Raw genomic sequence first — 144,179 nt, 5'->3', positions numbered from 1 at the left:
ATTTTTCTATATGACACATTCAAAATCTAAACAAGAACCACTCCTTGCTTTCTAGGATTTTACAAGCTATGATAGTCTAGTCTGACATAAAGCATAGATTCTTTTATGTAATTTTCTATGTAAACGTAAGGCAATAATAGTATCGATCACAATTTTATAATTAGAGTCATTAATATTCCTAAGTACTCCCTTGCCATCAATTTATCCAATCCATTCAACAATTCTAGGAGACATACTAAGATCATTAACCTCATTAAAGACGAGGAAACTGTATGGCTCAGAGATGCGGTTGACTTGCATGAAGTCTCAGAGCATAGTAATTATTTAAACCCAAGTCTTCCGTTTCAAAGTCTAGGACTCTTCCTACTATATCCATTTATGGTAAAATTTTACAAACTGGGGTTGCTTAAGAAATTAGCACATTTTGTCTGTATTGATACTTCTCTATTTAAAAAGTGTTTGCTTATCAGTAACATTTCTCAGAGACTTTGGCATTTCGAATGGATGGAAAAATATATACATATATATATATGTATATATATATACATATATATACACACACATATATAAGTGTATATATATTATGTGGTATATATTGATAGATATATAGATATATAGATATAGATATAGACATGTAGATATAGATATAGATATAGATGTATAGATATATGAGTTAATTGTTAGGAACCTAACAAAAAATTCTCTCAAACATGATACTTTTCTTGCTAGTTCAACGAATATGGTTTAAATGTGCTTAGAGTCTCTAATAAAATTTTAATTAACTACAAACTGAATTTAATACATAATGACAAAACATTGTTTATATTTCTCGTGGACAAGTTTCGATAGATAGATAGATAGATAGATAGATAGATAGATAGATAGATAGATATCCAGCAACGGGTAACAAGTTTACTAAAAAAGAAAAGTTTATTATGGGAACCTCATAGGGAGAAGACGAGCCAGGGAGCCACAGAACTTGACAAAGACTGAGGTCTAGAGGCTTCATTTGTTGAATTTCGATTTTAGCCTGAAGGTACAGAGAAGCCACTGAAGGAAATGATCTGAGTATTGATTCCCAAAGACCATTCCAGTATCCATTCAGGACCTGGGTTTCAAGACCTCCCTTGAAGTAGCAAAGATAGGTTGGACAGAGCAGGGCAAAGAGGCAGAGTATGACATTCTTTAGGAGTCTGAACAGAGTTGTGGGTGGCAGCAGAGAGAGGTGACAAGGCTCACCAGTTCTTGGCTTGGGGTCTGGGTGGATAGAGGGGCCATCCACTTAATTACAAAGATGGAGATGTACCAGGGTTGAGTCTGGGAATAGGCTGAGTGCCGACACCCTCCCCCCAACCTGCAGAGGATCTGAAGCTCACATTCAGACAGAGGTCAGCAGGTGGCTGAAGAAGCCAGGGGAGGCATGAACTTATCTGGAAAGGCACACAAAGTAGAGAGGACCAGAAATTGGTTCTCTAGGGTTGGGAACAGGGACAGATGGAGGGGCAGGTCAAGCTGTGGCAACATCCTGGCCTGGGGCTCCCTGGATTCGAGCCTCCACACACAGCATCAGGTAGTCCCTGAGGAAAAGGAGTAGTGGGAGCGTGACAATGGCCTATAGGTAGCAGCTGCCTTGCTGGGCATGCACAGCCAGTAGGACAAGGAGCTGCAGCCACCTTGCTAGTTCACCATGCCCAGGGCACAGCCAAGAAGTCTTCATGCTTCAGTGACAGCTCAGGGCGCACTGCCTGTGTGCAGATATCACAGGATGGGACACAAGGGTCAGCATTAAGCAGGACTTTCAAGGCCCAAGAGAATTGGCACAGTGTTTCACCACCTCAGGACACATAGGCAAGGCCTAGAAATCCATAAGAGACATGAAAAGGACCTCAGGCTTCTAGTTAGGGCATCCTGGACAGCGTGCAAAGTGCAGTCCATGGGCGTGTGGCCTGTCCCATTGGGTTCCCCTGCACAGGCCAAGGGGCACAACAGCAATTCATCCAGGCTCCTACAGGCACTGGCACAGACATTGTGCTGTGACTGTTGTAGTGGCCCCCCTCCACCAAAGAGTCATGATTAAGTTTCTCCAAAGACCCTCACCATAATTGTTCTTATCAAGAGAATATCAGCAAAAATTCTGCAGAGGGCTGGTGTTATAGCTCAATGGTAAAGCACTTTCCTAGCACATATGAGGCACTGGATTCAATTCTCAGCACCACATAAAAATAAATAAATAAAATAAGGGTATTGTGTCCGTCTACAACTAAAAAAAAAAAAAAAAATTAAATTTCTGCAGAGAGCTCAATGTGATTTTAAACTTCCTCTTTCTTGTAAATGCCAGGTTTGCAGACAAAACATGTAAAACCACTGTCTAGCCTAAGAATATGGGAAAAGAATAACTGTTATATTCCTGCCCACTCCCACAGTCATGTAACCACCCCACTGAGTATAAATCTAAAAGAATTTCCAGACTCAGGGTCCAGAGATATTTAGGCTTTGGCCCCTCTGGACCACTGGAACTAAAATAAACCTGCTTTCTAAAAATTCCTAGGGTGTCCAGCCTCATCTGTCCTACATCACTGTGGCACCCAACTCAGGTGCATCAGTTTGGGCCATAGGATCCTGGCTCTGCAAACTTGTGCTGCCCCATAGTTTCCTGAGCTCTCAGCTTTCAATTTTTAATTATAGTAGGAAATTAAAACATAACAGAAAAAATTACTATCTTAACCATTGTTCAGTGTACAATTTGGTGTTAAGTATATTCACATTGACATAAAACAAGTTCAACAGATCTCCAGAACCTGCCCATCAAGCTGAACCAAAAAGCTCCATCCTTTAAATATCTACCCTTTCCCCTTCCCCTAACCCTGGCAGCCATTGCCCCTTACGTGTTCTGCACAAAACTCAGAACATGGTAGAAACTTGCCAGTTGTTACTTATTTAATAAGACATTATTCAAAAAAAGCAGAACCAAGAAAATAAAATGTTTGAAATAATAACAACTTTCTTTTTCTCTGAATTTGACTATTCCAGTACCTCATCAAAGTGGAATCATACAATAGTTGCATGATAAGGAAATATGATTTTTGAAATCATAGGAAATGTTGCTTTTTAGGAACTCATACACTTAGCATTCTGAAGGATAAAACAAAAAAAAAATCAGGAACTAAAAAGTAAATTATATAAAAACCAAGATTATTGTATACTGAAATTTTTTTTAACTTTTAATTATTGTAGTTTTATTTTTTAGAAGTTTCTGGATTATTTCTTACAAGTTCATTCTTTTATATAAACTAAGAATCTTGTCTCCAGTTACTCCTACCATAGAAATCTATTGGTCATTTCTTCCTTCCTTCCATCCATCCATCTCTTTTTTTTTTTTTTTTTTTTTACAGTGCAAGGGTTGTTTTTTATTGGTTGTTCACAACATTACAAAGCTCTTGACATATCATATTTCATACATTAGATTGAAGTGGGTTATGAACTCCCAATTTTACCCCAAATGCAGATTGCAGAATCACGTCAGTTACACATCCACATGTATACTGAAAATTTTTAAAAAGTAACTTCATCTCTCCATGCCTCAGTTTCCTCATCTGTAAAATGGAGATAGCAATGGTACATTCCTCAGAACATCATGATGAGAATTAAATGTGTATAATACATATAAAGTATTTGGAACAATGGCTGGCACATAGTAAACATTCAATGTCATTATTTACATATTTTCTATCAGTATTGGGACCCTTAGTAAGACACAACGGCTTACCCTCAGAGAACTTGTAGTCTAAAAACTTACGTGTTCTGCACAAAACTCAGAACATGGTAGAGGCTTGCCAATTATTAGTTTTTTTTAAATAAGACAATATTCCAAAAAAAAAAAAAAAAAGCACAACCAGGAAAATAAAATATATGAAATAATAATTTATCCAGCTGAAAAATATAGTGTAGAATATTTCCAGAATGTAATCTCCCAAAGATTTGCCACTAGACTTCTTTTGTAAAATTATAATTAAAACTAGTAGATTCATTTTCACCAAAGGCAAGAATTTAACAAATTCCTACTTCTGTGTTTCAAATAGCCACCCAGGCACTTTTAACACTTGCTACGGTATCTGCCTTCTTTTCGGACATATTGAAAATGTAAAATGATTGTAATAGCCGTAAGAGTGGCCTTTCTCTTCCTAATGAAATTCTAAAAAGCTACAGTCTCCTGTAATGCAAACAAGCATTCCTGCCTAAGTGCATTTATCATGCAAACTCAGCCGACCATGGCTGAGCAGGGATTGTGGCCAGCAATGCTGCCACCTGCAGTGTGAAAGTGAAATTGCTTTCCAAAGAATCAATCCCTTGACAAATCAGAGCTGCCTGGTTTAGGTAAATAGATAATTATCCTAGCAGCTCAGTAGTTGTTGAAGCAGATTACCTTTCTATCTAGCCAAACTCACTTGGTTGTTTTGCTAAACTTACCTCTTTACTTACATTATTTCACTAACTTGCCACATTGTGCAGGAACTTGGCTTTCTGTTTTCGTTCACTTCATTTACTCAAGATGAATTACTTGATGTTGAAACATGTTTGCAGTGACAGGTTTCATAATGCAGTGACAGGTGTCTCAGGACAGCACATGTATAAGTTCAAAAGATAACAAATGCATGGCAAATACCTTTTTCCTCCGGGAACATAAGTGTGCATGTCACATATCTTCTCTCAGTTTCATATATTCCCACAAACCCGAGCACACTACAAGACTATTTACCCTCAGGAAACTCATAGTCTAAAAGCTTACGTGTTCTGTACAAAACTCAGAACATGGTAGAAACTTGCCAGTTGTTAGTTATTTAATAAGACATTATTCAAAAAAAGCACAACCAGTAAAATAAAATATATGAAATAATAATTTATCCAGCTAAAAAGAGTATAGAATATTTCCAGAATGTAATCTGCCAAAGAGATTATACACTCAGCTAAAAATACTCAGCTAAATACATGTATGTTCAGATCCTCTTGAACAAAATGCACACAAACTGACTTAAGCACAATTAAATGAAAGAGGTGAAACCAAATTTCAGAAAATTCATGACATAAGCAAAGCTGATCTTCAGAATTCTGTCCATCTTTTGCAGATATATTTTTCCCTGTTCTCCTACTTTTTATGCCCAAAGTTTTTCATGAGCCATGAATACCTAGATTACCCTTTTGAAGTATTCAGTGAAGCATATTGCAAAACCTGGAACCTCCTAGATTTGGGACCTTTCATGATTGACCACCACCTACCACCTCCCCAACAAAATTTGCTATAGTTTCTCCTATCTTGAATGATTGGTTAATTGATTCTGGCAAATCATATGAACTGAGAGCCTAGTTACATGGCTAATTATTTAATATATTAACTACCCTCAAATATTTGCATGTTGACAGAGACCTCTGTGAGTCCTTAACTTAATTAAAATCATAGATAACTGGCAGACTTGTAGGCACTCTGCATATAGATGGGAGTCAGTAAGGGAAATCATTAAATGGTCAGATAAGGGAAAACCTTCAGGGACAGCCTACATTTTACGTAGGTAGCAGCCAGCTGTCTCACCAATGTCTTGGACTTCCTTACACACATATCCACATCTCTGTATATATACCCACACACGTGCACACACACCTCTACACATGCAAATCCTCCCTTGAGGACAGAAAATGTCCCCCTGTAAACACATCCTATGGGTCTCTAGACACATCCACACGAAGAGAGGGTAAGCAGTTCCAGACCCAGAGTTTACATATACTTTCCATAACTCCATAGCCACCTTGAGCCCACAGAGTGGCTCAGGTGGTCAAGCAGACAGACTTTAGGGGCATCGTGAGCCATTTGTCACATAAAACATCATGTTAGTGGCTTCATCCTTTTGGATTAATGATCCATAACTCTTTGTCAAAATTTCCATGCTGAAAGCAAGAAAGTGTCTGTTTTAGTCAGTTTTTTTTTTCGCTACTGTGACTAAAAGATTCAACCAGAACAATTTTAGACGAGGGAAAAATTGGTTTGAGAGTTCATGGTTTCAGAGATTTTAGTCCATAGAAGGCTGGATCCATTCCTGGAGGATCCATTCCTTTCTGACTGAAAGAGGGTGACAGAGGGAAGCAACTCAGGAAGAAGAGGGAAACAGCTCTCCAGGTACAAAATACACATAACAGAGCCACGCCCCCCACTAACCACTTCCTCCAGCCACCGATCAGTTAATCCCACCAGGGATCGGTGGTGGGTGGGGCTATGGTCCAATCATTTCTTCTCCAGACTTTCTTGCATCATCTCACACGCGAGGTTTCAGGGAACACCACATCTAAACCAGAACGTGTGTAAGCAGGACCCCATTTAAAAGACTTACCCATTCGGTTGAAGCAATCCATAAAAGAAAACAAGTCCAAACTTTCATAGGAAAACTATGTAAAAGGACCATTTAGCAGATGATGTCCTTGCAGCCAACAGAGGTCCATAAAATGGTATCTCTTATCAAAATCATACGGTGGTTGGTAATTTCAGAATTTGCTCTCCTAATCTCAGAGTTGGATTTAACTAGCATATTAGCACCTAATATTTTCCCCTGGTGAATACTTATTTGCACAGCAACTAACTCTAGATAAGGATAGGATTCGTAAATGTTTGGTTATGTGGTTAAAATGCAATTGTGAGCTCTAAGCTTCAATCATGACTCCAGAGGAAAGCATCGCTCTGAGTATGGAAATACTACAAATAACAGCAGGATAAGCAAGAAAATGTAAAATCCCAAGATGGGATCTGGCCAATAACCTGTAACATTATTTACTTAGAGTTGCATTCTCTTTGATATTACTACTGGGTTCAGTGACAATAGAAGGATCAGTATCGATATGTAGATGACATTTATTACTCATCTGCATTTCACATGGGGAACAAAAAAAAGGAAGGGAATCCTTGACCTCAGAGTACTTAGGTGTGATGTAGTAACACACTATACCGGTACCATTGAGCTGAGATGTAAAACTCCAATCATCTATGAAAAAATGCTCACCATCTCTAGCAGTCAGAGAAATGCAAATCAAAACCACCCTAAGATACCATCTCACTCCAGTAAGATTGGCAGCCATTATGAAGTCAAACAACAACAAGTGCTGGCGAGGATGTGGAGAAAAGGATACTCTTGTACACTGCTGGTGGGACTGCAAATTGGTGCGGACAATTTGGAAAGCAGTATGGGGATTCCTGGGAAAGCTGGGAATGGAACCACCATTTGACCCAGCTATTGCCCTTCTCGGAATATTCCCTGAAGACCTTAAAAGAGCGCACTACAGGGATACTGCCACATCGATGTTCAGAGCAGCACAATTCACAATAGCTAGACTGTGGAACCAACCCACATGCCCTTCAATACATGAATGGATAAAAAAAAATGTGGCATTTATACACAATGGAGTACTACGCAGCACTAAAAAATGACAAAATCATGGAATTTGCAAGGAAATGGATGGCACTAGAGCAGATTATGCTAAGTGAAGCTAGCCAATCCTTAAAAAACAAATGCCAAATGTCTTCTTTGATATAATGAGAGCAACTAAGAACAGAACAGGGAGGAAGAGCTGGAGGAAAAGATTAACATTAAACAGAGACATGAGGTGGGAGGGAAAGGGAGACAAAAGGGAAATTGCATGGAAATGGAAGGAGACCCTCATTGTTATACAAAATTACATATAAGAGATTGTGAGGGGAAAGGGAAAAAAAACAAGGAGAGAAATGAATTACAGTAGATGGGGTAGAGAGAGAAGATGGGAGGGGAGGGGAGGGGGGATAGTAGAGGATAGGAAAGGCAGCAGAATACAACAGTCACTAATATGGCAGTATGTAAAAATGTGATGTGTAACCGATGTGATTCTTCAATCTGTATTTGGGGTAAAAATGGGAGTTCATAACCCACTTGAATCTAATGTATGAAATATGATATGTCAAGAGCTTTGTAATGTTTTGAACAACCAATAAAAAAATAGGATTTAATAATAAAGTATTTTAATTAAAAAAAAAAAACTCCAATCATCTGCCTAGCTTGGTGGTGCATGCCTATAATCCCAGTGGCTTGGGAGGCTGAGGCAGGAGGATCATGAGTTCAAAGCCAGCTTCAGCTACTTAGTGAGGCCCTAAGCAACTCGGTGAGACCCTGACTCTTAATAAAATTTATATTAACATATATGTGTGTGTGTGTGTGTGTATATATATATTTTTTTTAAGTTGGGCTGGGGATGTGGCTCAGTGGTTTAGCCCCACTGAGCTCAATCCCTGATACCAAAAAAAAAAAAAAAAAAAAAAAAAACCGAACCTCCCAAATGCTGGTCAGAGTACGATTAAAGAAGTCACAGCTCAATGGTAACACTTCTTCAGGAAGACTCAATATTTTAAAATTCAGCCTTAACTAGAAAATGTAACTGAAACCAAAGACTGTGAAAGCTAATCAGCAGTTGAATGAGGACCCCTGAAAACCACTGGAAGATTGTCAGATGCAAGTTTTAAGACGATTTTAAAATTCAGCCTTAACTAGAAAATGTAACTGAAACCAAAGACTGTGAAAGCTAATCAGCAGTTGAATGAGGACCCCTGAAAACCACTGGAAGATTGTCAGATGCAAGTTTTAAGACAAAGTGCTCACCTAGACATTCCATGTTGTTAGAGTTAGAGGGAAAGCTTCCTGGTCATTTACACATGATTCACCATAAAACTCAAGTTAAATGTAGACTCATTCTGCACCTTGTCAGCTCCAAGTTGAGCTTCTAAGAATGCTTACTGAGAATGGCAAAGAGCTTTCCTGAAACATTGAAAGGTTTGTTTTAATAGTTCCAAGGATTATTTGACTTAAAATCTGGTATTCTAAATGTTTGTTATAGGAAACCACATTGTTTGCTATAGTAAATTGTTAATTCACTAAGTTTGTAAATTATTTTTGCTGAAGGCATATTTTAACCAGCTATCTGTGACAAGTAACCCAATTTATGGTCTTACTGACTTTGTTACTTCATTCCTAAGAGAAATCACCTTACCTTTAACTCAGAAATTGTAAAGTCCCTCTTAGGTTTTATTCCCTTACAGTCTTTTTTAGCATTCATCTTGCATTCTAAGTTTTGTTTCTAAAACATAATTTAAATTGTTTCTATTTTTCATTTCTATTTTTATTATTTTTATCATGATCTATAGTTCTATTTTGCTAATTATTTCTCTGATTCTCAAACTATGAAAAAAAAATGTCACTCATCCCAAGTAAGTAAATTTAGAAGTACTTGTTGAGTGCTAAGAATATAGTCTGTTTGAACATTTATAGTAATAATATATATTTTTATTTTAGACTACACAATAAGAGTTAATCATACTCTTCATTTTATGATGCACAATCATAATTGTCTATAAAAGTCTCCTCCTTTTTTTTAATATTCACTTTTATTTCTTTTTTTTTATTGGTTGTTCAAAACATTACATAGTTCTTGATATATCATATTTCACACTTTGATTCAAGTAGGTTATGAACTCCCATTTTTACCCCATATACAGACTGCAGAATCACATCAGTTACACTTCCACTGATTTACATATTGACATACTCATGTCTGTTGTATTCTGCTGCCTTTCCTATCCTCTACTATCCCCCCTCCCCTCCCCTCCCCTCCCCTCTTCTATCTCTACCCCCTCTACTGTAATTCATTTCTCCCCCTTGTATTATTTTTCCCTTTCCCCTCACTTCCTCTTGTATGTAATTTTGTATAACCCTAAGGGTCTCCTTCCGTTTCCAAGCAATTTCCCTTCTCTCTCCCTGTCCCTCCCACCTCTCATCCCTGTTTAATGTTAGTCATCTTCTCATGCTCTTCTTCCCTACTCTGTTCTTAGTTGCTCTCCTTATATCAAAGAAGACATTTGGCATTTGTTTTTTAGGGATTGGCTAGCTTCACTTAGCATAATCTGCTCTAATGCCATCCATTTCCCTCCAAATTCTATAATTTTGACATTTTTTAATGCAGAGTAATACTCCATTGTGTATAAATGCCACATTTTTTTATCCATTCATCTATTGAAGGGCATCTAGGTTGCTTCCACAGTCTTGTTATTCTGAATTGTACTGCTATGAACATCGATGTAGCAGTGTCCCTGTAGCATGCTGTTTTTAGGTCTTTAGGGAATAGACCCAGAAGGGGAATAGCTGGATCAAATGGTGGTTCCATTCCCAGCTTTCCAAGAAATCTCCATACTGCTTTCCAAATTGGTTGCACCAATTTGCAGTCCCACCAACAATGTACAAGTGTACCCTTTTCCCCACATCCTCGCCAGCACTTGTTGTTGTTTGACTTCCTAATGGCTGCCAATCATACTGGAGTGAGATGATATCTTAGGGTGGTTTTGATTTGCATTTCTCTGACTGCTAGCGATGGTGAGCATTTTTTCATGTACTTGTTGATTGATTGTATGTCCTCCTCTGAGAAGTGTCTGTTTAGGTCCTTGGCCCATTTGTTGATTGGGTTATTTGTTATCTTATTGTCTAATTATTTGAGTTCTTTATATACTCTGGATATTAGGGCTCTATCTGAAGTGTGAGGAGTAAAGATTTGTTCCCATGATGTAGGCTCCCTATTTACCTCTCTTATTGTTTCTTTTGCTGAGAAAAAACTTTTTAGTTTCAGCAAGTCCCATTTGTTGATTCTAGATATTAATTCTTGTGCTATGGGTATCCTATTGAGGAATTTGGAGCCCGACCCCACAGTATGTAGGTCGTAGCCAACTTTTTCTTCTATCAGATGCCTTGTCTCTGGTTTGATATCAAGCTCCTTGATCCATTTTGAATTAACTTTTGTGCATGGCGAGAGAAAGGGATTCAGTTTCATTTTGTTGCATATGGATTTCCAGTTTTCCCAACACCATTTGTTGAAGATGCTATCCTTCCTCCATTGCATGCTTTTAGCCCCTTTATCAAATATAAGAAAGTTGTAGTTTTGTGGGTTGGTTTCTGTGTCCTCTATTCTGTACCATTGGTCCACCCGCCTGTTTTGGTACCAATACCATGCTGTGTTTGTTACTATTGCTCTGTAGTATAGTTTGAAGTCTGGTATCGCTATACCACCTGATTCACACTTCCTGCTTAGCATTGGTTTTGCTATTCTGGGTCTTTTATTTTTCCATATGAATTTCATGATTGCTTTCTCTATTTCTACAAGAAATGCCATTGCGATTTTGATTGGCATTGCATTAAACCTATAGAGAACTTTTGGTAATATTGCCATTTTGATGATGTTAGTTCTGCCTATCCATGAACAGGGTATATTTTTCCATCTTCTAAGATCTTCTTCAATTTCTCTCTTTAGGGTTCTGTAGTTTTCATTGTATAAGTCTTTTACCTCTTTTGTTAGGTTGATTCCCAAGTATTCTATTATTTTTGAGGATATTGTGAATGGAGTGGTTGTCCTCATTTCCATTTCAGAGGGTTTGTCGCTGATATACAGGAATGCCTTTGATTTATGCGTGTTGATTTTATATCCTGCCACTTTGCTGAATTCATTTATTAGCTCTAATAGTTTCTTTGTAGACCCTTTTGGGTCTGCTAGGTATAGAATCATGTCATCTGCAAATAGTGATAATTTAAGTTCTTCTTTTCCTATTTTTATTGCCTATAATTTCTTTCGTCTGTCTAATTGCTCTGGCCAGTGTTTCGAGAACTATGTTGAACAGAAGTGGTGAGAGAGGGCATCCCTGTCTTATTCCAGATTTTAGAGGGAATGCCTTCAATTTTTTTCCATTCAGAATGATGCTAGCCTGGGGCTTAGCGTAGATTGCTTTTACAATGTTGAGGTATGTTCCTGTTATCCCTATTTTTTCGAGAGTTTTGAACAAAAAGGGATGCTGTACTTTGTCGAATGTTTTTTCTGCATCTATCGAGATGATCATATGGTTCTTATTTTTAAGTCTATTGATGTGGTGAATAACATTTATTGATTTCTGTATATTGAACCAGCCTTGCATCCCAGAGATGAATCCTACTTGATCATGGTGTACAATATTTTTGATATGATTTTGTATCCGATTCGCCAGAATTTTATTGAGGATTTTTGCGTCTAGGTTCATTAGAGATATAGGTCTGTAGTTTTCTTTCTTTGAAGTGTCTTTGTCTGGTTTAGGAATCAGGGTGATGTTGGCCTCGTAGAATGAATTTGGAAGTTCTCCCTCTTTTTCTATTTCCTGAAATAGCTTGAAAAGTATTGGTATTAGTTCCTCTTTAAAGGTTTTGTAAAACTCTGCTGTATACCCATCCGGTCCTGGGCTTTTCTTAGTTGGTAATCTTTTGATGGTTAATTCTATTTCCTCAATTGATATTGGTCTGTTTAGGTTGTCTATATCCTCCTGTCTCAATCTGGGCAGATCATATGACTTAAGAAATTTATCGATGTCTTCACTATCTTCTATTTTATTGGAGTATAAGGATTCAAAATAATTTCTGATTATCTTCTGTATTTCTGAAGTGTCTGTTGTGATATTGCCTTTTTCATCTTGTATGCTAGTAATTTGAGTTCTCTCTCTTCTTCTCTTCGTTAGCATGGCTAAGGGTCTGTCGATCTTATTTATTTTTTCAAAGAACCAACTTTTAGTTTTATCAATTTTTTCAATTGTTTCTTTTGTTTCGATTTCATTAATTTCAGCTCTGATTTTAATTATTTCTTGCCTTCTACTTCTTTTGCTGTTATTTTGCTCTTCTTCTTCTAGGATTTTGAGATGAAGTATGAGATCATTTATTTGTTGTTTTTTTTTTTCTTTTTTTAAGGAATGAACTCCATGCAATGAATTTTCCTCTTAGAACTGCTTTCAATGTGTCCCATAGATTCCGATATGTTGTGTCTGTGTTTTCATTTATCTCTAAGAATTTTTTAATTTCCTCCTTAATGTCTTCTATAACCCATTGATCATTCAGTAACCTATTGTTCATTCTTCAAGTGATGCATGATTTTTCCTTCCTTCTTTTATCGCTGATTTTCAGTTTCATTCCATTATGATCAGATAGGATGCATGGTATTATCTCTACTCCTTTATATTGTCTAAGAGTTGCCCTGTGACATAATATATGATCTATTTTTGAGAAGGATCCATGTGCTGCTGAGAAAAAAGTGTAACTGCTTGATGTTGGGTGGTATATTCTATATATGTCAATTAAGTCTAGGTTGTTAATTGTGTTATTGAGTTCTATAGTTTCCTTATTCAACTTTTGTTTGGAAGATCTGGCCAGTGGTGAGAGAGGTGTGTTGAAGTCTCCCATGATTATTGTATGGTGGTCTATTAGACTCTTGAACTTGAGAAGAGTTTGTTTGATGAACATAGCTGCACCATTGTTTGGGGCATATATATTTATGATTGTTATGTCTTGTTGGTGTATGGTTCCCTTGAGCAGTATGTAGTGTCCCTCTTTATCCCTTTTGATTAACTTTGGCTTGAAATCTATTTTATTTGATATGAGTATGGACACTCCTGCTTGTTTCCAAAGTCCATATGAGTGATATGATTTTTCCCAACCTTTCACCTTCAGTCTATGTATGTCTTTTCCTATCAAATGCGTCTCCTGTAGGCAGCATATTGTTGGGTCATGTTTTGTGATCCATTCTACTAGCCTGTGTCTCTTAATTGGTGAGTTTAAGCCATTAACATTTAGGGTTATTATTGAGATATGGGTTATCTTTCCAGCCATATTTGTTTATTTATGTTACTGAATATGGTTTGTTTTCCTCTTTGATTATTTTCCCCTCTTTACTGTCCTACCTCCCACTGTTGGTTTTCATTGTTATTTTCCATTTCCTCTTCCTGTAATGTTTTGCTGAGGATTTTTTGGAGAGATGGTTTTCTAGCTGCAAATTCTTTTAACTTTTGTTTATCATGGAAGGTTTTAATTTCATCTTCCATCTTGAAGCTTAATTTTGCTGGATACACAATTCTTGGTTAGAACCCATTTTCTTTCAGTGTTTGAAATATGTTATTCCAGGATCTTCTAGCTTTCAAAGTCTGTGTTGAGAGATCAGCTGTTATCCTGATTGGTTTACCCCTAAATGTAATCTGCTTCCTTTCTCTTGTAGCTTTTAAAATTCTCTCCTTATTCTGTATGTTGGGCATCTTCATTATAATGTGTCTAGGTGTGGATCTCTTATGATTATGCACATTCGGCGTCCTGTAGGCTTCTAGGATTTGGGATTCTGTCTCGTTCTTTAAGTCTGGGAAGTTTTCTCGAATTATTTCATTGAATAGATTGCTCATTCCTTTGGTTTGGAGCTCTGTGCCTTCCTATATCCCAATGACTATTAAGTTTGGTCTTTTAATGTTATCCCATATTTCTTGGATGTTCTGCTCATGGTTTCTTAACAGTCTTGCTGAGCTGTCTATGTTCTTTTCAAGTTGAAATACTTTGTCTTCATTGTCTGATGTTCTATCTTCTAAGTGTTCTACTCTGCTGGTAGTATTCTCAATTGAGTTTTTAAGTTGGTTTATTGCTTCCTGCCTTTCTAGGATTTCTGTTTGTTTGTTTTTTATAACCTCTATCTCCCTGTATAGTTGATCTTTTGCTTCCTGGATTTGTTTATGTATTTCATTGTTGAAGAGATCTTTCATTGTCTGATTTTGCTGTCTAATGTCTTCCTTGAGACTCCAGATCATCTGAAGCATGTATCTCCTGAATTCTTTATCTGACATTCCATCTGCTGCAGATATTACCTCTTCTAACGTTGAGTTGACCTGCATTGCTTGTGGTCCTTTCTTTCCTTGTCTCTTCATACTGTTCGCGTTTCTTTCTGCTTACTGAGACTGTTGTGTTATTGAATTTTCCCCCTATATATTTGTATTACTCTTGTATAGTTGCAAAGTCTCCCACGCAGGCGCGAACAGGGGCTCTGCTCCTCCTCCAATTGGGGCACTGTGCCTACCACATCGGCAGGCCGCTGGGCCTGTTCTGCTGGTTGGTAGCAGGTGCGCCTACCTTGCAGGCGCGTGGGGAGGCTCTGCCACTCCCAGGTTGCTGGGCCTGACCTGCTGGTGGGTTGCAGGTCCGGCTACCTTGCAGGCGCGGGGGGAGGGCGCACACCTATTTGTATTTAGACAGTTACACGAAATGGAGGACGTAATGCTTGGGATGAAAGTTGGGGGGAAGGGGAAGGTAGGTGCTCTTGAAAAGAAAGAAGGAGAGGGAGATAGATAGCATAGAGGAGAATGGAAAGAGCAGTAAAACTTGGAAGGGGAGAGAGAGAGGGAAAAGGGAGAGAAAAAATTAAAATGGAATAGGAAATAAAATTAGGTCTTAGATATCCATTTTCTTCTCTTCCCGTAGACAAAGCTGTGCCCTCCAGGCTGAGTTTTGCCCTCAATGTGTCAACAGCAATCCCTGTAAGGCGGTTCCTGGGAGTCTCTCAATCCTGTTGGTCCAGAGCCGTTTCACTTCTACGGCCCCTCCTTCCCTTCCTCCTGCCAGCCAGCCAGGTCCTGCTCACCGGAGGCAGTTCCTCAAGGATTTGGTTATACTTTCAGCCCCACCGAGTGCTCTATTTCCCTAACTACTGAGCACTCTCGCTGTCATTCATCTAAGCCCCAGTGCTGTGGAGCTGTGGTCTGGGAGTCAATTGTTTAATTTTTCCGGACCCCTTTGGTGGGCACACCTTCGGAATCTGGCAGCTAAGACCATTGGTGTCGCTGCTGGTGGTAATAGGAGTTGGGGGTCGAGGATCCTCTCTACTTCCCTCAGCCCCTACAGTCACAACCACACTGCTGGCGGTAGGAGGAGTTGGGGGTCTGGAGTGTCCTCTGTTTCCCTCCGCCCCTACCGTCACACCCTCTCAGTTTGCGGTTGGGGGATTCTGGGGTGGGGAGTCTTCTCTGCTTCCCTCTGCCCCTACAGTCACGCCCACGTCACTGGCAGTAGGGGAAGTTGGGGGTCGAGAGTCCTTTGGCCCTTACGGTCACGCCCACGGAGAGATTTTGAAGTTTCCCGGTTGTTTGTATCTGGTGTGGGTGGGAGTCACACTCCTGCTAAAGTAGATTCCGCTGGGAAGGAATCTCTTTGGCCGAACTTTGGTGACTTCCCCTCTCTGCTATGGCGGGCCCCTGGCTCCTTGCCGGAGTGTCCGAAGGGAGGGGTGGAACTGGCTTGTCTCTGGTCTGACACAATCTCTGGTTTTAGTTCCCAGTTCGCTATTTCATAAAGGGTTGGTTAGATTCCCTTCACGCTGTCTGGTGGCGGGGGGAGCCGTTCGCCAGGTGGGCGGGGCTGTTAGTAGAGCCGGGATGGCACAGGCTGTCTGCTGGGCCAGGCGGGGACACTTCTCGCTGCGACGGGCCGCCCGGGGCTGCCTGTAGAGCCGGGCAGCTGTGGCTGTGTGGCTAAGATCCGGGCAGGCGGGGTGGCCGTTCGCTGAGCGAGAGCGGGGCCTCCCGAGATGGCTGGATGGCGGCTGCCATCTGCGGGTTCAGGCGGGCCGCGCCGCTCGGGGCCGCCGGCCGCTTTCTGAAGCGGCTGGTGGCCGCGGGATTGTACCTCTGCACCCGCCGGGGGGCCGCCTGTAGAGCCGGGCAGCTGCGGCCGCGTGGCTACGAGCCTGGCAGGCGTGGTGGCCATTCGCAGAGCGAGAGCAGGGCCTCCCCGGGATGGCGGGATGGCGGGTGCCGTCTGTGGGTTTGGGCGGGCCGCCGGCCGCTTGCAGAAGCGGCTGGTGGCTGCGGGACTGGACCTCCGCGCCCGCGTGGCTGGCCAAGATCCACTTGTCTGGGACAAACTGACACTTCTAATAAACCTACCAATTCCCAGCAGGTCCCCTCTTAACGGAATTTTGCTAGAAGTTCCTCAGTAGGTAGACTGCCGCTGTTCCAATGGGTCTTTCTGATCCCGTTAATGTGGAGACATTGGAATTGCTGCTTCCTCGCTGGCGGCCATGTTGGATCCCCTCACTTTTATTTCTATTTCCTACTACTATTCACTTCCCCATCCCAAATATATCCTTCTCTTTGAACATACTCAAATTAAAAACATGTGTGCATGTGTGTTTATAAGATATTACATATTCTAATTCTCAGTGCACTTCTTTCTTCACTCAACACAGGGTTTCAAATTTCCATCCATATTGATATATATATATATATATATATATATATATATATATATAAAATATTTCAATACAGACAGATAGATATTTCTCCAGGATTTTGCTTCTTAACACTATGTAATACTTGTACATCCTCAATTATTTACCAGCCCATTCCACTGTAACAGATACTTATATTACCCTACCTCTGCTCATTATCAGTTTATTACTTCTCAGCTCCCAATTTGCCCTATATTACCTGCTCTGCAAAAATGAATCCAGGCTTTTTTAATATTTTTTTTCCTCTTGCTAGCCAGCACAATGTTAAGCTCTGTCAGTAGAATAAGATAAGGGAACATTCCAGTAAGAAGACATTTTCTTTCCTTCAGACCGCTCCTCCAGTGTCTGACTCCTACAGTGCATGGCAGCCAGCGGCACCCAGAGGTGAGAAGGAACCTCTGCTCCAATCAGCAGGTTTTGCAACATGGGCTCTCACACTCCTGCAGGGCTCACAGCTTCTCCAATGCCTGGCTTTGTCTATACACAGCAGCCAGTACCACATAGCAGCATTCTGAAGTACCCTTTCTTCCTGTAAAGATTTTGTAGTAGAGTGTTTGCAGTGAGATGCCTCCCCATGAGCAGCTTTTCCCAGCACCCTAGAGGGGTGAATTTTCTGGCAAGCTTTAGAAGACAGATTTCCAGCAAGTTATACTGGCATGACACCACAATGACTTCTCTGCCACAGCTGTGCCCTCTCCAACAAGGATTTTAGTCCTGGGAAGGGAAGGACTCATTGTTGGATATTCAGTACCTGGGTATGAGTATTTCTTTTATCTCCCATTCCCATATTCTTTAGAAGTCTTTACTTCTCACTATTAGCACATTATTCTAATACCCTAATATCATTGATAATCCTTTGTTACTAATTTCCTTGCTCAAATTTGTATATGTTTCTCTGATCTGATTGGACCTTGATTAATGTATCACTTCCCCCAACAATAATGAAAAAAAAAATCCTCACACATATCCTTTTATGGATTTGAAATTTTCTTTGGGTCATATTTCCCCCCCAAACAGGTTTGTTAGATCATGGGGGAAATATTTAATTTAATCAAATATTTCCTGACTGCATTACTAGCTACTTGTGCTGGTATTTGACTCCTACTTGACTATCAACACTTGACCTTCCACCTTTCAAGTTTTTTCTCCTTTAATGGTGAGGATATGATGTTACTTTTTATAGCTGCAGGTCTTTGATTAATAATGTCTCCTACTCTACCTTTGAAAGTTGGCCTTTGAAAGTTTCCTTTCCTATATGCTGTCTTTTCATATCTTTTGCCCATTTATTTTTTTCCTGCATTTCTGATGTCTTCTTGTGAATTATAGGAGTTCATTGTATACTCTAGAAAATATTCCATTCAGTTTTAGACTTTGCAAATATCTTCTCCCAATCTTTCCTCTGTCTGCAAACTTTGCATATAATGTGCTTTATTGAAAATAAATTCTGTTTGTTTAAATGTCCTTTTCGCTCACTCCAAGAACCCAAAATATCCTGCCACATATCTTCTACTGCTATGCATCAATACTTTCATTGCTAGGTCTTTACTCAAAATGCACTTTTTATTATGGTGTTAGAACCAATCCAGGTTTTTCTCTTCCAATTAGTGATCCAAAAATAAATATTTTAAGAAAAGAATATGATTATGTCAGCTTTTGTGAGAGATCAAAAAGTAATGTGTGACATTATAGTTTGAAGTAAAAATGAATTGTCAAAACTAATATACATCCCAACACACTGAATAAATTAGAAGAAGAGAATAAATTCCTAGACACATACAGTCTTCCAAGAATGAATCATGAACAAATAGAAAATTCAAACAACCCTATAACTAGTATGGAAATTAAAATCAGTAATCAAAAACCGATCAACAAAGAAAAGCCCAAAACACATGACTTTGCTGGTGAATTCTACCATACATTTGGGGAATTAATGCCAGTCTTTCTCAACCTCTAAAAAATTGACTGGGGAGGAAAAGTTTTTTTTTATTAGAGTATCATAATTTTACATAGTTATTGGGTTCATTTTGATAAAATTATACATGCGTGGAATTTGATTTTAAGACCCACCCCACCTTTAAGGAAAAGATTTTTAACCTCATTTTATGAGGTCAGCATTATCCTGATACTAAAGCCAGACAAAGACACTACAAGAAAATAAAACTATATCCAATATCCCCTACAAAGATAGATGTAAATATCATCAAATTGAATACAATAGTACATTAAATGTATCATTTATACCATGATCAAGTGGGATTTATCCTTGGGATTCAAGGATGGTTGTTTCAACACAGGAAAATCAATTAATGTGATATGCCACATAAACAGGAAAAGAATAAAAATTACATGATCATCTCAATAGATGCATAAGACACTTTATTTTTCTTTAGTTTTGCTTTGTTTTGTTGTTGTTGTTGTTGCTGTTGTTGCTGTTGCAGTAGTGGGGATCAAACCCAGGACCTTGCACGTGCCAGACAAATGCTCCGTGACTAAGTTATAATCTCAGCCCCCCCCAAAAAAAAGTATTTCACCATATTCAACACCTTTTCATGATAAAAATAAAACTCTCAACAAATGAGTAATAAAAGAAAAATAAAAAAACTTCCTCAACCTAATAAAGGCTATATCTGAAAAGCTCATAGCTAACATCATACAATCAGTGAGAAACTGAAAATTTTTTCTCTCAGATTTGGAATACAACAAGGATGCTCACTCTCACCACTTTTATTCAACATAATATTAGAGGTCCTAGCCAGAGAAATTAAAAGGGCTGCAGGTATAGCTAATTGGAAGAGCCCTTGCCTTGCATGAGTGAGGCACTGGGTTTTATCCCCTGTGCAGAAAAAAAGAAACAGAAATCACAGCAACTTTCTCTTACAGAAATAGATAAAACAATTATAAAATGAATATGGAGCCATAAATGACCATTAGTAACCAAATTAATCATTTTACCCTTATTTTTATTGGTGCATTATAGTTATAGTAGAATTTACTGTTATATATTCATACATGCACACAATATAACAATATCATTTGGCCATTATCACTCCCTAATACCTTCCATTTCCCTCCCTTTGTCTCTCCTCTTTGTCCATTTTCTCTACTCCATTTATCTCCCTTTGATTTTCATGAGACACCCACCACCACCTTTCTTTTCCCTTTCCTTTCTAGCTCTCAAATATGAGAAAAAAATATACAAACCTTGACATTCTGAGCCTGGTTTATTTTGCTTAACATGATGGTCTCAAGTTCCATCCATTTTCCTGCAAATGACATAATTTCATTCTTCCTTATGGCTGAATAAAACTCCATTGTGTATATACACCACATTCTCTTCATCCATTCATCCATTGATGGGCACCTACACTAGTTCTATAGTCTGTCTATTGTGAATTGTGCTGCAGTAAACATGATTATGCATGTATCATTATAATATGATGACTTTTTGTTTAAGGTAAATACTGAGGAGTAGTATATCTGGATCACATGGTGGTTCCATTCCTAGTCTTTTGAAGAATTTTCATACTGATTTCCATATTAGTTGTACTAATTTAAAATCCACCAACATTGTAAAAGTGTTCCTTTTCCACATTCTCTCCAGCATTCATTATTGTTTGTTTTCTTTTCTTTTTTTTTTTTTTTTTTTGAGAGAGAGAGGAGAGAGAGAGAGAATTTTTTTTAATATTTATTTTTCAGTTCTCGGCGGACACAACATCCTTGTTGGTATGTGGTGCTGAGGATCGAACCCGTGCCGCACGCATGCCAGGCGAGCGCGCTACCGCTTGAGCCACATCCCCAGCCCCTATTGTTTGTTTTCTTGATGGCTGCCATTCCATCTGAAGTAAGATGAAATCTCAGTGTAGTTTTAATTTGCATTCCGTAATTGCTAATGATGTTGAACATTTTTTTATATATTTGTTGGCCATTTGTATTTCTTTTTTTAAGAAGTGTTTAGTTTATTTGCCCATGTATTAATTGTTTGTGTGTGTGTGTGCATGTGTGTGTGCATGTGTGTGTTTTGAGTTCTTTATATATTCTGGATATTAATCCTCTGTCAGAAGAGTAGTTAGCAAAGATTTCCTCCCATTCTGTAGATTCTGTCTTCACATTCTTAATTGTTTCCCTTGCTATGCGGAAGCTTCTTAATTTGATGTCTTCCCTTTTGTTAACTCTTCACATTATTTCATGAGTTTTAGAGATCTTGTTGAGAAAGTTGTTGTCTATGCTTACATGCTGGAGTGTTAACCCTACATTTTCTTCTATGAGTTGCATAGATTTTGGTCTAATTTCTAGGTCTTTGACCCATTTCAAGTTGACTTTTGTGTAGGGTGAGAGATAAAGATCTAGTCTCATTCTTCTACATATGGATAGCTAGTTTTCCCAGCACCATGTGTTAAAAAGTCTGTCTTCTCTGCAATGTCTATTTTAGCCAAATTAATATTGCCAAAGAAGAAAGCTGAAAACATCACATTTCCTGATTCCAAATGATATTACAAAACTACAATGATTAAAACTGTATGGTACTGGCATAAAGACAGACCTAGATCAATTAAACAGAATAGAAAACCTAGAAACAAATATGTGCATATATGGTCAAATGATATTCAATGAGGATGTCAAGAATATACATTGAGGTCAGATAGTCTGCTAAATAGGGCTGGGAAAACTGGATATTCACATACAAAAAAATCAAACTCAAAATAGATTGAAAGAGGGCAGGGATTGTGGCTCAGCAATAGAGCACTCGCCTAGCACAAGGCCCCAGGTTTGATCCTCAGCACCACATAAAAATAAATTTAAAATAAATAAATAAATAAGATATTGTGTCCAACTGCAACTACAAAATAAATTTTTTAAAACCAAAATAAATTAAAAGAATTATATGTGAAAATGTTTCATATCTTCAGCTACTAGGGAAATGCAAATCAAAATTACATTGAGATGTCAGGATGGCAATCATCAAGAAGTACAAATAACAATAAATGCTGTCAAGGATGCAGGAAGATGGAACACTGTTGTTAGAAATGTAAATCACTAGAGCCTCTCTGTATAGAGGCTCTAGTCAGTAATGGAGGCTACTCAAAAAAAACAAAAATTGAACTATTATATGATCTAGCTATATCACTCCCCGGTATTTATTCAAAAGAATTAAAGTTGGCATACTTTAGAAATATATGCAAATCCATGTTTATCACAGCAGAATTCACAACTGCCAAGTTCTAGAATCAGCTCAGATGTATTTCAACAGATAAATGGATAAAGAAAATGTGGTATGTATGCACAATAGATTTTTATTCATCCATAAAAAAAATTACACAAAATTACGTCGCTTGCAGGAAAATGGATAGATCTGGGAACAAAATAAGCCATACTCAGAAAGATAAGTGTGATGTGTTCTTTCTAATGTATGGAAAGTAAAAGGAAAATAAAATTTTAAAAAAGAAAGGAATGTCATGAAAACAGAAGGGAGACCACTGGGATAGAGGGAGAGAATAAGAAAGAGGAAAGAAGGGAGACTAAGAAGAGAAATGGGGAGTGACATGATCCACTAATGTTACACGCATGCACAAGTATGCCACAATGAAACTCACTGAATAATTAATAATTAATGTGCACCAATAAAAAAAGACCTAAGACTGTAAAAGTCTCAGAAGAAAATATCCAGGGAAACTTCATCATGATTGTCTTAGCAATGATTTCATAGATATGACACCAAAGGCACAGGCAGCAAAAGCAAAAAGAAATGAGCAGGACTACATCAAACTGAAAAGCTTCTGCATAGGAAAGGAAACAGTGAGTAGGCAACCTATGGAATGGGAGAAAATATTAGCAAATCATTTATCTGATAAGGAATTCATTTCCAAAATATTTAAGGAAGTTTTCTATTCAAGAAATATGTAAGGAACTTACAGAAAAAAAAAAACTGACCCAATTTAAAAATGAGCCAAACACTTGAAAAAAAATGTGTGTATGCATGTGTATATATGTATATGTACATGTATTATATATGTATATTATATAATATATATTATATATTTTTTTTCAATATAAATCATGAGGGCACAAGAATGGAGTTTGCCAATTGGTCAGAACTGTGTTGTATGTTCACAATAATCAATCAGTGGAACAGGGAATGTTAGGGCCATGACTGGTTCAGAAAGCTCACATTGGTGCAACCATGGGTTTTCACAGGATTTATATAGGATCTATAGGAAAAAGATATTCTTTTTATTTTTTCTGTTGAACTTAGATTTAGGAAGTTATTATCCTACAGTACTTGGAGACCTGCACATGAAATCTGAGGATGAAGCTTACTACAAAACTGAGAAGTGGAAAGATAGTGGTTTCTATTGACAGTACCTAAAACCAGTTTTACCCAGGGACTTCTCTGTTAAATGTGCTACTAAAGTCTCCGCTTAACTCAGTTAAAAATGGGTCTTGTGTGATCTACAATGTAATTTACCATTTAGAAGTAAGTTGAAGGGGCTAGGTGTGTGGCTTAATGATAGAGCACTTACTTAGCATACATAAGAATCTGGGATCCAGTACTATTAAAAAAAATAAAAGTTGAGTTACAGGCATAACTTACCAATCTTTCTAAATGAGATATTTCACACTGAATAGTGGTTCAGCAGGTGGGAGTAATCAGCTCTCCCCTGATGTGACTTCCTACCTGTACCATAACTGTACCCCACCTGCACCTCACCACTCATCGAACTATAGCAGAGTTTTCCCAGACTGGGATTTGGAAGGACACAAATACATCACTCTGGAGAAAAGCTAACCACTTATTTTAAAGTTTTTCTTGATTTTTAAACTACCCTTCCTCTTTTCTCTCTCTTCCCTTGTTTGAAAATAAAAAGTAAAAGAGCCACTGCCAAGAGGGACACTAAATAAAAGGAAACAGAAAAAGACAAAGAGAGGAAAATCAAAGGGAGAAATTTAGTACAACCAGCAAAGGCTTCATTAGACTCACAACAAAGACAAGCTCAATTTCTTTCTTATTGACATTAACGAGTTTGATGTGAGTCCAACATAAAAGCCAGGCAAATCTGCTTCTCTGACTGGGGTCTCAGGATCTCTGCAGCTGCCTGCAAATTGCTTCATTCCACTAAAGGTCATCTTTCATGATTGGTTTTCATTCCTTTCTATGTCCAACCAATCAAGTGCTGGCCTAGCAGATGGCTGGAAGCTGGTCCTGACGGTCCAGGTCAGCAGCTGCAGCCTCACTCCGGAACTCAGAACTCATGGGTCCTTCCATCATGGAAGTCCTTCCTGCAGAGGTTTCTTTATCCGAAACCAGAGGGGCCCAACATATTTCCTGAACAAATAAATTCTGTGCCTCGCATTATGTTAGGGGATGGGGGTTAAAAAATGTCAATCAAGGAATAAAATTAAAATAGCTTATACAATTTTTAAAAATATAATTAGTAGCAGGACTGAGCTTCAAACTCCCATCTTTGTATCCACAGTTCTTCATTTCATTAACATAGTATCTGTCTAGCATAGAAAAAGGAAGGATCAAGCAGAGAAAGAGAAGGTGGGGAGAAGAAATTAAGCACTGTATTATTTGCTGGTTTTCTTCCATGTGTCAAGCATGAAATCTGACTTCGTGCTCTATTTTATTTTACTTTTACTTTCAACAGTTCTAAAGGTAGGCCATTTCTTTTTCCATTCAAGAAAACTATGTGTGTATTTGTTTTAAGATAAAGACCCGACAGAGTGCTCATTTTCCACATTTCTTAAAATTTTAGAAATGTGGATATAAATATCATTTTGTCATAGTGCAAGAGGTATTTATTTTAAATCAACTTTACTCTGGATATGCATCCATTAATTTAACAAGTATTTACTAAGAGTCAAGCACCCTGCTAGGTTTTAGATGTGCAAAGACAATAAAGACATGGTCCATTCCCTTAAGGAGCATAAGACTACTGAGGGAAACAGAGAATTGCAGAGCAGTGTGCTTACTGCCATTTAGTTTAAAAGCCTACACAGGTTGCCAAGGGAGCTCAGAGGGAGGGAAATTCACCTAAACTGAGTAAAGAAGTCAGGAAGTATTTCTTGGAAGAGGTGAAGTATGAATTGAGTCCAGATGAAGTGGGTGGGGGAACAGAGAGAGTGTTCCAGGCAGAGGGAATAGTGGGCGCTGAAACCTAGAGAGAGTATATTGCATGCCAAGAAATTGAACACTGCAATGTAGTTTAGGCATATTTTGTTTATAGGAAGCTATCAAGGGCTGAAGGGCTGGGATTATGTAACAGCTAAAAGGCTAGAATTTATTTCAAAAGCTATAGAAACCCACTGAAGGTGTTAATCAGAGGAAAAGCAGGATTCGATTTGTTTCAGTAAAACCACTCAGTGATCACTCACTATTGAGATGACCTCACTGTTGAGGAGCCACACCTTTAAGTGAATGTGGCTTAGCAATTTGATTCTGTCATAATCCCAATCCTCTGGTGGGATTTCTAAAGGAGGGAGCTCTGAGGTTGCAACTGCAGAGTAGAAAGACTTAGGAGTAGCTGAAGCTACGCCACTTGCTGATCAGGGCACTTTAAACAACTTTCTCAATCGGCTAAGGCACAGTTTTATAATCTGACGTATGAATATAAGAACAGTGCCCATCAACTAGTGTCATAATGAGGATAAAATGAGAAAATACATATGAAGTTCTCTGCATAGCCAATATATGGTAAGAACCCAATAAATATTGTTATAAGTATCATTATCCTATGATCACAGTTTAACAACGAGGAAAACCTGAATGGAAGTAGAGGAAAAGAGAACAAAGAAAGATGATTGCAAAAGAATTGATGATGGAGTCGAGGTGAAGAATAAGAACATGAAGCTGAAGATGACTTCAGGTTTCTGATTTGGGTAACTGTCAGGTAAGAGGTGCAGTGGATGCAGAAGTTGCTAATGGCTGCACCTTATACATTCCCCGCTTCTTACCTGGAAGCAGAACATCAACTTTATCCAAGATGGAAATCTTCCACACGACAGCAGGACCTCTGTCAGCTCTCTTAGGTCATAAAGTCACCCTGAGGACATACACCATGTTCTACAGTGTTGAAGCACAATCACACAAGTCACCTGGATGCTTGATAACTAAGCAGCCACCAGACCAGGTTTGATTTGTCTAGTTCCAAATTTCGTTTATGTGAGAACCCAGCATCTATTTTTACCCACTATTATTTGAGGTTTTCTGAGTGGGTGATGTTCCCATTCACAGAAACTATAAGAAAAAAGAATTTTGTCTGGTAAAGATAAGGGAAAGAATGACTTCAACCAGGTCTAGTAGTTCATGCCTGTAATCCCAGCTACTCAGGAGGCTGAGGCAGGAAGATCACTTAACCTAGCAATTCAAGGCCAACCTGAGAAACACAATGAGACCTCCCTGCCCCCCCCCCTTCACTTTTAGACAAGGTCTCCTTCTCAGACCACTTAAAAAGCCTATTTAGCATAAGGATTATTTTGAGTTGAAGGCAATTGAGAATCAACAAATTCAAGAAGAGTTTTTTTTCTCTGCCTTTTATAAGCCTAAAATCAGGACATAAACTTCCTTAGTGAAGGTGCTTCCTCATCCCTTGGAGGTTTGAAAGAGCCATGAGAAGAAAAAGAGATTTATTGAGAACATGTGGAAGGATTCCCTGAGGTAAAATCACATCCAACTCCCACAAGATCACATTCTAGTCCTGGATGCAAAGATGAAATCAAATGTCAAGGATTGTGACAAATAATACATATATAGATAGATCTATATACACACATATACAATAGATATATATATATATATTTTAACTATACTTTATACACATTATATATAGTAGGTATTATGTGTATTTATATGTATTTTGTGTATTTATAGTTTTTATATACATATATAGTAACATAATCAATTCCAGTGTGGAAATTCTTCAGCATAGAACAACAGAAGTGACTATTGACAGGAGGCATTCTGGCAGGGGGTAAAAAAAAAAAAACAATAATTTTAGAGTCAACATAATCGGGATTCATTTCCAAGTTCTGCCACTACTGGCCAAGGGACTTTCAAAATTTACTTAATCTCTCTGAGTCTGTTTCCTCAACATGGGGTAGAAATATCCAGGAGATGTGGAGTATCCCTCCCATATTAAATATACATGAATATTCTTAGCACAGAATTCAACACATTAATATAAGCAATATAGTTTAGTAATAAATGAAACTTCCATCACTTGTTCCTCACCCATGTTACTTTGCTCAGTTCTGCTGGGCTAAACTGGGGTCCACATGCCTTCTCATTTCAAGACCCAAGTCAATGGAGGCTTTCTGATTTGAAACATGCCAGGTGCTTATGGCAAACAGCAGAGTGAAAGAAGGTGATCACATTTTAAAAATGTAATTTGGAACTTTAGTTTGGTAGTGTGAGTGTGTATTAGTCAGTATTTCATTGCTGTGACTGTACCTGACAAAAACAACTTAGAGGAGGAAAAGTTTGTTTGGGGCTCACATTTTCAGAGGTTTAGTCCATGATTGGCCAACTACATTGTCATGAGCCCAAGATGAGACAGAACATCATGGCAGAGGAGCGCTGCTCCACTCATGGATATGGTGGATATGGAGCAGAGAGGGAGAGAGGGACAAGTTACAATCCCCAACAGTACACCTCCAAAGGCCTGTGTCTTCTAGCCATACCCTACCTGCCCAGTTAACACCCAGTTAGTCCATTCAAATTTGGATGAACTGGTTAGGTTATGGGGCTCTCCTCTTCTAATCATCTCAACTCCTGCATTAACACAGGAGCTTTGGGGGGGAACTCCTCATATCCAAACCATAACTAGGTGTTATATCTATCCATGATCCACCAGCCAACTCAATCCATAGGGCCAAATCCAAAGTTAGTAAAGTGGGAGAAGAACAAATAATATGAAAAAAAAATAATTTTTTCTATTTGTATTGTAATGACTCTGAGTCATTTCAAATGCTATGTTCTGGCTGCTCAGAATAAATAAATTAGAAACAAAATTCAAGAAATAATACTCTGAAGGCAACAGGGTCATGATCCAGATGGTAAAGGTTTCTTTGGGTTCTGGAAATGTAACCACCTTTGCAATGTCCACTTGTTTGTTCTACTTTCTTTTTTATAAAAGTCAGTGTGTTCATTTGCTGGTACTACCATAATAAAATACCACAAACTGGGTGGCTTCAATAACAGAACTGCATTATCTAAAAGTCCCGGATCAAGGTGTCACCAGGGTTGGTTCCTTCTGTGTTCCTGAGGGACTTCTTGGCTTGTGGCTGCTTCTCTCCATGTTCACACGGCATTCCCCTTATGTACATATCTGTGTCTACATTTACCTTTATACAAGAGCACCAATCAAATTGTATTAGGGGCCCATCCTACTCAGTATAACTTCATCTTAACTAATTACATCTGCAAAAATTCTATTTCCAAATAAGGTACATTCTGAGATAGGGATAGAGGCAGGACTTCAGCATACATAGTAGAGGAAAGAGAGAGCGTGTAGTCAGCCTTCTGACACTATAACAAATACCTGAGATAATCAACCTATAAAGAGAAAAGGTTTCTTTGGACTCCCAGTTCTGGACTTTAGTTTACAACCAATTGGCTGTGTCTGTGACTTTCAAGCCTGCAGTGAGACAGCATACTATTGTAGGAAGCATGTGGCTCGAACATGAAAACAGAAGAGGAAGAGGAAGGGGCATATCCTTCAAGAGTATGCTTCCAATGATCTTTGTCCGTTTCTTTAGACACCACCTCTCACTAGCACCATGGACTATGGATCAAGCTTTTAACACATGGGTCTTTGGGAACATTTAACATGTAAAGTACAGCAGGGAGACATAAATTAATTCACATGAGTCAACATTAAAATCCTTAAAAGAGTAGGCTTGATTTCAGGAAAAATCAAGGAATTGTAGAGTTGGGGAGACTGTCTCCCACTCTACAGCATTTCTTTCTGAGGAAGGAATTTTAGCAGCTACTAGGTAGACTGAGTCCTCCTAGCCCATTACACTGGGAACTGACATTGTGCCCACTAATGAGACCAAGACACAGAGTACTCTTCAAATAAACAACTTCTGTAGAGACACGAACATCTATGTGGATTCTTGGTCATGTTGGATTCATCGTCTAAGCCCCTTCACACAGAAACCTAATGAATTTAGTGCTGCATATGCTTCAGCATGTGAGAAATGTGGCTGGTTACCCATCATGAAGAGGCAGCTCAGACTTTCCAGCAGTCAGTAGGGAAGGCTTCTGCTTCAGAGACCTGTGAGTGATTCCACTAGAACTCTCCTGCTTTCAACAGAGAGTTTTCCCTTCGACCTTTCTTATTTTAATAAAAGCCACACTCTATCTGGCACTGCAAAGAACAATGCCTGTCCTCTTCTTCTCTGTGTGAATCCCTTGCTCCCTAGAAAGGTTACTCCTTTCATAGTCAGACAATGTTAGATTATCAGCGGACGCCTGCTGCCCTTTCCTAAAGTAAATTATCATTGTTCACTTAAATATGATTTACCTTTGCTGCAGCTCCCTCTCTGTCTCCCATCCTTTTGATTCTTTTCACTCATTTTAAACTCCTGCCCTTCTCCCATCTTAACACACACACACACACACACACATACACACACTTCTTACCTACAAAGCCTCAACTTGGCAGCTCAGAAAAGGCGGGGTGGGGGGGAGGCTATGCAGTTTTTATGTTCCCAGTTAAAAGTGATAAACTTTGTAATAGACATGATTGTAACACTTCAAACCCTGCCTCAAAGCAAAGGTCAAATACAGATACCTTCTCCCATCAAACCTTTTCTCAGTAACACGAGGTACCACCACCCTGCCATGGCCATGGTTACAGCCACAGGCAGAATCTCAGGAAAGGTCTGCCTAGAGAGGTCACCTATGGAATAAGCATTGGTCAAGATCCTTGTAGCAGTGCTAAGCTCCTGGCCCTGTGTCACAAGTATTCCATGAGCTGGCACAATACCAAGAAAGCATCCTGAACATGAACTCAATCAGACTATCATGGGTCATAGACAGCAAAGCCTGGAGAGGACCTTCTGCAACCAGAGAGGGGTGGCTGGCCTGCAGTCTATGTTAAATATCACACTTAGTGGAAGGTGATATCATACAGCTAGCACACACATCAGGGGAGAGGTGGGACTGGAAAAGGCCCATTTGGACCCCTAGAGTGCAGGGCCCTTGTCTGAGCCCACTTGCAGATAAAACCTGAGTCAAGCCATGGAGGGTGCCTTCCAAAGACTATCCCTGACTTCTAGAAGGTGAAAATTTTTGTCTTTGATACATGTTCTTTGCTCAAAATTATTATAGGGGCCCAGACAATACTTCAAAGCCCCAGGCAGACATAATCAACTACAAACTGAACCTGTCCATTTCAGCATGCTTCAGAATCAAAGCACCAGCTGTCCAAACTTGCACCAATCCCCACCCTGGACACAGTCACACCATTTTCCACTCACCCATTGTTATGGTTTATACAAGAGGCATCCCCCCAAAGCTCATGTGTGATAGCAAAGAAAACAATCAAGAACATGAAAAGAGAGCCTACAGAACAGGAGGAAAAAATTTTGCCACCTGTACTTCAGACAGAGCATTAATCTCCAGGATATACAAAGAACTCAAAAAACTTAACACCAAAATAATAATAATGATAATAACAACAACAACAACCCAGGCAATAAATGGGCAAATGAACTGAACAGGCACTTCATAGAAGAAGAAACATAATCAACAAATACTTGAAAAAATATTCAGCATCTCTAGCAATTAGAGAAATGTAAATTAAAACTACACTGAGATTCCATCTCACTCCAGTCAGAATAGCAATTATCAAGAATGCAAGCAACAATAAATGTTGGCAAGGATGTGGGCAAAAAGGTTCACTCATACTTTGCTGTGGGACTGCAAATTGGTGCAACTACTCTGGAAAGCAGTGTGGAGATTCCTCAGAAAACTTATAATGAAACCCCTATTTGACCCAGCTATCCTACTTCTCAGTATATATACAAAGGACTCAAAATCAGCATTCTATAGTGATGCAGCCACATCAATGCTTATAGCAGCTCGATTCACAATAGCTAAGCTATGGAACCAGTCTAGGTGCCCTTCAACAGATGAATGACTAAAGAAAATGTGGTACATATACACATATAATGAAATTATGGCATTTGATGGCAAATGGACAGAACTGGAGACTGTCACGTTAAAGTGACATAAGCCAATCCCAAAAAACCAAAGGCCGAATGTTCTCTCTGATATGTGGATGCTAACACACAATAAGGGGAATGGGGAAAAGAACAGAAGTTATACAAAGGGGAATAAAGGGAAGGGAGGGGAGATGGGAATAGAAAAGACAGTAGAATGAATCCTACATAACTTTCCTACATTCATATATGAATACATGACCAGTGAAACTCCACATCATATACAACCACAAGAATGGGATCCTAATTAGAATAAGTCATACTCCACATAGGAATAATATGTCAAAATATACTCTACAGTCATGTATGTCTAAAAATAACAAATTAAAAAATTTATGTGTGAGACAATGCAAGAATGGTCAGATATGAATATATTATGAAAGCTATAAACTAATCCATGGATTAATATGGGCTAACTTCATGGCAACTAAAGGGTAAGGTAGGGTATGGCTGGAGGAAGTAGGTCACCAGGGGCATGATTTAGAGGATTATATTTTGTCCCTGGTGAGCAGAGCTCTCTGATTCCTGGCTGTCATGTCCTGAACTGCATTCCTCGGTCAAGCCTTTCTGCCATTATATTCTATCTCACCCCAAGCCCAGAGTTACGGAGTCAGCTGACCAGGGACCAAACATCTGAAACCTTGAGGCAAACTAAAGTTTTCCTCCTCTAAGTTGTTCTTGTCAGGTCTTTTGGTCACCGCAATAAAAATAAATAAATAAATAAATAAAGCTGACTAAAACACCAGTGTGCAAGTTCCTCCTCCCTCACACCTCACACCCAATAGATTCCCTCCTGAATATTTTCTGCAGGGTCCTTTCTCCAGCCCACCTCCTGTAGGCCTTCCATGTTGCAATAATAAGCCACTAAAATAGGATCCGAGGCAATGGGGCAGGTATTTGAACTAAGAAACACGAATCTGTATCCTTCTACTAATTTGCAAAGTGGTTTTGAACATGGCAAGAAGCATGTCAGCCTGAGTTTGCTCACATCAATAATACTGCCTTTAAAGACATGGGCAGGTTTAATGACATAATCTACATGAAGAGTTGTTTACTAATCTTGACTTCTGAATTCAGTTCCAATGCCCTTCACAATATATTCAATGACACTCCCCACCTCCACCTCTCACTATGAGTACAGTGTCCTGTCCCTTAAATACTAATGACCCTGTCTGTTAAATACTCATATGGACTCTCAAGGCTAGTAGTGTAGCTCAGTGATAGAGTTTTGGCCTGGCATGCACAATGCCTTGGGTTCAGTTCCCAGCACTGTAGGGGTGGGGTGGGGGGAAGGAAAAGAAAGAAAAAAGAGGCTCTCATAAGCATTCTTGAGATTTATTTTAAATTATTTCACCATTTTACTTAACCTGGGATAACTAAGTGATTTTATGTAGAGAGGATATTATTTCAGATCTGTAGATCTTAAAAGATCAGATTATAAAGTTTAATATAATCTTAACAATATATATTCATTTATTCAACAAATATGGATTGCAGCCATAAAATGTGGCAGGCACAGTTCTAATTCATGAAGAAACATCATAATTTATTCTCATTTAATAGTGATTTGGTGTTTAATGGATCTTAAATTACTTATATAGAGAAAATATTTTTGTTGACAAAAATCAATTCCAAACTAGCATCATACTGCCTATGGTTTGAAGACTGTATTTATATCAAAACATGTACTCAAGTCATCCTTATATTAAGCCATCAAATCTAGGCATCAAATCTGCCTTTACTGCCTAAACTCTGGAATACGTGCATTTTGTATTAAAATATAAAGTCATTTCTTAAATATTTGTATGTTTTATTTGTAATTGACCAGAGGAGAGATTTCTAGCTGCTATTTGCAAGTACTTCTCTGTAAATAACACATTTGGGGTATGAATAGAATTTAATGTCATTTAAAGAAGAGGGAACTAGGGTGTAACCACCCCTATATATTTTTTTTCTTCTTAACCTACATTTGGGTACCAGAGACATTATTGAATGTCTCTCAAGAATTTAATTAGCACTAACTTACACCAGGGATAAAGATCCACTTGAAGGGAATTTGCAGAAATATTCTCAACTTTTATTCCTAACTGGTTATGATTTAACATCTGTGTTCCTTACACTTCCTTTCTCCAACTAGTGTCACATTATAGGAATATGTTAAACTATCATTGAGACTAAAAATCAAAAGTTTATAAAGATCACCATGGTAGCTAATGGTGTTCAGCTGCGGGGTAATTCCACCACCAGGGGATTATAAAGCACTCATTTAAAACACACTTGGAAGATCTCATGTTGTTCCCTTTCAAAAGGGTAAAAAAAGTATTCAAATACTATTATAGGTGTTTTTCAATAGCAATTGAAATATGCTAGTACTGTTTCTAATGATGTGGTACTTTAAAACACCTTTGTAAACAAAGCTCTGAGGAACAGTCGACTTGCTGCAGATCTCATTGCTTCCTTCCAGCCTCTCAAAAACCGTTTTGAGCACATCCTAATGATCATCCTAAGAGATCATCCCATTCCACCCACTCTAAAATCTAAATATGATACTACTGCTCCCACTTCAAATTTTGCCTTTTCTCCCCCAGAGATTTGGGGATGCAATCCAAATCCCTTTCTAGGGAATACAGACCACCACACACAACCTCATGCAGCCATCCATGGTTTTTGTAAACATCCTCTTTTATACTTTTCTGCCTTGGTTGGGACATTCTTTCTACCGGAATGTTTCCCCCACTTTTCCACTTAGCCAACACCTTCATAACTTTCTAATAATTCAAAGTTCACCCACGCCAAGAACCCCCTTGACCAAAATGGCTGTCTCCTTCCTCCAGTGCATCCCTTAGCCCTGTTTGTTCTATTTCCTAAAATTTCACTCACAACACCTCTGTATTTCTTGCCTTAACACTTAAGATAACCCAGGTGTGATGGGGCTAGCTCCTTCTCTCCCTTCCTGCACCCCCACTTGATTATAGAGCGAGGTTGGGAGCCAAGAGTCCCAGTATCTCAAAGGCTGAGACCCACAGCAATTGCTCTCGCTACAGGTCTGTGGAGAGTGTCATGGTCTGCTCCTTGCCTTTTGGGTTCTAGATTGAAAGAACAGCTCCCATCTGTGACTTGCTGACCCTTTGGCAGAGGAAACATCCTGATGGGACCTGGAGCTTCTGATGGGACCCAGCACACTGCCCTTTCCAATTCCTTTGTCAATCCCCATCTTGCAGGCACACCAGGTAACAGTGGGGAGGTATGGAAGCACACTCCTCCCCAGGCAGGCACTGTAGATCTCATGATGGAAGGCAAAAATGGATGCTCCTTTTACCAGGAGGGACAGAGGAAATAATAGGGAACAATAATGCCCACGTTAGAGGCCAATAGCTTTTCTCTTCCATCTTCACAACAGAAAGTGAATCTACAAAGGGGTTGTGCCATGAAGATGAGGCAGATCCTTTCTGTACCCATCTCGGTGAGTAAGTAACTACAGGTTTTCTGTTTTTCTGGGTTGAGTCCCAGAGAATTATCTCATCTTTTTCAATCCTCGTTCAAAACTGAGCTCAGTTTTACCTCACAAAATTTGATTCCTTGTTTCTCCCAAGACTTACTATGTTAATCATAATAATAATAATAATACTCTTATCTAGTTCCTTCTACGCAGATTCCACCACAACAAACATGCAAGATCTTCTATTCTTGCTAAGCATGAAAGTAAACAAACAGAGCAGTAAGAAAAATGATCATCATGGGAAATGCTATAAGGTTCAGTGAGCCACCTGAAGGCCCCAAGTCAGAATGCTATGAACTGGATGTTGGTGTACCCTGAGAATTCGTATACTGAATCCCTGACCCCCAGGGTGATGGTTCTAGAAGGCAGTTCCTTTGTAAAATATTTAGGTTTAGATGAAGTCATGAGGGTTGGATCCCTGTGATGGGATTCGTGACCTTATAAGAAGAGGAAGAGACTATGTGAAGTTACAGCAAGAGGGTGGCCATCTGAATATCAGGAAGAGAGCCTTTCCCAGACACCAATCTGTCGGCACCTTGATCTTAGATTCTCAGCCTCTAGAAATGCTAAAAATAAACTGCTGTCATTTGTAGGCCATTCAGCCTGTGGTACTGTTACAGGGTCTCAAGCTGACTAAGACAGATAACCTGACTTCCTTTCTTAGCAGATCTGGAAGCTCCAAAATACCTTTTGGAAGATGGACTATCCTACCTTTTTCGCTTCTCTCCACCTGTCTTCAGGTCTACCTGTGGCCCAAGACATAAAATAGAGTTGGAATTAGTGAGAAGTTAATAAAGCTTAATCATCGGGGTTGCATTATTTTTCTGTACTGGTACAGATCACCACAACTTGATGGCTTGAAACACAAATGTATTTCCTCACAGTTCTAGAGACCCAAAGTCTGAAATTAGCATAGGAGTGCCAAAATCAAGGTTTCAGCAGAGCCATTCCCTGCAGAGGCTCTGAGGGACAATTCCATTCTCCCCTCGCATTCTATGACTTACGGCCACATCACTCTAATCTCTGCCTCCATGATCTTATTATCTCGTTGTTTCTGTCTGTGCCAAATCTCCCTCTTATGTCTCCCTCTTATGAGGGTACATGTGATTGCATTTAGGGCTACCTGGGTGATCCAGGATCATCTTCCCATTTCAAGATTCTTAAACATAAGTAAAAAGACCCTTTTCCATATAAAGCCATAAAACTTCCAAGGACAAGGATGTCAGTATCTTTGGCGAACCATTTGCTGCCAACTAAAAGGTATTCTGTATGTACAGGAGCCTCTCCATAACCAGGAAAGAGGGTTACAAGGGGCTTCCCCTGCAAGCAGTGCCTGCTGGCCAAAAACTCTACAGGAATCAAGAAGGGGCATGCCAAGGACAGCTCATGACTCCTAATGGAACTTTTCCAATCAATCAACCAGAGAACTCACTGGGATCAACTGTGCTAGAAGAAACAGTGAATACATTTTCTATTCCTTCTATAGAAAATATGACATCACTCTTGCCACAGAAAGAGATGATTCACCTATTGAGAACCAAATTAATGAAGACATTTTCAATCTGTCATTTAGTTAAATTCAAAACACATTGTTGACATTCTGTAGTTGGGAACTGACTCAATCAGAGCCTTGTGATGGTCTCAGCACTGTGATTTCTTTTCTCAGAACAGTCTGGGGCATACCTTCTCTCAGTTATCCAGTAAAACCCTAGTTAAGGTGCAGCTGTGAAAGGGTTCAAAAAGTTCCAAAGTACCTGAGTTAATCAAGAGGGATTAAGTGAGCCTGGCAGCGTAACTCAGGGCTTAGTGGTGAAGCTCTTGGCTAGCATGCACGAGACCCTGGGTTCAGCCCCAAGAACAACAACAAAAAGGAATGAGGTGTTGATTGGACATGACTTTCTAGTCGAAAGTTGTCCATGGATATTTCCATAAGGTCCAAAGCCTGCAGTCAGAGAGGAAGAAAGATCCTGGAAATGACTTCTTAAACCTCCATTCTCAGCTCAACTCAAGCAGCCTTTATCTGGAAAATGAAAAGAAGCAGAAACTGCCCCCCCACCCAGGGCTGGGAGCTGACTGAGCTAACACTGGTTGAGCTTGACCAGAAGATGAAGGAAGTACAGAGAGAATTTTACAAGGGAGAGAAGCAAGGGGAATTACTCTGGCCCACCTTCAGAATTCATCATCAGAAACCCTGCTACATCTTCCAGTTGTTTCATAAGCAGAAAATCTTAGTGGAGAACTGTGTGGATGCTGCCTGAAAGGAGGCTATGCAGATGCAGGCCTCATTACCAAGTAGAATAGAGAGGGTTATGAGAACTTGGGTTGCCAGCAGTGTGTCCAGACTCAGGACATCTCCTGCCAGGATCTAGCTTGACATGACTACAGCCATCTTAGTCATAATGGGGTTTTTGCCCACCAGGTGGTCTTGGCAAGCATCCCAAACCCTATAAGGCACACAAAGTCATTAAGATAGTCAGCTGAGCATCTTGCACTGACCACTGATAACAGATTGTTTCTTCACTGGTGTTGGCAATATTAATTTGTTTGGGGATTTGTTTGTTTGTTTTTGTTTTGTTTTCTTTTGTTTTGTTTATTGAGATAGGTCAAGTACATTCCTATTGACTGAGGGTCACCTTTGTCTAGCTTAGCATATAAACCCTCTCTTCTTGCCTTAGAATGCAGGGATACACCTGTCTTGCTGCCACCCAAGACAGGCTTCCATTCCTATGTCCCCAGTAAATTGCACTTCGTGCAATCCTCCATCCATCTACCTCTTTCTTCAGTTTCACAGCACCTTTGGTCTTCAGTGGCCAACTCTCATAGAGTAGGACCAGGATTTTCCAAAATGCCAGCTTCAGAACCAATTGCATATCTAAGGTTCCCCAAAGCCAGCAAGCAGCTGCCAATATAATCCAGTTTGTGTCCAATGGCAGGAGAGATTTTTCCAGTGGGCACTGCTGGGGCCCAGACTCCCACTCCACCTTGAATTTTGAGATTCTGAAGAGTGGGTCCTGCAAAGGTTCTGTGTCTCCCCAAAGTGATCTACATCAGGGATATTCAGACCTAGCAAAAGTTCCCCAAATAGTCCCTGAACCCCTCCCACAACTTGCCCTAGCCTCCCCAGCAGCAGAACTGAGCCTTTGCCACCTCTGAGCCAGGCTCTAGAACTTCTAGTCAGCCAGAACTTTGATCTCAATTGCAATTGAAAGACAAGGGAATACCACAGTTCCATTTATGCATGATGCCTTCCCTTCCCCAAACCCAATATCATAAACATAAAATTGGAAATTGGAAGAAAAAAAAGATAGGTAAATAAACAGCTGTTGACTTCTGCCACTTTAAGGCCCTTCACAGGCAGGAAGACAGCACTCAAGGGACTTTGAGTTTCAGCCAAGCCATAAATGCAGCCTCATGCTTGAAGATTCTTTCCACTAGGTGGCGTGTGCTGAGCCTTTGAATACAAATCAGATTTCCCTTCAGTGACTGGTATTTCCTTCCAAATACAAATAGGAACTTTGCTTTCTAGGAATGTGAGGCTAAGCCCAGGAAAAGGAAACTTGAATTCAGACCCAAAATTATGTGAAAGTTTGTTTTTTGGGGTTTGGGGTTGTTGTTTTGTGTTTTTTCCCCCCTTTGTCTTCTTTTGTCTCTGGAACTATCAAAGCTAAAGGAGAAGTAGAGATTAGTCCTGACTCTTCCAAGCAATAAATGGTTATTAAGCTTTTCAGGAATGTCACCTGTTTTCTTCATGCACTTAACTGAATGGGTGTGGAGGAAGCTATTGTCTACTTTTAACAGGTAAAAGTTTTTTTTTCATAAGCCCAAAATAATATTCATACTCGAAACAAAAAGGCTTTCCCCAAACCAAGACTTATACCTTATCAAAAAGAGAAGCACTAAGACTACCTTATATTATAAGGTGTCTAACAATTGACAAAAAAAATAGAAGGGAAAGTTCTAGTTTTCTGTTCTGACTTCAACTCTTAAAATTTTTGTCATATCATAATGTGTGTAAGAGTCTTAGTTTCAACATTCCCAAAATGGTGATTTTAATAGTTACTTGTAAGTAAGGAATTGTCTGTAAAATCTCAAGACCTAAGGTGCTCAATACTACTAGTCATTAAGGAAATAAAAATCTAAACCACAATGAATGTGCAGGTGCCACGTGGCATTATAAATCCCATTATTATGTATAATTGTAATGCACTAATAAAAAACAAAAGAAACCATAATGAGATACCACTACATACTACTCACATGGGCATTGTCAAAATATTTTTTTTAAAATAGAAAAATCACAAATGTCTGAAAAAAATTAAAAAATGTGGGCAAAGTCGTGGAGAAATTAGAACCCTTGTACATTGCTGGTAGAAATTTAAAATGATATAGCTACTGTGGAAAACAGTTTGGTAGTTCCTCAAAAAGCTAAACTTGGAAATACCATATGACCTAGCAATTCTACTTTTAGGTATGTAGACAAAGATACTGAGAGCAGGGACAGATGTTTGTACAGTGAGGTTCATAGCAGTGCCATTCACAACAACCAAAAGGTAGAAACAGCCCAAGTATTCATCAACAGATGAGTGAATGCACATACAGCCAATATGATTCATCCATAAAAGGAATGAGATTCCAATACATGTACAACATGGATGAATCTTGAAAACCTTATGCTAACCAGTCACAGTGGTGCACAGCTGGAATCCCAGCTACCTGGGAGGCTGGGGCAGGAGGATCATAAGTTCAAGGCCAGCTTGGACAACTTAATAGGAGACTATCTCAAAATAAAAAAACAAAAAGCAGTGGGGGATGTAGCTTAGCTTCTTTCCCTTTATTCAGTATGACTAACTATATTTTATTCAGTATAAATAGAAAGAAAACATACTGAATAAAAGAAGCCCAACACAAAAGGGCAAACATTTGACCCGGAGGCTGTAGTCAGTGTAGCCATGGGTTCAATCCTCAACGTTGGGGGAAAAAAATCAAACATCTATCTAGAATAGACAATTTCATAGAGGCAGAAAGAATTGGGGGAGGAGGAAAAGGAAACTATAACTTAATAGCTATAGAGATCCTGTTTGGGAAAAACCAAAAAAAAAAAAAAATGGGAAAGAGATAGTGGTGTGTGGCTATATTCACCCAACAAGGTGAATGTAATTAGTGCCACTGAACTATACACTTAATAAAAATGGAGACTTGATCCCTAGCACTGAAAAAAAAAAGATTAAAATAGTAAGTTTTATGTTATGTATGTTTTACCACAATTAAAAATACCACAAATATATAATATATAATAAATGCATGGATTTAGGTAAGCTTATCCTTCACCATGAAGCACAGATTTTGAAATAGCATTTTTAAGTTAATATCTTTCTGATTAAATTCTCCAAAGGGAGAAGAAAACATCCCAAGGTCTGGCACATAACTCATGCAGATCACATTTGTATTCAACCCACAGGTGTCTTGTTGCCTCTGGTCCATGTGATCCTCCTAGCAGTCTTTTAAGGAACCAAGAACCAATGATGAAATCCTGTTGTTCCTGCCTATTATTCTTCCAAAGTCCTTTTTGGATAAAGACTGTTGCTTAGTCTTATTGCAGGAAGAACAGGATCAGAAAGAAGACAGGGAAAGGAAAGAAATTAGAAGAGAACATCCAATAAGTGCCTTGTATGCAGTTGAGAAAAGGGAGAACTTCTTTGGCCAATAGTTGTTACTCCCCCACCACCCCCTGCCCACACCTCTTTCAACTCTACCTGTCCTGGGGTCTTGATGTCACATAAAAGGCCTGACAGCTTTGCCAGAAATCTACCCTTTGTGCTATTAGAGAAAAACAGTCAATTCCATGATCTGGTTGAGCTGGCCACCTAATTACTCTGTGCCTAGGGCTCTTCAGGGTCACTGGAGTACCCAGGAAAGCCACAGTGACATTTCAGTTACATTTCCAGATTAGGATATTTTCATAAGGACCAGAAGAATTTTCCGGCTTTAAGAGTTGTTAGTGGTACCTCCCAGAAAGCAGCCGTGCTTCAACCTCAGGAGCCCCAAGCAATCTTGGGTTTGCTCATTGTGCTAGTTTCGAATACTGTGTAACAGACTACTCCAAAATTAAAAGTTCAAAACAAACTTTTATCATCTCACTGTTTCTGTGGGTCAGGAATTCAAAAGTAGCTTGGCCGGATGGTTTGAGATCATCCAGCTGAGGTTGTGTCTACGCATTTTGACTCACTCGCCAGGCTATAAACCATGGGGACAAAAGCAAACTTGGATCCAAAGGTCATTACTCAAAAATACGGAAGACATACTTAGGGTAATGCAAAATAGAGAAATGAGGAGGTGGGCTGGAGTGTACCTAGCTCAGTGGTAGAGAGCATGCTCAGCATGCCTGGGGCCCTGGGATACTATCTCCATCTGAAAGAAAAACAAAATGAGGGGGATTCACCCCATGGGTGACAATGATGATAGAGGAAAAGGATGGTTTGGAAGATTCCAAGACAGATATTAAAAAGATGGGGCAAGGAGGAAACCAGAACAGCTGGGTTTAAGTTTCAAGATTAAGCAATTGGGAGGAAGGAAGCTCCATTCCTAATGAGATAGAAAACAGAGCAGGAGGAGTAGGAAGCAGAAAAAGAAATCAGTGTGCTTAAGAATATATTGAACTCTAGTGCTTATAGGATAAATGCTAATACAAAAGCTCCTCATTAGTTTGGGCTCACTGGGCAGACACTAATTTGAGTTAATAGAAAACTAAATTATAGACTTTATGTGAAAAATTTATAAGATTGTGTTACTTTTGTCTTTTGTTGGTTTACTTATATTTTTATTATTTTATATTTTTATTGTCTTTGTTTTTATTGTCTCCTATTTGACCTGCGTTATTGAATCTTCTTTTGTATATATATATAAGAATTTTAAAATTGCTTGGGTTTAAATGATTATTTCCAAAGTGCTTAAGGGTACTAGAAAACAAGTTCTTTTCCTGACATTTATTTATTTTTTTTTTAATATTTATTTATTTTTCCTTAGTTCTCGGGGGGGGGGGGGGGGGACACAACATCTTTTGTTGGTATGTGGTGCTGAGGCTCGAACCCAGGCCGCACGCACGCCAGGCGAGCGCGCTACCGCTTGAGCCACATCCCCAGCCCACATTTATTTATTTATTTATATTATTTTTCTTTATACCAGGGATGGAAGCCAGGAGTGCTCTAATACTAAGCTACAACCCCAGGCCCTTTTATTTTGTTATTTTGAGACGGAGTCTCCCTAAATTTCAGAAGCTGAACCTCAAACTTGTGATCCTCCTACCTCAGCCTCCCAAGTGGCTAGGATTATATGGGTGCATCACCACACTGGGAGTCCCTGTAATTTTTTTTTAAATGAGTAGTGATACATTCACAAAATAATACACAATCATATAAAAGGATTTTTATTGTAAAATATTTAACAAATTGGAGAAATAATCATGAAATATTCCTAAGTGGAAAAAAACCAGGTTACAAAATAGTATGGACAATGTGATTCTAAATTTTATAAAAATATGTGTATCTGTGCACATGGAAAAAAAAGGAAGGCAAAATACCATTATTCTATCTCTAAGTGTTAAGACATGGGAATGATTCTTTTGTATTTTCTTATTGTGTTTTTTTACACATTTGCTAAACTTGTAACAATAAATATTTAATATACTAGAGTTTAAAAATTAATGCTGTTTCCAAATGTTTTGTGTTCTAAATTTATTCTACACCTCCAGTGTCAAATTGTAAAACTGAAAATAAATTCACCAAATCAGCAAAAGTTATCTTTGCATTGTGGGAATAAGAGTAATGTTTTCTTTAGTCTTTCACATTTTCCTTATAATAGAATGTTTATAATTAGGAACAGGTTTTTAGAAGGAAACCGATTCTCTTCCTTACTCTGTCCCATCAGGAAAGGGCCTGACGTCAGTCATTTGCACCTCAGTGTGACTTGACACCTCTTCCCCAGAGGCGCTTACCAGCTATTGCCCTTCTCGGACTATTCCCTGAAGACCTTAAAAGAGCGCACTACAGGGATACTGCCACATCGATGTTCAGAGCAGCACAATTCACAATAGCTAGACTGTGGAATCAACCCAGATGCCCTTCAATAGATGAATGGATAAAAAAAAAATGTGGCATTTATACACCATGGAGTATTATGCAGCACTAAAAAATGACAAAATCATGGAATTTGCAGGGAAATGGATGGCACTAGAGCAGATTATGCTTAGTGAAGCTAGCCAATCCCTAAAAAACAAATACCAAATGTCTTCTTTGATATAATGAGAGCAACTAAGAACAGAGCAGGGAGGAAGAGCAGGAAGAAAAGATTAACATTAAACAGAGACATGAGGTGGGAGGGAAAGGGAGAAAAAAGGGAAATTGCATGGAAATGGAGGGAGACCCTCATTGCTATACAAAATTACATATAAGAGCTTGTGAGGGGAACGGGATAATAAACATGGAGGGAAATGAATTACAGTAGATGGGGTAGAGAGAGAAGATGGGAGGGGAGGGGAGGGGGGATAGTAGGGGATAGGAAAGGTAGCAGAATACAACAGTCACTAATATGGCAGTATGTAAAAATGTGATGTGTAACCGATGTGATTCTGCAATCTGTATTTGGGGTAAAAATGGGAGTTCATAACCCACTTGATTCTAATGTATGAAATATGATATGTCAAGAGCTTTGTAATGTTTTGAACAACCAATAAAAAAAAAATATGCTTTCTAATTAGAAGAAAATCTGAGTTCTAAAAAGTTCAGATGGCCTGTGGCTGAGCCCACCTACTGTCCCACGGGACTTTCATAAATAGTAGTTTTATCCTCAGAAGAGATTCCCTTTTTCGTGATTCGCCCCTCTCCTGCCGGGATGAATAACGCTGTCTGTGCACTTTCCTCTTTGGATGCCCAGTCTCCCTTGTGCTGTGGTTCTTCAGTGTGGAGAGTGAGATTCCTTGACTAATAAAGCAGATTGGCTGCACAGAGCCACTTATAAGAAAAACCAGAGCAGCCTCCAGTGGCTGGAGAAGTGAATTCCTCCTAGGTCTCTCTTTCTTTTCCCAACCCTAGACCCTTCTTTTTTTTTTTTTTTTTTTTTTTTTGCTTTTTTTCTCCCTATTCAGGTACTTCTGCAAAGAGGGTCATATTTTTAGAGGCAACTTAGTTTCAAGTATCCTGTCCTATTAACCCCTTCTGTACACTTTTTCTTTTCTCAGGCCATGTATTCTGATTTTTTTATTTAGAAAATGTAGTCACCACAGATGATCTCCTCAAATTATCTCTAATAATTTTTCTGGGTTCTTTGGTGCAAAGTTAAATGAGAGAAGACTCAAAACATTATCTACAGGGCTGGGGTGTAGCTTAGTGGTAGAGTATATGCTGAGCATGCATGAGGACCTGGGTTCCATCCCAAAGCACCTAAAATAAATAAATAAATAAATAAATAAATAAATAAATAAATAAATAAATAAGACATTATATTGTACCTCAGGCATGCACACAGATTCACACATAAAAAAATTTAAAAATGAAGGAAGGAATGAAGATTTCATGAGCAAGGGGTCAGTATATGCAGTAATAATAATAGCCATTTGCTGAGTGCTTCCTATGAACAAGGAGCTGTGGGATTTACATATATTTTCTCATTTATTCATCACAAGAAATTAAATAACTGTATAAATGAGCAAATTAAGATTTAGAAATACTTAAGCAAAGAAACAGGATACACACCCAGGTATCTGTCTGCAAAGCCCAAGCTCTTAGTAAGCACGTCTGTTGCCTTTGAGGAATGATTTTGGAGGAGTCTGAGAAAGACTTCCTGAGCCCCACCACTCAGTGCCAAAATACCCTTTCAGTTTGCACGGCACTTTGTGTGAGTGTGTGTGAGTGTGAGTGTGTGTGTGTGTGTGTGTGTGTGTGTGTGTGAGAGGGAGAGAGAGAGAGAGAGAGAGAGAGAGAGAGAGAGAGAGAGAGACCTGTGAGTCTTGCAACATCCCTGTGAGGCCAACAGAGCCTGGTAAAATATGAATTCCATTTTACAGGGGAGAAGCTATGTAAGGCTTAATGGGACTACGTTAGTCATAGGCAGTGAACCTAGGGTCAATCATCGATCACCATTTCTTCATTTAATCTTCCTTTTACTGAAGTGTTTAGGATTATTTCTATGTTTTTGTTTGTTTGTTTGGTACTGAGGATTGAACTCGGGGGCACTTAACCAGCCCTTTTTATCTTTTTTGAGACAGGGCCTTGATAAGTTGCTGAGGCTGGTCTTGAACTTGTATTCCTCCTGCCTCAGTCTCCTGAATTGCTGAGTAACAGGCATTTGTACCACCATGCCCTGCTTTTCTCTACATTCCTTATTGTTGTTGTTTTAGACTTTTTCCCTTTTCCTGAACCTTCCCTTGCTATTAAGTTGCTAAATATCACCTTTGCAGATTTTTTTATTTGCTTCCTTTAATTTTCTTCCTCTATAGATTTAGAAGAATAGAACAATCGTGTTGAAATTGTATCCCCCAAAAAAGTGAATATGCTCTGATAAAGGCATATAAGTACATTATATTAATAATAAATACACATGTGGTACCCAGATAAACATATACTCATTGTATCTATTTCATTCATTTTAGTCACCAGATCCTTTAATTTTTTTAACTATTTAGGTTTAAATTATTTCAAGCTAATAGAAAAGTTTCAAGAATGTTTCAAGGAGTAGCCATACGCCTTTCAACAACTTTTCACCAACTCTAGCTAGAAGTATCCCAGTGAGCTCCTGGGATAAGCTTTCTCAGTATCACAAGCAAAAAAAAAAAAATATATATATATATATATATATATACACACACACACACACACACACACACACACACACACACACATTTGAAGGATCTTTTGGTTCATCATATGGTTAGTCACTGCCATTGTTTGGACCTAAATGTCCCCCCAAAGGCCCATATGTTAAATCTTGGTCCCCAGAGTGGCACTATTGGGAGGGGGTGAAACATTTAAAAGACAGGGCAGAGTGAGAAGTCTTTGGGTCACTGCGGGTGTGCCCAAAGGGGACTGCAGGACCTGGATCCCTTCTTCTTTCTCCCTTGCCTCTTGGTAAAGAGCTGAGTGGTTTTTACTCCTCTGTGTTTTCCCATCATGATGTACTTCCTTGCTCCCAGCCCAAAGAAATAAGGCCACCAGATCATGAACTGAAAATTCCAAACCTGTGAGTCAAAATACACCTTTTCTCTTTATAAAATGATTATCTCAAGTATCTATTATAGTGACACAAAACTGTCTAATACATCCCATGACCCAATGGACTAATATCCACTGCTCAGAAATTTTAATAGCATCAGGAAGAATATTTATTGTGGCACTAATTGTAATGGTAAAAAACTAAACACAAACCACAAGTCCATCAATGACATATTAGTTGAATATACTATAATATCACTATACATAATATCACTATAGAATGAAGAATATTTCTTATACTTCAAATGTGTGATATCCAGAATATATTACAAAATTTATGAGGAAAAATAATTTTAAAAAATAAGAAAAATTAAGTAAACTACCATTTATCAAAAAAAAAACATAATTGAGACCATATTTTTTCTTATATTAAACAACAGAAAGGGTTTTCAGGAGCATTGTTCTTTTCCTTTTCTTTTCTTTAATTTTCTTACAGTGTTGGAGATTGACCCCAGGGCCTCACACATAGTAGGCAAATGGTCTATCACTGAGCTACACCTGCAGCCCCCAAACTATAATTTTTAAAAATCATTACACTTAGTGGGAAGAAGATACTTTGGGTTATTTCCTAACCCAAAGAGAGGGTTAGGAAATATGAAGACAGAAGCTAGACTTCCTATAATGTGGTGTATTTGAAAATAGGTCCACAAATTCTTTCACATTCCTCCCTTAATGAGGTAAATCTTAATATATCAAAATTTTAGTATAGAATGGACTTAGTGACTAGTTTCTAAATAAATAGAAAATAACAGAAGTGATGGAATGTCTCTTCTGATATTGGGTTATAAAAAGACTGTGGCTTTCTTATGGGGCTTTCCCCTACCTTCTCCATTTGCTCTAAGGGAAGCAGTTTTGTGGACACTTGCACAGGCCTGTATCAGATCACACACAAATATCTTTAAAGTATTCTAAAACTACAGAACATCATATTTTCACAAAGCTGTGTCACTGAAAACCTAAACCATCTACTCCTATGCAGCTTACTGTCTACATTGTATGACTTTAATTTTTATTGTCTTCATTAGCATTACTGTACTATTCCAGGAGACTCTTGACCAAGAAGGTTAAAGTTGTAAATAATGTCATCATTCATCATAGGAAGTCATCAAAAGAACACCTTTTTTAGGAATATACATTTTTTAAAGTTTCAAAAGTTCTTTGTTAGGTAAAATAAAAGCATGGCTATGGGTGGAAAGTAAATATCTTAAGTTAAAGTCCACAAAGCTGGTTTACTTATGTCTCATATTTGTATTTGTATATATACCATGTTACAGCACAAAAACATCTCCCAAGCTGCCAGACAAATTAGAAGATAAATTCACACTGAGTGGGATCATCTCTGTCTATATAAAGGGTGTAGACATGGATTCAGCATTTCCTTGGTGTCTCTCTCTCTCTCTCTCTCTCTCTCTCTCTCTCTCTCTCTCTCTCTCAATGTCTTTCCTTTCTCTTCAATATTTATATTCCCTTATTTCCCTTCTACTCACAAAGAATTGACATTCCAACATTTAATAGCCAACTTTTGCCACTTATTTATACCAGTTCTTTAAAATAGTATTGCCTATGATTCACGACATTTTCTTTGTACAACAGAATCTAAAATTGTAGATATCACACAATTTAATTTTATGGTTATTTTAAAAATGGAAAACAATGATAAAAATTTAGGTGCCAACTTGGAAGATATTATACATTCTGAAGTATTCTATTTCATTTCTATGACCTGAAATTTCTCACTCAAGAAAAACTCCTAAACATGTATTGTATCTTTCTTTGCTAGAAAGAGAAGCAAGTTTTCTCTCTGACAAACTTGTCCCAGGGGAAAAAAAGTAAATGTTTTCCCAAAATGAAGTATAGTTCTTCCTAAATTACAGTGTATAATAACTAGAATATGGTGGCAATATTAAATTTCACAAAAGTTATAGCTCAGAAAGTAGTTTGGGGCATTTTGCAGGTGGTCTTCCATCTGAGTTAGTTCTGGTATCAATGCTATCTAGAGCCACATGGTCCTGTAGTTGCTGCTGTTCCAAGGGACCAAAGAATTTGGTCATCAGCTACTTCACCTGGGTCACACCAGACAAAAGGTTCTAGAGAGAATCTGCATCACTTGACATCACAGAACGCCTACAACTGCTGCTGCTCCCCATTCAGTCCAATGTACTCCCCTCAAAAGAACAGTGCACAGTTTATATGCCAAGGCTCTGAATGTCTTATCTCAAGATCTTTACTTTTCTGTTTCCACAAATCCTAAGCTATCCTATTGCCCATCTAATCCTAATTAGGGAACCTGGCCTTAAACTTCCATAGCCTAAGGTATTGCCACTGATATTACTAACAATGAACCCAATAACTTCTGATGCTTAGCAACTCTACCTGTGAGTTTAGAAGAGGCTGGCCCACATGAGGCTAGAAATATCACCTCCAGGTCTATATTTCATCCTGCTGCAAGCACACATGGTCAAATATTTCAAGGGACTCATGCAATACATCAACGAGTAGGAGTAGTTTTTCTTCAACATCCTCCTACACAACCCTTGCATGATTTAAAATCTGGAGGCTCCGTTTCTTGGAACAGACATCACAGAAAGACACCTCTTGATCATGATGAAAAGGACACTTATCAGGCACTGTTAACAGCACAGTTTATCCTTGGCTGCATCTCTGTACACTGCCCCCACTCCCAACCAATATGTCTACATCCATTCCAGGACATGCTACTTTATAAAATGGATTTTGAAGCTATGATTAAGCTTAGGAATTTGGGATGGAGAGATTATCCTGGGTTTTCCAAATGGACCCAATGTATTCACAAGAGGGAGATAGGAGGATTGCAAAGAAAAAGCAATGTGATGGTAGAAGCACAAGAAGGAGAGATATGAAAATATTACACTGCTGGTTTTAAAATGAAGGAATGTATCATGAGCCAAGGAATGCAGGTAGCCTCTGGAAGCTACAAAAGAGAAGCAAGGAAATTCTTGTAGAATCTCCTGAAGAAATGAAGTCATGATCTGGTTTTAGACTTGTGACATTCCGAAATGTGAGAAAATGAATTTGTGTTATATTAAGCCAAAAGTTTGTGAGATATTGTTACAGCAGCAATAATATAATGTCTAATATAATGTCTCATAGATAAAGAAACATAAACTAAACTTGAATCACTTGAAGACTGCTGCTATCAGAAACCATAACCTGAGCATTCCTAGGAACCTGCATAAATAGTCTTTGGAAAGAGATAGCATTCACCCAAGAACTTTGGATGAAGAAGATGACTATGGTGAATATAGACAACTCCTACCCAAGGCCATGCAACAACACCACATATTGCCACTGGTTAATCTGCATTACTTTGTTCATGGTTTTACTAGGTATTTTCTTTTCTCTATTCCTGATATAAGGCAAGTTTTAACTATGTTTTGCATTAGACTTTTATTCTTAATATTGCTTTTTTGCATACTTCATCATTCTTTAATATGAGTCCCATGTCTGGCAACAATTTATTTAAAAACTGATTGAAGTATAAAACTAAGCTAGCTATTGAGTTTGTACACCTACTTCTTTAGGACCCAGTCATCTCCACTTGGAACCAGGTCCTTATAATACATCAGCTTAGTTCCTGAGTAACTAAACTCAACCCTTAGATGTTTTTTTCAGATGGCAAACCCTACAATAGGTTAGACATTTCAAATTCTAAAATCCTCTGTCACATCATACCTTGAGAAGAAAGTTCTTAGGGAACAAAACAAAACTCAGGGATATTTTTGGAGCCATCTATTATAACCAAACTTCTACTGAAATAGAACTTGGAAGAGGATGAGGTGGATGGTGCATATAGTCCCGTATCATTTAAGGAAGCAGAAACATTCTGAGGAGTGCATCATTAGGTGATTCTGTAATTGTGTAATACCAAATGCATTTACACAAACTAAAATGTGCATGATGTAACTAGGCAATATAATCTTATGGGATTGCTATCATATATGCAGTCAACTGAAAATGTCGTTATGTAGCACATGACTATAATGGGAAGCTCTCTCAGTTTCACACATCTTTGCAAAATAAAATCTTTTCTCTTTATAAGTTGATTCATCTCAGGTGTTTGTTATAATGACGGAATGCTAACTAACACACACTCATTAGCATAACAAATACACTCCTATCACTCTGAAAATCCAAGGATTTAAAGTCTCATACTTAGAAATAGGGATAAAAGCCAGTCAAATTCTGTGTTTTACAAAACACCTACAATAAGGAATTATCTGGCCTAAAATATCAATAGTGCCAAGTTTGAGAAATCGTTTGTTACACAACTAGCTATCTAATGATCTTGAAACTATAGATTTCATTCCCTGGTGCCACACTATTCTGGATGAGTGGCATCAAATGTTCCAACCAACTATATATGGTGATATATATCCAATGACTATATTGAATTTGTGACACAAAGGCCTAGTGACTATTCCCCTTAAACTAGACAGAACATGTCACCTTGATAAATCACTGCCCACCTTCAGGAGGGTCACTAAGGTTCATGCAGGGCCCATCTGGGCCTCTGAGTTTCTCTTCTAGGAAAAACAGATAATTAAATGACTGTTTTAGTCAATTTATTCATTGCTGTGACCAAAAAGACCTGACAAGAACAAAATAGGGAGGAAAAGTTTATTTGGGGCCCACGGTTTCACAGGTCTCACTCTATAGATGGCTAACTCCATAGCTCTGGGTCCAAGGTGAGGCAGAACATCATGGCTGAAGGGTATTACAGAGAAGAAAAGCAGCCAGGATGTGGCAACAGGAAGCAGAGAGCACTCCACTCACCAGAGACAAAGTCTAAACTCCCCAGTGACCTGCCTCCTCCAGTCACACCCTACCTGCCAACAGTCACCACCCAGTTAATCCATGTGGGTAGATTAATTCACAAAGTAGGTTATAGTTTTCATAAACGCATCATTTCACCTCTGAACATTTTGTCTTTTTTTGCGGGGATTGGGGGTGGAGGGGGTGGGGGGACAGTACCAGGGAATGAACTCAGGGGCACTCCACCACTGAGTCATACCCAAACCTATTTAGAGACAGGGTCTCACTGAGTTGCTTAACATCTCACCATTACTAAGGCTGGCTTTGAACTCACGATTTTCCTGTCTCAGCCTCCTGAGCCACTGTGATTACAGGCCACTGCGCCTGGCTTTTTGTTTGTCTTATAATGAGCTTTTAGGGACACCCTATATCCAAACCACAACAATGATTTCATTCAACTACAAGATTTTTCTAGGCCTCAAATTTAACACCTAATCCCTACCCCATCAAGGAGAATTCCAAATTTATTTCCTCTCCTAATCTCTTTAGTTCATGCTTTAGAAAAGGCCTGAGAAGTCAGGTGAATCCCAGAGGGTAGTAAGCAAGTTAGACAACATCTCCAAGGCTATGAGGCTCTTTACCTGTGATATTCATGAAATTAGACAGGCACCAGTGCAGGACAGAGATGCCTTGGATTTAATATTGTTCTCACCTGGGGAATAAGTACTCTTTCAGGGAAAGAATATTGTATTTATATCACTGCGGACTTCTGAAATAGTCTCTAGATTACTTAATTTTCTGATTTCTTTGCTTCTCAGATCTCTTCAGGAATAGAAGCAAAACAAAGAAATCAAAAAAAATTATATAATTTGGCTAATAACACTAAATGTGATTTTGCAAGATCTTAGGATTAGAGATGTCCTCTACAGCCTTGATTTAATTTGGTCATACTTCATTCTTGGCTGAAAAGTGGATTCTAACCTCTGAACACGATCTTTATCATGGTCTATATGTCTGTGTTGCAGCCTTCAGGGGTGGTCTCTAGAGTCTTAAATGTTAAGGTATAACACTTGTCTCATCAGATAATGCAACATATAATCATCCAAAAAAAGAACAAGAAAATCTGATGCTTATAGAAGTTGACACAAGTATGGTCAGATCCTTGGAGAATGACCAGTCATTCCCAGGAACTTGATATATGATTGTGATAGCTCAAATAGAAGTGAAGATCTGGATGAATCACACCCTAGATACTAATGGTCCACCCTCTGGCTCAAGAAGAAAAATGATCAGAGGCAGAACAACAAGAACCAAAGCTATCTACCCACACACAACTTGCTGCCTGCATTAACTTGGCTTCACTACTGCATGGCTTTCATTTTTATAATTTCACTACCCTGAGAGACTCTTGTCCAAGAAAGTAAAAGCTGCAAATAGCTTCATTGTTTATCGTAGAAATTTATCAAAATACCCGGCAACTCTGGAGAACATCAATCCAGTTTGGATCCCATGATTCTTTGGACTCCTCATCTTAAAGTCCTCACTTTGCCATTTCAATACATCCTAAACTATTATATCATAATTACCTGATTCTAATCAAGTCAAGAATGTCTTACACCATACTTCAAAATCTCTATAAATCTGACCTCAGTTCTTCCTCAAAAAAGGCTATCAGATAAATTAGCATTATCTTTACTGTGATAAGCAATAAATTCAGTTCTGGGTCATCAACAGATTATTTGCTAATATTTGGGAAGCCAGCATTCTATAAGGACAAAGAGAAAGTTCTAAAGCCAACTAAGAGAGAAGGCTGGTTACAATAATTACAATAAAGGAATAATGAGAACTCAAAAAAAAACTTATCAGCAAAAAATAAATGCTGGAAAACAATGAGGTAATAGCTTCCATGTTCTGAATAAACATAATTGGGAGCCTAAATTTCTAAACTCAGGCAAAGTAGCATTTACAAGTCAAGGAGAATTAGAAATTTTTAGACTTGCAAGTGCTCAGAAATTTCCTACCAATGGTCCCTAAAAAAAAAGAACTACTAAATAAGAAAAAATGAACCTAGAAGGAATGAACAGAATAAAGAAGCAACAGTATGCAAAAGAATTGTTTTAAAATGCTGGTAAGTCTAAATAAATATTGAGAGTAAAAAAAAATTAGAATAGCAATCATTTTTGTGTGTTTTCAAAGAACCAGCTGGCACTCCTAAAGATAGCATATTAAAAGCAAGCATTTAATTCTGCTTCCTCCTGAAACCTTACAAAAACGACAGTAGACTTTTTTTTTCAAAAAATGAAAAATAAAAGAACATAAGACCCACCAGAATGAAGAGAACAGAAAATATTTTAATAGCAACAAAACGTTGGATGCTAAAAAACAGAAGGCAAATTAATTGAGAAATACTTGACAGTCAGTCTGATTTACACTACAGAACATCCAAAAGGCCAAGGAACTGACATCACTAGGTACCTCCTACCCCTGGAAGTAAGTGTGGAAATGAACTAAAAACACAGACTTGACAGGAAATCTGTTCAAGTTAATCCTCAGCTCTCCCATCACTGCACAGTAAGGCAATAACTCCTTTGCTACACCAGGGTAAACTGGAGGTTCATTCAGTAAAGAAGCAGAACAAAAGGTCTCTTAATGGGGGGGAGGGGGTAATCAGGCACATTTGAGCATCTAAAAACTGGCTAGCCAGGTATGGTGATGCACACCTGTAATCTCCGTGGCTCAGAAGGCTAAGGCAGGAGGATCGCAAGTTCAAAGTCAGCCTCAGCAACTTGGCGAGGCCCTAAGCAACTTAGCAAGGCCCTAAGCAACTTAGCAAGACCCTGTCTCAAAAATAAAAAAGGACTGGGGATGGGTCTCAGTGGTTAAGTGCCTCAGATTCAATCCCTGGTACCAAAAAATAAAAACAACAGATTCAATAACATCCATGGATACAGAGGCTGCCCAGGAGACAGCACATCCAGAGGCAAAAAGAATCACGAGAGTCAAAGCAGACCCCAGGAAAACAGCTCTTCAATACAGCAGAAAAAAACCTGTTCTGATGTGAATAAGTCAGAAGACTCCAGAAAAGACTTAATGAAAAAGATAATATTGAGAAAATAACTATGTTCACCAACAGGAGATTTAGGAAATTGGAAAAGAATATGGGGGCTGAATTAGTGAGGCATCCATTGAAAATTAAGCAACTAAAAATAAATGATTATTAACTGAAGGGAAAACAGAAAGATAAGCAAGAAAAGTCATCATGGTATGTGACATGGTTCAAGCCTGAATAATAAAGTATACTTTTAATATTCTAAACACTGAACATTTATTTAATAAAACAATGATAGGGTTGCATAAAAAAATAGAGAGGGGAGGTTCTCATATATCTTGGAAAAGAAGAGAAGAAGATAAAATAAAAACAAATTCTCAACTTCATAATGAGAAATTAATAGATAATGCTGAAGATTGAAAATCAAGAAATAGAAAAATGAACCTATTACAGAGAGATATAAAATTGAATACTGAAAGAAACACCTGAAAACTGGAGGTGTAGCTTAGCATTAGAGTGTTTACCTAACTTTCAAGGTGCCCTGGTTTGATCCCCAGAAAAGACCAATGAAGAGAAAGAGAAGGAGAAAATCACCTGAAATTATTCAAAATGTTTGCTTCTAGGTTGTGGGAAGTGGGTTGATGGGAAGAACAGAAGGGTCTAATTTTCACTAAGTATTAAGGAATTCATTGATTCTTTATAAACTATGTGCATTATGTGACTGATGAATACAAAGACTTCTTTTTTATATATATACTGGGATTGAATTCAGGGGTGTTTTACCATTGAGCCACACCCCTGGTCATATATATATATATACATATATATGGTTTGTTAGTTTGTTTGTTTTAGTTGTAGTTTGGACACAATATCTTTATTTTATTTTTTATGTGGTGCTGAGGATCAAACCCAGCACCAAGGGCTCTACCACTGAGCCACAACCCCAGTGCTTCCTTTTGTTTTTTATTTAGAGACAGGGTCTCTCTAATTTACATCTTGTGATGCTCCTCCCTCAGCCTCCTGAGTGGCTGGGGTTATAACATGCACCTCCGTGTCCAGCAAGGACTTTTTTTTTAAATCTGTATTCAAAGTACTAGATAATAACAAAGAAGATGAGACAAAAGGTATCACTGAGTGAAGTTCACATAAAAATCCTTGGAGTCTAATACTGTGTTTAGGTATGAAATAAACATCTTTTTGGTGATATTGAAATAAATAAAAATAAAGTCTTTGTCTTGATCAGCGAGGGTGAGAATATTGACTAAATTTAGGCTTTAACTTTCAAATCAACAGAACGTTATTCAGAGAATAAAGAATACCAGATAAATCCAACTAAACAGAGGAAAGGAAAATTTGGGCTGTAGATACCGCTCTGTGGCGAGCATTTGCCTAGCATGTACCAAACCTTGGATTCAGTCCCCAAGATCACATTAAAAAATAAATAAATAAATACACTAAATATAAAATACAAAATAGGATGGTAGGAATTATTTAAAATATACTAATAATAACAGTACATATTAAAAATCCACTAAATAAATTTCAGTTTGTATTTTTTAAAAGGAAAAAATGAAGAAGAAAACAATAAAATACAGATAGATATTTAAATCTAATTATGTATGACCTATAGGAGTTACATTTAAAATAAAATAATATATATATAGATATATAGATATATATCAGACAAAGATAGTTTTTTAATGCAAGAAAATACAAACAACAATACAGTGTTAAGTCAAACAAGGTAAAACTTAAAGCAAAACATATTAATTCTTAGGCTTCTTTTTAATTAATTTCTTTTTTCTTTTTCTTTTTATGTGGTACTGGGAATTAAACCCAAGGGCACTCTACCACTGAGATACATCTCAAACCCTTTTTTTTTTTAAATTTTAGGACAGGTTCTCACTAAATTGCCCAGGCTGGTTTGAATTCGAAATCCTCCATCTCACCACTCACCCCACCACCTCCAGTAGCTGAGACCCTAGTAACTGCACCACGTGTCCTGCTAAGCAAAAAAATTTTTTAATAAAAAAAGAAATAGCATCAGTGAACTTGGTGCATCTATTTTTTAATCTTATTTAATTTTTTCATTGATTTTTAATTTAATTTTTAATTGATTTTTTCAAAATAAATGATAGCAGAATGCATTACAATTCTTATTACACATATACAGCACAACTTTTCATATCTCTGGTTGTATATAAAGTATGTTGACACCAATTTATATCTTCATACCTGTATTTTGGATATTGATGTCCATCACATTCCACCATTCTTGCTAATCTCCTGCCACCTCCCTTTACTCCCACACTCTTTCCTATCTAGATTTCATCTATTCCTCCTATGCTCCCCCTCCCTACACCACTATGAATCAGCCTCCTTATATCAGAGAAAACATTGGTGCATCTAATAACATAACTTTGTACTATCCCAAACAGCAATGGACAGAATTGGAAAGAATAATTAATAAGCCCACAAATGTGGGAGATTTTTAAATTCCTCCCTCAAAATTTGATAAAACAATACCAAAAAATTAAGGATTTGTAATATTTTAAAACCTTATGTAGAAGGGAGATAAAGATAGAAATCGCAAAACAGATCATTTTCTTTATATACATGTTCTTTTCAAGCATGTGTGGGACATTGACTAAAGTTGACCATATGTAAGTCTCAACCAATTTCATAAAACTGATGTTTAAAATAAATTCATACTGATTATAAAAAATTTTGTAAAAATAGACCAAATTCTGCCATTGTAGTTTAAGGAACAAGATAAAAATTTTAATACCGCTCTGATTAGAGTTTACCTCTTTTAACATTTGGTATACTTCCTTTCAGTCTTTTTCAAAATGTATGTTGCATGTTTTTTCACGCTGCTGATGTTTGGATTTGGGGGTTTTTCTGTTTTTTTTCTTCTTCTTTTTTTCCCCATGCCCACATTTACTGCATTTTCTTTTTGTATCCCGTTTTATTTGCAAATAATAATAATCCTACTATTTCAGCTAAGAGAAGCAGTAGTCTCTCTTACCAAAAAAAAAAATATATATATATATATATATATATATATATATATATATATATATATATATCAGCTCTTGCAATAATGTGTGGTCCTTAGAAAATTAACATTCATAATGGCGGCATGTTTTCATCTGGATAGATTACTTGGGAAAATTGCCATGGAACTCATTGGCCCGAGAAGCAAAGAAGGACTGAATTGAAGTTGAAGCAAAACCAGATTCTCGCTCTACTCAATTCAGAGACAGCAGGGGAAATCCCCCACCAACACCTGGCAGACGCCTGAAAGGACAGATTAATCACTAGCAGGGACTTGGGGGAGAGAAGTATTAAATAGGGGCCAGGAAGAAGCCTGAGGAGTGGGACCCAGAAGAAAAATAAGGAACCACAAAAGCCAGGCAACTTCAAAGAAAAGCGAGTCTTTCTGCGCCCCCCACCCCTCCACACATCCAGTACTAAATAAAGTCGCAGCTTTCGGTCCTGTCATTTGAAACTTTAGGTGAAAACGCTGTGTAAACTCGCAACTGATTTCAAGATGGACCAACCCAGAAAAAAAATAGGCGTGGCGGTACTTTGGGCGCGGTTGGACAGAAGCGCAATTCCTGGGTACAGAAGAAAGGGTTTGGGAATAAAAGGAGCCATCTCTTGGGGATGAAGAGCAGCTTCTCCCAGCTTCCCGCACACACCTGCAGATCCTGCCACTAGGAAACCGCGCCCCTAGGAGACAAAGACCAGAAGCTTGAGAATGATTCTTGCATGAAAGTCCTCCGGATTCTAGTAAGAAATTATCATTCTGTTAAATGCCTGGCACACAGTAGGACTTGATACATTTTAGTTATTGCTAGTCTTTTTTTCTTCTTTAAGAATAATACAAAAAGAAAAGAAAAAAAAGAAAGAAAAGAAAATACAATGGCCAAGTGTAGTGGCTCACTCCTTTAATCCCAGGGATCTGGGAAGTTGAGGCAGGAGGATTGCAAATTCAAAGCCAGCCTCAGCAATTTAGGAGGCCCTAAGCAATTTAGAGAGACCCTATCTCAAATTTTTTAAAAAATAAATCAAAAGGGCTGGGTATATGGTTCAGTGGTTAAGCGTCCCTGGGTTCAATCTCTGGTACAAGAAAGAAACACAATGGTTTGAGGCACAGAGTTTTGCTTAAAAGAGTCCTGAATTTAAATTCATGCTCAGATCCCATCTATTACCTCTTTGGTCTCTGCAGAGTAGATTGACTGCCACTCTAAAAATAGTTTTCTCAATGGTAAAATGGAATTAATAATGTCTATTAATGGGATTAAATTAGTTTATGTATGTAAAGACCAGCCCATGGTCAAATGGTAGCAGTTAAAATTATCATTTAATATTTATTTGTTGGTCTTTTAAAAAAATTCTCTACTCTTATTAAATTTCTCCTCCCTCTATAATATTTATTTAACTATGAGGAGGGATCATTTCTTTCAAGACAATTTGAAATCTATCCTCTCTTGATTTATTCATTCATTTTATTCACTCAATGATTTTTCAGTTCTGGGGATCAAACCCAGGGCTTTACATATGCCAACAAGTATTCTTCCACCAGTATATCCCAGCACCTTATCTCCATCTTTCAGTAGCCTCAATTTCCCATCTCTGTTATATTCATCCCTGTGTAGTATATCCATTCATGACCTCAATTATGGAGAACAGAAACTTAAGAAAGTATATAATAAAGTAAATAAAGCTCATAGGTCCTTTCATAGAACCTTTCTATGAACACAAAGAAGGAATTAATGAATATGAATGGATCCACAAGAGCATTATAGAGAATTGATTCTTCAGCCTAGTCTTGAATTATGAACTTCTTGAATAAGATAACCCTGGGTTTGAACCTGTGTTCTGCCATAGACTCACTGTGAGTTAACTAATATGGACAAAGTCAGTTTCCTCAAGTTCTCACTAAATATAATACCCACTTAAAATGTGAGTGGGATTAAATGAACTGATATATGTGAAGCCTACGGAATCAACTGACATTATCAATACCTGCTATTTTTCATTACTTCCTCCCCTTTCTCTCCTTCATTCTTCATTATCTGCTAATTCCTCCACCACAATTTTCTATCCTCCCCTTCATCCTTTGTTTAGTTTGGTGTCACCTGGAAACAGCATAAACCTCTTACTTACCAAGAAAAATATACAACCACTTGAGCTACAGGTTGGCCCATAAAAATGGTCTTCATGGAGATATTGGTCCATGGACAGTTTCTATGGTAAATTATAAATAAGTGCCCATATTGTTGTGATACATTTTAAATCACATATTCTACCTTTTTGAGAAAAGTGCAATGCAGGGTTGAAACAGAAATCTTGTTAGAAATCAGGATCAATTTTACCTAGAACATCCTCTCAACCTACCAATCCTGAAGACCATTTTGCTTAAAATGAGGTCTTACAATTAAGTGCTCTTTCACAATTTATCTTGTGCCAATCATCGAAAGCTTTTCCTGGTTCTTTATGAATTAAAATCTCAAATTTAATTTTCCCAGGTCAAGACTCTGTTTCAAATACTGAGGATTTCATTTCTTCTTGTCAAATGCCATACTAAGAAGGCACAAGGAAAACTGAAAGTTTGCTTCTCCAAAGAAGAAAATGTTAAGAGATAAATTAATCATAAGTGGTAATCTGTGAAAGTACCTCCCCTTTCTCACAGAACTGACCAGGGGATTGTGTTGCTTTGGCCAGTACTTTCTCTGCCTGGAAATCAAAGCCTGATCTACTGCTGGTGCTGGACATGTAGATTCAACTCCTGATTTCATCTATAGTGGAAACCATCTTTAGTCCCAGTCTGAGCTAATGTACTTCCTGCCTTTCTTCCAGGAGACAATTTTCTGACTAGTTCTCAACAGCATTATCTGTAACATTTATTGTCTCCCATCATTGTCACCTCCCATCATGCAATTGAGGTGGGCCCTGAAGAAAACATGCAATTCTTGCCCTCCAGCTGCTCCCTGTCTTGGTGCTTACCAGGTGCTGACAACCGAATCGCACAGAAAATGAATTTTCACTAAAAAGGACTACAAAAGAAAAGAGAGATTTCCCTCAGATTTGCAGAGTTCACTATGAACTGAGCAGAGTCTTTCTGAAGGAAACCTAGGGTGCATTCTCTACCTTGTGATGCACTGGTGTAGAGCAGGTAGGGGCATGAACTTCAAAGTGTCACTGTTTGAAGATAAGCTCTTCCAAAACTCAGCTGCATGATCTGGGCAAATTACTTAGCCTGTCTGTGCCTCCATCTCCTTCGCTCTAAAATAAAGACACTAATACCCATCCCATAGATTTGTGATGCGGATTATGTGAGTTACAATATGTGAACTACATGGCCTATGGTCAAATGTGAATAATGCTAACACTGACCACTGTTCTTTTTTTTTTTTTTTTTTTTTTTGAGAATGAGGAAATGTACAAAGGAGTCTACAGAATGCCTGTGTAATTACTTAATTCTATCTGGGAGGAGCATCCGCGTTTCAGACACTGCCTGGGAGTGATCTTGAGACATCTCGCTTTGTAATTGGCCCGTTACAATAACACTCAAGCGTGTGTGCGAGGCGAGGCGGTGCAGGTCTGGCTGCGTGGGTCTGTGTCTGGTCTGTAAACGGGGGCGGGATCGTGGCGGGTGCAGGCGAGCCCACACTGCGCGGCGGCTGGGACCCCCGAGTGTGAGACCGTGTCCCTGTGTGTCACCAACGCACACACTGATAGGAACCCCACTTCGACGTGCGTGTCATGGCTTAAAAATAGAGGCTAATCCGTCAGCCAGCGGCAGCAGCCGGGGCGGCGGCGGCGGCGACAGCGACAGCGACAGCGGCGGCGGCGGCGGCGGGAGAATCATGGCCGAGGAGCTGCCTGAGCCTGCGATCGGCCTCGGGAACTGAGACCCCGCACGGCGCGCGCGGAGAGGTACCGGGGCTGCGGCCGGGCGTCGCCTTCCCTTCTGGCTAGCGGGCTGCGGAGAGGAGCGCAGCTCGGGGCCATGGGGAGAGAGGGACACAGGGAGGGGGCATCCCCCGATCCGAGCGAGCTGTGCTGCCCTCGGCTCCCTCCCTCCCCCCAGCGCCAGGATGTCTGGGTTGGCAAAGGGCTGAGGCGACCACCATGAACCTGTTACAACCGAGACAGCAGACGGAGGAAGGGGGGGGGGGGGGGGGAACTGCCCCGGGGCCTCTCAGAACCGCCTGATGGGATTGGAGAATGCCCAGGGGCGTATCCCGGGACAGAATGGGGTTTCTCCACCACCCTCCTTCCCAAGAGGAGCGTCCCAGAGAGAGCTGTGTCCTACATCTGGTCGCCTTCCCTGCCTCCTCTTACCTTTCATCATGACATAGGCAGCAGAATCTATTAGGAGGAGAAAAAAAAAAAAAAAAAAAAAAAAAAGGTTGTTTGGGCATTTCTAAACAGTTATAGGGTCTTTAGGCCTGAAGAGAAAAGAAGAGTGGTGATGGTGGTGATGATGATGGTGGTGGTGATGATCATGAGAGCGGTGGTGGTGTTGAGGCAGTAGTGCTTTATTTCTGTGCTGTTTCTGACCCAGCTATTGAAAAAAAAAAAAATGATGTCTCTATCTAAATACCTTAATAGCCAATTATTCCTCCTGAGCTGGGATCCTGAAACCCCTGTTTCTGATGTCCTGTGAGTACTTGGCCTCTACTGGCCCTGGAAAGGGAGAGCTGGGCCCCGGCTGCCACTGTGGGATGAGACACAGTGTGGCCATGGATAAAGATGGCCTCTCACTGATGGGCAGTAGGTTTTAGTCCCTTGGGCAGAAGTCAGGAAAGGAAATGGGAGGAGGACTGCAAGTCAATCCATCATTCCAAATACTGGGGAACATAAGTGTGACAGGAGGAAGAGGGATAGGGGCCCATGTACCTGTCTGCCTAAAGGTTCCAGGGTAAGCCTCAAAGGCTGACCCTTCCCAGCTGTAAAGCTCAAAGCATGACTCTAGTTTCACAAACGCCAGCTGCCAACAGATATTCTGAAACACATCTGCTAACCTCCTGGTTGGAGGCCCCCCTGCACGCTGTGTAGGATCAGTTGATTCTAACAGCACTGAAGAGTGTCTGAGTCCCTGGGCCTGCAGAATCTTCATTTTTCCCTTTTCTTCTCCCTCTACAGGCCTGAGGCCTCCACCTCTCCCCCTCCAAACACAGAGACACAATATTATTCATGTATTTAACTCAGAACGCCTGCTTTGACTCAGAATTCTCACCTTTAAGGTGAGGTTTGAGTATGGTTTATCTGTTATGCATATAGATTGAGTCCTTCTGTTAGCTCTTACACTGAGCAAGTATTTTCCCAAACTTACTCTCCCTCTTTTTTGCTGTTCTTCACTAACCCAGTCCCTCCCCACAAATATTTCCTATTAACAGGCATATCTTTGAGGCTGTGCAGGGAAGGAATGGGTTAAGGCACTTCATCTCCCTGGAACCAAGGAAACAGGCCTGGCATATGCCATGGCCCCAGCTGCCTTGACTTTCTGATAATTTTCTCTGGAAGGGCCCAAAGCCACCCCCATCTGCATCTCAGCTCCCTAGACTCTCTGCCTATAGCCTTAGGCAGATGAGGCCCAGATTCAGGCTGGCAAGAGCCCCAGCAGTGGGTACAAGCACTCAAACGCCAAGTGTGTGAGTGTGTGTGTGTGTGTGTGTACTGGCAATGAGGGTGGGGTGGTAGAGCAGAAACCCAGCAGCTGGGCAGCTCCCTCTTCCCGTAAACAAGGACATGTGACTCTCCCACCTCCTTGTGTGGCAGAGCCAAAGAGCTCAGTGAAAGGAGCTTCTGTGGCTTGAAGAAAAAGGCAATCCTGATGGCCCTACCTTCTCTTCCTTGAGGATCCTCTCCCCAGGGCCTGGCCCAGCCCAGTTAGCAGGAAGGAAAACAGCTGCTCTGGACTCACTCAAGTGTGTCTCACACCTTCCTTTTTCAGCAACAGCTACCTGGTGACCAGCCCCATCATCACCACAGCCATCGTGCAGCTGCCACAGTTCCTGCTGCCTCTAAGATGTGCCCTGGTAACTGGCTCTGGGCCTCCATGACTTTTATGGCCCGCTTTTCGCGGGGTAGTTCCAGGTCTCCTGTTCGCACTAGAGGGAGCCTGGAGGAGATGCCAACTGTTCAACACCCCTTCCTCAACGTCTTTGAGTTGGAAAGGCTCCTGTACACAGGCAAGACAGCCTGTAACCATGCCGACGAGGTCTGGCCAGGCCTCTACCTTGGAGACCAGTATGTACGGGGTAAACAGGGATCATGGCTGGATGTGTGTGTGTGTGTGTGTGTGTGTGTGTGTGTAGAAACGAGGATGGCAGACAGACACTAAGTTGTGTTGTTGGTTCCAGATTAAGGATTGAAGGGAAGGGGGAACACAGAAAATAAAAGCTGGAGGGTTTGGGAGAGCTTAGATAGGATTATCAAAATGCCCAACTCAGGATTGAAAAACTCTTGTTCAAATAGTAACGTTATTCATTTAGCAAACACTTAGTATTGAGTGCCAATGCTGCGTTCCAAGCACAGTAGATGACTTCTCTGACCTTCCATCTGTTGTGCTATGACCCTGGATAAAGATAGTCACTGGGAGCCAGGAACAGTAGGTAGTAAGCCCAAGGGGTTCATCTCAAAGCCAAAGTGTCTGCAGAGTCTGTAAATTGGAGGCTGTGGAGAGAGGAACATCAAAGAAAGAGCAAATTCTTCTCTTCCTCAGGGGCTCTATGGTATGCAAGGATTTTTTTTTCACATGTATTTTCACTCTTAATCTTCACAACAGCCTTGAGAGGTAGGTGATAAGGAGGAAACTGATGCTCAGGGAAGTTGTAACTGGCCAACCATCACATGAGTCTCACGAGCCAGCACTTAAAGGTTCTTTCTACTTTCCACTTAAGGAGTTTGCACTGGGAAAGCACTTGCCCTGACATATGACCATTTTGCCTGAGAGGTGTCTGCCACTCAGCTAAAGGGTATGGTCTTGATGCAAACTTGAAAGTGAAATTATAAAACCAGGAAAATGTGAGCCATGGCATAACAGGGAAAACAGAAGAGGATTCTGGGTATCAATGACAGTATAAAGTAATTGGAAGGTTGGGTATGAAGAAGTATCAGAACCATGTTTAATGTCCCATGTAATGTCAAAGATTAGCAGGGACATTAAACATTTTTTTTCTTATTTTTTTACTTTTTTGGTGCTGGGGATTGAACCCAGAGCCTTGTGCATGCTGAGTTTGAGTTGTATCTCTGAGCTACAGCCCCATTAGGTATTTCCTCTTGATGCTCAGATCCTCTCTGCAATATTTATGGAATATTGATGGATATACAACATCTAATATCCTCTCTGCAATACTCAGTGGTCTCCTTTTCCTGCTTGAACACCCCAGTGATGGGAAATGGCTCGCTCCTGAGGTGCTCCAACCTTTCTTCAGTTAGATTCCACTGCTAGTATGTCCTGTTCATAGCCTGAAAGTGAAATCTGTGACCCTATAGCCTTAATCCTTTGATCTTATTTCTACCCTTTAGGACCCTGCAAATCAAGGAAAATCCCACTTCCTCAGAGCACCCCTTCAATATTTTCTTATGGCCATTTTCACCCCTCCTCCTTAGTCTTCTCCAGTCACCCTTAGTTCTCTCAACCGTTGCTCACAGGACAAGACTTCAAGTCATTGCCCGTCTTCCTCCCTTCTGGGGCATTAGTAAGTAAAGTAGAGGCCTGGAGCCCATGATAGTACCTAGGCAAGAAATGGCCCTGACACCCTGGCTTCTCTACTCTCCCTCTAATTTCTGTTCAACACAGGGACATGGCCAACAACCGCCGCGAACTTCGTCGCCTGGGCATCACCCACGTCCTCAATGCCTCACACAGCAGATGGCGAGGTACACCTGAGGCCTATGAGGGACTGGGCATCCGCTACCTGGGTGTCGAGGCCCATGACTCGCCAGCCTTTGACATGAGCATCCACTTCCAGACGGCTGCTGACTTCATCCACCGTGCACTGAGCCAGCCAGGAGGTAGGAAGGGAAAGCAAAAAGGAGGAAAGATCAATGAACATGGAGCTTAGGAGAAGCCCAAGCGTTCAAGTATGGAGAGAGATTTTAGCCACATGACAAAATGCTCTGGATATAATGTTAAGGAAAGAAAACTATTCTCTCAAGTATTTTTTTTCTTCTCAAAACAACACAAAGGAAATCACACAACGTTGAGTGGCAAGTTGCACCTGGGTGGTGAGAATCTGGGTGCTATAATTTTTTAAATTGGGGGTTTTTACATATTTCTATGCTTTCCAATTATTTTTACCTTCAGCATGGTAAAAATGCTTTAGCGGTCAGGAAAAAAAAAAACAGAGTAGGTCCTTTGAATTCATAGGTTCTGAATCCATGGATTCAATCAACTACTACATATTGAAAATACTTGAGGGAAAAAACTAATGAACATGTACAGATTTTTTTTTATTTCTTGCCTTCATTTCTTAAACACTACAGTATAGTAAGTATTTATATAGCATTTATATTATATTAGGTATTTCGATAATCTAGAGATGATTTAAAGTATATAAGAAGATGAACATAGGTTATATACAAATACTAAACCCCGTTTTATGTAGGGGACTTTAGCATCTACTGATTTTTGGTATCTTTGTGGAATCCTAGGACCAATCCACCTTAAATATTAAAGAAGGACTATGTATGAAAATATAAATATATTCAATGATTAAGAGAAATAGCAAGATAAAAGGGTAAGGGGACCAGAGGCAATGCACATGACTGCCGTCCCTGCTACTGAGACAGGAGGATTTTGGAGCCAGGCATTTGAGGCCACCCTGGGCAATATAGCAAGACCCAGTCTCAAAAAACACAAAGGGTGGAGAGACTGAACAGGGCTTGACACAAGGGTGTTTCCTATTGATCCATTCAGCAAATATCAATGGAGTCCCTACCCTGTGCTAAGCTTGGTTTCTCATTAATGATGAGTCTACCCTTGCACCCTTTTCAGTTTTATGGACACTGAGGTACTGCATGACCTCTCCATCCATTTCTGCAGAGATTTCTTCCCCTTTGTTGAGGATCTGCATGTCTTGGTTTATTTTTGTATTTTATTCATTGCAGTGCTGGGTATTGGACCCATGACCTTGCTCATGCTTAGCATGATATACCCCCAGCCCAGTATCTTCATTCTTTTATTTTTATTTTTATTTTTTGAAGAAAAAGGAATAAGCCAGGCATGGTGGTACATGCCTGTAATCCCAGTGGCTCAGGAGGCTGAGGCAGGAGGATCGTGAGTTCAAACCCAGTCTCAGCAAAAGCAAGGTGCTAAGCTACTCAGTAAGACCCTGTCTCTAAATAAAATACAAAATAGGGTTGGGGATATGGGTTAGTGGTTGAGTGCCCCTACGTTGAATCCTCAGTACCCAGAGGAGGGGAAAAAAGAAAGGAATAAGAAGGTTTATTGCTAGAAAAGGAGAAACATAGGGGACTCCTGACCCAGAGACTGTGATTCTGCCTACCAGGATCTTCATGCTTAACACCACTCATCGGCACCTGTTTCTGTCTCCACGCACCTCTACTTATCTGTCCTTGTCACCTGTCCTTGTCACACTCTCCCTGGCTTCCTCCAAGCCACCTCAGTCTCCAGCTATCTCTTTGTGTGTCTCTTTGCAGGGAAGATTCTGGTGCACTGTGCCGTGGGAGTGAGCCGATCTGCCACCCTGGTGCTGGCCTACCTCATGCTGTACCACCACTTCAGCCTTGTGGAGGCCATCAAGAAAGTCAAGGACCACAGAGGCATCATCCCCAACCGGGGCTTCTTGAGGCAGCTCCTGGCCCTGGACCGCAGGCTGCGGCAGGGTCTAGAGGCATGAGAGGAGGGGGAAGAAGTCAGGTCAGGTCCCTGGGGAGGCTCTGGCTCCCAGCTGGAGGAAGGAAGCCCAGGTGGCAGGTAACAGATGACTCAAGTGGCCCATTCTCTCCTAGTGACAGGAGAGTGAATGCTCAGGGGTGGAGCCTTCGAGGGAGGGGATAGGAAGTCAGGTTTGGAAGTGAGGTTGGTGGCACCCAGGGACTTTTGACCAGGGAAGGAAGCAGGTAGACTGCAGGTGGAAGATGATCCTAGGATCTGATTCAGGCCCTGCTGGATTCCAGCTCCCAGTGATGCACGGTCCCCTCCCCTCTTTGTGCTCAAGTGTCCCCCTCTCTCACTTACCAGGATGAAAGGGCCCTCTCTGTCCTGTGTCTGAGCACGGAGTTAGAGATGCACCAAGCACAGATGTGATGGTATAGAATTGTGACAGACGGTGAAGGGATGGTGTGAGAAGCTGTGAAACCAGAGGGAGAAACCCACACAGACTTGTTACTCCAATCACAGGAAGAGTAGGTGTGTGCGGGTTGGCATAGTGCTTGTGAGAGCTGCTTGTGATCAAGAGTATTACCGAGGTGCATGACTAGCTGGTCATTCACTTACTGGATTCAAGTGTCTGAAGGAAAAATAAAGATGATGGAAAAGAAGAGCGCTTCTTGGTGTCTTCAACAATTTGAAAGAGTTCTATTTCTCTCTCTTTTGGGGATCCCAGCCTTGCTGGGGGATGGCAGCAGTTCCTGACCCCCTCCTTTTGGTGCCTTCCACCACCTTGAAAACCTCCACCAGTTCTCGGGAAACCCTGGAAAATCTTGAACTGTTATTTCCAGAGATTCCACTAAGAGGCAGCAGAGGACCAAAAACCTCAGCTCTGCAACCACTTCTTGTTGCCTAGAAAACACTTCCTCCATCTTCTAATCTTAAAATAGGTCCCTGTTCATAGGCTCAAATGCATAAGAAATATGTTTATTTTTTTTTTAAATCAGCCTGATTTCCATATAAGCTCCCCATTCAGATCAGATAACATTCTGATGAGAAATCCATCCCAACTGTAAATATACATTTAGGGGTTTGTATTTTGTCTGGTGCCAAGGTATGGAGGGGGCGAGGGAGACGTGATGTAATTGCTTTCTCTTCTGATCTTTACAGGCTTGCTTCAGAGGAATGCAACACAATCCTATTAGTAAAGTTAATCAAAAATTAGACTTGGAGCTGGGAGTATACCTTAGTGGTAGAGCATTTGCCTAGTACATACATGACCTTGGGTTGTATGCCCAAAACCACCCAAAAAAAAAAAAAAAAAGAAAGAAAGAAAGATATAAATCCAATTATAGTCAATCAGTTTTGATGAGTATTTTTTCTTTTAATTCATCTCTTCTGATGGCCCTTCTCATGGTTTGAAGCCAGCTCTCATGGTTGGCTTCTGTCTTGCTACTTTGGGCCTAGCAGGTCTGATTGCTACTAGTAATCTATGTTTACTGTATTTCCAGTTTCCTCACCAGCCTTGCCCATACTGGGATTCCTGTAGGAACCAGAACTCCAAATCTCTCAGAATTTGTAGGTCTCAGTGCTCCAGGCTAAGACCTATAAGATGAAGGCGAGCAAGCTCTATTAGTTGGAATGTCAAAATTCTATCACTGTTAAGAGACATATTTATCTAAGAGATAGAATGAGGACTTCATTAGGTAATATTGATTTATTATTATTATTAGTTGTTCAAAACATTACATAGCTCTTGACATATCATATTTCATACATTTGATTCAAGTGGGTTATGAACTCCCATTTTTTCCCCGTATACAGACTGCAGAATCACATTGGTTACACATCCACGTTTTTACATACTGCCATACTAGTGTCTGTTGTATTCTGCTGCCTTTCCTATCCTCTACTATCCCCCCTCGGTAATATTGATTTTAATTGAAATGTGTTGATTTCCTATCAGAACCATGGACCAGATGAATTACATTTAACTAAAAAGAATTACACATAACTCAAAATAACTCATGCTCTTAGAAAGACGAACTGCAACTAGAAACAGTTGGGTAAAGAAGACAATTGTCGTCTCCTTTGTTTTGGCCTAGAAAGGACAGTACTATGTATGTAACTGAACAGCCACAACCATATTTGTTCGGTCTGATTATTCCCTAGAGTGTTCATGATGAATAATTTGAGAATTTAATTGTAACTTCTAGTAAGGAATTACAGTTACTAAAATACATTAAACCAAAGAACAGGCTTCCAGATGATCCGCACAGAACAGATTCTGTACTTTTATTATTTAAAGAAGCATATCATTGCTATGCCAGGGCACTCTCCTATCTTTACAAACTCTCGTCTAATTCTCATAAAAGCCCTGTGAAAAAGGTATAATTGTCATTGCTTAGGAACAGAGAGTCAAGGTTCCCTAATTTGCTCAAGGATGCACAAAGAGTAAGTGGAAGAACTAGAATTTAAAACTGAATTCTCTGGCTCCAGAATCTGTGTTTACCCATCACACTACTATACTGAGCCTCCAGCCCCACCCTTGAAGGGTTTATGGAGGATTTCCCTGTCTATTCTAGAGATTGTGACCCTTCCAATGTGTATCAGAGGGGAGAGGGAGCCCACAGCGTGGTATTCACCCAAGTAGAATCAGTCCCAGCCTCCAAGCGGGCTCAGGGTAACACCTGTCACAGGTTGTGTATCACCCCTATCTCCCAAACCTGAGGTTCAACGTCAAGACTCCCCTATCCTATTCTTGGGCAGTGGACCATGTAGACTAAAATAACTGGAATGTGAACAGGAAGAAATGTGCTCTGATTAGGCACAGCCTGTGCCACTAGTTGTCTGTGCCTCAACCCTCTGGAGCTGAGATCCACGTCAAACTTCTCATTCTACTTCTTTCCTTGCCACCTCCAGCCTCCGCCTCTTCAGTGTTGACTCAAGCCCTTGAGGCAGGCCCTGGAGATATTGCTGTCTCTGAGGAGGAGGAGGAGGAGTGTTTGCCCAAACCTTCACCCCTATAACTAATCCCAACTGGGAAGCTCCACAGGGAGCAGCAGCTAAGAGAAAACTGTTGCTTCCGAGTCCCAGGGCAGCAGATGAAGCTGGAACCACACAAGCATCGAACTAAGAATTATGCTGGGTCTAGAAGACTCAGCATTACCACATCCAAGGGCCTCTGCTAGAAGTAGATACCTTAAAGAAAAGGATATTTGGGTCTGGGGTTGTAGCTCCGAGTTACAGTGCTTGCCTAGCCTACACGAAGCCCCAAGTTTGATACTCAGATACAAAGAGAAAGAAAATTTGAATAGAGAAAGAATTGGCCAGGTTATAAGGAAACGAAACCCTGCTTATCATAGATTTTTGTCCTCAAAGTATTTTTTGAGGTGGAGGAAGAGCAAAAGACCCACGAGCTTTATAGAAAGTCCTGTTTGCACCCTAACCCCTGGAACCTGTAAATATGCCAACTTAACCTGGTGATGTATTAGTCTATTTTTGGTGCTATAACGAAAAACCGGAAGCTGAGTAATTTCTTAAAGAAAAGAGATTGATTTTGCTCACAGTTCAGGAAGCAGAAAGTCCAGAATTAGGTGGTCCTAATAGTTTGGCCTCTGGAGAGGGTTCCCCTGGCTGCATCACATTATAGTGGATAATATCAGAGCAGGAGAACATGTGAAAGGGAGAGAGGGCATGGTGAGACAGAAAGCAAGAGAGAGCTGGGTGTGGTATGCACACCTGTAATTCTAGCAGGAGGTTAGTAAATTTGGGGGCCAGCTTCAGCAACTTAGCAAGACCAGGTCTCAAAATAAAAATGTAAAAAGATAAAAAGGGTTGTAAACTAACAGCATCAGTGTGAAATCCACCAGCAGAGGGTGTCCTGTGTCATACCTCCATATCTGGGAAACCTGACACAGGATTTGGGTTTCCAGTCCTCCTTGAAAAGTTGAAAAAGACAATAGCCCACATTTGCGCATGACAGCAGTCTGAGTAAAGGCTGTCTCCTTTAGAGGAGTTAAATGCCTGCTCTATAGTTTTACCTCTTCCCTTCTCTACCTTTAAAAAAAAAAAAAAAAACTGGGGATTAAATCCAGGGATGCTTAACCACCAAGCCATAACCCCAGCCTTTTTTAAAAATATATATATTTTACTTAGAGACAGGGTCTTGCTAAGTTGCTGAGAATGGCTTTGAACTTGCTATTGTGCTGCATCAACCTCCTGAGCCACTGGGATTACAGGCATGCACCACTATGCCCAGCACTCTACCTATTTTCTAACACAAGACCTGTTGCACTCCTTGAGACCATTTGCCTGCAACCCCTGAGGTAAATCAATCCCACTATGTCTTTTTTTTTTTTTTTAGAATTTTAATATTTTTTTTTTTTTAGTTTTCGGCGGACACAACATCTTTGTTTGTATGTGGTGCTGAGGATCGAACCTGAGCCTCACGCATGCCAGGCGAGCGCGCTACCGCTTGAGCCACATCCCCAGCCCCCCACTATGTCTTAAATTCCTACCCCAAAATATAAACTATTACTTACCTTTAAAAATCCAGACTAGCCCACCTTCCCTCATTTTCTTCCAATTCCCAATCCTCCTGTAGTCATTCTTGAAATGTTCTTAGTTTGTGGGGAGTGGTTGCTGGCCTTTACAATGGCCTGGGACGTTTCCCCTGGTTTGGCAGACACTCGAACCTCCAGCCAAATTCCCATTCAGCATCTGGAGCCAGCCTGGGAGAAGGTGGCTGGCACAGTGAGTCTCAGGAAGGAAGCTTGGAAGCAAGTGGAAAGAGGCCCAGCCCTGTCTTTGGGAAGCAGGGAAGGGTGTGTGTTTATAAGCTCACAACTTGGCTTCTGATGATCTGTGGACCTCCACCTTCTGCCTAGGTAACTTTCCCTGGGGCAGTATTTTTATTTTTAAATGCTCAGAAATCAAAGGCCCCTGCCTCTGACCCTTGGAGCTTATTCACCTACGGGGTTAAAACTGGCCAAGCCCACATTCTCAATGAATAACCTTGACAGAGCCTGAGCTTAATTGAGACCCACAACCAATGGCAACCTACTGAAAACAGACAGCAAAAATATTAACCGGGGAGGGAGTGGGAGTCTGCCCCAGGAGAGGGGAGAGCACTCAGTCCACTTACTATGTTCAACCCCAAAGAGCCGGCACCATTGGTCCTTGCTCCGGGGAGGGAGAGGACTCTCACTTGCTTTAGGAGAAAGGAGAAACATGCCCCAAGATGTGTCTCATAGAAAGTAAAAGACGTGAAGTGGGCTGCACACCCAAGGCTAAAGCTCAAATGGTTGTCCCCTGCCAACCCATGCCAGGTACAAAACGCTCCCAGCTGCCAAGCAAGATAAGGCTGGGACCCTGCCCAGCTTCTTTGCACATGTGAATGATCATAACCTCAAGAACACCCCCACTGGAAGGCATCCAGGAGAACATCCAGTTCAGGGATTTTATTTTCTTTTTCCTTTTGTTTCTTTCTGTTTCTTTTCTTTCTTTATGGGTTTTTTGTTTTGTTTTGTTTTTTGTTTGTTTTCTTGATGTCTTGTTCTGCTGGAAACAAGCATTTTTTCAAAGATACTATCAAAACTTTGGCAAATATCTCAAAACAAACTGATAAACATAATGCTTTGTTTTTCAACTGGCAGTACTTTGAAAAGATAATACAAAAAAAAAAAAAAAAACCTAACCTGAGTCAACATTAGCTCAAAATGCTTACATTTTTGACTATATAACTTATGTTCCCACATGATAAAACAAGTGATAGCTGGAATCAACATTAACAGATAAACTCTGTGAAATGAAAATTGGTGCTCTTGGATGAATCACAGAATATTATGGTTAAATAGACCCACTCTTTTTTATATTCCTGGCACCCAGAATGAAAAAAATATATATATACACATGTAATGTAAGAAAAGCTTTTTACCTACTTATATATTGCAATAATTATTTTTGAAGACAGATATGCTAAGAAGATAATTTACTTTTATTTTATTTCATTTGTGTGTTTGTGTGCCATGGATGAAACTTAGGTGCTTGAACATGCTCTAGGTAAGTGCTCTACCACCCAGCTGCACCTACAGCCCTGAGTCCTAGTATTTCAAATCACTTTCATTGGGGCCATTTATGTGAGGGTAGGATAGGGAGAGGAATTTCCTTGTGATTCAAACAAGAAGCCTTATTTTTATATTTTATATGCATTTTGTTGTTTTGTTGTTGCTGTTTCTTTCTTGGTGCCATGTATTGAACCCAGGACGTTACACAAGCTAAGCATACACTCTACCACTAAGGTACGTCCTTAGCCATTGCAGTTATTTTTAGACCTTACTACATAAAAGATTATGCCAACGAAAAACAGATATAAAACCAACAATCTAATTCAATCCTTCACTTTGTAAATGAGAAAACCAAGACAGGGAGAGGTAACAGGAAGGCACAGAAATAACACCAAAACCAAGACTCGGGTAGGGAGAGATTGCTATGAGTTCACCAGAGTCACTTCTCCCCCGTTATTAATAGAACTGCCTGAGCTTTGGCCAGACACATAACTATCCTGCAAAGGACGACATTCCACAATCTGCTTTGCTGAGAAATGTGACCCTGGGACTAAATTCTCACCAATAGAATGTGAGCAAAAGTAATGTTCTATTTCTTACAAGGAAAAGACTGTCCCTTTAGTGTTTTGAACCCTTCCTTTGGATTAGAACATTAGATAAATGATTAGTAAACCATATGAACCAGGGAAACATCCTGGGAACCCGCCAAGGGACAAAAGAACCTGGGTCACCAGATGGTTTTATGAAATAGAACCACCTTTACACCCTGCATCTTCCACTTTCTTTGGGATATTTATGAGTCCAAAATAAACTACTAGAGTGTTTGAGCACTCTAGTTTTTTATGCCTCTTTGTTACAGTAATTTTATTATTTATCTACTGCTGAGTAACAAATTACTTCAAAACTCAGTGGCTTAAAACAATAAATATTTGTTATTATTTGGTGGTTTCTGTGGATTAGGACATCAAGGGCAGTGTAACTGTGTGGTTCTGCCTCAGAATTTTTCCTGAGGGTACAGCTATTGTGGTGACAGGGGCTGCAGTTATCCAAAAGCCTGAATAGGATAGAATACCCACTCCCAAGCTCATTCATGTGGCTGTCATCAGACACCTCAGTTCCTTACCACGTCTTTTCTCCTTAGGTGAGTGACTTTGTGATGTGATATTACCTACCCCCAGAACAAACAACCCAAGACGAAGAGTGGCTAAGAAACTGCAGAGCATTTTTATGACCCATCTTCAAAGACAAGTAGTTGCCTCCATCTTTTTCTATTGTTACAAGAGTCAAGAAGTCCAGCCCAAACTCAAGCAGATGGGGACTAGACTCTACCTCTTAAAGGAAGGGGTATCAAATGATTTGCAAATGCATTCTCAAAAATAACACAGGGACTCAGCCTGCGTCTGAATTAATGTACTAGATTTACTGACTCCTAGTCCCGTGCATCTTCTGGGCCATGATGCTTCATGACGTAGTTCAAGGACAGTAATGACCAAAACTGTTGTGTGACAGGGACATGCCAAGCAGTTTTCAAACATTTTACCCCTCATACAATGCTGTGTAGTATATGCTACTCCTAGCCCTAATTTTATAGGCGAGAAGAAAAGTTTAGAAGAGTTCATACCGTGCCAGACTCTAAAGCCTTATTCAGCAGCTATCCTAATGTCAGGGAAACAGCATGCTTTGGGGAGGCAGACCAAGGGTGGAATTCTTGCACCAATACTTGAGTTATATGATTTTCGGTAATACCTAACCTTTCTGAGCTTCAATTTAACATTAGAATTCAAAGGAAATTTGAAAATAATAAACTTTCAAGGATTGCGGTAAGGAGTAATTGAAATCATGAGACGCACCGAGACAGGAATCGGCATGAGTGGGAAATCAATATGTCCTCCCATCTTTGCTTCATTCTCAGATCTCCACTCCCACACAGGAGATGATTCAGCTCTGACCTACAATTTGCTTCATTTCAGAAAGCCAAAAACTTAGCAGGACTATGCAGAATACCTGGGCAACCAGGTAGCATGAACCCCATACCCTCTGTTCCCCCCCACCACCACCACCGATCCTTCTCTGATACTTTGGAAAACCATCAGGCTATGCTTAGGAAGTGCTCAGGAAAAGACTGTGGCAACTGTGTCCCAGCCTCTGGAGAGAGAAAGGAGGTCCCTACTCAGTCCCACAAAAGCCTTTGTCTCTTGCTGGACTTTCCATGTGTGTTGGGACCTGAGGAGAAGAATAGGCAAATTGCTGACTCACATTCCTAGAGAACCACAGACCAGGACATGGGGACATTGCTGGGTAGATTATAAACACCTGTGGCCAAGAGTTGTATCAATTTCCTAAAAGAATCCCAGTACTGAGACTTCCCCAGTATCTGGACAGAGAAAGATCAACGTGTTTTTTTTTTTTTTTTATTTTATTGTTGGTTGTTCAAAACATTACATAGTTCTTAATATACCATATTTCACAGATTGATTCAAGTGGGTTATGAACTCCCATTTTTACCCCGTATACAGATTGCTGTGTCACATCAGTTACATTTCCATTGATTTACAAATTGCCTTTCTAGTGACTGATGTATTCTGCTGTCTATCCCATTCTCCACTGTCCCCTCACCCCTCCCCTCCCCTCCCCTCCCCTTCTCTCTCTCCATCCCCTCTATATAAATCGTTTCTTCCACTTATATAATTTTCCTCCTACTCCTCCTTTCCTCTTATATGTAATTGTGTATAACCCTGAGGCTCACCTTCCAAAGTGAGAATTAAGATCAACGTTTTTAAAGAGTAAAAAGAGCAAAGGGGCTAGGCATGTATAGTACATGCATGAGCTTAGCATGTGCAAGGCCCCAGATTCCGTCTCTAGCACCCCAAAAAATAAATGTTCTAAAAATGAATATGAAGGGGCTTATTAGCCCAGTGTACAATGAACAACTCTCAACAACTTTAAGGAATTACATGTTCCTTTGATGAAAATTCTTTTCTAAAATATTTAAAAGCTTGGAATGCAGCTCGGGAGGCTGAGGATTGCAAGTTCAAACCCAGCCTAAGCAACTCAGTGTGACCCTGTCTCAAAAAAAAAAAAAAAAAAAAAAAAACTCTTGGAAAATTATTGTGACAATTTGTCTCATTTTGAGGCATGACATGTTTGTTTACTCAGTTAATTATCACTGTTTACAAACCAACCCTGGTTGCCATTCTTTTTACACATTCTTTTTTTTTCTTTAATTAATTTTTTTAATTTATATATGACAGCAGAATGCATTACAATTCTTATTACACATACACAGCACAATTTTTCATATCTCTGGTTTTATAAAAAGTATATTCACACCAATTTGTGTCTTTATACATGTACTTTGGATAATAATGACCATCACATTCCACCATCATTTCTAGCCCCATGCCCCCTTCCTTCCCCTCAACCTCTGCCCTATCTAGAGTTTGTCTATTCCTCCCATGCTCCCTCTCCCTACCCCACTATGAATCAGCCTCCTTGTATCAGAGAAAACATTCAGCATTTGGTTTTGGGGGATTGGCTAACTTCTCTTAGCATTATCTTCTCTAACTCCATCCATTTACCTGCAAATGCCATGATTTTATTCTCTTTTATTGCTGAGTAATATTCCATTGTGTATATATGCCACATATTTTTTTATCCATTCATCTATTGAAGGGCATCTAGGTTGGTTCCACTGTTTAGCTATTGTGAATTGTGCTGCTCTAAACATTGATGTGCCTGTGTCTCTGTAGTATGCTGTTTTTAAGGCCTTTGGGTATATTAAGTCCTTAAGACTGAGGAGAGAGATAGCTGGGTCAAATGGTGGTTCCATTCCCAATTTTCCAAGAAATCTACATACTGCTTTCCATTTTGGCTGTACCAATTTGCAGTTCCACCAGCAATGTATGAGTGTACCTTTTTCCCCACATCCTCATCACCACTTATTGTTGTTTGTATTCATAATAACTGCCATTCTGACTGGAGTGAGATGAAATCTTAGGGTGGTTTTGATTTGCATTTCTCATCATCTAGAGATGATGAACATTTTTTCATATATTTGTTGATTGATTGTGTATCATCTTCTGAGAAGTGTCTGTTCATGCCTTGGCCCATTTATTGATTGGGTGATTTTTTTGGTGTTTAACTTTTTGAGTTCTTTATATACCCTAGAGATTAGTGCTCTATCACAAAACTCAACTCAAAATGGATCAAGGATTTAGGAATAAAACCCGAAAGCCTGCATCCAATAGAAGAAAAAGTAGGTCCTAATCTCCATCATGTGGGATTAGGCCCCAACTTCCTTAATAAGACTCCTGTGGCACAAGAATTAATATCAATAAGAATAATAAATAAGAATAAGAATAAATAAATGGGATTGACTCAACTAAAAAGTTTCTTCTCAGCAAAAGAAACAATCTGTGAGGTGAATATATCTTGGTGAATACAATCTGAGAGCCTATATCTTGGGAGCAAATCTTTTCCTCTTACACATTCTTTTTTTTTTTTTTTTTTAAGAGAGAGAGAAAGAGAGAGAATTTTTTAATATTTATTTTTTAGTTTTTCGGCGGACACAACATCTTTGTTTGTATGTGGTGCTGAGGCTCGAACCTAGGCCGTGCGCCAGGCAAGCATGCTACTGCTTGAGCCACATCCCCAGCCCCTCCTCTTATACATTCTAAGACTGGATTTGGAGGCTCCTGGAAGAGAGACTCTTACAAAAGGAGAAATGGAGTGACTAAAGCCTCTGTCCCCTTCCCCCCACAGAGGGACGTGGCTGACCCTCTCCAGTTTTTCTATTGCTTGCAAGGCCTTTAAAATGAGGGGATTCATGGGGTGCATAAGAAGTCTTTGGGGGGTTGGGACTGTAGCTCAGTGATAAAGTGCTTGCCTCGCATGTGTGAGGCAGTGGGTTCGATCCTCAGCACCACATTTAAAAAAAAATAAAGATACTGTGTGTTCATCTACAGATAAATCAATATTAAAAAAAAGAAGAAGACGACGACTTTAGGGTGGGGCAGTGGAAATGAGAATCCCTTGACTCCTTAAGAAGATTTTCTGGAAGCTTGGTACTACCTTGCCCTCTTTCCATGGAAGATTTAGAAACAGAATTCTGCTTCAGCTTTCTCAAGAGACTTAAAAAACAAAACAAAACAAACAAACTATATATATATATATATATATATATATATATATATATATATATATATTTCTTTTTTTTTATATGAGCCCTTTATTGTTTCAATTTCCTCCTCAACAAAAGAACCAGATGTGTCTTCCTGACTTACACAAAGACAGCAAAGGAACCATCATTCAGTTGGGGGCAACATATCTAAACTGGATTGACATAATGTGAGAAATCAATATGTCTTCGATAAGAACCTTCAATCCAGGAAAATGCTGGAACTAAATCAATTTTCCTTTTTTATTTTTTTAATGAGGTATAATATTTGTACATCTTTATAGAGTACATTGGGGTAATTCAATACATGCATGCAATGAGCAATAATCAAATCAGAGTAATAAGTATTTCCATCTCTTCAACAATTAATCACATTGACCTGTTGGGAATTTTTTTATTCTTCTAGTCATTTTGAAATATAAATTATTTTAACCAATAGTTACCTGATTGTATTAAAGAAGAACCCAAAGAAATCCCTCCAATGTGTTTTTTTGGTGTCCCCTGCCTTTCCCAGTCTCTAATGTCCACTATTCCATTCCATTCTTTTTTTTTTTAGTTGTAGTGGACACAATACTTTTATTTTATTTATTTATATGTGGTGCTGAGGATCAAACTCAGTGCCTCACACGTGCTAGGTGAGTGCTCTTCCGCTGAGCCACAACCCCAGCCCTCCATTTCATTCCTTAACAAGGCTGCCTTATTGGTTCCTACAAATGAGTGAAAATATGTGATATTTGTCTTTTTGTTTTTGACTTGTTTCACTTAACATAATGGCCTCCAGTTCCATCCATATTGCTGCAAATTATAGGACTTCATTATTTTATGACCAAATAGGATTCCATTGTGTAAATATACTGTTTTCTTTATCCGTTCATCCACTGAAGGGCATAGGGTTGAAGAGGACGGTAATAAAGTTGGGAGAGCAAATATCTTTTTGGTATAATGATTTCATCTTCTTTGGACATATACTTGGTAGTGAAACTACTGGTTCTATTTTTAGTTCTTTTTTTGTTTGTTTGTTTTTTACTGTTTTCCATAAGGGTGTCCTAGTTAACGTCCCCACCAGCACTGTATAAGAGTTCCCTTTTCTCTGTCTCCTTGCCATTGCTTGTTATTGTTTTCACCATTTTAATGATAGGTGTTCTGACTGGGGTGAGATGATCTCATTGTGGTTTTGATTTACATTCCTCCAATGATTAGCAAAACAGTATTTTTTCATGTATTTATTGGTCATTTACGTGTCTTCTTTTGAGAAGTATATTTTTAGTTCTTTAGCCCATTTTTTTTTAGAGAGAGAAATTTTTAATATTTATTTTTTAGTTTTCGGTGGACACAACATCTTTTTTTTTTTAATTTTATTGTTGGTTGTTCAAAACATTACATAGTTCTTAATATACCATATTTCACAGATTGATTCAAGTGGGTTATGAACTCCCATTTTTACCCCGTATACAGATTGCTGTGTCACATCAGTTACATTTCCATTGATTTACAAATTGCCTTTCTAGTGACTGATGTATTCTGCTGTCTATCCCATTCTCCACTGTCCCCTCACCCCTCCCCTCCCCTCCCCTCCCCTTCTCTCTCTCCATCCCCTCTACTATAAATTGTTTCTTCCACTTATATAATTTTTCTCCTACTCCTCCTTTCCTCTTATATGTAATTGTGTATAACCCTGAGGCTCACCTTCCAATTCCATGCAATTTCCCTTAACTCTCACTTTCCCTCCCGCCTATCATCCCTGTTTAATGTTATTCTTCTTCTCCAGCTCTTCATCTCTACCCTGTCCTTGGTTACTCCCCTTATATCAAAGAAGACATTTGACATTTGTTTTTTAAGGATTGACTAGCTTCACTTAGCATAATCTGCTCTAATGCTATCCATTTCCCTCCAAATTCTATGATTTTGTCATTTCTTATTGCAGAGTAATACTCCATTGTGTATAAATGCCACATTTTTTAATCCATTCATCTATTGAAGGGCTTCTAGGTTGGTTCCACAATCTTGCTATCGTGAATTGTGCTGCTATGAACTATATAGCAGTGTCCCTGTACTTCTCAGAGGAGGACACAACATCTTTATTTTATTTTTATGCGGTGCTGAGGATCGAACGAGCGCCCCGAGCATGCCAGACAAGCATGCTACTGCTTGAGCCACATCCCCAGCCCTTTAGCCCATTTTTTTAATTGGATTGTTTGTTTGGTACTCAGGTTTTTTAGTTCCACGTATATACTTGATGACAATCATATACTTTATGTCAGTCAAGTACAATCTTGTTGAATGAGGAGCTTGCAAGTATTTTCCCCCATTCTCTAGATTAAATCTTAATTCTATTGGTTATTTCCTTCATTGTGCAGAAGCTTCTAAGTTTGACTGAATCCCATTTGTCTATTTTTACTTTTGTCACCTATGATTTTGGGGTCCTATCTAAAACATCACTACCTATGCTTATGTCTTGCAGTGTTTTTCCTATGTTTTCTTGTAGAAACTTCATAGTTTCAGGTTTAATAGTTAGGTCTTCGATCCATTTTGAATTGATTTTTATGTACATCTAAAGAAAGGGATCTAGTTTCATTTTTCTTCATATGCATATCAAATTTTCTAGCACCATTTATTGAAGATACTGTTTTTTTTTGTTTGTTTGTTTTTATGTTCTTGGTGCCTCTGTCAAAAATCAGCAGGCTGAGGCTGGGGATGAGGGAGTAGCTTAGTGGTAAAGCTCTTGCCTATCATGCACAAGGTGCTAGGTTTGACCCTCAGCACTGGGCGTGGAAGGGATTAGTTGGCTGTATTAGCACAGATTAATTTCTAGTGAACCAACATTTTCAAAAATGCCCAAGACCTTGGCTCTTTGGCCAGCCTACATCTTTGAACCCAAGCCATTATCTGAGGTATTACACTGTGACTACACTGGCCCAGGAGGGAAGAAGGTGGGACCTTGGGAAGAAATATGACACTTTTTCCAAACTGGAATCTCTAAGTGCCTCAGGAGAGCTTACTGGATGTTTGAAATGTTAGTCATAAAGTATAAATCATTATAGAACATCCTATCTGATGACTGTAGCCATGGTTTATGTGTGTGTGATCTGACACGTTCACTGTCTTGACTAACTGGCTCCGTCTCCAAAGAACTTCCCTAGTTCCTACCTTCAAGGTGTGTTCCCACAGAGCCTCTTTTCATTCTAAAAGGGAGTGGGATAGAAAGGTCTTCCTCATTTCCTGTCAATTTTCTCTTCAAAGGCCCTTCCTCTTTCACAGTTTTGTGCTAGGAGTACCTAGCAGAAAGTCTTAACAAAATTTGAATAACCTATTTCACTTCATCCTGAGGCAATGAAGAGGAAAAAAATCATAGAAGTAAACATTACACACATTTGAGTTTTTAATAAACTTCATTTTTTCATGCAGTTTTATGTTCACAGCAAAATTGAGGGAAAATTACAGAGAATTCCCATACACCTCCTGTCCCCACATATGTACAATTTACCCATCATTAGGACTCTTCACGTTGTGGTATATTTGTTACCACTGATGAACCTACATTGACACATCAGTATTAACCAAAATCCATATTTTACATTAGCGCCCATTCTTGTGGTGTTGTACATTTCATTGGTTTGGAAAAATGCATAATGACATGTAATCACCATCATAGTATCATACAGAGTATTTTGCTAACTTTTAAATCTTCCAATTTCCACCTAATCATTTCTTCCCACCAACCCCTGAACACCCCTGAGATTTTTACTTTCTCTATAGTTTTGCCTTTTCCAGAACATAATGTCATTGGAATAAAACAATACAGATTTTTTCCCTTTCCTTTCTTTTCCTTTTCTCTTCTCCCTCTCCCTCTCCCTCCCTCCCTCCCTCCCTCTCCCTCCCCTCCCTCCCCCCTCTCTGTCTCTCTTTCTGTTAAGGATGGATCCCAGGGCCTCACACATACTAGGGAAGCACTCTACCACTCAGCTATACCCCCATCCTTTTTTATTTTATTTTGAGACGGGGTCTTGCTAAGTTGTCCAGGCTGGCCTTGAACTTGCAATTAGATCACATACCATGAGGCCTGGCTCTACACAGTTTTTAAACCTCTAGGCTGCATCAACAACCTGGCTTAAATTACATGGTTACTTATATGTATGCACAAAGTATAAGCACTTACTAAACCAGATACTAGAACCAAGAAAGTGGTCTGTGCCCTTGAAAAATTTCTTGAGGCAGGCTCATAGAGAAATCAAACTCCGGAAATCACATACTCAACTTTATAATCTTATAGCACACTACATTATATATATGAAGTATTAAAACAGATTCAGAAAGGGAAAATAGCAGACCACAGAAAACATGAAGTTTTAGCTGAACCTTAATGTGTTTGTCAGGCACAGAAGGAAAATTCCAACCAGAAGCAATATCACACGTAAAATCACAGTCAGGAAAAAATAATACTATGTACAAGGAACAATAATAACAAAAAGCTTCAAAACTGATGAATAGTGCACGGGGAGAAGAGTATTGGGAAGACAGGCAAAGACTAGACTGAAATGCTTTGAATGCCACGCTGTATTTCAAAAACACCAGAGACCGGTAAAAGTTATTAAGCAAAGGAAATACATTTTAGATAAACCCTGGAAAGAATGGATTCGAGAATATATAATAAGAGCATTATTTCTCTCAATAGCTGTGTGAAAATTCTGGGGGGAAAGTATATCAAAATGAAGATTTCTGGGACCCACTCTTTACTGAGACAAAATTTCTGGACTCAAGGCCTGGGAATCTATAAATGTTACATGTCTACCATCAGTGATTCTTATGGGCTCCAAAGTCAGAGACTAGAACTAGAATGAGAGAGATCAGTTAGGAAGCTTTTGCAATTGCCCTATTAAGAAATGAAATGAGTTAGATCAGTACATGATGCTCCTCCAGACTAGCTCATAAGGAAAAACAAGTGTTTTATGTCCATTAAGCAATCTTCTATATCTTATGCAAATATTAGAGGGAAGATTTAAAATATAGGGGAATTTGTGCATAGCTTACCTGCAAATAGCACAGCAATTTATGTAGGGAATTTGAGCATCTAAAGATTTTTGTATACTTGGGAGTCCTGAAACTGATCCCCCACAGATGGAAAGGGAAAACTATTTGTTCCAGACTGATCTGTGATGTTGGTACAGACATTTGATACCTTAAGGATCGTACTTTGCAGTGACAAAGCATTCATATGCCTAAGCTTATTTGGGAGTCAGGAATTCCCAGGAGTTAGATAAAGTATTCATCTCCAATTAACAGACTGGATAGGGAGGTTTCACAGGAAGATAAAGACATTCTTGTTTGTTTGCTTGCTTGCTTGTTGTCCCCTCACTTGCATTGTAAGCCCCAGGAGAGCAGAAATCTGCTGTCTCTGACAACATTGATGGTGCTCTTGTGCCAATGGTGCTTGGCATACAGTAGGCTCGCGGCGAATACTTTCTCTGAAAAATGAAAAGTGGAAAGACAGACAAAACCAGGAAGAAATGATGCAGTGTCAGAAAGAATAGTGGATGGAGAATTGAGAGACTCCGTCTGTCAACTACTGTTCATTCAACACCTACAGGGAGCTAGAAGCTGGGGATTCCTGTCCTTAAGACATCGACGGTGCCAGTTTCTGGTTTTGATTCTGCTAATCAGGAGAGTGCAACCCTGCCAAGTCATCTGCCTTAAGGTTCGGGCCTTGATTCCTTGTTTGTAAAATGAGGCGCTGGCCAAAAAGTAGGATGACAACGAAAGCCCTTTCCAAATCTCAGTTGTATCCGTCTGCTTTACCCTCTTCCCTCATTTGTCCCTTTTTGAAGTGAACCTAGGACTGTGCTTTCTGCCACCTAAGACCAGGTCCAAACCCAAGGAGCTTAAGTAGAGCTATTCCCCAGGATTAGCTTCTCAAACAGCTATAGAAATGCTAAATAGTAACAGATCTGGAGGCGGAAAACAACGTGGCACTAATTGTTCAGTTTTTCCTCCTGGTCCAACTCGGAGGAAGCCGGCCCCCTCCGGCGACGCACTGAGCAGCTCACTAGTGTTAGGACCGGAGTCCCCGGGAGGTCTGGCAAGGTGGGGCCGGCAGACACCCACCTTGAAAAGATGCTGCCCTAGCTTCAGGGGAAAGGGCGGGGCCTGCAAATAATACCCGGGGGCAGGAGGAAGTCTCTCATTGGCCGGAGGGAAGGTGACGAACAGGGGGCGGGGTTTGCCGGGGGGAGGGGGCAGTATTAGGCAGGGGGTGTGAGTAGCCGGGTGTCAGTTTCGGAATTCAAGTGGGTTCTCCTTCGCACGGTGGGACTCGAGCCTAGCTTCCCGCTAAAGCCTTTGCTTCTACTAGCTGGGAGTTGCTGCCGTCTGGGCACTCCTTCCTGGCTCTGCATCGCTCCGCATCTCCCGCAACCCGAAGCCCTTCGTGCATTTCCTCTGTGCTTCTGCTCCGGGAGAGTTTCTGTTTGTTTCCTCCTCTTTCCTCTTTGTTGCTCTGAAAACCGTCCTTAGTGCAGCCCCCCACTCCGGAGGGAGTTGGACTTTTCGAGAAAAGCGGCTGGCTGCTGCACACTGCACCGGCCACTCCTGCGGACCCGCTAGGCGCTGCGCCCTACCCGCCTGCCCTCCCCTCCGCCTGCGTTCGTTCGCCCGAGAAGGCCCGCCCAGACTTCATTGATGCACCCATTCCAGTGGTGTAACGGTGAGTCTCGGGGCGGGAAGGCGAGCGGACTCCGGACTGGCCGCAGACGCCAAGGGGGCGCCAGGTTTAACGTCTGATGGGTTCGTCTTAGCTCTCGAGTTAAGTTTTTCATGCAGTGGGACGGCGAAGAAGACGACCTGGTGTCCAACTCTGCGGTGCACAGCGCGGAATTTGAAACAATCCGGTTTGAACGCGAGGGCTTGGAAGGGGTCTCTGAAAGTGTGGCAGGCCAGGGGCGTGGGAGCCAAGTGGTTCCCAGCCTTTGTGTGGCGATTCGGCTTTTCTACCCCCTTCCCCTGCCTTTGTGCGCTCAAACTCTGTTCTTTGTTGTGGTGGTTGGAGAATTAAATCCACGCTCGGGCTAGGTTCTCCTAGAGGGAGCTCAAGTTCCCGGTCTGAAACTTTGCAGGCTATTTTAAATATGTATACAGTGCAGCGTGCGGGACCAGGCGCGGGGGTGACTTCCTCTCTCTTTGTTGGGTTCCCACTGGCTGCTAGTGGGACTCCGCCGGTGGAAGACGATGGATGAGAGTCTCGCTTTACTGAATGAATAAAGTCTTGCAGATACCTCGGCTCCCAGCTATTCCTGTGGTAGGAGGCTGGCCTAGCAGGAGCTCTGCTTTCTGGCCCCAAGGCCAGGCTCTGCGGTCTGTTCCCGAGCCTGGCTGGTGACCTCACCTCCAGACCCAGCCCCCCACCCGTCATCCCCCAATCCAGGCCTGGTTGAGGCTGCTGAGTTAGTTCATCTCACCTGAGACTTTTTGGCGGTTCAGGTGATACAGATTAGGTTTGGGTCCGAATTTCTCACTGAAACTGGCCGGAAGGAAGACTTCTGAGCAAATCACTTTTAAATACCAATATTCACCCACCCTTCCCCCAGTGGTCCTAGAATCTTGACCGCGTTTTTCCGACTCTGGGAGTGGGGGTGGCGGGAGTCTAGAAGGAGGTGGGAAGCAGCTGGCCTTATTTTGAGTGTGGCAGCCTGGCTAGTTAGGAGGGGGAAAAGATCCATTCTTGGGAGTAGACTCCTGCCAGATCTTGGATTAATTATTTCAAGAGGCTTTTGTTTTAAGGCCGGGTTTGGGCAGCATGTGTATGAGTGTCCCCATCCCCCTTCTTCCTCCTTTTGCTAGTGGGATCTAATTTCCTGAAAATGAACCAAGCCGTGTGTGATAGGCGGGTAATGTGGGAGAGGGGGCGGAGGATGGGGGTTGAGGAAGGACGGTGCATCCCAGCATCTGGGAAAGATTCCCAGATCCCCTGGTCTTTCTTGGCCAGCCCTTCTCTGACGTCATTCTTGCTCTCAGCCTGCCAGCTGAGATGAGACATTCTGATGTCAAGGCTTTCATAGGTTGGTGGAAACAATGGAACAGAGACTTAGAACTAAGGGGCTGTGGTTAACGCTGGTCTTTCTTCTGGACCGCTACCTTTCAAATGTGATTTTAGACCGGGAAGGACTTGCTTAACCTTTCACACTTTCCCCCCTGTCTTGCTGAGTATTAAATCTAAGACTGATGCTCATGCTAAGCACAGCTCTACCCCTGAACTGCACTCCAGTCCATATCTTTCACTTCTTAAAGTGGCTGACTAATACTGTCCTTTGACTCCAGTGAGGAAGCAACAACCTTCCCTACCCCTAAGGAAAACAGCTGGAACTCCTATTACCTGGGACTAGCAATCTCTGTTCTTTGCAAGTTTCTTGCACTAACCTAGTCCTGGAGCCCCAGGGAAAGCCTCTATGAGACAGGAAAAGATGGAAGAGATAAACTGATTATGGGACTGCTGGGGCCACAATGCCTTCAGGGTACATGTGTATACTCTCTGCAATGGTTGCTACCACAGCTTTGCAAGTCCCCAGAGCAGGAAACAAAATTAGGTTCTTTGGGACCCAAAAGATACCAGGATTCAGCTCATGAAAGATAACACAGAAGAGCCAATGCAAATAGAGGGAGGGTAAGTTAAGACAGCTTATTAGCATCAGATATGGCTGAGGCCAGAGCAAATGGTACAGGTTTGAGAATAAAGAAAGAGAAGGGTCATTGAAATGGCATAAAGACTGCCTCTCCTACCTTAAGAAGTGAGAGACTGGGGTGGGGCAGAACACCTCATTAGCATTGAAAAGAAGATATAGTTTTTTGGAAGGGAAGTCCTGAGGCCCTTTGCCAGAATAGATTGAAGGTTGGCTTTCTCAGGCCAGTCTAGCATGATCTCCTCATAGAAAACTGATATCCTTTAGCCCATGGAGAGCAAATATTTTAGTGGGAAAGGGTGGTGAAAGTGTCTTAGTTTCTAATCTCCCATGCAGTGTAAAAGCAAGGGGCTTTCTAATGAACACAGCAAAGCTTAATAGCTAATTATTTCCTTAATTTCCCCTTAATTAAAAAGTCCTTCAGAACAAGAACTTCTTTTGCTTTCTGTTTTCAAACAATGTCTAGGTCAGGGCATAAAGCAGGCCTTTAACAATACTTGTTGGTTGACTGGTGATTTATTGGCTGAGGGCACTTTCTGGGCAGTTTTCCCAAACATCAATCTTCTTACTTTCAAGTAGGAGCTTTGCCAAGGGGACCAGGTTGTTTTGAGAAAGCAGGGAGTTATTTATCTATTAACTAGTTATCAAGACAAGCCAAACACTAGGCTAGGCACTGAAAAAATATATGAAAGTTCATGTTGATGTCCTCAGACTTGGAGTATTTGGGCTTGTTAGGACTATACTCTCGGTGACTCTTAGTCTTGGTTCTCAGTCTTAGACACACCTCTGCTGTGAAACCTAACTTTATGTCATGAAAATCTTTGTCTCTGCTTTTCCATAGAGTAAGATTGTCCAATGATTCTCCCACTCTTCTTTGTCCTTACTATCTTAGTGCTTATATAATCAATGCTCAATGCATACTTAAATTAAGTTGATGCTAGAAACAAATGAGTATATAAAACACTAGAACGAGCAAGGGCCAGAATAAGCCATACAGGTTGTGAGCACTGTAGAATTCAGGACCACACAGCTCTTTGGAATATTACAAAGAACAGGTGGTGAACTTTAGAAAGGAGGAGGGAGTTCTAGGCAGGAAAGACTGCATGAATGAAGGTATAAATGCAGATGAGGACAAGATTGGGCAAGAAAATGTGAGGAGAATGGTCATATGTGGAAGTGTTGAAAACACTGGGGAATTGCAAAGGGACAGGGGACATGTTTAAGAGGGCTTGAAACCAGACATGCATTTGGAAAGTACACGATAAATGAGGATGTGGTAGACGTGGGGAAAATTAGACGGGATGAAACTGGAAACAGCAATGACAGCAATTAAGAGACAACTAGTCAGTAATGAGTATTTGGAATAGAGATGTGCAGTAGGAAGCAGTACACTCTGAAAGAGATTTGGATAAAGGTGATGAAAAGGAATGAAATATACCATGTCAGAGTTGACTTCTAGTCTTTGGAATCAACCTTCTGCTGAGTGGTATTAGCACTAGTATTTATCTAATTCTACAGCGTACTATCAATTCCTGACTCCTAACTAAAGCCTCTATGCCTAGAACCCAAGAGCATAGACTTTAGGAGCGAGGGCTCCTTAGCTGTTTACTTTAGGGAGATTATTTAATGATTAAGGTTTTGTGTTTTGTTTGTTTTTTTTTTTTCCGCATTGGTGGGAAAAGTGGCATTTTACTGTGGCATTCCAGTGATGAAACTGGAAGCCACATAGAGTGGTGTACCCCTGTAGTCTCCAGAAGCATCACTTGAGTCCAGGAGTTCCAGGCCACTCTGGACAACATAGTAAGACCCCAATTGTTTAAAAAAAAAAAATTTAAATTGGTATCATGAGAATGCGGTCGGGAATTGGGACACAGCAGTCCCAAGTTTTGTTACTGAAGAATTCTCCCCTTTCCCTTCCTACTGCTGTTCTAAGCCATCAGCTTTCTATCAGTTCTCTTTCCAGCTACAAGCTGGCTCCTTCTCTTCTAGGTGCCCAGGGAGACATGACAGAAAGAGCAGCTTTTCTTTCCCAGCAGAACTTTGTGCCTTTGCCCAGAACCTGCTCACATACCCATGTCAACGTGTCAACACCAAATACTAGCTAGAGGGAAATGACTGCCACAATGGGAAAGCCAATCAGGATGTATCTCTGAGCCACGTGAAAAGGGAAGCAGAGTGACTAACTTAGTGCTTCTCAGACAAACTGTTCGGAAGAGTTACCTGAGTCTCTTGTGAAAATGTTGATTCTAGTTCCTTTAGCCTGGGCTGGGCCCAAGATTCTGCACATCTAACAAGTTTCCAGGGTGTACCATCTCCATAGTGGAACTGTACCATGAGACTGAGTACAAAGGACGGAGTAAAGGACCAGTAAGGGAAGCTGCAGCTCCCCACCCCCAACCCTCATCTCCACTTTCTGGAACACTGGCCTGGACTTGGAGTGAACAATTTCTATTCTAGTCCTGGCACAGCTTGTCTTCTGGAGCAGGTGGCTTAATAATGACAAATGACCTTTGCAATTGCACTTTGCAATTTATAAAGTCTATTTCTTATACTGTCATTTTAAGTCCTCTCTATTTTGCTGGTTTTTAGATGACATGTGAAGCTTAGAGAGGTAGGCTTCTTAAAGGTCGTGCAGCTAGCTAGGGAGAGTTGTGTTAGAACCCAGGTAATTCGTTTTCTCACCTATGGCCCTTCTTCAGTCTGAGCTTCTACATGATGGAACTGGGTTTTCCCTTTTCTCCTTGATCTAAATCCTTGATCCCTATGGGTACCTTAGATGGAATTCCATTTCACATATCGGTTAAATAATTTACCCAAGATCATAAAAAGCTAGTAAGAGTTAGAGCTGTGATATTAGCTCCAGCCAAAGAATCAGAGGTTTAGGAACCTTAGCCTGCCATTATTCTTTCCATTCCAGCTGACACAGTGTGCCATCACCCTCAGGGATAAATTTCCAAGTCTAATATTATTTTTCTTCTTCTTTTGCAGGGTGTTTTTGTGGCCTGGGACTGGTTAGCACTAACAAGTCCTGCTCCATGCCACCCATCAGTTTCCAAGACCTTCCTCTCAACATTTATATGGTCATCTTCGGCACGGGCATCTTTGTCTTCATGCTCAGCCTCATTTTCTGCTGCTATTTTATCAGGTAGGTGGGTCACTGGCTTACTTAGGGAGGGAATTCAAGGAGGGAGGAAACCAGGTTAGAGTCACTAATCTCAGGCTGGAGCCACTGCTGGGAAGACATGGCTAGGCCTGCTCCTCTCTGGGCCCCTGAGGCCTGCTGTTTCTATTTATATCAGCCTATCAAGTTGTCCCAGAGCACATAAGGTCACCAAGGGTTGGATTGTATCCCATCTCTGGGCCAATTGTTGGAAGACTGCCTAGAATTGCTATCCAGCTGTATAGTATAGTTGGTGGTCCCAAAGTATCCTTCTTTCCTCCACACTTATGCCCTCTAGGATGCCAGGATATCCATGATACCAGAGGCATGTTTCTCTGCCCTCCTGAGAAATCTTGTTGTCAGTTCCTCATGTTGATATTAGCAAGCTGACGTCTGGAGAGCTATATGTTGATTCTGTTTTGGAAGCTTTTATTTTGGAGAAGGGGAGGAGGGGGGAATGAAAAATGTCATTTATTCTTAATTGCTTGGGGATCCAGGGAGGGGCTTGAGGTTGGCAGGGGTAACCAAGCTCCTGGAACCGTTCTTTTTTTCCTGCTGTTGAAGGACATGGGAACTGGTAGCTATTTTCTAAAGGAAAAACTTGGAGCATTTTGACATTCAGAGTGGAAATCAGGGTAGTAATATTTTTGACTATATGGGACTATCCTGTACATTGGAGAGGGTTGGACATCTCTGGCCAATAAAACATGTGACAACTGACCCCTCCCCTACCACACATATTACCAAATGCCTGGGTAGATGTCAGCTGGGGTCTAGGCCAGTGTCTGATTAAATTATTTAAGGAGATTAAGGACAAGGAGCCCTGACTCCCCACTAAGGTGCCCTGCTGAGTGCATCCTTCAACTGGAAGGCAGCTAGCAGGGAGTGGCAGACACTTGTCCGTATACCTCAAGGAAGGGGACATGGATATCCCCTCAGGCATTTCTCCGAAGTTCCAATTGGCTCCCTTGGGGCTAGTCTTCAGAAATTTTCAAAACAGGTCCCCAGGACTAGACTTTTCCACTTAAATCTATGCAAAGAAAATAATGGTTTACTTATTTACCTCTTGTACAGTTGAGTGTTAAATTTGCACTTCAGTATTAATTGGGGGTAAGAATAGACTTATAGTATCTTTTCCTCCCTCCCATTCTTCTCCATTTTCCTGAACCCTAAGTTTTCTCCCTCAAACTTGTCTAACTACCAACTTATTCCTATGAATTCCTGTATCAAGCCATTCCATTTCCTCAAAAGCTAAAGGTGAATACATATCAAGTACAAATACTTATTTAGGATGAAACTGAAAGGAGTCCATAAAACCAACTCTACTTGGACTCTTTCTACATGCACAAACACACATGCATACATGCCAGGCAGCAAAGGCGGTCAGCAGAAGAAAATCCAGAGGTGATCCCTCCGGCCAGGAAGTGAGTGACAAGGAAGTGGGTTTATTTCCTAACTGTGCCACTAATAGATATAACCTTCGGTTTTCAGCTACTCTTTACCAAGAGCTTCCCTGTGTTCCCGGCACCGTGGTTAGCATTTTGTAAACCATTTAGCTCACCAGCTTTTCTGAACAGGTTTAGTTATCAGCTCATGTATAAATGAAGACGTTCATGCTCAGTTAAGGACTTGCCCAAGGTCACACATCAAGGGAGATGCCACTGGTGGGCTAGCATGGTAACAATTGGTTGATCTGTTAGATTCCTTCTACAGCTGTGCAACCCAGGAGTCTAATTCCTTTCATGGGAAGTGGAGGAACCTCTGTGCCATTATTTGTACCCACTTCCAGCTGGGCATTGGAGTCCTAGAGAAAGAAGCACAGGCGAGGGAACCATGTGTCACTGATTTGTTTCTCTTTGGCTGCCGTAAAAGAACAGAGCAGTAACCACATGATACTAAAAGCTGTCCCACTGTGGGGCAGCTCTGGGCCACCTGTCCCTTCTGCAGTAATCTGCTCCTTTATCACCCTGTCCTGCAGCCCGCCCAAAGCCAGTTGACCCTGGAGTTTCATGGCTTCAGAGGCCCACTGGTATGTGGTATGTGTACCTATATATAGAAAGACACCCAAGCATAGAAGCCACTTCCTCTCTCTGCTTCTTAGTTTCCTCCTAGGCCAAAATAGGACCATGACCACTGCTCCTGACCTGGTGAGCTCATCAGCCAAAGCCAGCCTCTGCTCCCCTGCTGCCCAGTGCTCGCTTTCCCCCTCAGTGCTGACCTCTACCCTGCACAGGATGGAGGGGCCACTGAAGTACAAATGGGCAGGAAAGGAACAATTATTTTCAGGACCTGGCTTCATTGTTTCTTCTAAAAGGGAAGAGAGGAAAGGAGAGCCTGCTGGCAGTAGCTAGGGATGGTCTTATTGAATCCCGGGTATTTTTAGTTGCTTTGCTCAGCCAAGAGCTGAGAAGGCCACCTGTCCATCCCCAGCTGGGATGGCCCGAGCTCTTTTCTTTTTGCTCTGTTTTCCTTGCAACCTTTTGGAGCCCCAGTTTCATCACAATCTAATCCTTCCTGAGCTGAAATCTTTATACAAGATAAAGATGTAACTGTGAAGCCCTTCTCCATCCTGAGGGTTCTCGAAGATCTCTGAGTATGATCATCACAGAGAACCAGCTAGATGAGACAGGCGAGGGAAAGGGAGGATACCTTAGGCACCAAGGTTCAGTCGGATGGCAGGGGAGGTATCTGAGTCTCAAAAGAGGCATGGCATCCCTCTTTCCCCCAGAAAGTTAAAAACACAGGCTTGGGGCTAGTTTTGTAGTTTATCAGTAGAGAGCTTGTCCAGCACGTTTGAGGCTCCTGGTTTGATCCTTAGCACTATAGAGCAAAACAAAAACAAAACCATCACACAGGCTCTTCACCACTTCCTTATGTGCTCTGCACATAGCTGGTAATGGAACAACAGTGTCCTTCTCCCTCAGACTGGCTTTGAGCTCCCTAATGATGAGAACACATTCACCTTTCCTCCACTTAACTCACTGTCAGATAACAGATTAGCTCACTTAAGCTTTGGATGCATCTTCTCTGCCCCTCTGATGTGGAAGTTGAGAAGAGAGACTTATGCATTATGTATGAATGTATTTTCTGGACCATAGTGGACAGAAGGGGAAGGCTGCCCCAGCCCCAAGCCCTTGGCAGGAGTCCACTTGGACTGGACATCTCCAGAGGCTCCAGGAACATATGACCTTGCTGGGTCATGTGATTTCCTGTCAGAAAGGATGGAAGAGGCTGGCAGCCCCTTCTTATCTGACCTACACTGTGTCTAAGCTATAGCTCCGCCTGCACCTTCTCTCCACCACCCTGACAGCCTGTGGGGCATCTTCACACCTGCTGTGACTGAACCTCTCCATGATTCATGGTTCTCTGTTTCTAACTTGGGTCAACAATCTTTTTTCTATACAAAATCAGATAGTAGATATTTTAGGCTTTGTGGGTCATGAGGTTTCTATCATAACCACCCAGCTCCTCTGTTTACATGCCAAAGCAGCCAATAAATGAACTGAGCATGTCAGTGTGCTGGTACCATTTAATTGGACACTGAAATTTGAATTTCATGTCTATGTTTTTCTGAGGCACTAGGGATGGAATCCAGGGCCTCACATGTGTTAGACAAGTGCTCTACCACTGAGCCACATCCCCAACCCTGGATTTCATGTATCTTTTTTTGTCAAGAGATAAAATTATTTTTTTGTTACTAGTTTGTTTTTATGAGCTATTCTTCTTCTATATTCTTTTTTTTCTGGAACTGGCATTAAGTGTAGGGTCTTCGCACATGCTAGGCAAGCACTCTACCACTGAGCTATACCCTCAGCTCCCTTTACTTCTATTTTCATGCATTGAAGTAGAAAACCTATTCTTAACTTCTGGGTTCTGTAAAAAATGGGAGTGAGGTAAATTTGCCCCTGAGATCGTCCCTACTATAATTGGGTGAGTTTCTGATGTTTGCTTCCAGTAACCCAGGCCAGGGTTAGAAATAATCAGTGAGGGCTGAGAGCATAGCCCAGTGGTAAAGCACATGTGCTTAGCATGTGGCAAGGCTCAATCCCCAGCACTAGCGAACACTCTGTCAGGTTCTGTTATAGCCCAGGCATAGGAGGCCATCTAAAGGTACCTGCTGTCAGAGTAAGTTTTCCCCACAAAAAGTAAAGCAGCACAAATTTGTGCATAATTATGGTCCCAGCCATTTGCATAGTAAGCCATTCAGAGAGTCTTAGACTTCATGAGATGTAAAGGTGTGTCCCAAGATCATATCACATTCTCAGGACTATGATGTATACATCCTGATTGAGGGGGACAGGTCATATTCTGTAGTAAAGCGAATGAGCTCTATAATCACTTGGAGTTTGATTCAACCGGACACAGCTACCAAGTAGCTCTGTGAAGTTTGGGCAAATTTCTTAGCTTCTTAGAGTTTCATTTTCCTCATGTATAAAAAGCAAAGTTTCTCCCCTTTTAGAGTTACTTGAACTCAGTGAGAACAAATTTGACTAGGTCAGTGTCCGAGCAACATGTAGCACATACCCCATTAACTATTATGCCATTGCTATTAGTAACAACATGCTGTGTTTTGGCTACTGCGAGGTAGGCTGTTTGCAGGCCACCAGCTTACAATGAAGAGGCAGAAACAAAGAAGGCATCGTCTGGACTGTTTGTTTGGCACTGAAGGGAAGAGTGTGCTTTGGTTCCGGAATACTTGTGTTCTCCAAGTGGAAAATTCCCCTAGGTCAAAAGAGACTTATTATCCCGCTACCCTGGCTTGATAGAAGGATCCCTTCTAAGAATATCTAACTCCTTCTCTATAGTTGGAAAGCACATTGTTGATCTGTATTGTGTGGATATCTGAGGAATTTACCTGCTGGGAAAGGGCTGGGAGAGTCATTGAGCTATGTGGGGTGTTCTGCTTGAGAGTCTCCCAAGCTATGTATGGGATCTGCTGAGAATCAATAAGAGGCTTAGTCTTTGGTCAATTCTGGGTGGCCTGGATGGGTCAGAACCATATTCTCTGGCATCTAGAGGACAAGCATCTCTCCTCACTCCCAGAAGAATGCCCAAGTAGCCAGCCAGCCCGGCCTGCTGTGATTGCTCTGTTTATGCAAAAACATAGTCATCATCCCTCTTACCTTTTTCTTTTTCCCCCAGCAAACTCCGGAACCAGGCACAGAGCGAACGATATGGCTATAAGGAGGTAAATGCCACCTCTCTGCCTGCCATTTCCTCCTCCCGAAGGCAGGAGCCCAAGTTCCCCTTGTCTATACCCGCTTGGCCTCAGCTCTGGGCCTCCCTGAGACTAGCTCCTTTCACTGTCCTCAAGTCAGGCTTGCCCCAGACTGTCCAGAGCCCTCCTCCTTCATGGGAATCAGGGAGACACCCCACGAAAGACAGGGAACTCCCTTCACTGGTCCATCCTGCAGGCCCTGTGCTGGTCCCTTCAGACATCTCTCCCCATCTTCTTCCAGGTGGTGCTTAAAGGTGATGCCAAGAAGTTGCAGCTCTATGGGGTAAGTGTCCATGGCCCCAGGAATCCTGCCATGCATAATCTTCAAGGGAAGGCTGACCACAGTGCTTCACACCATAGGAAAATTTCAGCTAACTTTCCCACGTTTACCAGTGCATAGACCCTGTCCTAACCTCTGATTTGTGAATCCATTCCAGTGGCTCCTTCCTGTTTCTCCTCCATTTCCCGGATCCCCGCACACATACCAATTCTTTGGGTCCCCTCAAATCTGACCCTTAATTGGCCATTTCCTGATCCTTTCCCACCTGGGCCTTTGAGGTCACTTAATCCATTTTCCAAGGCTTTCCCCGGTAACCACAGACACTCCTAACCAGAGAGTGTCTGTGGTTGTTTGCCAGCATCACCAAACACGAGACTGCCCAGACGTGGCCTCACTGCATTCTTATTTTTGATGTCTGCTGTGACACCCAGGAAAGTTCAAGTGGTTTCTAAGCCTTCTTAAAAGAATAATTCAACTGAGATCATGGAGGCTGATACCTAAGGACTTAAGTCTCAAAAGAATGTAACTGACCACATCTATCCCATCCCTTTATTTACTTTTACTATTATCTTCCTTGTTCCATGTATATACTAGAGAGGATTTAAAACTATTCTCCCAGTACATCACTGTCCAGTGGAAACTTACATGATAACAGAAATGTTTTATATCTGTCCTGTCCAGTATGGGAATCATTAGCCACATGTAGCTACTAAGCATTTGAAATGGGGCTATTTACTGGTGGAGCACGAGGGAGGATTCGAATTCTGTTTCAAAGCAGCTTTGAGTCCGCCAAGTAGACCACATGAGCAAAGCTCACTTTCCTGAGTTGAAAAAATCTATACGTGGTGGCAGACATGTTCAAGGAATGCTGCAAGGATTTGGTCTCTATAAATCATGCGATAGATAACTGTGTAGAGAGGGCAACTAGAGGCAGTGGAACAATACTGGAATCATGCTAACATGAGGAAATAGTATCATACTTAGAAATCTTGGCATGAGTATAAATAATGTCTGGCCAGCAGAGAAATCCATGTCTCTTCTCCAAAAGACCTGTTTTAGCTTATGACCTAAAACTTGGGAAAATTGGATCTTATATATTTTTTCTTTTTTTGTTTGTTTTGTGTTTCTGGGATCAAACTTAGGGCCTTGCACATGCTAATAAACAAGTACTCTACCACTGATATATGCCTTCAACCCACATTATTCATATTAAACTCTGGATTAAATAAATAATAGTCAAAAAAGAAAAAGTGTGGCTACTCCAACTGATAAACTAAATTGTAATTTTGTCTTATCTTGATTAGTTTCAATTTAAGCTGCCACGTGGGGTTAATGGCTACCAATTCTGTCAATAGAGTTTTATGATAGGTCTCGTTTCTCGGTGAGAACAAATTTGTTCTCTGGTTACAAAAGAGAATAAAGGGCTAGAATGGAGTTTATTTGGCTGTGGATGAGACGAGGACCTCCAGGATGGGTGAGTGAAGTGCTTCTGCAATCTCCTCTCACACACCCCCTTTCTCCCTGCAGCAGACCTGTGCAGTCTGTCTGGAAGACTTCAAGGGGAAGGACGAGTTGGGCGTGCTCCCATGCCAACATGCCTTTCACCGCAAGTATGTGGGGTTCTGGCCAGGGTTGCCCTGTGGAGAAGAAATTATCAGGGAGCATTTTCTAGAACCTTTCACTCCTTGCCACCTCCCATCTTCCCCGTACCAAGGATGCCCTAGATGGGGTCTGGTCTGAACACCAGACAAGCCAGAAGTGTGAGGTTGTGGCAGGCACAGGGATGTTCTTCAGGAAGCAGTGGGGCTGAGAAGCAGCTGGAGCCGTCTGAGGGATCTTCCTAGAAATACCAAATCTGTCGTTCACAGGTGCCTAGTGAAATGGCTGGAAGTGCGCTGTGTCTGCCCCATGTGCAACAAGCCCATCGCTGGGCCTGCAGAGGCCACTCAGAGCATCGGGATCCTACTGGATGAGCTGGTGTGAGGCTGCCTCTGCACCAAGACCTGGAGAAGACTTCTTACCATGTGGGCACCTGGTCTCTCTTGCACAGCTACTAGGAACAAGTCTTGGATGATGACGGTCACGCTTACCCAAAAGGGAGAACGGCACGGGGCTGGTCTTCCCCCAGCAGGGCGAGACCAGTGCCAGCCTTGCTTCACCTCTCTGCCTCCTGAAGCCTCCTTCCCTATTACTCAGTACTGATGGTCTCAACCAGCCAGACCTCTGTATCCTGGCACTGGACTATCTACTTACCTTGTCCATGCTCTGGGAAGAAATCCATCTTTATCTGGCTGTGAACATGGAGCACCCTATTTGAAGGTTCTCCATGGAAGGCAAGCTTCCCTGACTTAGGGGCAGTGAGCTGACTCTTGTCACACCTCCAGTGTCTCATCCCGGCTCCTCATAGGAGGTTAGAAGGGAAGGAAGGAAAGATCCAAGAACCAAGTACTTCCACTGGAGGTGAGGGAGGCTCTGCATGAAATAGGGGAGAGCAGGGACCTATAAAAGGAATAAGTCAATGTTTACATGGAACCTATTGAAATAAAGGCTGGCTGGCTGGCTAGCTGACTACAGGGGAAAGGGGCACTGATCCCTTCCCCTACTAGGATCTGAGGTGCTATCTATCTGTTCTCTCCCTCTTCCTCAGTTAATCTCAGAGCTTCCTATTTCTTGTTGTGGTGTGAGAGCCTCTCTAGAGGAAGGGTTTGTCCTACACACAGCCTGATTCTCAGAGGTTTTTTTCTAAAGGAACAAAAGGGGTCTGGGGACAGGGGCGTCTGGAGGTTACAGCAGCAAGATACCTGCTTCCCCTTTGTAAATAGTATTTTTATACTTCATCCTCACCATCTCAGGCTTTACATATGGGATCCCCAGAATTCAGGGGTGGGAAAGGCTTCTGCCCCTCCCTAGAGTGGGCTCGGGTGGGAAAAAGTTATGTATTTAAAGAAAATTAAATTTAATAACAAGTTTCTCTAACCAACCTTTGCCTGTGGTTATAGCCTGAACCTGTGGGGCTCTCTCACTGCCTCCTCCTACCAAAATCAGACACACACCCACTTGCTGGAACAACCTAGCCTCTTAAATGACATGTAGAAGAATGGCATGGTAATGCTTTATGGTACTGTGTGCACTCAGATCTTGCACCATGTCCCAAGAGGGTTCTGAATCAACAGGGTGTGTCAGGTGGACTGACAATGTCAGGAACAATTTTCCATGCAATCTTAAGCATGAAGCATGTGGGCCCTGGCTGCCCTCTGCTCAGTGAAAAAGGGCCATGCCCGTGGCCATCCAGGGAGAAAGCCCAGGGTGCTGAGCACAGGCTAAGTATTTGTTGAGCAAAATATGGTGTGCTGGTGAGTCATCTGTGCAAGAGAGGCTCATACAGAAAGTGACAGGCCCCCAGGGCACCCCTGTGCTTGCGTGATATAGGGTATGGGCACACTTTGCATTTACATTGGACACTCCAGAGGGGACTGGCAGTCCTAGTGGAGTCCTTACCACCTCTCTTAGTGGGGTCCTCTGCCCTTGCAAAGGGTGTACTTCTTCTTGTCCCCTCTTCCTCCTCCTACTCAGGGGTGACCCTGCTCTTCCTCAAAACCTTCACCTGCTACTTGCTGCCACCAACCCTGTGGGGACTGATCTTTCCTCACAGGGACATGGATTCCTTTAGCACTTTCGGCTTGCTTTAGTGTAGGGAATAAAATGCATGACTGAAGCAAAACAAGAGCCTTCCCTCAGCCTCATGGTGGATATGCTGCCGGGATCAGGAGGGAGAACTGGTGGTCAGAAGGTTGGCTTCAACTTTCCTACCTCATCATCTCCCCTTCCTCTTCAAGACAATTCATCAGTGTTGAATGAATCAGTATTAGCATAACTCAAGATGAAAACGTTAGCACTAAAATGTATGTTTCAGAGATTTTCTAATCGATATCCTGAGGTCAACCTGACAGGGGGAAAATGCCTGGGTTGCTTCTGTTCAGTCAGAGCAGTATGTCCACACAAAAAGGAAAAGTGGATATTGTTTAGCTGATTGGCTATGAATCGGCAGCAGCTGAGCACAGGTTAAATCATATCTCCCAAATTCATAGTCATCAGTGTGGTCTTGTCACTCAGTTCAGTGTTTTCAGAACACATGCTATCCCAGGCACTGGGAAACAGAGCAGTCCATGCCTTGGGGAAGCAGTGTGAGTACTGTGTTTGGGGTGAACATGCTTGTATGGCACAGAAACCCTTAGCTCAACTGCTGTGGAAGAACAGCAGGGGGTTGCCTGCTGGAATATGATGCCTGAGCCTCCTAAAAGCAGTAGTATGGCCAAAGTCATGCAAGAATTAACCAGCCTATTTTGGACCAGGGAATGCAAACAATTTTGTATGAAGTTAAGGCAGGGAAGGATGCAGTCAGCTAAGTCCTGTGTGGGACATGATATGGTGAGCTTCCTAAGATTTATATCTAGCACCATTTAGGAGCTAAGTCTATTATTTTCTCCTCTGTGCACTAAGGCAACTTCATAGGTAAGTACAACATACTTGGTACTATTCAAATTAATGAAGAATTAGCACCCTGAACAAGGTTTCAAAGGGTAAACCATTGAAGGAAATTGAGTAATAATTGTACATATACCAGGATTCCAACTTTACTGGTCTTACCTGTGGCAAACACCATGTGATCAATCAAAAGATAATAGGCGGGGCTGGGGACGTGGCTCAAGCGGTAGTGCGCTCGCCTGGCATGCGTGCGGCCTGGGTTCGGTCCTCAGCACCACATACCAACAAAGATGTTGTGTCCGCCGAGAACTAAAAAATAAATATTAAAAAATTAAAAAAAAAAAAAAAAAAAGATAATAGGCAATAACCTACCAAGTTTCTTCCCCCATGAAGGACTCTGCTGTCCTTTCTGGGTAAACTCCTCTGATTCTGGATGAGGGAAAGAGTGCTGAGAAAACCAAATGGTTCATCTGTAATTCCACAAATAATAAGAGTCAAGGCCAAGAGTAAACCGGGTAGGGCGTATCTAAATTCAATGTCAACTTCACTGCTCCACAGAGCTTTGGAAGCAGATGGGCTCTCTTTGGAGAAACTCAAGAAAATACCAGGTACTAGTAACTTCCTGGGCTAATGAAGTCAGGGAAGATACAAACACCAGGTACTTCTCAAATAATCTGTGCAGTCTGCCATTATGTAGAGCCATGGGTGGTATTTGGTTTTGTTTGTTTTCTTAACTTCACTGTGAATGACTTCTTTATATGGGATTACTATTTATAGAATAGGTAATTGGAGTAGGGTTGAGAAATTGAGAGCTCCAGTTGGGCAAAATTTGAAAATCTCTGACTGTGATACAATGGGACAATGGGTACCTTGAAGCATTGAGCCCTCCCATTCACCCATCTCCCTTGAATTGTTACTCCTGACCCCCACATCCACTAGGGCTTTTCCCATTTTTACTAGGGCCTCCCCAGTTTTTCATGTTTTCCCCACAATAAGACCCTACCTCTGACTTCCATTCCACCACCCTCTTTTGTCTTTGGGCATCGGATATCATCTTACCGGTCTCCGACCATCTCACTGACAGGTTAATCTTCTATTGAAGCCATATAAGCAGATTCTGAGGAAGAGATGTGCTCATTGGAGACAAGGACAAACTGGTTAAGTTATGTAAGCTTGTACAAATTCATGAAAAAAAAATTAAACTGTTTACTGTGCCCCAGACAATAGCATTGGATTCCTATTGATCCCATTAAAAACAAAAGAAAAAAAAAAAGCATGCTTGCTTAATTCCTTTCTGATAAGCAGCTATGTAGACCAGGAAAACAACTGATGTCACCTTTGTGCTGTGGTATGGCTTGTGGTTCTTTTCTGATGTGATGATCTCAACAAGAAACCAGGACCTATGCTCTGTAGAGGAAGAGGCAACAAAGAACTGCACTAGAAGATACCCTTGGTAGCTGCCAAGAATTCTTCCCAGCCTCTACCTCTCCATTGGCAATATTCAGCAACACATTTTTCTTATCTGTCTCCCTTCTTTCCAGTTCTTTTAAGCTCCCTCTTCCTTTCTTTACTTTATTTTTTTTCTTCCTGCATCCCAGCCTATTCTCTGGTATTGCGGAGGGCACCACACCATTGCAAAATCCTCCTGATGGGCTACTATTGTCATGAGTGGTTCAAAAAAATTACAAATGACTAAGTGTATACACCCAAATGATGGTATAAGCCCCAACATGGACCAGCTCTGTTTCTAAATGTTTATTATTTTATATGTCCTTTGTGTCTCAAGAGAGCAGCTGATAACCTTAAAAGACACGAATAGAATTTGTGGTGACTTTGATGCATTAAAGAAATGATGCAATGGGGCTGGGGCTGGGGCTCAGCGGTAGAGCACTCACCTAGCACGTGTGAGGCCCTGTTCCATCTTTAGCACCACATACAAATAAATGAATAAAGATATTGTGTAAAAGAAAAAAGAAATGATGCAAGCCGGCAGCAGCGGCACACACCTATAATTCCAGCAACTTGACTGTAAGCTGAGGGAGGAGGATTCCAAGTGCCAGGCCAGGCTTAGCAACTTAGCAAGACCCTATAGCTTAGTGGTAAAGTGTCCCTGAGTTCAATCTCCTGTACCAAATAAATAAATAATACAGTGTGAGGAAGGCCATTACATCCAAGCGCATATGAAGGAAAAACTAATGTGTTTAGTGGATGTTGGGTTGGGCATAAGTCAGAAAAAAATAAAAATAAATCCAAAATGTAATAGCATGATTACAGTGTGCCAGGGACTCATTCTCTCGGCAACCTTCAATGTTTAACTCTCTGTTGGGTTATTTGATTCAGATTTTATGTCTGCAGAAGAACAGAGAGAGATAAAAATTCCCATGAAGGGCTGGGGTGTACTCAGTGTTGGTGTACTCATTTAACATGAGAGGTCATGGTTTGATCTCCTGCACGCGCACACACACACACACACACACACACACACACACCATGAGGAAGATATTAGAATATTTAAAATCTGAAGGCATAAAAAACACAAAAAAAGAAAGTGGTTTTCAGCACTATGTTGTAAGCTTGAGTCTATTGTAAACTCAAACATCCTAGAAATTGTTTTCTTCCCTTAAAATTGCTTTTGAAGCATGCCTGTAATCTCAGCAATTCCAGAGGCTGAGGTAGGAGGATGCCACATTCAAGGCCAACTTCAACAACTTAGCAAGACCATGTCTCAAAATTAAAAAATAAAAATTAAAAAGGGACGAAGATGTAGTTAGTGTAGCTCCTAGGTTCAGTCTACAGTGCAACAAACACACACAAAATAAGCTTCAAATGCTGATACACTTACATTATTTTTTATAGGTAGCTTCTCTTTAAGTAATTGAACTAAGGATGACCAGAAATCTGCCTTGACTATAAAGATAAGCACATAACTTGCTGATTAATTTTGAAGAGTAGCTCTGACTTCAAGGTGGTTTTAGGAATAACTGAGATAATGAAATCACTTTATAAGAATTGTGTGTGGGGTGGTGCTGGGATTGAATCCAGGGCCTTGCACATGCTAAGCATGTACTCTACCACTGAGCCATATTCCCAGCCCCTCATTTTATATTTAAAATGCAGTAATGGTGATAAAGAGTTCTTCAGTTTCTTAGTTAACTTTTAATCTTGCTAAATTATATGTTGTGTATTAAGGTAGAAAAAGAGACAGAGGGAGAGAAAGAGAAAAAACATCGGAGTGTAAGATATTCTCCCCTTGATGCACATATATTAACATTTCTTGCTCATTTATCCATGGAATATTCTGATTTTGGACTTTTTCCACATCCTAAATTTAGAAAGCTAGAATTATCTTTTAAGCACCACTTTAAGCAACCTTTTTGAAAGGAAGAATGCCAACAAGGGGGAAATCTGTATTTCCTCGTGGTTGGAATGCAATATCTCTAACACAGTCATTCAGCAGAGAAGTCTTATTACATGCTGATGTTACAGCAAGGACAGTAATCCAGCAAATTCATTACAAGTTTGCAAGAGTGAAAACTTCTACATTAAGACCGAGAAACATGAGAAACACAGACTGCTGCCAGGCAATGAATTATAGGCATCTCCTCTTTGTGTGTTCAGAGAGCCATGCACATTGAATTGAATAATTGGCTTTAATGTACCAGGGGAGATTTCATTATTTAAAGAAATTCTATGTTGAGTCTTTTTATAGCTAAAGCATTCTTTTTCTTTTCTTTCTTTTTTTTTTTTTTTTTTTTTTTTTTGGTGGGGGTCGTGCTGGGAACTGAACCCAAATCAAGTCCTCATGCATGCTAGGCTCTAACACTGACCTATATCTACCCACAAGCCTAAAGCAGTCTTTTAAAGTGGAATTTAAGGATTTCTCCACTTTTAAAAATGTATACACTTTGAAACATTAAATTCTGCATATAAAGAATGAGGGGTGTTTTTTTTTAAAGTAAGACATGCCTATAGAATAAATCAGTAACAAGTAATTTCTCTAAAGTCATGTTTACAAAAAGAAATGTTTGAAGCTATCACAGATGGAGAAAGAGAAGTTCTGAATGAATGCTCTTTGCTCAATTATTAATTTTTAAAAGGGGAAGGGCTTTCATCCCTGTAGCAAAACCTTCTCAGAGCTGCCCCCTCTCTCCCATGCTTCCCAGCCAGGCTGACTCTTTGAGCTTGCACCTTAAGTCCAGTAAACCCTGCCATGGATAGGGGCACTGCCATCTCAGTTGCTTTCCTCCCCCATGACAGGTCCATTTCTGGCAGTAGATAGCTGAAATCCTCACTGTGGCCAATTTCTACCTCTTCCCAATACTCCTTATGGAGAGGGGTCCATTGGAAAGTGGCCTATCCTATGTTGTGTAGTCTCCTCTTGATCAAAAGACTATTAAATAGAAACTACAGCTTTGCCCCGTTTACAGATCATTTAAAAAGCAACAATACAGGAGAAAAAAAAAAAAGAAAACAGGTGGAGGGGAGAAAAGAAACAAAGGAGAAAGCTCAATATTTGAGAAACAAAAGTTTTGCTGCCAAGCTTCAGTGATAACATGTGGCTGTGTTTTAGGAAAATATGGATACTTTCCCTTCTACTCCTCACTGTGAGATTAATTTATACAGTGGAGTAACAAAGCTAGCATCAGAATCCAAAGAATGACTTGTCAGCCCAGCTTAGCCTCTAATTAGCCAGGAGATCATAGTCTCATTCTTCAATCTCTCTAAACCTTATTTTTCGCCTCTGTAAGATGGAGATAATAGTAACTACCAACACATATTAATTGTTTAGTACATGCCAACTCTGTGCCAATGAATAAGACCAAAATAGTTCCCTCTCCCCAGATATTTGGGGTTGAATGGGAGTGATAGATAATAAACATACACACACGTGCACCACAATGATAAGTATAAAGGGCTGACATAAATCAAACTGGAGTGAGAGATGACCATGGAAGGTTTTTCTGAGCAAGAGGCATGTCAGTTAAGATCAGAAGAGTTCCAGTCAGAAGAGCATACCTAAGAACTCAGAGGCAGAATAGAGTTTGGATTATGGGGGAACAAATCCCATGCACTGAAGATTAAGGAGAGAGAGGGAAGGAAGGTACAAGATGAGGTCCAAGGGTCACAGGGACTTAGGGCCTAGTGGCCATAGTAAGGAATTGTAATTTATGATACTGGGACTTAAGCAGAGCAGTGATGTTATCTGAGTTTTTGATGGAAATGGAATTGTGAATAAGAATGAAAGGGAACAATTACAAGTCTATTCTAGTGTAAGTTCCAGCCTTTTTATTTTTTTATTTTGAGACAGGGTCTCGAAAAGTTGCTGAAGCTAGCCTCGAACTTGCAGTTCTCCCACTTCAGCCTCCTGAGTTGCTGGAATTACAGGCATGTGCCTCTGTGCTCAACAGTCCCAGAATCTTGAAGGTCCACGAACCTGGAGTTTTGATTTCCAACAGTAGAAGATGGGTTTTCCCGCTCTAGAAGAGAGGAATTTACCTTTAGCCTTTTTGCTCCATCTAGGCCCTTAAGAGTTTAGGTGTTGCCCATCCATATCAGGTAAAGGTGAATCTTCCTCACCTCAGTCCACTGACTCAAACACCCATCTCTTCCAGAAACACCCTCACAGACACAACCAGAAACGCTTTACTAACTATCTGGATATGCTTCTATCTGGCCAAGTTGATATATACAATTAACCATTACAGCTGCCTAGAAAAAAGTCTATGTCCAAGAACTTGAAACATTGAATTTGATTATAATTAGTTACTAAATGTATTCTAAAGACAAAAAAAAAAAAAAAAAAGAACAGCAAAGGAATCATAAATTATGGGGTCTGGAAGTGTAGTTCAGTGGTAGAGTACTTGCCTAGCATGCAGAAAGCCTTGCTTGGGGGGGGGGGGGGAGAAAGTCTAAACTATGTTAAAAAATCTTATGTTCAGTAATAACACTGTTGCTGTTTTAAAACATTTTTTGTGTATGTTTTAGGATACAGAAAACAAGTAATTATGTTAATGTTATTAAGAACAAAGATTTTCAGTGCAAGAGAGATAAGACTCACATTAAAGTGGAAGCCTGAAATCTTAAATTTGCATTGGAAATTTGAATATGAACTGATTATTTCTTTTTTTCTTCTAAATAACATATATTTCCTAGATGTGGCCACTAAGACTAGTGAGGCTTAGAAATCTAAAATCAATAAAAATCAGGAGCAATGGCATTTCACTGTTCAAATGGTAGCCTTTAAATAGCTTTTGCCCTTGGAAGGCTCTTTGGAGCCTTGACTCAATCGAGGAAGCAATCCAACACTATGGGACATAGTAGCCAAAAAAGACACAGAAGCCAAAGGGAAAAGACTCCTGTTGGCAAAAGATGAGACACTTGAGTATGACAATGGCATTGAACTCATATCTATTAATTTCCTTGAGATCATATGATATGACAGGAGCAACAATGACAAAATATCAGGTATCAAAGGTCTCTAGGACACTAAACTCTTTGTAAAAATTGGTAAATAAAAGGAAAGAATAAGCACCCATCTTGGTTTCCCTGTACAAATTGCATTTCAATGTGGTCAAATAGCCAGTGGTTGAGGAAAAGTTCCCATTTAAAGTATAACTCCAGGTAAAAAGTGCAAAAGGAAATAATAGAATTAGAAAATTTCCATTTGGTGACTCTAATTAAATTAAGCAATGATTATCAATTGGGCTGCTAAAGCCACCAGGGGAAAGAATGATGGGAAAATTTACAACAGATCAATCAATAAAAGTTACTAACCCCTCAAGACTAATCCCTACCTGCTTCTTTAAAAATTTTTTTTTAGTTTTAGATGAATATATATATATAAAATAGATAGATAGAGAGAGAGAGAGAGAGAGAGAGAGAGAGAGAGAGAGAGAGAGGATCGAACCCAATGCCTCACATGTGCTAGGCAAGTGCACTACCACTGAGCCACAACCCTAGAGCCCCTTAACTGTCTCTTTATAGGAAATTGCCGCAGTCTTGGCTGGGCACAGAATCACAAGCCACCACACAGCTTTGTAGATTCAAACAGCAATTCTTTATTCCCGAACTCACACCGGCCTCCACACACGTTCTGGGGCAATCCCAGTTCTCCTGCCACCCAAATCACCTACTCCACGAGGCTTTCTTCCCAAAAAATGCTCTCTGAATCTCACGAGAACTCAATGGGAGCTCAGGCAGCAGGAACGCCCTAATCCCGGCAGCAATAATCTTCAACCTCCAACTTCCCTAAAACCCTTGTCTTAAACCGGGAACGCCCTAAACCCAAGGACCGGGATACTTCCTCAAACCTGGATCAGCTCTAAACCCGGATCCGCCTTGGTCTTTGAGCAAGGTCACCTTACATGCAATGTCAACAGCGAAATTCCAAGGCAAGTCATTAAACATGGGGTACGCTGGCAAGGAAATTTCGAATGTGTCATTCCTACTTGGTAATGGCCCTCAGCAGGAAATGGGGAAGATAGAAGAACAAACTAAATAACATCAAGGGAGAGAAATCAGGCTAGAGATATAGTTCAGTGGTTGAATGTGTGTCTAGCGTATGTGAGTTGATGGGTTTAATCCCCAGCCAAAAGAAGAAAAAGAAAGAATCTCCCAAATGGAGTTTCAGAAATTATGGCCTGATTCATTCAACATGAAAATGGCACTTTTTGGTTTTGGGTCCTAGGGATTGAACTCAGGACTTTGCACATAATAAGTATGTGCTCTGTCACTAAGTTACATCCCTCAATGGCATTTTTTTTTAGATTATATTTTTAAATACTGTTATATGGCTGGGGGTTTAGCTCAGTGGTAAAGTACTTGCTTAGCATGGGTCAATGCCCTGGATTTAATCCTCAACATTGAAAAAAAGTAGTAAAAAAAATAACTATTATAAAATTTTAAATCAGTAAGAGACATACATATAACCAATTGCAAATTTCCTTAAAAAAATGAAGTAATGATAGTGGAAGAATTGGTTTGTTTTACCTTATGTTTGAAGACATTTTGCTGGACAGAGATATGGGGTGATTAGTTGGTTGCTGGAGAGGAAGGTGGCATCAGTGAGATCATTTTCATGATGAAATTGAGCATTTAGGCACAATAAAGGGAATGACTGTAGAGAAGATAGAAAGGAAATATACTACTGAAGTGGAGCCTCAATGAAAAACAGGATCCACCGCCACGAAGTTATAGGCTTTGGTCTTAAATCAAGGACCACCTAATTTTAATAAAAGATATTGTAGAAATACCACACTGAAAGCACAAGGTGAAAAGGAAGCTAAACAATCCTGGAGTTTTAGGAGGGAGAAAAGTGCAATGGAGATGTAATAAATTTCTATCACAGTGAAAGCAGCCAGATTTAGTTGAATTCTGAATATGGATATGCCTATTATTTTTGATGAATATATCATGTTGAGATTCCATTATTTTTGATGAATATGTCATGTTGAGATTCCTGTGTTGATAGCTCTTTGCAATTTTTTCAAAGGATTTTGTTTAGCAGCTCGTTCTACCAATTTAACAAACAGGATTTTTAGTATATTAGTAGATTCTTCAAAACAATTAATTAGTCTATTCCTGAGTCCAAACCAGTCTTCCATAATCCATAATATTAAACAATTTTTCAGCCTCATATGCAAAAGGATATAGTGATTGCCTCATCCTGTTACCAAACCTGGCTGGTTTTGCCCACAGCACAGTATACCAATCACTGAACCAATGAGGTTCATAAAAGAGAGTTTATTCACAAGGTGGCCAAACATGAGGAGACAGAAATCCAAGTTTTAAATTCACCTCCCTGAAGATAGGATTTAGGGATATTGATTAGATAATGCAGCAGGGTGGTCAGAGGCATGGGGCAAGGTGATTGGAGGTAAGAAAAAGTGATCACAATCACAAGTCTCTGCACGCATAATCAAGGATCTTCCTTGTTCAGAAAACAATTTGTTAGTCTGCACTAAGGGTAGAGTTTTGGCTTTCTGGTGTCAAAAGGTGACCTATAGAACACTTGTGTCAGCTCAAGTTAAAGGGCTGGGGGTTTCAACTTTTTGAAGCCATTTACCAGTTCCTGAAAAACAATTTGGGCAACCATTGCCAGCATGGTGACCCAAATGTCAGAGGTGTTACCTATGGAAAAACTAATGGGAGTATTTTGCTTATCTCTATGACCTCTAAAATTGGTGATAAAAGTAAATGAGGAAAAATAAAAACCATGAAGGTAGAGAACTTTATTCAGGTTTTCTTTTTTTTTCTTTTCTTTTTGAGATAGGGTCCCTTTAAGTTGATTAGACTGTCAGACTGGCTTTGAACTTGTGATCCTCCTGCCTCAGCCTGCTGAGTAACTGGGATTACAGGCCTGCACCATTACACCTAGCCCTAAGGCTCTCAGTTGCAACTCTTAACAGGCATTCAAAGACTGCAAACACTGTACTATCATTTTTCCATTTGGCTTGTAGTCAGAAAAGTAACTCTGCTGAAAGCAATCATTATCTTACTGTGTATTTCAAAATCCCATTTTAACCATGTTTACACTATAGGAACCTGGAAAGACCAAAGTGGGATATTGTCATGCTTTCATTACATTAGTCATTACTCATAGAAGGCAGAAGATACTTCTGTTTCTTTTTTCTTATGAAGAGGTTTTTACCCCAAATTGTTAATCATGTAGTCTTTGGAAAGCTGAGAAGTATTGCACAATGTTTAGCTGCAAATTCCTTGGAATTTACTGTAATTTTCTGTTTCTCTTCCTCCTCTTCCTTTTTATTTTTTTTTCTTCTTTCTGTTTTGGATACAAGATTTATTGGTGAGTGTGATTAAGGAGGGGACAACACAGTGGAAGCCATCATGAGTGCAGTGTTCTCCACTTGTTCAGGGGATCATGTCTGGGGATATATTTGACCTCATAACCATCAGGAATGAGCCACTTCTCAGCCACCACATCTTCAAATTCGTCAGTGTTAAACTTCGTAAAAGCCCACTTCTTTTGAGATGTGAATATTCTGGCAGCCAGGAAACCTGAATTTGGCCTTGGGTAGGGTCTCAATCACATGTTTTGCAGCTTGGTGAGGATGGATATGATGACTTACTTGGCCAACGTAAACCCTGGTTACCATGCTCTGGGGTCTCCCAAAGATACCCTGCACACCTCTCTGGAACCTAGATTGTAGACAGCATGAGATCACAGATATGAAAATGCACCGGAAAGTGCTGTCTCCAAAGTCTCTTTGGGCGACTCATATGAGCAACAGGCCGCACACTACCAAAGAGACTGCTGTTTGCAACCAATGCACATTGTTCCTTCTTAACAAAATATTTTAAGTGCTAATCTTTTTTACACAATTACATTTATACATATTTTATAAAATATACAAATATAATCATAGGCTGATTTGTAAAACATGTGGTCATTTCCCCTCCCCCACTTTTTTTTTCTTATCCTCTCCATATTCTTCTCGGCCTCCCTTCCCCCACATCAACACCATCCAGCCTGCCTCTCAAGGTCATGCATCTATGTGGAGGACCAGGGGTGTATCCACCTACATTTTCTCCTTACTCAGGTGTTCAGGTACTCAGGGGAACTCCACATATGTATGAATCCATATGTACAGAACATTATTTTTTAAGCATTATCTTATAAGCAGGGCTCACAGTATCTCTTCATCATACAGGCACCACTTAACAATGTTATCAATTGAGCTCCACATAATTCTTTTAAAAAATGGAGAATTCCCCAGTGGGGACATACCGTTGCTGAACTCCACCTTGCAATACAAGTGTGATGTAATAAAACTACTCATTTATCTTTGCGATCTTAAACCTATATCTTTGCAAATGGTTATTTGCACATGATAGTTACAGGAGTAGAGTTGCTACTCAATTCATTTATTCTTTTAGGAGATGCTGCTGGGTTGCTTTCAAAAAAAGTGAAGGAAAATAGTCTAGGAGAATAAGTCAAATGTGGATAATAATGGTACTCTGTAAATTTAAATTGTGAGGATTGAATGGGGGGAAACATGCAGTGTAAAGACTAACCCAGATGAAATTGCTTTTAATTCTCCTAAAGACTGTGGGCTCCCCTAGGTCACTGCCTTAGCCTCTGTACAGTACCATTCATGTGATGTTCAATGATAGTGAGGTTTCAGGATTGTAAAAAGAATTGGTAGAGCGGTGAAAAGCACAGGTTTGGGAATTGAACAGATCCAATAAGCACAGCATGATGGCTCACACCTATAATCCCAGTGACTTGGGAGGCTGAGGCAAGAAAATCGCTAAGTTCAAAGTCAGCCTCAGCAATTTAGCAAAGCCCTAAGCAAGTTAATGAGAACTTGTCTCAAAATAAAAACAAAAAGGGCTGGAGATGTGGCTCAGTGACTCTGGTAAAAGTACCTCTGGATCCAATCCCTAGTACAAAAACAACAACAACCCAGGACTGCACAAACAAAACAAAAAATGTAAATGCAATCACATCATTTTTTTTTTAAGAGAGAGAGAGAATTTTTTAATATTTATTTTTTAGTTCTCGGCGGACACAACATCTTTGTTTGTATGTGGTGCTGAGGATTGAACCCGGGCCGCACGCATGCCAGGCGAGCGCGCTACCGCTTGAGCCACATCCCCAGCCCAGCCCTCACATCAATTTTTATTATGAATAATTTCAGAATTATGCTAAAGTACAAACACTAATATAAATGGCACCCATGAACACCACTTGGCTTCAACAACCATCAACACACTTACACTCTTGCATCTGTCTCTTGGCCGAGCCTTCATCACGACCCTTCCCATGGAGTATTTTAAAGTACATTCCAGATATATAATTTCCTTTCCTTCCTTCCTTTCATTTTTTTTATGGTACTGGGGATGGACCCCAGGGCATGCTAGGCATAACATACCTAACAAGAACAACCTAGAGGAGGAAAAGTTTATTCTGACTCATGGTTTCAGAGCCAGAATTGTTCTTTGGGCCCAAGGTAAGACAGCATCAAAGGCTGCTTGGAGCTACTCAGCTCACAGCGGGGTCTGGTAGCAGAAGGACAGGGTGGGGGTGAGGTGGGCACAGGGAAAATGAACCCTTCCAGGGCATGCCCCTAGTGACCCACCTCCTCCAGTTATGCCCCGCCTGCCTATAGTTTCCACCCAGTTTTTCCATTCAAACTAGGATGGACTGATTAGGTTGCAGCTCTTGTAATCTAGTCATTTCTCCTCCTAACATTTCTGCATTAACACAGGAACTTTGGGGGGAACTCCTTATATCCAAACCAAACCAAATCCCTGATACTAAAAACAAACAAATAAATAAATAAAGTTGTTTTCTTAGGCTCTCAAAAGGTGAATGATGAGGAATGTTCTTGTTAACATCATTACCAATTCATTGATTTGTATATATTTAATATGTTTCAATCATGACCATTATTATTCTTTTCATGACTAAATTGCTCCATCTTTGGCCAAAGGGTGCATCTTTATCTTGGCTCCAGGGTTCTTTCGATGTAACCTTAGTAATATTTGGCAGCTACCTTGCTTTCTGGCATAGCAAAATGCTACAGGCTCATCCTGTACAGCACAGCTCTTGCCCCAGTTCAATCATTTCTGAAACCATTCCTTGTTCCTGGTAGTGAAACAAAGCATTTAGACTTTGAATTTGGACAACGGTCATTGGATTATTATTGCTATTTGGCCTTTTTAGTGGACACAACTAGGACATGTGCATTTTGTAGAATGAAGACAATTCATAAATTCATACTGACATTGCCCATTAGAATTTCAGATTATAGAGTTTACACCAAATTTTATTTATTTGATAATTTTATCTTTTTTGTCTGTAACTGGAAACTTTGGGTTCTAACAATATTAACATATTTAACTATTTGGTAATATATATAAATCATTTATAATACAATAGTAAATAACAATACATTATTCTTACTAATAATACTATTTCTAAATGCAGTTGATTTCTTTACCACTTTTTTTTGTCCTTAGAAAATATCACATTAAGGGAATATAGCCAGATTAATAAGCTTCAAAGTCATTTTCTTACTTTTCTATGTGGTCATGCTGATGACTCAAGGTATTTATAATTTTTTTCTGTAGAACATGCTTTGTTAATTTCTTTTTTTAAAAAGAGAGAGTGAGAGAGAGAGAGAGAGAATTTTTAATATTTATTTTTTATTTATCGACGGACACAACACCTTTGTTTGTATGTGGTGCTGAGGATCGAACCCGGGCCGCACGCATGCCAGGCAAGCGCACTACAGCTTGAACCACATCCCCAGCCCCTGTTAATTTCTTTTTAAAAATAATTACACAATGGGGCTGGGGATGTGGCTCAAGTGGTAAAGTGCTTGCCTAGCAAGCATGAGGCACTGTGTTCGATTCTCAGCACCACATACAAATTAAATAAAGATATTGTGTCCACCTAAAACTAAAAAAAAAAAAAAATTAAAAAAATAATTACACAAACATTTATGGGATTCTTTTGATATTAAGTCAAAACTATAAAATGCTGTATATACAGAGAAGTCTAGCTTCCATCCCTATTCCTTTCATCCTGCACTTTTCTTATATGTAATATTTTATTAGTTTGCAATTTATACTCCACTGTTGCTGCTTTCAGGTGTAAGGATATACACACATCACTGTTCCTATTTGTCCATCTTTCTTAAAAGAAGGCAACACACATGTCCTCCACAGTGCTCTTTTCACTTAACAACATATTCTGGAGTTCCACAGCAGTCCACAGAGATGGTCCTCTTTTCTCTGTACAGCCACACAGAGCTGCATTGTGTGGATGTACCCTAGTCTATTCAGCCAGTCCTCTGTGGATGGACATGTGGGTTCAAAAAACGTTTATTGCATGACTAAATTGTGCCAGGCACTAGGGATAAAGACATGGTCACTGGCTTCAGGAAACTCTGTGTAGAGGGGGAAATGTCTACAATACAATTACTTTCCTCACATCAAGTGTGAGCTTGGATCCACTTAGCACAAGGGATACATGGTACAGGGAAGAAATGCTCCCACACAGGAAGGATACAATAGCTGCCTATTGATTGGCATCTTGCTCTACTTGGGCCTTTATAAGGGTAAGTCCTCTTGGGAGGAAATGTTTATTAGTGATTGGAATTGCTGAGAAAATCAGGAATGCCACCAGTTGGTCAGAGAAGGGAAGGTCAAATGACAAAGGCCAAGAAGGAGGGTCATAACAACAAAATTCCCCTGGAAAGAGGAAATGTGAGTTAACATGGGAATTGTGGTATAACAATAAGAGCTAACATCTATATGATCGAACTTTCCACTGACCACACATTGTTCTAAGCAGTTTGTATGTATTTAACTGCTTTCTAAAAACAATCCTAAGAGGCACGTAGGGACTATTATCAACTACATTTTTTTTCCAGTAAAAAAAAAATTAAGGCAGGGGCTGGGGTTATGGCTCAGCGGTAGAGCGCTTGCCTCGCATGTGCAAGGCCCTGGTTCGATCCTCAGCACCACATAAAAATAAATAAAAGTTATTGTGTACAACTACAAAAAAATAAATATAAAAAAATTAATGCATAGAATATTCTTGGAATATTGAACTTTTGCCCAAAGTCACAGGGAAGAAGAAAAAAATCAAGGCAGACAGGAAGACAGAGTAGATAGGTTAGTTGCAAGTCCTGTACCAAGAACATGCCAAGAAGTGCGGGTCGTATAGCCCCCTGCACCATAACCACCTCCAGGAGGACAAGGAACCACTGACGTGTCACGGCTCACTCCTCGAACACACACACCCACAATCCGGAGGCCATAAGGGGCTTCCTCTGGACTTTCAGGGACCTGGAGGCGGGATAAAACCCAAAGCCTCTGCTGCAGGGTGGCACAGGCCGCTGGCCACAGGCAGGGCTGCCGGGTGGCAGCAGAGAGGCGTAGAGCCTCCCCGTGGATCCCGTTCCGAGAAACGGCCCGGTAGTCTCTACCGACCCTCCTGATGCTCAAAGTCCGTACTTTTTCCGCTCCTGCCCACGCCTTGGCACAAACGACGTCGGCTTCTTCAGACTCCTGGGACACCGTGACACCTCTGAGGAATAGAAGCTGGCAAACTCCCAAAGGGGCAGGGCACAGTGCCCGGAGACCAGGCCCGGAGGAGCTTCACTAAAGTTAAGCGAACGCAATACCGCCCCCCGGGAAACTGCAATGAGAGGGGGAAATCAGGTCTGCACGGCGGGAAATGGACTAAGGTAAAGGACTCGATGCTGGGCGCCTGGTTAACACTCTACCAAGACCGCGGACCTGGACCTGGCTCCAGGAGCCCCAGCCTGCCAGGCCTGCGCCCTTTCCGCTCTCTGGCGGTCGCTCTGGGGTTCGTTCTACTCGCCGCCAGCAGCCCAGAACCGGAGCTACGCACCCCCGCACGGGAGGGACTGTGCAGAAAGCCACTCCTACTGCTGGGTGCGTGAGTGACCGCGCTCAGTAGGGTGAAATGTCCGACACTATCCACAAGGAACAGTTTCCAGAACAAAAGATACACCCACACAAAATTAGCCACCTACACTTAAATGAAAAACAACCCCCCCCCCAAAAAAAAAAAAAAACGCACTTTAAAAGCTGGGGCAACTATATAAGCTAACAAAAAACCAAGAGATTATGCCTCTTTGAACTTGGAAACATGAAAAAAGAGTTACAGGATCCTTGAAGTTCACGTCAGACGGGTAATGTGCCGATGTCGTAACAAGGTTTAGAGGGAGGCACATCTCACACAAGAGCGTGAACACCCAATCATCACGCTTATGAACCGAAGGATCGGAACCACAGTTTCCGGTAAGCAGTCCCAAGTATGTGCCACTAATTTTTCGAATAGGGTGATGACATAATTTCATATATATCCAATTTTAACACAAAAATTCCTGTACACTTCAAAAAGCAGGGCTGATACTCTGTGACAACTTTCTTTCCCATCTTACCAAAACAAAACAGAAACTAAATTAGTGAGTGGGTGCTTATATATGTAAATATATTCGCTAGAGCTCCACCTTTTCTGCCTGTTTTCTTAGCCTATCTTTATGGCTTTCCGACCGTAAGTCGTGAAATAGAAGATTGCGTCAGTATCGGCGGAAGTTAGTCTTGTGCTTTGCGGCAGCGAGGTTTGGTGGTGCCGGATATTGCCAGACACTGGCGGTGTGTGGGATACCCGGCAGGTACTCGCTTTCTGGTGTTCGTGTCTCAGCTCACCAGGTTCTTTCTTTAAAAAAAAAAGAAAAAGAAAAAATGGAGGGGAAGTGGGGTGTCTTCAGAAAGAGTAGTTTCTCCACTTCCCAGTTACAAGCCTGAGACTTTTTACCAGCAAGGCGCATTTCCCTTGCACTTTATTATCCCGGTCAAACTTGTCACTCTGCTCCCAGACGTCTCGCCCTTTTATTTGAATATAGTTAACTTTCCTTTGGCATAATTCCAGCTTCCGAGTCATCTCTCCCCTCTTTAGTGGGTCCTATCCAGCCTCTAGCTTCGTGCCCCAACGGAGACCAGATCTTTACTGCTGCAGCCGGAGGAATGGAGCTTGAGAGCGCGAAGGAAACACCGCGGGCAGGCTCTTCCTTGCCTCGCGAGTGGTCTCCCTCTGCCCTCGAACAGAATTTCTCCAAGATTTTGCACCGCCTTACCGGCCAGGAGGCACGACAAAGCAACTCAAGAGATGTCGCTCTTAAAGACCTCCGTGCTCTAATAGAAGCCACAGAATGTGACAGATTATTTGAGGGGAGTGGCGAACCGCACCGTGGAATACCTGAAATACTGGGGCAGGTGGCAAAAGCTCTGGGAAAGTACGCAGCCCCATACAAAGAAGAGGAAGGTGGAAGTGATGGTCACTCTGAAGTAGCTGAGAAAGCAGCAGAAGTTGGGTTACTCTTTCTTAAACTGTTGGGGAAAGTCGAGACTGCCAAGAATTCTCTTGACTGCCCTGCATGGGAGACAGGCCTACGTCACTTGGCAGGACCCATCTATATTTTTGCTATCACACACTGCTTGGAGAAACCATGGACCAGCCCAAAATCTCAGGAGGTTGCTGGAGAGGTGCTCTCCTTACTACTTCGAGTTACTGGATGCAGTTCTGAGGCAGGATTCTTACGCGGAGAAAATGAAGATGAGAAAGGGAAATTTATTGTGGTAATGGGGCTACTCAAACCCGATTTGAATAAGTGAGTACTCCTGCCCTTTGCCACATGAGCTTCAACCTAATGTAGTGGAAGGTTAGAGCTCAAAGAACCCAAGTTTATTCATCAGGAAAATAAAGATGTTGTAATAGTAGATCTCTTAAAACTGGCTTGTTAAAAATGCACTAGATAGTAGTAAATATGAGATTAAAACCAAGGTTTTCAGGCTTGATTTTACAATGTTCTTTCTGGCACTAGACATTTGCCTTGAAAAATTGGAAATCCTGTCCCATTGATCTGGAATTATGTTTCTTAACCTAGGTGAAGATAGGGATTTGGAGAGGATTTTTAAAACTTATGATTTGAGGGGATGGGAGTGTAGAGTACATGCCTAACTTGTGGCAGGACTTGGGTTTGATTCCCCAGCACCACAAAAACAAAAGTTCGAATTTCAATTTGGGGATCTTTAAACTCATCACTAGGTTTTAGATAGAGAAGCAGTATTTGGAATGAAAAAATAATGACTCTTTTTCACTTGATACTTTGGAAGTATTTGTAGCACTGAAGTGATGACAAAAAAAATATCATAAACTGTCATTTTTACCAGAAACATGGAGGACAAGGGCTTCTTTTTTTAATATTTATTTTTTGGTTAGACACAATACTTTTATTTTGCTTATTATTTTGTTTATTTACTTATTTTTATGTGGTGTTGAGGATGGGACCCAGGGCCTCCTGCATGCTAGGTGAGCGCTCTACTGCCAAGCTACAACCCCAGCCCAAGGGCTTTGTTTTATTGTTCTGAGTGGAACCAGTTTAGATAGCCTCTCTGAATCTGTTTCCTTGATGGCAGGTGTTTACCAGGGATTCAACTTAGGGGCACTCAACCATTGAGCCACATCCCCAGCCAATTTTGTATTTTATTTAGGGTCTCACTGAGTTGCTTAGCACCTCACCGGTCTGAGGCTGTCTTTGAACTTGATATCCTCCTGCCTCAGCCTCCTGAGACGCTGGGATTATTTATATATTATTTAATATAAATAATATATATTAGTATATGTTATATATATATTATTTAATATAAATAATATATATACTAAGTTATTTTGAGGATTAGTTGAGTCATGTGCAAATTCACTTTATAATCTCTAAATTGGTGCTCATGTATTGATTCATTTGTTCCCTTATAATAATGCCAAGACATTTCCATTATTCCTCTTTCCCTTTTCAGAACATATTTACTGTAACAGTCACCAACACCACTGTCACCTCACATTCTTTACATAGCTGTGGTTATAAATAACTGTTTCTCATTGGATAAGTTTTAAACAGAGAGGTCTTGATGATTGTTATATTTAGTGTAGATTATGGAAATTATTATTACTTTTTTTTTTTGTGGTGCTGAGGATTGAACCCAGGGCCTTGTGCATGTGAGGCAAGTACTCTACCAACTGAGCTATATCCCCAGCCCAATTATGGAAATTATTTTAACTCAAATCATAAAATAAGTGTTATAAAACCAAGACTTATCCTATGTGGGGTGTATTTTTTCAAGAATAAAAAATACTCTGTTCAGTTTGAACTGGTTAATTATATTGCTAATTAACATCACATCGCTTTATGTTGTTTCATGTATGCATTTAGGGAAACCTGGAAAAATAACCCTGCTGCCAAACATGTTTTCTCATGGATTCTGCAACAGATCACTCGACCCTGGCTATACCAACACCTAGAAAGGATACTTCCCCCATCATTGCTCATCTCAGATGATTATCAAACTGAGAACAAAATCCTGGGTGTACACTGCCTTCATCACATTGTGCTTAATGTGGTAAGCAATTTCTGCTGACACCTGTGTTGATGGGACAGACTGAGTTAGTTATTCATGACCATTCTTAAGTCATCATATATAGCTATTATTTTCACTTATGTTCATTCACTAGCTTAAGTCATTAAGTCATTAAATTCACTTATTTATTTTTCTTCAATTTCTCCTCTGCCAACCTGATGTGTTTCATAGTTTAATTTAAAAAGGACAACCAAAAAATCAGGAGTATAGCTCAGTGGTAGAGTGTGTTCATAGCATGCATGAGGTCCTGAGTTTAAAAAAAAAAAAAAAAAAGCAAAAAGGATAGTTATAGTAGAAACAGGAAGGATGGATTATTATCATACTGAATAACTAGACCTTGAGTGATTAGCAGTTGACTTCGAACAAGGGGAAAAAAAACTGAACCTGAAAGGGATGGTACCCAAATGTGCAAGCTAGTATTGAAGGAAACTTAAAATTTATTTTGTATTGTAGAGCTTTTAAAATATATGCAGAAATAGGCTGATATAATTAGCCTCCATGTACCCATAATCTAATTTGGAAAATTACCAACATTTTGCCAGTCTTGGAAAACTTTTAATTGGATAACTTGTCTGATTGCAGCCAGCTGCTGATTTGCTCCAGTTTAACAGAGCCCAGGTCATATACCATGCCATTTTCAACCACCTGTACATGCCAGAACACAACCTCATTCAGGTAAGGTTTATTCAACTGTTTGAGTTCTCCAAAATTGAGTAGAAGATTGCACTATGTAAGTACTGAGTAGTTGTTCCTCTCTTATAAAGTAATGATGATAAATAAAAGCTGTTGCCTAAAAAAATAGCTCAACATTAGACAGGCATCCACACCTGAGTCTTCAAAGAAAAACCAGTGTGGGCTGGGGATGTGGCTCAAGCGGTAGGGCGCTTGCCTGGCCTGGGTTCGATCCTCAGCACCACATACAAACGAAGATGTTGTGTCCACCGAAAACTAGAAAATAAATATTGAAAAATTCAAAAAAAAAAAAAAAAAAAAGAAAAAGAAAAACCAGTGTTTTGCCTTTACATTGGTCGATTATGTCTGAAAAAGTTCTATTTTATTAATTTTAATGTTTCTTGCCTTACATCAACATATGCACTTGAAACTCATTATATGTAAATATTTAGTGTCATTTATTTTTTCATCCAGTAGTCACTGATACCCATTATGTGCCAGTAACTATTATAGGATTCAGAGATAAATGAATTAGGTAGGCCTTAAGAAATCCTTTGGAGGGATAGTAAGGTAATTGATTATGTATTCACATATCTGAACACATATACAATATAAGTGATAACTATATTAGGTTTGTGTAAAATGCAGCGGATGTCTAGCAATAGGCAACTAACCAGGTTGGGGTGGTGTTAGGGATGGTTTTAGAAGGCTTTGGGAAGCAAGTGATATTTGCTTATGAGGATGAATAGAAGTTTCATAGGAGGGAGAATATTCTGAAGACAGAAGAAACAAATCTATAAAATTACAGGTTTGTGTGTGTGTGTGTGGGCGGGGGGAATGGAACCCAGATCCTTGTACATGTTGGGCAGCACTCTTCCAGAATTATACCTCTAATCTTTGATCTTTTTTAATGTCTTGTCTACCTCCTTCTCCAGCATCTTTTTTAAATTTTTTTTTACTTTTATTTTTAAACTAGTATTTGGAGTTATTGAGACTCCACATACTAACAGGTAAGAGTATATTTATGGCTTTTAAGATGAAGAAGAGACTTTTGAAAATGCAAAACACTAATAACAACCAAGCATCCCAGGAGAACTAAAAGGGGAGGGTCTGGATACTGTAACTTCAAATAGGGTGATCAAATGTGATACTAATTTGGACTATCTTAGATTCTGTGTGGAAGTGGGTTTATTGATAGTAAATGTAAATATGAAGTTATCACTAAGTCACTTTTACTTAGTGACAATAGACTTAAATTCCTAAAGTCTGGATAAACATTGCAGCTCTGCCAGTATTCCCATTTCACAAACTAGTAAGGAACAATCCTTAGGAAAAATGGAGATGAAGGATGTGAAGACGGTGTTAAATAATTTGCATTCAATGTATTAATTACTCTGGTATCTTAGAATTGCTATGACATGGAACCCAAAGACAGTAGATTAATGAAGTTCTTAGAAAAATCAAGAGTGTTGTGAATGCAAACCGATGAACTATAGTTTCTTTCCATTTATTCCTTTTAGGCTGTGCTCCTGTGTCTCCTGGATTTATTCCCCATCCTGGAGAAAACCATGCACTGGAAGGGAGATGGAGCTCGCACCACCACACACTGTGACGAGGTCCTGCGGCTGATCCTAACCCATATGGAACCAGAGCATCGCCTTCTCTTACGTAGGACTTATGCAAGAAACCTACCAGCTTTTGTGAAGAGGCAAGTATCTGGGTTGCTGGTCTAGCCATACATCCCAAATTCAACTCTTTGGCATCACATTTTCTCTTCTATTTTTAGGTTGGGGATCCTAACTGTCCGGCACTTGAAGAGGCTGGAGCGGGTCATCATTAGTTATCTGGAGGTTTACGACGGACCAGAAGAGGAGGCTAGATTGAAGATATTAGAAACCCTAAAACTTCTCATGCAGTATACTTGGCCCAGGTATAACTTCCAAGCGGACAGCTGTGCTAAAAAGGGGCAAAACTCGGCCAATTTTCTCTTTTTAACTTCTGTAATTCAGTGCAAAGTATTAGGAACATGCATAACAAAAATCTGAAGTCTGATCATTGGTTCTGTTTTGATGTTAATGGTCTTTTAGAATGTGAACAGTCTTTTCTTTCTGATTGCAGAATTTCTTGCAGACTTGTGGTCTTACTGAAGGCTATCTTGAAACTTATATGTGATGTAGCAAGGGACCCAACACTTACACCTGAGCCTGTTAAGAACACCTTGCTACAGGAGGCCACAGACTGCCTGATTCTCTTAGATCACTGTTCTCAAGGACAAGTAAAGGTAAAAGTCTACAATTTGGTTTTAGTTGGCCCTTATTATTTATATGTAAATTCCTGTGATAATTTACTATTTATGTGCCTCACCAAGCCTAGAGGGTTTTATATTCCCATCTCTAAGCCCTCTAGTCTTCAACAGTTTGTTCAGTACTTTTTCTTTTTTTCTAATGATGGGAATTAATCCCAAGATACTACACTGTCCCCTAGGCAGCCTTTGAAGCACATGCTAATAAGCATTACTCTTATTTATGAGCTATATCCCCAGACCCTCATTTTAAAGCTATTCAGAACTGCTTAGAGCAAAAGGCAAGAGGATCAGAGGTCTGAATTACGGACAAGAGAGTACGGGCAAAAGCATTATGATCAAGAGTTTGTAAAATTTAAGTTCTGTTCTAGTCTTTTGAATTAAAAGAAGTAATGAGTTTAATATTGAATAACTTAGCTATCAGAAATGTTCCTGTTTTGGGGTAGGTAACCATTTTAGGTGGATGTTTTCCCATAGTTTTATTTATCCATATGGGAATTCTTTTTGGTCCTATATTCCACAAAAGTTAACTACTCAAAGTCACAGCTTATACTAGCTATCTGTGCATTTATATGTATTTAACAGACTTAATAGACTGTCTCATTTTTTACTCCATTTAGAAATCTTCAATTGAAAGCCTAAAGGTAGCATGAAAAGAAATTCATATCTCAGAAATATTTGAGAGTGTGAATGAACAAATAAAACAACAAACCAAACTACTTCATTTTAGCTCTTAACTTTGGGCAGTTTCAAGTTTTGAGATCTAAATCCAGATTAATTTGCTATGGTTAGAATTAAACTGCTGCCTCTTGAACCAACAGGACACTGGAATAAACAAGTTAATGTTTTGTTTCAGTTTGTTTTTTTTTGGTACTGGGTATTGAACCCAGGGGTGCTTGATCACTGAGCCACATCCCCAGCCTTTCTTTGTATTTAGAGATGGGGTCTCACTCAGTTGCTTAGGGTCTTGCTAAGTTGCTGAGGCTGGCTTTAAACTCATGATCCTCCTGAGCTGTTGGGATTATAGGCATGCACCACTGTGCCTGGCTTAATGGTTTTTGAAGTAACCTATTCTGATTGGTGAACTGTCCTCTAGTTATCCATTCTTTTCTTCTTTGAGTATGTTTCTAGAGAAGAATGAAGGTAAAGGGGAAAAAGTAACAATTCAAAAAAGTCCATGTTTGTTTGGTTTCATGTTTCAGGGTCTCTTGGCCAAAATTCTCCTAAGCTGTGAAGACAGAACGGTGGTGAGCTGTATCAGAAAAGTGCAACAGGTTCCTGAAGGCACTCCCTACCATGGAACTTAAGAGTGCTCATTAAAAGGAAAGAATTTTCTTTCCATTCCAGATTGTATGAATGGAGTTGTGGGAAAAGGTATTATTACACTAAACATTTAAAATAGGAACTTTTTTCTTTCTTTTACCCCATAGGAATAGGGAAAGGAGAAAAAGAAGAAATTGAAGACCTGACATTCTATATAAAGTTTGGGAGAAAGAAAAAAGGACACTAAGGAATTTAGTGCTAACATTTATAAATATTTACACCCACAATTTCATTCCACCTTCATCTGTTAAGCTTCTTGGGCTCAAGCTGTGATTGCCAACACATATGGTATAAAAATACTCTTCACAACTTACAGCTTTTTTCCACTCACTACAGATTTCTTGCCCCACTGAAGTGGCATAAATATTAAGAATATAAGTATTGTGTGAAATAGTACATAAAAGAGCAAAAACTGGAGGTGTATGTATGTTTAAGATTAAAAAAAAAAAAAGTTCAAAATGTTCAGTCCTGGTTAAAAATGGAGGAAAATCATGTGGTTTTGGTCTTGGCCATGGGCTCTGTCTCTTGTTCATACTCTATCTCTACATAGGCTCGTTTTCTCCTGAAAGGTCCTTTTAAGGGTGTTTTGCCTTTGTGCTTTGCATTAATAGTCTTGTCTTCTTCCTCTTCACTGGAGGATTTATCTTCCTGATCTTCATCACCACTGACTTCCAACTTATCCATATCCTAATATGGAGAGAAAAGATCAAAGGAAAAATGCTAGTTTAGAACAAATAGAGTGTTTATTTGCTTTTGTTTATGTTCAAAAACAATTCTTTTGCCACAGGCCAAAAGACAATCTTTTACCCCCAGAGCTCACCTCAAAATCACTTAGATCACTCTCATCCACTTCCTCATCTTCCACAAATTCTCTTTTGCCCACATCCTAAAATAAAACATAATGATTGGGTCCAGAATACATAACAAAGATGCAGTTTAGACATATAGTAAAAACTCTTTGCTAAATAAGAACATAATTCTTTGGTATAAGCCAATCAAAATTTAGTTATTCCCATGTTTAGTGCTCCTAAATTTTAGAGACATCAGATAATTCCCACGCCTGATTTAAATTTTTAGATTTATATATTTAAATTTTTAAATTTATACATTTTATATATTATTGTATTATTTAATATATATTAAATTTATATATTTAAAATAGATTTATATATTTATATATATTTAAATTATTAGAGGCGAAATATCTTCATTAAGTAAAACTAAAATTGTTAATTTATAGAGTTTGTTGGCTGAGGTGGAGGACAAAGCACCTACTACTAGTCAAATCTTGTGACAGAGAAAAGGTGACTAAATTATTTTGGTTAAGGGGCTGAAGATAATATTCTCTCTCTCAATTACATAAAATAGGGACCAAGGGTATAGCTAGTTGTAGAGTGCTTGCCTAACATGTATAAGGCCTGAATTTGTTCCCCACCACCACAAAAATAAATAAATAAAAGGTGTAAGAATTACATAAAAATGTATCTGGTTCTAAATGTTAGTGCTTGTCAAAACAAAAACAAGCCATTGCAGTGGTACATGTATGTAATCCCAGAAACTTGGGAGGCCAAGGCAGAAGGATTTTGAGTTCAAGGTCAGCTTCAGCAGCTTAGCTAGGTACTGCCTCAAAAAATAAAAGCTAGGGAATGTAGCTTGGTGGTAAAGCAACCCTGGGTTCAATTCCAGTACCAGACAACAAAAACAAACAAGACTTACTTCTTCTTCATCTTCTTCATCATCTTTTTCCTCAGCATCTGAAGAGTCGCTTTCTGTCTCCTGTTGTTCCAGAGCCTTGTCGAATGCATGAATGGGGAAGTTGTAGATGTCGCCATACTGAAGAACAAACAAATTGCCTTTAACTACATTTGGGTATTTCACTTGAAATTCTACTGTCCCACAAACATATCTGTTCCTCAGGAATTGAATGAGAATACTTAATTTGATGAGTAGTTTTTCTGATGTCTTCTTTTTGACATTCCCCCCACCCCCAGTACTGGGCATTGAACCCAGGGGCACTCCACCACTGAGCTACATCCCCGGCCCTTTTATTTATTTTGACACAGGGTCTTGCTGAGTTGCCCAACTGGGTTTGAACTTGTAGTACTACTGCATAAGCCTCCCAAGTAGCTGGGCTTATCGGTGTGTGCCACACCTGTCCTGTTTTTGACTTTTAAGAAATCAGTAGTTAATACCAAATGGGTAGCTTCTATGGAGCATGCATGGAACCAGGACATTTAAAATTTAGAAATTTATAAAACCCAAGCATTAAAAACAAATGTAATTTTGCTGACAAAGGTAAATAGTAAAGCAAAAGCATATTTTAAGTTGTCTACACAAATAACAGTTTTTTTAAAGAAATTTTTTAAAATCTTTAAAGACCAGATTAATAGGTAAATGGAGCATCCCAAGGTTTTTACACAGAGATCTAGAACTGTTGTGTTTGGAAATGAAACCAGGTCTATGTGAATTTAAATAAAATCAGAGCAGAGAGCTTTCCAGTATTTTTTAAATAAAATACATTTCCCTATATTTCCTAGCATGATACTATTGCTTAAAAAATAAAACTTGTGCGGGGCATGGTGGTGCATGCCTGTAATCCCAGCAGCTCAGGAGACTGAGGCAGGAGGAGTGAGTTCAAAGCCAGCTTCAGCAAAAGCAAGGTCCTAACTAAGCTACTCAGTGAGACACTGTCTCTAACTAAAATACAAAAAAATAGGGCTGGGGATATGGCTCAGTGGTTGAATGCTCCTGGGTTCAATCCCCAGTACCAAAATAAAATAAATAAATAAATAAACCTGTACCCCAAAGTTACAAGCTTTCTCACCGTATCTTGTTTCAGTCTCTCCAGTAATTCCTTCTCAATGGCATTGTCCAGCTGAGCAGCTATTAATGCCTTTTCCTATAAAAGAGAGAAACCCCATTTACTTCATTAGTACTCATTTTTTCAGCCTGCAGAAACAGAAATTTCCCATTTCATCCTATTATTGAGGCTTTTGCCTCTAACCAAATAGATTTCTTCATTCCCTCTCAAGCTTTCTTGGGAACTTTTCAATTAAAAAATTCCCATGGTTTTATAAGTAGCATTATAAATTTAATTCTAACAAAGCTTTTGACAGATCAAACTGTCTACATAAGAATCATAAAATTATCATCCCTAAAGTCAAACTTTATAAAAGCTGAGAAAAGGAAATAGAGACCTTCACCTAATTCTACTTTCTAAAACCATCTTAGATTCCATGTGACAGAACCAAAAACAAACTCTTCCTCTAATGGCTGTCAGTAGTAGTAATCCAGCAGAAAAACTTCAGTACAGTTCATAAAAAATTTAAAGGCAACACTTCATTAATGAGTTTCAGGATGAATTTTTTTTTTTTTTTTTTTGAAAAAATTCATTCTGTAAGCATTTTAAAGAGAAATGCAGGACCAGGTGCAATGGTCTTAGCCTCTGGAATTGCTGGGATTATAGGCAAGCACCACCATGCCCAGCACATTCAAAAAACTTTAATTGATGGACCCATCAAAAAGTTTGGAGACCAATGATGTGATACATTTGAGATACAAAACTTTATATGTTATTCATGGGAACAAAAGTATCAAAAGATTGATAAAGCTATTTCTTAAAAGGATAGGACATTAGGCAAATGTCTGTTGGTAAAAGGGAGGTAAGCAAAGCAAATACCAAGGACTGGAAATTTGAACTGGTCAGGGATAGTAGATTCCTAGGTCTTGAAGCATAAGGTAATTTTAGGAGGTGGACAGGTATACTGTTCTGAACAAAGGTTGGAGATTTCTGACTAGAGCACATGTTCCAGGATACAATAATGTTACTATTCATCACTTTAGTAACAAAATTGCCCAATTTACCTCACAGAAGTAAATAATCTATGATCAAAGCAGAGTTTCCAATTCTTTACCAGCAATTTTAAACTGCAGAAAATTCAATTTATCAATCAGATACATCCAGACCAGACATCTGGCTATTTAAAGATAATGCTCAAATTCTGCTGAAGATAACATCATATATAAGAAAAGCAACATCAGAATTCTGAATTCTTAAAACATCTGACTTCAAGAGTTTAAGGAATTATGAATCTGTATTAAGACATTGTTTTTGTCTATTTAATCTCTTAAGACATTGTTTCCACTATACACATCCCTAAAGCATCCATATTTTAACCTAAAAATACATAATCCTAAAATACAAAAAACTCAGCTGTCACAGGCAACTAATATTGCTATTGATTAGTGCGCCATCATCCAGGGCTGAACAGTTTACATGAAAAACAGTAACTGAATCTTTCTCATGTACCTTGCTTACTACCGCTACCACAATGAAAATACAAAAGCTATGAGTGTGAAAAGTAAGTTACGTTACCTCTCTTCTTTTCTCCCTACGCTCTACCTTCTTACTCAAAGGAACCAGTTTTCTCCTAGGAGAAATAAAACACTTTATCAGAAAATCCAGGTTCATGTGCTTTGTGTTGCTTTTAAAAGATAAAAAGATTGGAATTGGTTTTATAAGGCTCAGCTCAATACAGCAAAATATACTACTTAAAAATTTCCAGAAATTCAATGCTATAATAAACCAGCTATTTTAAAATATATTTTAACATAGGTGTTTTTGTTTGCTTTAGACATCCTGAGGTTTCTGAGGGCATTCGCTATACTAAGATTAATGTTTCAGTGAACTAATAAATAGGAATTTCCTGTAGAAGATTAATATCATCTTTACCATTCTCTGCACATGACAATGAAAAAAACATCAGGGTCTAACAGTTTTAGAAAGTAAAAGTCTTACATTCCTGTTTATCATGTTTTAGACAATTTTCAAATCCCTAATGTTAAGATTTCCTCAGGGAATTATAAAAGAAAAAATTTTGAAGCATATTTTCAGGCAAGGAGTGGGGAGATAATAAAGTTATACTCTTGTTTTAAAAATCCTGCAAATCAAAAGACACACCTTTAAAATTTCTTTTTAGCGTATCATACAAGATTATACAAAGCTGAATTTAATAGAAAGCATTATTAGCAGTTTAACAATCTCAGATTAATAACATGCTCTATGTAAAGAAGGTTTCAAAATAAACAAATATACAAATACTTACTGTCGCTTTAGTGTAAGTTTTCTAATTCGAATTAGGTACTGGGTTATCTTGGTAAATCTCTGCTTACATTTGTGTCGAATGAAGCGGGGCCAGTAAATTAGGTTTTCATCTATTTGCTCCAGTGCTTTCTCATAGTTTTTATGAAGCCGAACCTACCAAACAGAAAAAGGAAGCTTGAGGAGCAAGGGCAAATGATTAAGATTTCACCATCAACACCACCATTAAAAATCTTAGTGGGAATGGCTTCAGACATTTAATCTAGAGATGGTCAAGGAAGAGAGAGAAGACATGTGGCATCTTTGCTCTTGATTTAATAGTCACTACAGTTTCTTTGTGAGTCTTACCCGTTCCCAGAGACGCCTAGGAAAAGCTGCTCGTTCTATAACTTTCATATACAAGTAGCACTGTCCTGAAGGATAAAAAAATATCTTTAATATTACTTCAGAGAGATTGAGGAACACCCTTTTAAAAGGATGTTTAGTAGTTCTTATAGAAGTTAAGAAGGAATTACCTTTCTCTTCTTTGATAGTAGCATATTGACTATTTGCCAGGGGACAGGATGATCGATTGCAGAGTCCAGTTAGGCTGTATTCATTTCTGCAAAAGCCCTGAGTCTTGGTTCTAGAATAAGAGGAAATAAACATAGATTATAAAATGGTTACCAACAGGGCAACTAAAAGAATTTTAGTCCAGGTTGCAAATACAGTCTTACCTTATTTTGAAGGAACAAAATTGCCGGTTTCCTAGTGTATCCCAGATAACCTGCAAGACAAAAGTAAAAATACCCTTCAGGTGGTCCAACAGATGCTATGTTAATTAAAAAAGACAATGCTACACATCAAGGTATGCTTTACTAAGGAAAGAAGTCTTTAAGGAATGGAAGAAATGGTTTTTAAGAAAGCCTAACTTGTTTTCTTTACACAAATTCTTTACACAGATTCCTGTAGAAAAAAAAATGAATACAAATTAGCAATAATCATAATGTGACTACCCAGAGATAAAATTTCACTAGTATTCTGTTTTTCCAGAATTTGTGTGGCACCAACTACAGTGTACCTGTGTGTACATTTTAAGCAAAAATGAGATCATATTATATGTACTTTGTAACTTTGCTTTTTTACATATATGTTCACTTTCCATTATAAAAGGCTGCACAATACTATTTGGGCATATATATACCACAACTTTATCTCACTGAGGGCAAGGAAAATTCTCTATTGCTATCCTTCACTGGCTGATGTTCCTGTTATTCACTCAGCATTTCTTATATATTTAAGACTCTGACACTCTGTAAGGAATGAAAAGAAGGCATAGTTCTCTAAAAGTTTTATCTATCTAGTTAGGGGGAAAATATGTAACAAAGCATCACAAAGTAGTAATCAATCTAAGAGCCACACAGAAGTGTATGATAGTGTAAGAACCTTTGAGAGAGCTGCCTTAAGGAACTGAGAAAAAGCTTTAAAGTAGTTGAAGAAAGGTCAAAGAATAGAACACATTTTGAGAATTTTATAGGAAATGAAACTGGACAAGCAGGAAAGTCAGGCTTGTGACTTCAATATCATCTCTAAAACAATGACTCCAAAATTGCCATCTCCCAATTAAGGCTTCTTTCCTGAGGACTACTCTTGTCTTTGCATCCAGCTGCCCACTTGACACTTCAATTTCAATGTCTAAAAGACATCATAACTATTAACATATTCAAATACAGATCTGAGTTCCACACCCCTCTAAAGAACATGGCACTGCTTCTCTAGTCTTCCCCATTTTAATAAATAAAATCACGAATAAACTATTTGTTTAAATCAAAATCCCCTAATTTGTCCCATTTGTTCGATGAATTCATCATCATGTCTTGTTACTTACCTAAAGAACAAACCTAAAGTCATCCATTTCTTTTCATCTCCACACTTACTACCCTAGTCTCCTTGCTTTTATTCCCTCTCCTCAGAAGTCCTTCACACAACACAGCAAGGGGAGAATCTTTCACAAGGGTATAGCTGATATCATCACCCACTAAAAGCCCTAAGAACACTTCCTATAAGACTGCATCATCTTGCCTCAACAAGTATACCTACTTCTCATCCTCTTGATTCCTGTAACAAGTTATAGGAGTGTCCTTTATATTCTTTCTCTCCCATCTTCAGATCTTTGTACCTTTATGTTTTCTGGAACGCTTTACTGTACCTCTACTGTTTTCTCCAATGCTCAGTGGTTGTCTCATTTTCATATTATAGGTCTCAAGAGAAACCTTCCATGACCAGCCCCATCTGAAGTAGTGTCTCCTAATTACACTCTACTTTATTTTACTCATCTTTCTTTCACAGTACTATTGTTTTGTTCACCTGTTTACTTTCTCCCTCACCAGAGTGCTCCAAAACAGCAGGGGTTTCTGTTAACAAACCCGAGTAATTACCACCATGCCCGGCACATTCTTGAAAAAATACTGAACGCATGTTTACCAACAACTAAATGAATCAACCTAGGATGCTTCTGAAATCCTGACATAAGCAGACAGAGCAGATGTAAAGAAAAACAACACAGGAAAAGCAGACTGAAAAGTAACTTGCACCGGGATGGGCGGGATCCCTAAATTTGAAGTCTAAACTTCGCCATAACCCCTTTTCTCCCGCCCTCCCAAGTCCCAGGAACAACACAGCTGATAGCATGGCACAAAGTCCTTAACGCTAGGCACTAGGAAATGGTTAAGCTGACCCCGTGGTCGGAGGGGCAGGGTCCTGGCCTCTTAACGGAACGTGCGCAGCGAGCTGGAGATCTCGCGTAGACACGCGTGCAAAAACACTTTCGATAATCAGGGTTCTAGAAACCTCTCGTCAGGAACCGCACTAGGCAAATAGACCAGCTGAGTATGCGGTTTCTGATCCCTAATAATGTGCGAAACGCACTGCATAAATCCCGGGAGCAACAGGAGGAAACTCACGTCATCTGACTGCATGGTCCCGGCTGTTCAAGGAAGTAGTGCATGCTTCCAGGAAGAACCCGGCTCCTCCGGGCAGTCACTTCCGGAAAGCCTAGCCTCACGTCTCGCGAGAAGGTGGACTTCTCGAAGCCACACGGCGCCCCCTGGCGATCTAAGTGTCTTACGCTCCTGTGTGCCTTCCAGCGCAAGGACATCAGCGCGCACGCGCACTGACTTGTGTTTACTGTGGGGTCCCGCGCCGCTGGCAAGTCGTGTAGGCAGCGTGGTCGAGAATCGCCGGGTAGAGGTTAATCTCCTGTTGCTCCAGCATCAGACTGAAGTTGCCTCTCTGCTTCGTTCGGCCCGCGGACCTTGGCGCCGTGAGGGGCAGGATTGCTCTTTTTGCGCTCCTTTGTAGACTCGGAGCCCGAAATCCAAATTAGCCTCTGTCCTTTTTAACCTAAGCCCCTGTGCTTCTCACTCTCGGAAATTCATACGTCAGATCATATTTCAAAAACAAATGTGGAGGGTTAACAGTCCATTTTAATTTTTCATTTTGCTAGAGGAATTACTGTTTCTACAAAAGAAAGGTCGTTTCTACCAAAGGTCATTGCTAAAAGAATAAGAAGGGCACAATCTCAGAATAAGGATGGGCCCTTTGTTTGAAGGCATTAAATAAGTAATTGTAATAAGTATTGTACTTTGGCTACGTGCTGGTGAAAGCCATGATTCAGAACCATTGATTTACCCCTAATTTTGGAGGCAAACTTAAGTTATAAAAACTTATGGCCATTTACTAATTATCTTTAGACAAGTCACTTAACTTTTATCAAACTCTTGCCCCATTTGAAAAATGGGGATATGTAAGAACTAGAGGTGTGTTAAATACATAGTTTAAATTGCTTTATAAAGTAGTTGTGATTGTTTTCAATACACTATTGTCCTGTACAAGGCTGGTTTGAAGACCTAGAGAAAAGTCCTGTTATACACACACACACCTTTTTATGCTAGTAAAAAATTTAAAACAGCTTGGAAGAACCCACCACCTGTACACATCACACTTTGCAAGTTGCTTTAAGGAGAGGAAGGTGAGGCACTTTTCAGTTTGACTTAATACAACTCCCCCCCCACCCACCCACACATTAATAGGTGGCCTGTGAATACTCTAGACTTGTTACCACGTCTAAGAGATGGCTCTTTTCCCCTAAAAAGGAAAAATCTCAAATCAAAATGCAAAAAGGAGAACCATCCTTCAAATAAGAAATGTTTTTAAAAAATAATTACAGGGGCTGGGGATGTGGCTCAAGCGGTAGTGCGCTGGCCTGGCATGCTTGCAGCCCGGGTTCGATCCTCAGTACCACATACAAAGATGTTGTGTCCGCGAGAACTAAAAAAAATAAATATTAAAATTTAAAATAGTAATAATAATAATAATAATAATAATAATTACAAATAATATATGAATATAGGTTATAGCTACAAAGCGAGCTGTCAATTTTTTTTCATCCTCTTTCTAAACAAAACCCTTTAAGTAATTCATCAAGTAATTTTGGAGAACCTGCTATATGCTAGATATAGTTCTAGGAGCTGGGGAGATAGCAACTAAGGGGAAAAAAAAAAGCTCTGTGCCCTAAAGAAGCTTACTTAGTAATGGGCATTCAGAGACTTGTCAAATAAACTATATTGTATAATGTAATGTCAGGTAGTTAATAAAGGATATATAAGATATAGTAAAAAAATACAATAGATAAAATTAAAAGAATATTTAAGAAATCCACAGGAAGACAGGAGAAAGGAAACAAATCTGTACACAAATGTTTAGAGCAGCTTTATTCATAAAAGCGAGAAACTAGAAAAAAATAAAATGAATTAAAAATGTAACAAAGATCTATATATAAGAGCTAAAACTCTTAATAGAAAACATAGGTAGAAGTGAAGCATGTTGGTGCAACCCTATAATCCCAGTGGCATGGAAGGCTGAAGCAGGAGTATCACAAGTTCAAAGACAGCCTCAGCAATTTACCAAGGCCCTAAGCAAGTTAGTGAGACCTTGTCTCAAAATAAAAAATAAAAAGGGTTGAGGATATATCTCTGTGGCTAAGTGCCCTTGGATTCAATCTCTAGTAGCAAAAAAAAAAAAAAAAAAAAAAAGAAAAAAAAAGAAAAAAAAAAGAAAAAGAAAAAGAAAAGAAAAAAAGAAAATGAAAAAGAAAAGGAAGAAAGAAAACTTAAATCTTAATGATCTTGGATTAGGCAATGATTTCTTAGATATGACATGTAAAGCACAAGCAACAACAACAACATCAAAAAAGACTAGATATTATCATAATGAAAATATTATGTACTTCATAGAAATACATTAAGAAATTAAATTAAGGGAAGAGATAATGTATAGAACATTTTTACATCCTACATCTGATAAGAAACTAGTATTTAGAATAGATAGAATTTTAAACATTCAAAAAGACAACCTAGTGAAAAATCAGGCAAAGAATCTGAACAAACATTTCTTCAGAAACAAAATACATGAGTGACCAGTAAGCACATGAAAAGATTCTTAACACCATTAGTCATCAGGGAAGTCCAAATCAAAACCATAGTACCCTACTTCACATCTACTAGGATGGCTAGAGCAAATTAGATAATAAAAGGGCTGGTGAGAATGTAGAGGAATTGGAACATTCATATAGTATGCCAGCAGAAGTGTAAATAGGCACATCAGCCACTTCGGAATACAGTTTGAATGTTAAAACATAGTTGCCATGCAACCCAGGAGTTCCATTCCTAGATACATACCTAAAAGCAATAAAAACATATCTGTGTAAACACTTATTCATGACTCTTCATGGTAGCAGTATTCAGAATAGTCAAAGAGTGAAAACATCCCAACATCCATGAACTGATGAATGGAAACCCAAAATATGTTATAGTCATACAATGAAATATTATTCAGCATAAACAAAGTGAAGTACAGGTACATGCAGAGACATGGGTGATCTTTGGAAACATTATGCTACATGAAAGAAGCAAGTTGTAAAAGACTACATATTGTACAAAATGTCCAGAATAGGCAACTCTATATACACAAAAGAGTAGTGGTTGCCTAGGAAAAGCATGATAGTGAGGGTTCATTGAGGGACAATTGGAGTGACTGCTATGCATACAGGCTTTCTTTTTGGAATAAAGGAAAAAATTTTAAAGTGATTGTGGTGATGTTTGCACAATCTTGTGCACATACTTAAAGCCATTGCATTGTATGCTTAAATGGGTGAATTGTAAGGTCTATTAGTTACATCTTAATAAAACCATTATATAAGGAAAATGGAAGTAATTTAGATGTCCTTCAGTGAGAGAATGGTTAACAAATATACCATGAAATACTACTTAGTAATAAAAATAAACAAGCTATTGATACAATAATATAGTTTAATCTTTAGATGATTGTGCTGGAGGCTAATCTTAAATAGTTACATATTATATAATCTCATTTATGTAACATTCTTGAAAGACAAAATAATAGAAATGGAGACTAGATTGGTGGTTAACAGGGCTTAAAGAACATGTGAATGGATAAAGAAAATGTGGTATGTATACACAATGGAATATTATTCTCAGCCATAAAAAGAACAAAATTATGGCATTTGCCAGTAAATGGATGGAACTGGAGAATATCATGCTAAGTGAAATAAGCCAATCCCAAAAAACCAAAGGCCAAATATTTTCTCTGATATATGGATGCTAATTCACAATGGGGGGAGTGGTTAGGGAAGAATAGAAATACTTTGAATTAGACAAAGGGGAATGAAGAGAAGGGAGGGAAAATGGGAATAGAAAAGATAGCAGAATAAATCAAACACTACTATTCCATGTGCATATACGATTACATGAACAATGTAATTCAACATCATGTAGAACCAGAAGAATGAGAAGTTATACTATATATGTAAAATATGTCAAAATACATTCTACTATCATGTATAACTAATTTAAAAAATTAAAAAGAAAGGGGTGAGTGTCAGAGTCCAGCTCCAACAGGGGGTCTCAGGAGACAAACGGATGGTGAGGAGTCGGTGAAAGGGGGTGGAGAAACAACACAGACACCAAAGTGAAGGTGCTGAATGCCAATCTTTATTTGTGAAGTTGATCATATATACTTTTCATTTTGGCAGGCTCACAGTACTTTGTGGTTACAAAACAGGAATCATTATTCAAATAAACAAAATATTACCTAGCTACAATTAGATAAGAATGTCTCTTGGCTTAGGCACAAGCAAGCATTTTTACTTTCAGTTCGAGTTTTGCTTTGAGCTGTTTCTGCTTAGTTAACTTTTAATAATAGTTAGAAATGTCCCAAACTATTGGCCTATACCTTGACTATTCTTTCTTGACTTACTGACTGGAACCGGTGCCATGGTTACAGCAAGTGGTTGACTTGTTATTAATTTTAATCAAACAAGAGTAAGAGCATAAACCATTGTGCACAGGAACAAGAACGAGTTGCCCAGTACTAAGCACTAATCTGTCTTCTTAACATTAATTCTTCTTCTCTAGATTTTAATTTAATTTCTCAAAAACTTCCTTGACAGGAATACAGGGAGTTTTTCATTAAACATTAACAATTTACGCTCTACAGCTGAATCATTGCATTTAGAGCAAACAGGTCCATTCTTTAAAAGTAGTTGCATTAATTGGGAAAGTCATGTTTTTTCCTTCATACTTAATGGTCATATGAGAAATCGCAACTATACTTATTAAAGGAATACAAAAACAAACCAGTCCATTCCCAGAAACATACTGGGCTCCTCCAGAGGATGGACGACTTGCGCCATCCACCTCAGTAGGGCCTTGCCATTGCCTGAGTCAGGGGAGGGGCGCAGCAGGTGAGGGAAAACGGTGTGGCTATAAATGAGCAACACGATATTGGAAATATTCTGATCTTGACTGTATGAATATCAGTATCCTTGTGATGATATTGTACTACAGTTTTTGTTTTCTTTTGTGGTGCTGGGGATTGCACCCAGGGTTACTCTACCTTTGTGCTTCATCTCCAGCCCTCTAAGTTGGAAGACCCACTCTACTTTTTTTTTAATATTTATTTTTTAGTTGTAGTCGGACACAATACCTTTCTTTTTATTTATTATATGTGGTGCTGAGGATTGAACCCAGGGCCTCACACTTGCTAGGCCAGCACTCTAACTGCTGAGTCACATACCCCAGCCCTGTTTTTATTTTTTGACTTTTGACTTTTTATTTATTTATTGGTTCTTTTTAGTTATACATGGCAATAGTTCATTTTAATATAATTATACAAACATGGAATATATCTTATTCTAGTTTGGATGCCATTCTATGGATGTACATGGTGGGATTCACTATAGTATATTCTGTAAGTATATAGGAAAATTATTTCAGATTCATCCCACTTTCCTTTTCTTATGATCCTCCTTTCCCTTCATTCTCCTTTGTCTAATCTACTAAAAATCTATTCTTCCCCTCTCCCCCCTTATATTGTGGATTAGCTTCCACATATCAGCAAAAACATTCAATTTTTGTTTTGGGGGACTGGCATATTTAACTTGGCATGATGATCTCCAGGTCCATTCATATATTTGCAAATGTCATAAAGTCATTCTTCTTTATGGCTGAGTAATACTCCTTTGTGTATATATACCAAATTTCTTTATTCATTCATCTGTTGAATGGCCCTTAAGTTGGTTCCATAGCTTAGCTGTTATGAAGTAAGTCACTATAAACATTGATGTGGCTGTGTCACCGTAGTATGCTGATTTTAAGTCCTTTGGATATAAACTGAGGAATGAGATAGTTGGATCAAATTGTGGTTCCATTCCTAGTTTTCTGAGGAATCTCCATACTGCTTTCCAGAACAGTTTGCACCAGTTTGCAGTCCCATTAGCAATGTATTAGCATACCCTTTTTCCCACATCCTTGCCAACATTGTTACTTATTTTCTCCATAGTTGCCATTCTGACTGGAGTGAGATGGAATCTCAGTGTAGTCTTAATTTGCATTTCTCTAATTACTAGAGATGTTTAATATATATATATATATATATATATATATATATATATATATATAGAGAGAGAGAGAGAGAGAGAGAGAGAGAGAGAGACCACTTCTATTTCTTCTTCTGAGAGGTGTCTGTTCAGTTCCTTAGCCCATTTATTGACTGGGTTATTTGTTTTTTTTTTTTTTTTCTGCTGCTTTTTGAGTTCTTTATATATCCTGGAAATTAATGCTCTATCTGAGGTGCAGGTGGCAAAGATTTTCTCCCATTCTGTAGGCTCTCTCTTTATGTTCTTGATTGTTTCCTTTTCAGTGAAGAAGCTTTTCAGTTTGATGCCACGTCATTTGTTGATTCTTGATTTTACTTCTTGCACTTTAGGAGTCTTGTTAAGGAAGTCAGTCCCTGAGCCAACTGGTGGAATGTTGGGCCTACATTTTCTTCTAGTATGTGCAAGATTTCTGGTGGCAGACCCACTTTAGAAAGTAACTCAGTAATATCCCTTAAAATATGTTTTAAAATCCAGTAATTCTGCTTCTAGACATATACACAAAAGAATTTTTCATATATGTATATAAGAAAAAATGCAGAGAATTTTTAGAGTAACATTGTCTGTACAAAAAATATAAACAACTTAAATGTTTATTGATGGAAAAATGGATGTCGATTGTGTTATGGCTGTGCCTAGGAAATTGCATAGCAGTAAAAATGAATTACAAAATGGATAAATCCTAAAATTATAATGATCATTGAGAAAAATAAGTTACAAATGGAAACTTTATTAATTTATTATTGATGTGTAGCAAGTTGCCCCACGGATTTCATGGCTGAGAACAAAACACACGTTTATTATCTTAGCGTTTCCATGGGTCAGGGTTCTGGCCTATCTCTCGTAGACCCTCTGTGTTAATGTGTGGGCAGGGTTGTGTTTTCATCTGTGGGCTTGACTGGGGAAATGTCTGATTCTAAGATCATTCAGAATTGGCAAAATTATTTCCTTGTGGTTGTATGACGGAGGACCCCAGATTTCTGTGGGCTATGTCCTGAGGCTGACCTCATGTCCTGCATGCTAGCTGTAGCTCCTTATCACATGAGATTTCTCAACATGTCAGCATATTTCAGCTGATCTCCAGCATGTTGCTATGAGAAGCGGTGAAACCTTTAAGAAGTGGGGCCTAAGGGGAGGTCTTGAGGTCATTGAGGGTGTGCTCTAGAAGGGAACTGGGGCCCACCATGATCAGCCCCCGGAGGCCCCAAGCAAGGGGTCAACTGATCATGGACTGAAATCTCTGAAACCATAAGCCAAAAATAAACCTTTTCTTTATCAACTGATTATTTCAGGTATTTGTTATAGCAATAGAAAGCTGACTAACACAGCAGGTTGTTGGGAGATGAAGCATGAAAAGATTGCTCATCTATAAGCCAATGAGTTCCATAATACACAAACAGAAGAACAAACTGTTTAGGTAGAGGTAGGATAGATATGAGTTTTAGGTTTTTAGTAGAACCACAGAGTTTACCAAGAGGAAGAGACACAGGATTAAGGAATTGTGAACCTCTGATGTAGTGAGTGAGTCGTTGGCAGAAATGCAAGTAATTATCAGAGGCACAGCATCTGTTAAAGTGCTCGTTTAGATTGCCAAAATAATCATTGGGCATCCAGAACTGCAAAAGAGGAAAGGAAAAACCTGTGGGATTATATGATCTTGAGTCCAACACAACAATCAAAAGTCACGTGGGGGTTGGGGGTGGTGGGAAAATTCTTAAGTTTCTGAGGATAAATAAAAAACATTCTGGGATAAAGGGCCCTGTAGAGAAAGAGTACGTAGAAACTTTTTTTTCTTTTCCTTTTTCTTTTTCTTTTCTCTCTCTCTCTCTCTCTCTCTCTCTCTATCTATCTCTTTGGTACTGGTGATTGAACCCAGGGGCTCTTAATCACTAAGCCACATCCCCAACCTTTTTTATTTTTTATTTTGAAACAAGGTCTCACAAAATTGCTTAAAGCCTTGCTGAGTTGCTGAGGCTGGTTTTGAACTTGTGATCCTCCTGCCTCAGCCTTCGGAGTTGCTGGGATTACAGGCATGCACCACCTTGCCCAGTCTCATCTGTCATATTATTACTTGTTATGATAATTGTTGGGCATATATTCTAAATAAGACTTCTTACAAATGTATAAATCTTTGAAATAAAAAGGATGATACTTCTTATGTTTTTGAAGTTTAAAAATTTTTATTAGTTGTTGATGAACCTTTATTTTTATTTATTTATATGCAGTGCTGAGAATTGAACCCAGTGCCTCACACATGCTAGGCAAATGCTCTACCACTGAACTATAATCCCAGCCCCTGTTTTGGCAGGTTTTGCCCTTGCAGATTAAATCTGTTCTTTCAGATTAGTCTACTGGATTCAAACAACAGGATTAGAGGGAAATTTGCTTTGAAATTAAGGTATCCCAGTACTTGAAAGTGCAACAGAAATGCCAAAAAGAGCTTTGTATTTAAATGAACTGACCCTGAGTATTTCCCACATTTAGTTCTATGTTTAGAATACAGAAACCGTAGATGAGAGGCCTTGAATTCTCTGAAAGTACTTCCAGAGATATTTAGCCTGGCTGTCAACCTTCTGCTTACTGTGGAGGAGTAGTTTTGAAATAGCAGAGCTGAGGGGCCTCTTTAGTTGACACTTTGATCTCCTATTCTGAATCTGATGCTTTGAGAATATCATAGTCTTTAAGAGATGTTCTTCAAGTGCTTATCAGTTTAAGAGCAGACTGGAAGAAAGGTACAAAAGGTATAGACTTTGTTTTTTGTTGTTTGTTTGGTTTTTCATTACTGGGGAGTGTACTCAGGGCTAGGCAGCGTTCTCAGTACACAAAGGTACAGATTTTTAAATTCCAAGTAAAATCACATAATTTTTCCAGTAAATTATTTTTTTTCCTCACAGATTATAAGTATTTCTGTATTATCCATTTACATTTTATTTAACGTTTGTTTTAGTTAGCTTTTTTACAACTATGACCAAAAGATCTGACAAGAACAATTAGAGGAAGAAAAGTTTATTTGGGGGCTCAAGTTTCCAAGGTCTCATTCTATAAACAGCAGATTTCATTGTTCTGGGCTGGAGGTGAAGCAGAATATCATGGCGGAAGAGTGTGGTGGAGGAAAGCAGCTCAGGGCATGGTGTCAGGAAACAGTTTCCCTCACCACAGACAAAATATATACTCCAAAGGCACGCGCTCGCCCTCAGAGACCCACTTCCTCCAGCCATACCCTCCTGCCTACAGTTACCATCCAGGTAATCAATTCAAGCAGATTAATGTACTGATTAAGTTAAGGCTCTTGGGACTCACTCATTTCGCTTCTAAACTTTCTTGCATTGTCTTTCACATAATTTTTTTGGGTGAAATCTCATATCTAAAACATAACAAAGTTTGAGTCAGCTAAAATAGCCTGCACATTTTAAATTTAAGTTTTGAAAACATATTCCCTCCCTTCCTTCCTTCTGCATTCCTTCCTTCCTTCTTTCTTTTCTTCCTTCCTTCCTTTCTTTCTACTGGGAAATGAGGCCAGGGGTGTTTAACCACTGAACTACATCCCCAGCATGCTCGCTGGCTCTTTCTCTTTCTCTCTCTCTATCTTCTTTTTGAGACAGGATCTCACTAAGTTGCTGAGGCCTGCCTTTAACTTGGTATCCTCCTGTCTCAGTATGTCAAATTTCTGGGATTAGACCCCACTCCACCCCTTTCAAAATTCATTACATTCAAGAAATACTATACTGAATACCTATTATGTGCCTGGCACAGTTCTACATGCTGGAGACATAGAATTTGAATATGACAACATTCTTGCCCTCAGGAAACTTATATTGTGATGGGCAGATAAATAAACTAGTAAATACTATAATGTCAGGCTCAATTAGTATAATAATAATAATAATAATAAACAGGACAAGGAATAGAGAGTGGTAGGGGAGGGTATTTCAAATGGAGAATCAAAGAAGCCCTTTCTTGCAAGGTGGCATTTAATGGAGCCCCAAAAGAAGTGAAGAATGGCAAAGTGAATCAAAGACCTAGGAATTATACCAGAAACTTTGCAACTGCTAGAAGATAACACAGGCCCAACACTTCAAAACATAGGCAAAAGCATTGTCTTCCAGAATAAGACTCCTAAAGTTCAGGAAGTAAAGCCAAGAATCAATAGTGGATGATAGCAAATTTAAAAGCTTCTACATAGGAAAGAAAACAACAGCATGAAGAGAAATCCTACAGAATGGGAGAAAATCTTTGCCAGCTACTCTTCCACCAGAGGATGCGTATCCAGAATATATAAAAAGCTCAAAAAACATGCCACCAAAAAAAAAAAAAAATCAAATAACCCTGTCAATAAATGGGAAGATGAACGGACCAGCCATTTTTAAAAAGAAGAAGTAAAAATGGCCAACAAATACATGAAAAAAATGTTTAATATCTTTCACATTCATAAAAATGCAAATCAAAACTATGCTGAGATTTTCTCTCTCTCCAGTTAGATTGGCAGTCACCAAGAATACAAATAATAATAAATACTGGTGAAGATGTGGGGGGAAAATTACACTTATATACTGTTGGTGGGAATATATATTAGTACAACCCCTGTGGAAATCAGTATGGAGATTGCTCAAAAGCCTATGAATGGGGTTGGGTATTTAGCTCAGTGGTAGATAGCTTGCCTAACATATATGAAGCTCTGGGTTGGATCTCCAGGGGTGAGGGGGGTGGACGGGGGACATGATGACCATATGACCCAGCTATCAACTCCTTAGCATTTATCCTAAATAATTAAAATTAGCATTCTAGAACTCCATATAACAATGTTTATAGCAGTGCAATTCACAATAGCCAAGTTATGGAACCAATCCAGGGTTCCATTAACAGATGAATGCATAAAGAAAAAGTAGCATATATATACCGCTGAGTTTTACTCAGTTGTAAACAAGAATGAAATTGTATCATTTGCTGATAAATGATGGAACTGGAGAACATCATGCTGAGTGAAATAAGCCTGACTCAGAAAATCAAGGGTCAAAAGTTTTCTCTCATATGTGGAAGACAGAAAAAAAGGATCTCAGGAAATTAGAAAGGAAACCAGTAGAGCAGAGGAGAAGATAGAGGGGGAGGAAGGAAGGGAAAGGGGAGGTACTAGGGAATGGAATTGACTAAATTGTTATGTATGTATGATTATATCACAATGAATCCCACACTTATTTTATAATTATCATGCACCAATTTAAAAAGAGACCAGTAGAGTTGAGGAAGGGAGTGAGGAGAAAGGAGGAAAGGAAGGATAAGGGAGGTACTGGGGAGTAAAACTGATGAAGTTATGTGCAATGTAATGTATACCACAGTGAATCCCCTATTATGTATAATTTTAGAGTGCCAATAAAAACACAAAAAGAAGTGAAGCATAAGCCATAAAAATATCTGGGGAAAGACCATGCCAAGCATATGACAGCAAAGACCCTGAATTTGAGCATGCTTTGCGTCTTTGAAGAAACAACAAAGAGGCCAGTGTGGGTATAGAGCAAAGAGTAAACAGAGGGTGCTTGGAAATGAAATTGGAGAAATAGCCAAAAACTCATCATTTCAGACCTTATAGTTCATGATCTTATACAGATATTTTTGGATGGAATAGTGGCATGATTTTTTTTTTTTTTCATGATTTCTGAGGATCACCCTGGCTGTCTCGGGAAGACAAATCATTAGGTATAACAGTTATCAAGATAACACAAATTAGATCATCGTGATGATGTTGAAAGTTGTGAGAGGTGGTGAAATTTTGGAAATATTTTGGAGTTGGGCCTATAGTCCCTAACCGGTTAGATGAGAGAAATGAGAAAAAGAAGAATCAAGGATGACTAAGAGGATTTTGGCTTGAGCCACTGGGTGAAGTATCTTCACAAGATAGGAAAGGTTGAGGAGAGGCAAATATTAAAGGAGCCAAGGAGTTGATTTTGGACACATTCATTTTTATTTTCTTACTGGATATTTAATTAGAGTTGTGAGTACCTAGCAGTAAGTACACAAATTTTTCTGGTCCATTTCTTACCGAAATCCCACCCAGCAAGTGTTGCCAGGTCCTGGAAGGAGTAGCAGATGCTCCTTGGTTGGGGCCAAGTTCTGATCCCTGCTTCTTTGTCCTCCAAAGCTCTTAGTTCAACCATTGGAAGTGTCTCTCTTTGCCATCATCCTCCTTGGTTACTTATAAAGACCCGGCTCCTGTTGGTAGCTGAGCACTCTTCTCGGTTCATATCCTGCCTATAGGAGCTTGGATCTTAGAAACATTTTATGAATTGGCACAATTTCAGCATGTTTAGTTCAAGTTGGGAAAAAATTTTTTACTAGGTAAAACTTTAAAAAATATTTATGAGTATTCTATGTAACATCTGATTGAAGTCCACTCCATTAGATAAAAGTCATATGAAAAAATTCTTTTCAGACAAAGTTCTCTCTTCAGACTTAATTGTGACTACCTTGGGCACGCCAAACTTGGTAAGATATCCTTATTATTCCTATTGCCTGTTTTGTTTAACTGAAAAGAGCTACTATAGGCTCACTTAGCCTTTTCTAGAGGTCTTAATAAAAGAACCTTCCAACCTTACCTGAGGATGCTTTACTGATTTGGAGACAGGAGATGAAAACCAGACATTTTTTCAAATTTGCTAAATTTTGGTCTCCCTTTTCCCTTTCTACAGTTCTCATAATATACAGCTAAAAGATACCAACGAACACATCCAGCATTCTGCCTGGAAATCATTTTTTTATCAAGATGTAAAAGTTCACTGGGAATGTTTTATTTGTTGCAAGTTGCTATAGGTAGTAGTTTTTTTTTTTTTTTTAAAGAGAGAGTGAGAGAGACAGACAGATAGAATTTTTTTAATATTTATTTTTTAATTCTTGGCAGACACAACATCTTTGTTGGTATGTGGTGCTAAGGATCGAA

At 39.9% G+C, this 144,179-nt stretch overlaps 4 protein-coding genes across 5 annotated transcripts; 3 read left to right on the top strand and 1 right to left on the bottom strand.

The window, feature by feature from the left end:
- Positions 1-60,586: 60,586 nt before the first annotated feature.
- DUSP26 (dual specificity phosphatase 26) lies at positions 60,587-67,504 on the top strand. The gene is made up of 4 exons (XM_081269470.1): positions 60,587-60,922; positions 62,946-63,241; positions 64,797-65,011; positions 66,659-67,504. Exons 2-4 carry the CDS (start codon positions 63,021-63,023, stop codon positions 66,856-66,858), a joined length of 636 nt encoding a protein of 211 aa, XP_081125596.1. The 5' UTR covers positions 60,587-60,922; positions 62,946-63,020; the 3' UTR covers positions 66,859-67,504.
- A 16,785-nt stretch (positions 67,505-84,289) lies between these two features.
- Positions 84,290-98,006, top strand: RNF122 (ring finger protein 122). Of its 2 annotated transcripts, none has more exons than XM_081269250.1 (6): positions 84,290-84,771; positions 89,729-89,885; positions 95,043-95,088; positions 95,360-95,401; positions 96,926-97,008; positions 97,267-98,006. In XM_081269250.1, the coding sequence occupies exons 1-6, from the start codon at positions 84,747-84,749 to the stop codon at positions 97,379-97,381; spliced, it is 468 nt and encodes a 155-aa protein (XP_081125376.1). In that variant the 5' UTR covers positions 84,290-84,746; the 3' UTR covers positions 97,382-98,006. The 2 variants fall into 2 exon arrangements, with proteins under 2 accessions (XP_081125376.1, XP_081125377.1); XM_081269251.1 differs by lacking the exon at positions 84,290-84,771 and adding an exon at positions 84,778-84,851.
- Positions 98,007-115,542: 17,536 nt separating this feature from the next.
- On the top strand, positions 115,543-125,974 carry TTI2 (TELO2 interacting protein 2). The gene is made up of 9 exons (XM_081269509.1): positions 115,543-115,684; positions 116,346-117,057; positions 118,657-118,843; positions 119,444-119,536; positions 121,054-121,241; positions 121,320-121,463; positions 121,652-121,814; positions 123,038-123,209; positions 124,910-125,974. The coding sequence occupies exons 1-8, from the start codon at positions 115,654-115,656 to the stop codon at positions 123,140-123,142; spliced, it is 1,623 nt and encodes a 540-aa protein (XP_081125635.1). The 5' UTR covers positions 115,543-115,653; the 3' UTR covers positions 123,143-123,209; positions 124,910-125,974.
- On the bottom strand, positions 123,350-131,303 carry MAK16 (MAK16 homolog). The gene is made up of 10 exons (XM_081269510.1): positions 131,202-131,303; positions 128,976-129,025; positions 128,775-128,884; positions 128,608-128,672; positions 128,264-128,415; positions 127,534-127,588; positions 125,983-126,057; positions 124,875-124,991; positions 123,979-124,044; positions 123,350-123,845 (listed from the first exon to the last, which is right to left on the bottom strand). The coding sequence occupies exons 1-10, from the start codon at positions 131,214-131,216 to the stop codon at positions 123,648-123,650; spliced, it is 903 nt and encodes a 300-aa protein (XP_081125636.1). The 5' UTR covers positions 131,217-131,303; the 3' UTR covers positions 123,350-123,647.
- Positions 131,304-144,179: the final 12,876 nt, after the last annotated feature.

Source organism: Spermophilus citellus, assembly GCF_964194105.1.
Source record: "Spermophilus citellus genome assembly, chromosome: 16".
Lineage (NCBI taxonomy): Eukaryota > Metazoa > Chordata > Mammalia > Rodentia > Sciuridae > Spermophilus > Spermophilus citellus.
The sequence above is the reverse complement of the archived record's forward strand: the minus strand, read 5'-3'. Positions and strand labels throughout refer to the sequence as shown.

Bases quoted from the DNA above. Each gene is read 5' to 3' on its own strand.
- MAK16 (XM_081269510.1), bottom strand. The intron at 128,885-128,975 runs GTAAGACTGTAT...CTCTTATTCTAG, and splicing joins TTTTGTTCCTTCAAAATAAG to AACCAAGACTCAGGGCTTTT. The intron at 126,058-127,533 runs GTAACGTAACTT...TCTCTTTTATAG, and splicing joins GTAGGGAGAAAAGAAGAGAG to GAAAAGGCATTAATAGCTGC.
- DUSP26 (XM_081269470.1), top strand. From the start codon at position 63,021: ATGTGCCCTGGTAACTGGCTCTGGGCCTCCATGACTTTTATGGCCCGC. The intron at 63,242-64,796 runs GTATGTACGGGG...TGTTCAACACAG, and splicing joins GGCCTCTACCTTGGAGACCA to GGACATGGCCAACAACCGCC. The intron at 65,012-66,658 runs GTAGGAAGGGAA...GTCTCTTTGCAG, and splicing joins TGCACTGAGCCAGCCAGGAG to GGAAGATTCTGGTGCACTGT.
- RNF122 (XM_081269250.1), top strand. From the start codon at position 84,747: ATGCACCCATTCCAGTGGTGTAACG. The intron at 95,089-95,359 runs GTAAATGCCACC...ATCTTCTTCCAG, and splicing joins AACGATATGGCTATAAGGAG to GTGGTGCTTAAAGGTGATGC. The intron at 95,402-96,925 runs GTAAGTGTCCAT...TTCTCCCTGCAG, and splicing joins AGAAGTTGCAGCTCTATGGG to CAGACCTGTGCAGTCTGTCT.
- TTI2 (XM_081269509.1), top strand. From the start codon at position 115,654: ATGAACCGAAGGATCGGAACCACAGTTTCCG. The intron at 117,058-118,656 runs GTGAGTACTCCT...GTATGCATTTAG, and splicing joins CTCAAACCCGATTTGAATAA to GGAAACCTGGAAAAATAACC. The intron at 121,242-121,319 runs GCAAGTATCTGG...TTCTATTTTTAG, and splicing joins CTACCAGCTTTTGTGAAGAG to GTTGGGGATCCTAACTGTCC.